The 144,179-nt window shown below is 37.5% G+C and overlaps 2 protein-coding genes across 2 annotated transcripts; both read right to left on the bottom strand.

Annotated features, from left to right (window-relative positions):
* Window positions 1-5,309: 5,309 nt before the first annotated feature.
* On the bottom strand, window positions 5,310-13,876 carry LOC121375525 (cytochrome c oxidase subunit 5B, mitochondrial-like). The gene is made up of 4 exons (XM_041503020.1): window positions 13,719-13,876; window positions 8,898-8,986; window positions 7,413-7,512; window positions 5,310-5,839 (listed from the first exon to the last, which is right to left on the bottom strand). The coding sequence occupies exons 1-4, from the start codon at window positions 13,846-13,848 to the stop codon at window positions 5,721-5,723; spliced, it is 438 nt and encodes a 145-aa protein (XP_041358954.1). The 5' UTR covers window positions 13,849-13,876; the 3' UTR covers window positions 5,310-5,720.
* Window positions 13,877-56,320: 42,444 nt separating this feature from the next.
* LOC121374437 (galanin receptor type 1-like) lies at window positions 56,321-136,236 on the bottom strand. Its single transcript, XM_041501539.1, has 7 exons — window positions 135,752-136,236; window positions 79,304-79,427; window positions 76,537-76,550; window positions 66,918-67,130; window positions 62,321-62,474; window positions 59,336-59,461; window positions 56,321-56,624 (listed from the first exon to the last, which is right to left on the bottom strand). Exons 1-7 carry the CDS (start codon window positions 136,234-136,236, stop codon window positions 56,346-56,348), a joined length of 1,395 nt encoding a protein of 464 aa, XP_041357473.1. The 3' UTR covers window positions 56,321-56,345.
* Between the last annotated feature and the right edge of the window lie 7,943 nt (window positions 136,237-144,179).

The following is a 144,179-nucleotide window of genomic DNA, read 5'->3' as shown; positions in this document are numbered from 1 at the left end:
TAGTGTCGTTAAACAAAGCAAACTGTTTGTATGTAGCAATATGCTGACCAGCATATCAGGCCTCAGACCACAATTGATTTCGCTATATGTTTCTATATAGCCTTAGTGGCTATAACATTTTTATTAATACCAGCAGGCCCGTAGGTTTTTGTATGTACATTTGCCTGCCTGGAGGACACATGCCCTGAAAAGGACAACCCCTGTTGTTCAGCTCTGTCTCCCAGCATATTGGTTTAAACAAACACACCTCTAAAGCAGGCCGGAATACTCCCATTTTACACAAAAAGCACTACTTTTGCATGGGCCGGAATTACCACAGACAAGTCTTCAGTGTCAACAAGTTACACAAGTTTACAAACTACATGATCTCCCCTGTCACTTCAGTCAAATAGTTGCCACTTCATAGCTGTCTGCCATGAAATAATCACAAACAGCAGACTACTTGCGCGGTCGAATTTCCGGATTTTTGACAACCAAATGGGAAGATAACTGTAATTTGAGGCCCGATGGCACGCCACCGAAGCCGGTTGAACGTCCATGTTGTGGGGACGGTGTTAGTGCCATTGTTGTTAGGTAGCTAGGCCCCTACCCCCCTCTAAAATAAAGATATGATCTGAATGAGAAAAGTGTCATGTTGATGTCAACTTTAACCCCGATTTGCATTTTCCATTGAAAAAGTGAAAGTTTGTTTTGGTTAACGAAAACACTAGAGCACATTGCATGATTTATTACTCATCGGCTACTAAACGTTTTATAATCTTGACATATAGTCTTAGAGAGGAAACCCGCAATTTTGTTTCCATTAGAGGCAAGGGATCTATATAGGCCTACCCTTAAAATTATATAACTGAAAAACAATCCTAAAAACATGTCTGGTGATCTGTACTATTCGTTGTATATAGATATAGATATATACTGTTATGGATAGATGGTTGGATGGATGGATGGATGGATGGATAGATAGCCTGCTTCAAGTTATTTGATTGCATGATTACACCCATATTATCATAATGGTCTGAAATTTGGGGAAATGCAATAAGCAAAGACGTTGAGGCTGCGCACAATGACTTCTGTAAATGGGTTATTGGAGTAGGTAAAAACACTTCAAATTAATGCTATGGCTAGAGGAAAATATGCAAGACTAGTGATGTACAAAACATATATGTTAAAATCAGTTATATATTGGATTAAAATTCTTAGAATGAACAGTTGTAGATTCCCCTTCCAGTGCTTCACAATCTAAATGAATACGATGAACAGGGCCGCACTAATTGGGTTAGCATTGTAAAGTCTACTTTATGCCAATATGATTTTGAATATGCATGGGAATTTCAAGATCCAGGGAATGTTAGACATTTTCTCACAAAATTTAAACAAAGGCTACGAGATACTTGCCAAAAAACCTGGGAATTAATAGACATTCGGTCTACAAGCAAAACCTTCATTTTATTTTATTATAAAACACCAGCTTTGTATCTCTTAAATTACCATCTTAGAAATATATTGACATCTTTCCGCAGTTCAAACCATCATCTTAATATTGAAACGGGTAGGCATATCAATATACACATTACTGAGAGGCTATGCAATATATCTAACTTAGGCACCTTTGAAGACGAAATACATTTCATCTTTAATTGCAGTGTTAACTGATCTTAGACGTAACTTCTTTACAGCTTTTTTAAATATCAGATATATACCAGACAATGCAAACGTACGTCTGGTTTGTAGCAAACTTGAACATTTTGAAGAATTTACCCATCTATATAAGAAAGGCGTTAAAAATTAGAGCAAAAAAATATTGAAGGATTAAGTAAGTGTGTAGGATTTTGTAAACCTAGTCAGTGACCTGGCCTGGTGCTTATAAAACGTTTAGTCTAGACTCGAGACTAATGAGTCTGAAACAGGAATGTCATGACAACGCCATACAAATTGGTGAAATGGTGTTAATGTATTACCTATTACTGATGATGTATTACGCTATTGAATGGAGCTCCTTGTAACACTAATACATACATACATACATACATACATACATACATACATACATACATACATACATACATACATACATACATACATACATATATATATATATATATATATATGTAATATAGACAAAAACCCTGCAGTACAATAAATTAGCATCTTCCTCTTCTATATAGAGAGAGATGCGCGGTCGGTCTATGATCGATGCTCATCTGTAGGCCCATTTCTCGATCTAGCCAGTGCACCACGACTAGTACATCAAAGTTATGTGCTATCCTGTCTGTGGGATGGTGCATATAAAATATCTTTTGATACTAATGGGAAAATGTAGCGAGTTCCCTCTAAGACTATGTGTCAAAATTAACACGTTTGACATCCAATAGCAGATGATTAATAAATCAGTGCTCTAGTGGTGTCGTTAAATAAAACAAACTTTAACTTTAATCTTAAGTACTATGCAACCATATTGTAAATCGGGGCTTTTTCAAGGGGTCAAAGCTAATATGTTCGTCTTTTGCTTCTGAAAGCCAACAGCCAATTTGGGGAGGAATATTTTCAAAGACTTTTATATAACTTGAAATAAGATGGCCGTCTTCGCTAAGTAATCACAGATAACAATGTCTTCATCACAAGGTATCCATGGAAACAATTTCAAAGCTGGCTCATCTACCGTAAAGCTAATAGTTGCACCTGTATATAGTAGCTTTTAATATGGCTGCCGACATACAGGGGATGACATTAGGGTCAAAGAAAAATATAAATATAGCATAATGAGAATCTACGACTTTTAAGATATTCCAAGTCCATGTGAATGAAGCATCAGATTCGGTCTATGCAGGTTGATCTCGTGATATGCTCGTAGGCTTTAAAAGCTTACTTCTCGAGGAAAGATGCCTCAAAATCAACATGGTAGAGGCAAAATCACACTGGTCAATATCAGTAACTGAATTGCTCCACTGAAACTACAAGCATACATGCTTGGAATGTTCATAATTAAAACTGAGGACTAGGTTGGTCTCGAGTCCTATGCGGGAATAAAGTTTATTTGCTTTATTCCACGACTTGTGGTCAAAGTCATGATCAATGAACCAATTTATACAATAAAGTCATGATTAAGTAGCCTATTTCTACAGTCAAAGGCTTGAGAGCTACGTGTTGCCATGGCTGTTTCATTGGCTAATATATTAAAGTACATATTGTCTCACACATGGCAATACTGAACTATTGTATGTAGAGGATTTTATCACCATAATTGCCAACAACAATAACACTGGGTTTTTTTAATAAGTTTCAGTCGCCACGACGTACGATGGAGGAAGGATAGCATCGGTCAACTGGACAAAAATACTATCAAATTTACTTCCACGTTTTATATTTGGAAGTATTTGGTTAAAAAAATATAAATATTTGCAAAATACAAAATAATAATAATAAAATAAAGGGTCGTTGAACAATTATATAACATGGCATTTTTCACACATCCTCCTCTTTAGCATTTTTGTAACGCTAAGACAACTCCAGGGTTCAACAAATCCAAAAACCATAGGACTCGGCTAGTGAATATTTGGTCTGAGCTAGTGGACATTATCAACTGTAATACTATAATACATAGGACACTAGCCAAAGCTTCAATGAGGGCTAGTAACTTTCTCAATCATTAGTAAACACTGCAACTCTCTCCTCTAAAATCCATTTGGAATAAACTTCAAATATAAAACACGATTTTTGGATTACGACAGTAAAATGTAACAAACGTTTATGTTCAAGCGCCACACGGTATTTAATTTCAATATCAGGGTAATGAATTTGTTGTCACGCGTAGCAGGTGACTGATGTTTGATGTATTCTTGTGAAAACAAGAAAACAAACACTGGAATATTTTACGGAAACCTGCAAGGGAAGGTGGAGTGTGGTCACTTAATGATGATTTACCGGTAATTATTGTTTTTTAGGTTAAATCATGTTAGCAGACCAGTAGATCATAAGCTTTGATTGGATATGTTATACGGGCCACTGACGCATTTGTAGGTATTTTGGTGCAAAAAAAAAAAAAAAAAAAAAGACGTTAAAAATTATCGTTTTCTAAAGAGTATCCTCCAATACCGTTTATAAATGAGTATTTGGGACATACTAGGTTTTCTAAAAAAAAAGAAAAAAAAAAACTAAACAAAAAAACATAACGTGGTAGAGTTGGTGGGCTGGGGATGTACATCAATTAAAATTTCTAAAATTACTGTTAAAAATAGTGAAGGTATCGATGATAGTCTATGTGAAAGACACAATTAAACATATCAACATTAGCCTAAATACAAAATTGAAAAACAGTCAGTGGTCAGACCATGGAAATAGTGTAAACAAACCAATATTGCACTAAACGAAAAACATTGTCATAGATACTTAAAGCACTTACATGCATGCATGGTTTGATGATCCTATAAGAACGGATAAGAAAGATATCCTTCAGAAACAAAACGTTTACCAACAGACATACGAACAACGCAATACCATATAGGCATATAAAAAAAGAAGAAATAATTTGTAATGTAAAAATTCATGATTAATTCAGTGCTTTAAAAAACCCCACCAAAACAACAAAAACCCAGTTTCATTGAATTACGACTTAGAGCTAAACAGTCACAGCATGAAAAACAATACCAATATCTCAGCTTTTGACTTCAAGGTAAAATAACAAGGTACCATAGTAACTATGGTAACTCAGTATTTCATATATTTTAGATCAATGCTGTTACTGAGGCTACAAGCTTTTAATAATGCTGTAAATATGAATATACTGACCCCAAACCAATCCCTAACGTCAGTGTTTTAAGCCTCTTTAGTATAGTCCCTCTAAAGTAAAGTAGGGCTAGTGTAATTATAGTCTTAGAGGACACCCGCTACATTTTTCCTGGAATTCATTACTAATAGCAAGGGATCTTTTATGTATGCACTATCCCCCAGACAGGATAGCACATACCACAACCTTTGATATACCAGCTGTGGTGCTCTGGCTGGAACAAAAAATAACCTAATGGGCAATCAACGTGGATCTATCCAAAACCAAACGCTCAGCAGGCAAGCATTTTACAACTGAGCTACGTTCCGCCCTACATTAATGAGTTAATTGTTGGCTAAATTAACCCCATGTCAATCATGTTCAAGGAAATACTCTACATATTTCAAAAATTGGCTAAAACTAAATTCTTTTCACTGTGAAGGCTGTAATGGCTACTAGACTGACAAGCTGGTAGCCCAATCATTTAGAATGATTTCACTTACAAAAAACAATGATCTAAGGAATCATAAATAAATAATAACAAACATTTTTCATTCTAGTTTTAATAACTTTGTTTCAATGCACACACACATATATATATATATCATTCCCATCAATGCTAGGAATGAATCACCACAGACATAATTTATGTTCACATGGTTACAAACACGAGTAAATGTCAGTCATGTCAACAGCTGTCTTTCATATGGTAAACTTGCGACATAGTGATGTACTGCCAAATACTTGAGGCAACTTCAATTTTATTTGTTGTGTTATATGCTCTGCGTCTTCTTTTTCAATTTTGGTTTCGGCCTGTAAATCAACAAGTAAAACTAAAGTAGCTTATTATGTGTTTAGCACAGCTTTAGAAACAATTAAAACAAAAAAAAAGTCAATTTAGATTGGAGTTCTACTGTTCAGATAAAAATATTCACAGATTAAAATGGTTCAATTTCCATTATGGACTGTAGTCTGTGGGCTGCATTGCTTCGAGTTTAAACCAGTAGCCGCATTCACATCGCTTTGGCTCTCCTTTGTGTAGATACATCCAGTTGATGCTGAGGGCATCTTCTTCACCTGTGAATAATCGAAAGCAAATGAATGAATGAATGTTTAACGACACTTCAGCATAAAAATAAACATTGGCTACAGCATGTCAAACAAAGGTAAGTATATAAATATGAAGAGAAATCAAATTAATAACCTAGTAACAAAATAAAACGGGACAGGAAGGAAGGGATGTTTTATTTAACTATGCACCAAACACATTTCAATTAGTTATATATGATGTCAGACATATGCGTTTGGACTAAAGATAATGAGGAACCCTGCTACCACCAGTTGATATACAAACAAGGCATCGGAAATGCTGCAAAACTCATCAGTTTTATGATCCTATTCCTATACATTACATTTTTTAAAAATCAGATGGTAAAACACTGATGTAATTTCTATTTTTAGCAAGTGACCTTGACCTTTGATGTAGAGGTCAAAACTCATATAAGACATCATGTTCTTATTCCTATATGTGAAAAGTTTCAGGCAAAAATGGATGAGAAATAAGTCAGTGATGTTGCAATTTCTATTATAGTAAGTGAACTTGACCTGACGCAGAAAGGTGAAACATGAACTCATTCAAGATTGTCATGAAAAGACATGAAGTTGCTCATGGTGACATGACTTTTAATTTTAATAAGTGACCTAGACCTTTGAAACAGAGGCGAAATGCAAACCTGATCAAGACACAATGATCCTATTCCCATATGCAAAGTTTTATGAAAATCAGATTAAATCACTAGAGCTGTGATGTACTAGTGACCTTGATTGTCGACCCAGTGTCAAACATTTTTGGCTGTCACTTTTTAATAATTAAATTATTACTGGTACACAACACTTAAAACTGCTTGCTTAAATTATAGATTTTGGCCAACTAACGTGCTTCTGGGCATCCACATATTTGTAACTGCTTAATTAAAATGCATATCTTAAGAAGCGATATCGTATGAACTAATGTTAGTTACTTTAATAGAATATGGGGACAAAAACACAGTGATAGTAATATTAAATATGATGCTTATCATCAGTTCCTGGTGACAAAAGTTATTTCGGCAAGTAATGTTTGATAACAAGACATTAACAGATAACATTACATCTGTATCCAGGGCTAGCTGTGGGTGAGCAAAACATTTCGCCAAATTATCTTTAAAAAATGTAAAACCCAGTTATTTTCCAAAAAAACCCACCAATTATTACATCGATTTTTTTTGCCAAATTAAAATACAATTTGCCATTTGTTCTTAAAATTTGCAATTGGCGAGTGGCAGAGCTAGCCCTAATATCCATTTGAACAAATTACATCAATAGTAAGATTGTTAAATAACAGTTTAATGAGTAATATATATCATAACAAATAAAGAGACCTACCATCAAATAACCACAATGGGAAACATTTACCATGAAACGTTTGGTTGTTCATCTTAATTATCCCACCATTATTTTATTATTATTATTATGGGTGTGAGGATTCCACAAGACTATGATGCCTTTGTTGTTGTACAAATGGGTAAAAGGAATTAAGTTGGTGGTTAAAACAATTATTTTATGGAAAGTTCATGTTAACAGAAAAAAGTTATTATTTTTAATAACTTACAAATGCATCCCACAAGTCGCTTTTCAAACAATGATGGAATTAGGGTGGGCTCTTCAAATGTACCCTTGGCTCGTGCCTTCACACTCATCTCAAAAGGATCCTAATAAAGAAATAACAGACTGAAAATACGGAAACATCACTAATACATATGAAGGGTCCAAGGGAATAACCTATGAAGTCCAAACAGATCAGTGACAGAAATAAGCAGGATGTTTCACTAGTCCAGCGGACCAAGACATCTTGAAATCGACTTGTCCGACAATATTTTTCATTGTTCAAAATGAAACTTCATTGAAATTTTGTACTTGTCCACTGAACAACCATAATGGTACATTTTGTTTGTCCGAGCAGATTTTCACTTGTCAGGACAAATGAATAAGTACTTATTTCAAACACTGCAGATAATCAATATTATGAAGGTCATATATGTCATGGTCACAATAAACTAAAAACCTACATTAACAGTTGTTGGTAAATCATGTCTGCTGAGATATAAATATTCCACAAATGCAATGGTAAACTTTAATAAAATTTAAAAATATCAAGTTACCAAAAGTGTGACATCACAGAATATTTCCTTAGATCATGTAAACTCAAGCTAGGAGATGGTGAACAATTTTCGAAATGAGTGAAGAAACAATGCACGTTCGAGTTGAATCAGCAAGTAAAACTTGATCTTTTGATGTTGAATGATCTCTGTTTGGGTTTTATGTGAATGAAAAACCTTACACTGCAGTGTTCTCGCTGGGTGAAAATTAACGGAGGGCCGTCGTGCGACACCCACCCTCCCCCAAAAATAACAACCCGAAAAGCAACAAACAAAAAACGAAAACTTGGCTACCAAACATTGTGTGTGTTGGTCGACTTGGTGGAAAGACATACTCCTTATTTTGCCCCTCAGTATTAAAGAGGGGTGTAGGAAAATAAAGGAGGGAAGCAGAACGTGAAAGGAGGGTGGATATATGCAATAATGGAGCAGACTGCCCTGCTTTAATGGAGCAGCTAGAACACTGCATTGTCAGGTACACACCAAAGTTTCACTACGTATGGATCAATTCAATTAATAACTATTATTTTTCCCAAATCAATTTTTTAAGTCTCATCATCGCTATACTTTGCAATACATGAACAATAGTTCTATTCATGGATTGATTATACGTTTCATTTAACCTTTTTTTACCATTCATGTAAAATGTATTGAAAGTTCAGTCCTAGCAATGTGTCACTTATTTAGGTTTTTCAGTTTTTAAACAAAAATGGTTCTACAAACCAAAGTATGTAATGCCAATATTTCTGGCACGCAACACCTTTTTAATAAGGTAAAGTTTTAATTTGTAGAGGCTTATATGTTTAACTATAACATAAAACTGGTAAAATATCAGTTCTGGGGCCTAATGTCATATTGTTCTTGCAAGTCGTTTCTCACTGCGACATAGCAAAGCTGTGAGAGTTCAAGTAAACTAGGTCCCTGGTCATTATAGTTACCTCATTCCCAGCTAACTTGGCAAGCAGTTCAAAACGTTCTGGTCCTACAGCATGACCAAGGGCATCTGGCATGGTCACTTTATCAGATGCTGCAATTAGAAAGAAAAAATGTGTAGCTCATATATTGGTATATATATATATTTAAACACATTGAATACAATTTATACATAAACAGTATGTATTTTTTTCATCCACGAAAATTAACTAACTGCAATATCAATCTTGTTTTATGAAACTGAAACAACTGCACATTGTATATTTTTATTTAGCAACTGGATTAATTGTAGTAATATTTAATCAGTTAGAATCCCTGTGAAAAACGATGTATTACACACACACCCCAAACCTGTTTGCCCCAGGATGTACAAGTAATGTATATTGCCGTCTGTTCAAGTGTCTAAATACCACGATGAGAACAGGGGTCAACCAATACATAGTCAACAAAAAATGTATAAGAAAATACAATAAAATTCGAATGTTTATGGAAACGAAAACTTGTCAGTCATTCATGTTCCAAAAGCTGTTTTACGCTAACATTTGCGAACTTTTCTAACTGGTTCCTGAAGTGGTCATTCAGTTTAAAGTGAAATGCATAAATCAGCCTAGCGGACATTTTTTTGTGAACTCAGTTCTGTGATTTGTACTTTCTACATAAGTGGTAGTTCATGACAATTAATATCAACCGTGGGTGCTAAATATTTACACTGCCTTCATAAAACAAAATTACATAAATTTATAATCCAGCGATGTCCATGTGATCAATTCATTTGAGGAAGTTAGAAATTAAAAAATAGATCATTTTAAAAAACCTTTATATTCTTTTTCAGCATACTTGAAAGCTTTATTATTCAAAATAGTATTTGTACTGGGATCGGTTCACCAAAACAAATGCCTGCGATTGACTATTGGCAACAATGTGCACCGCACACCAGATCAACATTATCTCGATCGGGTATATCTGGTTCAACTTCAACTATATAAATGTTGAGCCGGCTTATACATGATACCAACCTTTTTGTACCAGATATTGAGGGGCAAACTAAGGGTTCAGCCTATCCACAGGGAAGGGAATGTTTTATTTAACAATGCACTCAACACATTGTATTTACGGTTATAACTTATATGGCGTCAGACATATGGTTATGGATCACACAGATATTGAGCGAGGAAACCCACTGTTGCCACTTCATGGGCTACTCTTTTCAATTAGCAGCAAGGGATCTTTTATATGCCCCATCCCATAGACAGGATAGTACATACCACAGCATATGTTGTACCAGTCGTGGTGCACCGGCTGGAGCGAGAAATAGCCCAATGGGCCCACTGACGGGGATCGATCCCAAACCGACCGCGCATCAAGCGAGCATGTTACCACTGGGCTACGTTTCGCCCTCCTATCCACAGATTCGGCTAATACACAGCGATTATACGATATGTCAGATCGCCCCAACACAATACCCGTTTGCTAAAATCATCTTTATTTATACTGGGGGATGGGGCGAACTGACAGAGTTAGGGTCAAACTGGTCAAACCGACATGGGGAAGAAATGCCTGGTACTCAGAAATTAATATAAATATTCAGGGAACATTTTGTTCAGTATCACGTTGTGATTTGCTATTAAAGCTTCAGATTGCTACACAATTTTAAAACAAAATGTTCCTCAGGCCCTAATCTAGAATTGAAAAAAGTAGAAGTGATTTCTCCGTTCACAGAAGAAAGGGGAGAAGTTTGATAAAAATAGGTGACGTGAACATTTATCAGTACATTTCGTAACGTTTTGCCAATTTTAAACGTTCAATTGGAAAATTCTGAATTTTACATTCAGTTCCAATTGTAATATTTCCATATAAAATACTACTTCCGGTAATAAAATTTAAACAAAACAGTTCTCCGTTTCATTAAAAATGTGATATTATTAAGTAGTTGATAATGTGCTGTTATGTTAAAATTACAATATTAATTAGCATTTCCTGGCAGTACTGAAATGAAGGTGGCTGAGGATTAATAATGCTTGACTGGACACGGCACAACACGTGCCACTTTGAAAAGCAATAGCCCTGTTTACAGGTGTATCTTAAGAATTTCCCGTTAAAGGTAGGGTCAACTCAAATAAGAGATTTATGTGTTGGAAAGATGCATACCCGGACCACCAACACATACTGACACTTTAACAAATGAAAAACGCGTGTAATTTTAGAGTTAATAAAAAACCATGATTATTCCTGCTAACTGGGGGCAGCCATTTTGTTTCGTTTTTGTGACATCCGGTGGTATAGCTTGGGGCGAAGTGACGTCAGCTCCGTCCATCTTCTCTATGCACAGTGTAAACAAACGCTCTAATTTACGACAAGGCACTTCGCTTTCATCAACCTGACTTGTAAAACAACATAAATGACTTGATAGTATAATAAACTATTTAACTAAATATATTTCAGGTTACATCAATAGAACGAAATGGAGTTACAGTATTTTTCTTTTTAAAAAAATCCAAAGAAAAAATGCATACTATTAGGCCTATTAGTAGGGCACGTTCGAGCAAAAACCACCACTCACGATACCCAAGTGATACTTTTCTTTTCTTTGGGACGACGTAATTGGTCAGTTTTGTGATTTTAGATGGGAAAGTTTACTTAATCAAGGGTTTTACAGAATTACTTACAGTAATAAAGCAGGGCGGTTGGTAATGTCCATTACGATTTGAGGTGTATCTGTGCTGATATCACACAATACCCTGTGATCTTCATAAAAGAGGCACGTCTTTTAAGTGTGTCTAGACACGGTGTCTGGGGACCGTCTGAATATACACCTGCCAATCAGGAACCACAGAAAGGCCATGGAAAGAAAATACCAATTAACCAAGAAAACACTCCGATTATTGTTTTCAGTACGTGGGTTAATTTATGTACGAAACATAATACAGTTATTTCAACACTTTGACAATGGTGGTTTATTTTGTATTGAAAAATAATATATAATTGGTACTGGCTTACTAGGATGGATATAATTACAGAACATTGCGATGCATCTGCAAAAATCAGGTATGTTTTGTTTCTTCAGTTCGAAGACTAATTCCTGACATGACACGTTAGGTATTACGTAACCACCAGCTCGCCAGAGGGCGTATTCACTGGGATGGTATAAAATGGCTGTGCCCGTTATATATAATAGTTGTCACATTTAACCGTTTTATTAATTAACTATACGATTATACCAATCTAATTAAAATTAGCTCCACTATTACATACAAGTGGATCTAAAGACAGCCAGTTGGAGCTCATGTCCACCAATCAAAACCTTACTTGCAGAATCCTGCCAGTGATTTAAAACTAACAACACTGCGTAGTCCCCAATGTCCAGGTAACATTTCGTCTGTAAATAATAATTTAAATATTGACCAATCACACTTCGCCTTTTATAACGTTATTTGGGAGCATACAAATTCTAAAAATATCGGGCAAGTCTATTTTAGTGGCCGCAGTACAGCGAACCATACCAATACGTATGGGGTGGGTTATCAGTCTTCAATTTTACATTAAAAATTATTTATTTATTTATAAAATTAAAAAAAAAACTAAATCAGTCTTCAGTTTTACATTATAAATTATTTATTTTATAAAATAAAACATGTTTTAAGGCATTCGTAATTCACACGAAACATGTCGTATACCCTCAGGATAATTCGGAATGTTTCAAATTATTTTTAAATCACTGGCAGGATTCTGCAAGTAAGGTTTTGATTGGTGGACATGAGCTCCAACTGGCTGTCTTTAGATCCACATGTAATAGTGGAGCTAATTTTAATTAGATTGCGATTATACTTGATATTAAGCAGTAATGTGCATTATATATCGTTGAATATGCATACCAGGCCAAATGCCTTAACTGTCCCCTCCTTTAATAAGCCGGTTCATGATTACTCAATGATGCTGTCTGGCACCAAAGTAAAAACACTGTCCGACATATGGCGACAAGGTGCCAAGTGACCTGTAACAATAAACAAGTCAGGGGCTTAACGTCTGTTGTGTGATTTCGTTTTTGAAATCGGATTAGGTCCAGAATATTACGATGACTTCGACTTCTCACTACTACTGATAATTCGGCAACTTGAGCTGACTTTTGGTGAAAAAAATGCTAATTTCGCCAGCAAGATTACAGCCTGGTTCCTAGACATTACAAAACTGCGAGCATGATGCAACTAATCATTCAGTTTGCATGAAGGTTACGAAATAAGAACATCCAGCGAAGATTTTTTCAAAATCTTGATTAGCGATTAATTCTAGTCAATTAAAAATTGATTAGCAACTACTGTTTAATATTTTAAAATTGTGTAGCGATATCTAAAACTTACGTAGCGAATCGCAATGTGATACTGAACAAATATTCCCCGACATGATGTTGGTAATTTATTCTTCAATGAAACCAAATCCTTATATTTAACGTACATAAAATAAAATAATTTTGTTAAAAACACATGACCTATCTAGTTTAGCTTAGTTCCTCTTCTTATTATTGTTTAAATACTTAAAAATAATGGATTTATGTTGTTAACAGTTCCAATAACCTTCACTTGCCCTTTGATTTGAAGTGCTTTGATCGGATTGAAAATGCTAATAAAATACATTTTAATCATTTACATTTAGTAAGTAAAAGATAGTTAATCATAAATTGAAACATACAATAAATACGTTTTAATTTTTGATAACCAGTAGTCACGAATTCCGATTCATCACGTTTTGTAATTCATTACCCAAACAGTAATGTTAAATGTTCAGCATTCCGGGCGTGTCGATGTGGACATGATCTGAATGTCCACACTTACCAACTTTTCCTTTATGTTGATCAACAGGAGCACCGCCATGCCCAGATGATGCTCTGGCGGCAGTCAGTAAAACAGAACGTCGAATAATACCAGCACCACTTTTCAACAGCGTCGTCGCCATTTTAGACATGCGAACTAGACTGAGCAACTGTACTTCTGTTCCGCTTAGTCACGTACGCGTGAAAATTGGGGTCCAGATCCAACACAATCACGTAGACTGGTTTTTGCACGTTTGATTCAGGTCTCCTTCACGTTCGGACAAACCTACTAGGAACTAACAGATATGTCCGAAAGAGCAATCGGAACTCCCCGGCTAATCAAAGCTACAATAAATCGGCGATACAGACAGAGAATAAATTGCCCCCCACCAACCCCCCACCTCCAATCGTCATGGCGTGTGCCCTGTTGGAAAGGACAGTACAAGACAACCTTTATTGCAGACTTTGTATGTGTAGGCCCAGTAAACACGTACAAGGGCACATGGAGAGGGAGGGGCAGAGCAAACCGCACGTGTGACAATTTTTTTTTTTTTTTAATAAGTTAAATATTGACTATTATATAAACAAGTTTTTATTTATTTGTTTGTTTGATTGATTGATTGAAACATATTTTATTGCTTTTTAAACGACCAAATGGATTAGGCACACGTTATACAACGTAACAGGCTAGTACATACATATGTCACGACAGGAATATATTTTTAGCAATTTAAATATGAACAAAAATAAATATTATTGAAGGAGAGAAAAACAGAAAGAAAGAATGAACAAACAAATTTAGGGAACAGAGACAAGACACAATAACGTTTTCTGTGTTCGATAATTAGACAGCAGGTTTGCTCAAAGAAAACAAAACACAAACAATTAAAGCATCGCAATGATTACGTTACATACATTATTTACTAATTTATTTATTTTCTTTATATATTTATATATTTATTTGTTTTTGTTGTCGTTATTATTACTATATTATTATTATTATTATTATTATTATTATTATTATTATTGTTGTTGTTATTATTGTTATTATTGTTATTGCTATTATTGCTATTGTCTGATTATTTTTTTAAAACTATAATTTATTTATTTGAATAAATAAATAAATAAATGTTTAATTAGTTTTATTGATTTGATTACTAGTAATTTAATTCTTAATGTACCCATTAATAAACTAATAAGAATAAATGTTTCAGGATAAAATGTATTTCCGTTCGATCTCGTGCCACGGGATGATTGGGTAAGGCTAGCTGCTTGAGTGTAACCCCTCTCCCCCACCCCAACACACACACACACACACACACACACACACACACACACACACACACACACTCACACACACACACGCCCCTACACAGGCGTAAGAAGAAACGAGTTTTTAAGCCCAACCCACACTAGTTAGTGCAGCGCGTCGACAGTGCATCACCATTTTTTTTACAGCGCGCACACAAAGACCAGTTATAATGTCATGTTATAATAATTCACCGTTGACAATTTTTTTATTTTTTGACTGAAAATATTCCAAAACAAAATATTAGCGGATAAAGGTTTATCGCGTAGATGCAGAAACGTCCCTGTATTTAGGACATTCAATCAATAGATTACAAAACACAAGGAAATAATATTGCAGCCAATGCTTCGTCAGTAATTAATACGAACAGTGATTAAAATTACCAGTATTAGATATATCTAGCTGATTACATCCATAAATACAGGTAGCATGGGCGGATCCAGGAAATATTTTTAGGGGGGGACCAAAAAAGAAGGGCACATTGACTCGTCAAAAGGGCACCTTACTACAAGTTTTGATATTTACAATTAATATGAATTCCTACAGTTCTACGTCATAATATACTAGCAATAATGAAGTAAATTGGCGTCACTCGCGTTAGAACCTCAATGGGGCCCCATTGAGACTCAATAGCACAGACACATATCTGCAAGCTTGCGCATGTACACGAAAATCTTGATTTCATTTATCTACAATATAATTATTGTTTACTTAAAAAAAAAAAAATTCTACAAACAAAAAGGGCACTTGGACATTTTGAGGGCACTTGAATTTTTTTTTGGGGGGACGCGTCCCCCTGGTCCCCCCCTTGGATCCGCCCATGGGTAGCATTGTTCCTTTCAAATACGATTCGTGTTTCTTTTTGTCCGTTTTGTTTTTGGCGCGCTGCGCATGTAGGCCCTACATAGGTGGGTTTTGACGCATAGCGTGAGACGGGCGGGTGATGCAACTTCACTATGTGAACGAGTACACGTTACACTTGTCATTGTGAGTTTCGCATGGATTTTTCCAGGTAGGGGGAAGACATGTTGGCACATATAATAAAATATAGACCTAGTCATGGTCAGGTGTAAGCAGGTTATGCGAAAATAAATGCACATTGTGGGAATTATTGTTTGAGAGTGCGAAGTAGTTCGCGGACATGTTTCTCGGAAACGTTTGTAAACTAAATGTTCTGAAATGCAATTCCTGCATTCTATAAGTAAAATTCATCATTACAACTTTTGATAAATGCAACACTTTTAAATGCATTTCTAACAATGTATAACATTTGTAAGACTAGAATATATATCGAAACCGGATCCTCTGTAAACCGGAATTATCTTTAAAACCGGACGTTTTTCACGGTCCCTTTTTAAAACAACCTTTCTAAACCGGATACCTGTTAAAACTGAATGTTTTACTTAGACCCGTGGATGTAGAACAAATATTAAAACATGACTTCTATTTGAAATTTCTTTTGCAATTTCGTTTTTATAACATTAAAATTAAGACTGTTGTTTAGTATTTTCATACTATAAATGTGATGTTTTATATTGATTATTAACCAGTTAATTACTTCGTTCATATCACTGTTTATCATACCAAACATAACTGTATGCTTATTCAGAGAAATTCTAACGTCCATTTTTTCAAATATCCATTCCTCCAATGCATTCAATATATATTTGATTTTATCGCAATCATAAAAAAGTGTTATAAGGTTTCAGGGAAATTTTTACAAAAACTACACTTATTTGAATCTACATAGTGTATTATCAATAAGAAACAATTTGTAGCTAAAATCCGATGGAGCAATCGATACTGAAACCATAACAGGGTTGTATCTTTTACACATTTGAAGGGTAGAGCATAAACGTTTTCCCACATGTACAACAATCATATGTTAACCCCTCAGATGCGTATTTTGTTTGTGACTTTGGAATTAAATATTTATTATTTAAAATATTGTACAAATCTTTACCTCTCGTGTTTTCATTTAGCATAATTTTCATTTTCAAAGGTAATTTAGGTCTTTTTGTAGGGGTTCCTAATGCTGTAAACTTTCTAAATGACCAAATTTTTTTTTATCAGGTTCTGTATTTGTTTGATTTTAGAGTCAAAATTAGATATTATGATTTCATTTATATTTAATGTAAAGTTTATGCCAAGCAGAATAAATTGGTTTACACCCCATTCTAACTTCCTGCGAGTATGATGGTAAACATCTTTAGAATACTTTTTGCTTCTTATCCAATTTGCTTGTCACGGGGATTCTTCTATAATACCCGTAACTGAATAAACACGAATGTCCAAATATCTCTCCTAACTGTATATCTATTAGATCTCTCTGTAACAGGCAGTTATATACCCGCGTTGGCTCGTCTAGGTATGATCAGAGATAAGATCTTATATAAAGTATATATTATTATAGCACGTTTAGTTCACTAGAAAACACAACAAAAACACAATACACTTTGGAATCTGTATTAACCTACGCTGACAAATGTACTGCCGCAGTAGTTAATTAATAACAACAATAATAACAACCCAGAACTGATCACTTAATTAGTTAATCTCTAGGTGTCTAGTTTACACAATATGCTAATCACTTCACCGTGACACAACACCCACACGTGTGATAATTGAGAAACGCTTCTAGGGGAACTTAATTAATAAAGGAATTACAACACTATTTCTAACTTGTTAATTTTTAATTAACCTTTACTAATCGTTCAGTAACCTTGTAACACAGAATTAATACTGGTACCTATCACAATAAAGACAATAACCTACAGTTTACCTAGGTCCTCTAGGATGACTGGCTAAGCTTTATATTACCAAATACTCGTATAAATATAGAACAGTAAGACTACGATTTACTTCGTCAGATGACCGAAGACACTGTCTAAAGAATATTGGTATAATACAGTATTAAAATATGTAAAGTCACATCAATCACATCAAGGTTATACAACAGAGCAGAAATAATATATTTACCAAAGTCCAAACGGACAACGTTCCCCCGAGATACCTTCCTATCGTTCCCCTAGATATCTCTCAACCCTAGCTATTTATTCAAAACTCTCAGAGACAGCGAATATCGCCTGGGGGTACATCGCGGCACCGAATCCCTACAAGTGCTATTTCCACCGCGACCAAGCGGTATTTTTTTTTCTCAGATCGTCAGACTTAATGTCGCCAGTTCGCTAGAGATTCCATGGTCGCGCGGAGGTATTACGTAACTACTGGCCACATGGCCTCCGCACCTGGCTGGGTGTGTATTAGACGACCGTCGCGCAAAGGTATCACGTAACAAGTTGCCCACTGCATTTGGAACTGCACACGGCCTTCTAAAACAATTAATATCGCCACAGGCGAAAAGAGATTAAGAGCATGTACCGTCACATTGCTTTAGATTTAGTGTAGTTTATTTTTAGGCCAGAAATGTCAGCGAAATAGTCAAGAACTGTCATTGTACTGTTCAGAGACTCAGAAGATCCATCAAGAATAAAAGTAGTGTCATCAGCATATTGTGAATTTAAATATTCAGTGCCATCAATGGTGATACTTTTAATACATTTGTTGTTTCTTACCAAAATACTTAAACTTTCAGCGCAGATTATAAAAATATACGGCGAGAGAGGATCGCCTTGCCTGCATCCCCTTTGCAGTTTAAAGGAGTCTGAAAGATAACCATTTTGTATGATTCTGGACATTGAGTTTTTGTAGATGTTTTAAAATTAAATATACCCAAAGCTTTATTAATAAAAGACCAAGATAACAAATCAAATGCTTTCTCAAAATCTATAAGACCTAGTAGGCCGGGTATTTTATGTAATTCAGTATACTGCATTATGTCATATATAATACGGATATTTTATGTAATTCAGTATACTGCATTATGTCATATATAATACGGATATTTTATGTAATTCAGTATACTGCATTATGTCATATATAATACGGATATTTTATGTAATTCAGTATACTGCATTATGTCATATATAATACGGATATTTTATGTAATTCAGTATACTGCATTATGTCATATATAATACGGATATTTTTTCCAATGTATCTGTTTTTAATAAAACCTGTTTGATCTTTATCTATTATTTTATCTAGCACTGTTTTAATTCTATTAGCGATACAGTCTGCAGCCATTTAATATGTACAATTTAATAGAGATATAGGTCTCCAATTTTTAAGAAACTGTTTTGGTTTGTTTGTCTTAGGGATACAGGTAATTATACCAATGTTTTGAACATTGAACCTTTCTTTAATAGTATAGCTATAATTTATTGATCGGACTATGTAATGTCCTAAATCTGCCCAAAAGAATTTGAAAAACTCTGCAGTGAATCCATCTGAGCCAGGGTTTTTCTCATTTTTCATATTTTTAAAAAAGTTTTAAACTTCTGAAATGTGTTATTTTACCTTCTAGAGATTGTGCTTCATCATTTGTTAACTTTCTAAAATTGTAATCACTTAGTTTTTCTATTATATCATTATCGTTTTGTACATTAGGTGCAGAATATAAATTTTGATAAAACATCTTTTTCTCTTTTAAAATGTGTTTTTGGTCTGTCATTATTGAGCCATTATTTAATTCTAGTCTTGATATTAATTTATTATAGTAGTTTCTAGACTCCATATCACAAAAATATTTTGATGGCTTTTCATCATCTTCTATCCATTGTGCCTTTGCTCGAATGAAATGACCTTTAAGCTTTTGTCTTCTTAATTGTATCAGTTTTTTTTTTTTATCCTCTAATAGTTTAATTTTTATTGTGTAATTTTCCTCTAATTCTTTTATATCTTGACACAGTTTATTTCCTATTTCATTACTTTTCTTTTTCTTATATGTTGAATATAAAATAGGTTTCCCTCTAATTTACATTAACAATGTTTCAAGAAAAAGTTGATCCTTTATTATAAACTCTATTTCGTCTTTAGGGATGGTCATAAATTTTTTTGGACTGTAGATTAAAACAGCATATTGTATTGTTATATTATTTATAGTTTCTTTTGTACTTTTTACATACTCTTTATCAGTCAGATGTGAATTATTAAATTTCCATAATCCTTTAACATTTTGAATTCTATTTAATTTCATGCAGAGAACTACCCCGGAGTGATCCGACTTATTACTGTTTTCAATTATAACATTTTGAACATATGGAATTAAGTTATTAGAGAGTAGAAACATATCTAATCTAGCTATTTTTAATAGGTTTGGTTTTCTCCACGTATATTGTCTTAATAATGGATACAGTTCTCTGAAAGGACGGGGGTTGGGGAGAGAAACAATCGAAAACTCAGTCCACATAGGTGATTCGATCCCGTAACCCAAGCACTTAAGGCGAGCGTACAGATTATGTCTCTGTCTGTCCATCCCCTTACACTGTTTTTACATATATATATATAAATAATATTTTCATATACTTACCATTTGTGACACCCAGTAGCCGATGTGTATTTTTGTGCTGTCGTTAAACATTAATTATTCATTCATTCATTAATTAATTCATTCATTCATTCATTCATTCTGTCTGTCCATCCACCCGTCTGCCTGTCCGTCTGTCCCATATATAGTTTACCGGATTTTTCTCTCTCAATGTCTCAAGATATTAAGCTAAAATATGGTGTGTAGCATTATTATTTACGATTAATTTTGACACTCAAGGCATTTACATATTTTTGACAGAGTTATGGCCATTGAATTTATGAGATATGAAAATTTGTATGATCCTATGTATTGCTTTATAGGCTCCATTGTTATCCCAAATCAATTCCTGCTGCCGACAAAGTTAACCTTTACTAATAAAACTGATATAAGCAGCCTATCAACATACACAAGACACTTGACGAATTTGTTTTATTAGCAACCCTCATTTGTACTGGACATCGCAGATGCATTTTGGGGGGATATTCTGCACTGGTTTCAACCTCTTATGTATACTGCATAACAACTGTATAACACATTAAAGTTTATTTGTGGATACTAATATACTCTTCAAAAGAAGAAACGCAAAACCACATTGTCGTAACATTTGGAGAATTGATTTAATTATTGAATGGTGAGTCCGATAATTACCAAATGTTGCAGGAGTCTTCACAATTCACTCTAGTCCATTGTGAGTAAGTGATAGGACACACCACCAAGGTCAAGGTCATCTGGAGTCAATACCGGGTGTGGCCTCCGCGTGTGCTGACAACTGCCTGGCACCGCCTGCCCATTGAAGCAACCAGAGTACGGATGACGTCCCGGGGGATGGTGGCCCACTCGGCCTGCAAGGCTGCTGCCAGCTCGGGCAGGGTCTGGGGCTGTGGTTGTCGCTGTCGGAGGCGTCGGTCCAACTCGTCCCATAGATGCTCAATTGGGTTCAAATCCGGTGATATCGATGGCCAAGGAAGGACATTAATGTTGTTGTTCTGTAGGAAAGCCGTTGTGAGACGTGCTGTGTGAGGCCTGGCGTTGTCATGTTGGAACACTGCGTTGGCGTTGGCCATAACTGGAACGATGTGTGGCCGGAGGATCTGGTCAATGTAGCCCTGTGCATTCAGGTTGCCCTGCACGTGGACCAGGTCAGTTCTGCCAGTGTGTGAGATGGCTGCCCACACCATGACACTACCCCCGCCGAATCTGTCCACTTCCTGCACGCAGTTTGCCGCATAACGTTCACCACGACGCCTATACACACGACATCTTCCATCATGACGTCGGAGCAGAAATCGGGACTCGTCACTGAACCACACCTGTCTCCATCGCAGTTGAGGCCATTGTCGATGAATCTGGCACCACTGCAGTCGGAGTCGACGGTGTTGTGGTGTTAAGATGACACCTCGAACTGGACGTCTGGCACGAATTCCTACCTCACGTAGGCGGTTCCGTACGGTCTAGTCGGATATCCTGCGCAAACCTGGTATTGCTGCGGCTGTGGAGGTGGCAGTAGTCAATCGTTCCCGAAGGTGGCGTACCCGGATGTAGCGGTCCTGCCCGGGGGTAGTGACCCGTGGTCGACCGGATCTAGGGAGGTCACGTGTTGATCCATGTTGCTGGTAACGGTCCCACAGTCTGGAGATGGTGCTTGGGGACACATGGAATGCCCTGGCAACGGCCGTTCTGGATTCGCCTGCGTCTAGTCGGCCGATGGCATTGTTTCTCTGCGGTTCACTGAGACGTGGCATGTCCTGGATTGTCAACTGTCGGCCAGATACAGAGGCCAGGCAAGCGAACACCCTGCACTTTTATACTGTCGGTGTTCATGTTGCACGTGCAGATAACGCACGTGCAGTGGTGACATGGTTTGCACGTGGCTGCGTTTTTGCGAATATTAACATTTTGGAACTTTATTGTACAGTAGCTGCGTTTTATCGAATGTAACCGTGGGAATGTGTTTGGGACATGCAATGACCTTATATTCACAAAGCATGAACCGGTAGGAAACATAAAATCGGAGTTATAACCCATTTGTACCCTTTTGCGTTTCTTTTTTTGAAGAGTATATTTACACAAATAATCAATGTCACATATTACTTACATCAGAGCCGCAGTTGTTTTTTACTCTGTAAATATTTGCGGTAAACCTCGAACTTTCTGCTTTGGTACAATGCAATCGTTAGCTTGCTTTCTTTAAAATTATTTTCGTGCTCATATCCAATTAAGGTTCAAGCACAAACCTCAGCTATCTGGGCTGTCTGTCCAGGACAGTGGGCTAGGTGTTAGTGGTTAGTTGTTAGTGAGAGAGAAGAGGGTGTCTTACCCATTGAGTCGTTATTTAAAACTCGCTCTGGGTGGGATCCGGAACCGGGCTGCGAATCCTGTATCTACCAGCCTTATGTCCGATGGTCTATCCACGACACCATCAAGGCTGGTAATCGTTAGCTATACTCTCAGAATGTTTGTTTCAATGTTAGCCTACTCTTGTATTACTCTTTCTTGATCAACAATACGAGTTTTCTCCCTTAGATAAATTGTTTCATTCTTAAAACTGCATTGACACACGTTCTTTTCAACGTAACTAATCAAGTTTGCAATCCAATTGCGGATCCAAAGAGGTGACCCCTACTTTGAAAACAATTAAGGGTCACAATCTGCTATGACCCTTAAATTTTTCTATTACATTAGTCTAGGCTCAATACATTTAGCAAGCTCCTAAATTAGGAATCCCATTAAAATTATGCTAAATCTACTCCCTTTTTGTATAACAAACCATAGACACTCGCCGACGTAGAAAAAATCCATGTTTTTCACTGTTTTATAGTGAAGAAAAATATATTTTAAAGGGACATTCCTGAGTTTGCTGCATTTTAAGATGTTTCCGACTAATAAAATATTTCTACGATTAAATTTATATATTAAATACATTTTCTTGTTTAGAATATCAGTGTCTGTATATTCAATGTTTCTGCTCGTCTTAATATTTGTAAAAAGCCCAGACTGGATTTTGTCTTCAAATAATTTCGTACGTACGAAAAAAAGTATTTTAGGAAATAAAATGAAATTTAACCTTGTACAAATATCAGAACGACCGGAAACACGTTTAATATACAGCCACTATTATTTTATGCAGAAACATATATTTGATATGTAATTATAATCGTTAAAAAGTCTCTGTTAATCGATAACATCTTAAAAATTGCATCAAACTCAGGAATGTCCCTTTAAGGTGAAGTAAGAAAATTAATGTTGATGGTCTAAATGGTTACATAATATATATAAACCTCGTGATTGCAGCTTTAATACACATTCATTTAAAGCGACAGTCTCACAGTTGCATAATAACAACAATACCCCTCCCCCAACCTCCCCAACCCCCCCCCAACAAAAAAACAACAACAAAACAACCAACAACAAAACACAACAACAACCGAAATGGCTGTTATTTTAATGCCTCAATACATTTTATATACTTTATTTTTGCATAATCAATCCTACAGTTGACAGACAATGGATTATTATTGTACGCTGACCGGCCTCGGTGGCGTCGTGGTTAGGCCATCGGTCTACAGGCTGGTAGGTACTGAGTTCGGATCCCAGTCGAGGCATGGGATTTTAATCCAGATACCGACTCCAAACCCTGAGTGAGTGCTCCGCAAGGCTCAATAGGTAGGTGTAAACCACTTGCACCGACCAGTGATCCATAACTGGTTCAACAAAGGCCATGGTTTGTGCTATCCTGCCTGTGGGAAGCGCAAATAAAACATCCCTTGCTTTCTGTCGTAAAAGAGTAGCCTATGTGGCGACATCGGGTTTCCTCTAAAAAACAGTGGTAGAATGACCATATGTTTGACGTCCAGTAGCCGATGATAAGATAAAAAATCAATGTGCTCTGGTGGCGTTGTTAAATAAAACAAACTTTACTTTTATTGTACGCTGGTTTGCGCTACCTTTATTCCCCATCAGGCGCCGATCAAAAGGGACGGTGCTGAGGTAGGCCTATGACTTTCAATGATATTTCGACATTTCCCGTTAAGTTACGAAAATGGCCGGAAACGTTACTATGAAAACGACAACAGTCCTTTGTCGCGACGTCAACAATGCTTTGGCATTTTAATATGCTTATTGATGTCAAAGCGATACTACGTACATTCTTCTAACTATTGTTTTAACTTCAGAAAAGTGCGAACAGAATCGCTGTTTGTCATTTAATAATCATATTTATGTTAAATGTGTATACATTCAAAATATCTATGAATGAATCGAAGAAAGTTTGTTTTGTTTAAAGACATCACTGGAGCACATTGATTAATTAATCATCGGCTATTGGATGTCAAACATTTGGTAATTCTGAGGTCATCAGAGGAAACGCGCTACATCTTTTTCTAATGCAGCAAGAGATCTTTTATATGTACTTTCCCACAGACAAGAAAGCACATACCACGACCTTTGTCCAGTTGTGGTGCACTATTGGAACGAGAACTGAATGAACCGAATACCACCTAATGACGACAGCTAACTATTGTGCTGTTGCAATGTTTTCTACAAGTGTTGAGTGACTACATCAATAGAGGTAAGTGTTTGACTGGCTGTCCTCTCTAAGACTATATGTCCTTATTTTCCTATTGGATAATAGCCGGTAATTAATACACCAATGTCCTCTAGTAGTATCATTAAACAACAACAACAACAACAAAATAATAAATAAAAAAGGGGAAAAAAGGAAAAAAGAAAACAATAGACTACAGTTGCAAAAGTGGATTATACCTATTCTATTATGGGACAGACGCTACCGTTATATTAGCCTATCTACATGACAGTTTTGATGACAGTTTTTCAGTGGATACGGGCACTACAACGATTTCTCTCTTACTAACCACTAACAATTAACCACTAAACCACTGTCCTGGACAGATAGCCCAGATAGTTGAGTTGTGAGCTTGAACCTTAATTGGGTATAAGTACTGAAATGAGTATAAAGAGCAGGTCAAATGATGTGCCACTTTGCCGCTAGACAGGTTAAGATTAACTAATCAAAAGTTCAGACGGTACGAACAGCTGCCATTCACAATCATTTGGGAGTACCGGCACGCTGTGCAGTGTCTCTTCGCACAAATCCTCAAATGATCGCTCCTTCCAGCATAATGAACTCGTCTCTGAGAACAAATTGAAAATGTCTGCAATGTGTGAGATAACAAATCTTCAATATGAGGGCGTGACGTGCAAAAAAGAAAAGAAAAAAAAAGAAATAAAGAAAGAACGAAAAAAAGAAAGAAGCGCGCGACACTTTTTCATTATGAAGCCTGTTGATTAATTTACATGATCGGTATTTCACGGGCAGGTGTTAAATTTTTCTAGGGAGGAAGAACATATTTTATTTAACGACGCACTTAACACATTTTATTTACGGTTATATGGCGTCAGACATATGGTTATGGACCACACATATATTGAGAGAGAGGAAACCCGCTGTCGCAACTTCATGAGCTACTCTTTTCGATTAGCAGCAAGGGATCTTTTATATGCACCATCCCACAGACAGGGTAGTACATACTGCGGCCTTTGATATACCAGTCGTTGTGCACTGGCTGGAACGAGAAATGGCCCAATGGGCCCACCGACGGGTATCGATCCCAGACCGACTGCGCATCGAGCGGGCGCTTTACCATTGGGCCACGTCCCGCCACGATTTTTCTAGGGAAGGGTGCAGGTTTTAAAAAAGGAACCCCTACAGTAGTCCCTAGAACTCTAACATGCATTTCTACATATACTTAGAAGTGAGAGGTGGATCGGAAACGCACGCGTGTATGTGTGTGTGTGGGGGGTGGGGGGGTGGGGGTGGGGGGGAGGGGGTAGGGGTTGAGGCGTGGTGGTGACAGAAGGAGGTTGTGGAACGCAGCCTCTGCGCTCACATCCCGGATCCGTGCCTGCATTAATACACTGTCTAGCAATTTAATATTTTTCACAAACTAAGTTCACGAAATGCAGTCTATCCTTGTCAGAGTTTTGAAAGCACATTTCGCACTGAGGTAATGACATCCCGTTATCTAATCCAAGTTCTTTCAGCGCATACATACTACGCACAGGTTTATGCTTAAACGTGGTGTTTATGTTACTTGAAAGGTTTTCACATGGAAATTCTACACTGATCTCCAGTGAAAACACAACAGTCAGATATGTAGTTGTAAAAAGGATTTGAGAAGGAAAAAATAACACATTTAGCTGATTTTGTATAATTGAATGTATTCTGGTAGGCAAAAAAAAAAAAAAAAACCAACCCAGAAATTGTATTATTATTGTTATTGTTTGTTTTATAGCAACCTTGCACATGCGATGGCAATAAGAACTAAAAATTAGGTGATGCGTTTTCAATGGAGTTGAGTATACTTACACTTTTTATATGGCTATCAAATCTTTCATGGCAGACCATTGGATCAAAATGTTTTGGTCTTCCTCAGTTAGACAGAAAGGACACTTGCAAAGTAAAAGAGGAGTAGGCTATATTGGATGTGTTTGAACTTTAGCGGGCACGAGCACTTTACCGAAGTATAGTGGAAGAAATTATTTCAGTTAAATGATTTATCTCTAAAATTTAGTTACAAAACTAATTTATCATATATTTAAAAAATAATTTTCCACTTATCTGCCTAATAACGGGCAAACAGCTTCAATATTTTCAATCTCTTTTCCATAAATCCATTATTTGCTTGTCACTGAAATATGCAAATTGATAATGATCTTTAGACAACAATTTGAGATTCCAGAAGCGCTATCGGCTAGATTTTTACAGCTGACTGTTACCAATCAGCTGGTATCAATTTCATTGTAGAATTAAATGCTCACACTTGACTTGATTTGATGAAATGCTGTTTATTATATTTACACGGAAAGCTCTACTTAATTCAAACCAGATTCAGGGTATTGACCCTTGCGTCTAGACGGAGGGTCGGTGGGCTGTAATGCATTTAAATATCATCATTACACGTCACGCTGAAAAAGTGACTTAGGGATAATAATACAAGACATGTCACATAATATGTTGCAGAGATTCAGCTATATATATATATATATATATATATATATATATATATATATATAAAAGAATTGTTTGTAATTTTTGTTTGTATTTATCAATGTATAACAGTCACAAATTTAGTATAAAATCGCTTCGGTTCGCTACACGATTTTATACAATTTATGCATCGACCAACAATTATTATTCAAGAAAAATGGCAAACAATTCATGTAATTACAAACAGCACGACTTATTTAGTTAAAAATACACACACTGACACAATTTTCTGATGTTTATCGAAGGATAATTTAGGGGTGTTTTTTTTTATGACGTCGTCCAATCAGAATAGAGAAAATCGTATATAACAGCGGGAAGTTTATAATTATCTGATTTTATTAAAGATATATGTCTGTAACACTCGGCATGAACTAGCAACTGTTAATGAAGAGTTGCGTTAAACAGTCATCTAGTGGTGTTGTTAAAGGGGCATGCCCTAGTTTTTAAATACTAACGCATATTCTTTACTATTATAGCCGTTTTTGATAACTGAAATCATACTTTACTAAGATTTTATGGTTTAGATTATCAATGTCCGTACATTCGAAGTGTTTTTGGTCATCCTGGTGTTTTTAATATCAGAAAATGCATTTCTCATATGTTTAAAACGCACGTGCGTCTGAGAAGTAACAGTTATGGAGTCGAGTTTTAGTCTATTTTAGAGGGTATTTCACCATTTCAAAGTCACACACTCATGTTTCAGGTTTGTAGATTAACTAAACTTAGTGTTAATTTTCACGGGTTGAAACTAGGGTCTGTCCTTTTAACTAAACTTAGAGTTAATTTCCACGGGTTGAAACTAGGGTCTGTCCCTTTAACTAAACTTAGTGTTAATTTCCACGGGTTGAAACTAGGGTCTGTCCCTTTAACTAAACTTAGTGTTAATTTTCACGGGTTGAAACTAGGGTCTGTCCCTTTAAACCAAACAAACTTCAGTACAGAAACGTTTTCCCGTTAGAGTGCGCGACAAGTAAGAACACTTCAGTACAGAAACGTTTTCCCGTTAGAGTGCGCGACAAGTAAGAACACTTTAGTACAGAAACGTTTTCCCGTTAGAGAGCGCGACAAGTAAGAACACTTCAGTACAGAAACGTTTTCCCGTTAGAGTGCGCGACAAGTAAGAACACTTCAGTACAGAAACGTTTTCCCGTTAGAGTGCGCGACAAGTAAGAACACTTCAGTACAGAAACGTTTTCCCGTTAGAGTGCGCGACAAGTAAGACCACTTCAGCTGCTCACCACATAAGCATGTACTCGTCTCTGATTGCCCCCCCCCCCCCCCTCGTCCCAATTAAATTTAATGTGTGTTTTGTTTAAAGACACCATTAGAACCTATTGATTTATTAATCATCGGCTATTGGGTGTCAAAGATTTTATATTTCTGACATAATATTATAGTCTTAAAGAGGAAGCCCGCTACATTTTTTTTCACTAGTAGCAAGGGATCTTTTATATGCACTATTCCACAGACAGGATAGCACATACCCCGGCATTTAACATATACCATTCGTGGTGGAACGAGAAATAGCCCAAATGAGCACACACACGGGGATCGATCCCAGACCGATCGCGCATCAGGCAAGCGCTTTACCTCTGGGCTACGTCCCGCCCGTCTCAGTTAAATAACACCCCTATTCTAACAATAGAATCGACTTTTACGTATTTCAAATATTTTATTGAAACACAAACACAAAAAATAAAAGCAAATAGACGAGAGCTACTTGTTGCAATATCCTGTTTTAACGTGATTGATGTTTTTAATTTTATTTTCGGTGAAAAATAACAGTTGATCACTGATGCTGTGCACACAATATTTGAATCATTCCCCCTTTTTGTAAGCCAATATTAACGTTATTAATCATGAATTTCACAAGTGCTTGGTTATAGCGTACACAATATTGGATGTGCGCAATCAATAAAAATGCCATTTGTTATAGATGTGTAATGTACGAATGTCATGGTGTTAGAAGAAACAAACCGTTCTCGCATTTTAAGTGCATTTAATTTGTCACCAGTATTCTAGGATCGTATCCTTTAGATTACTAACCGGTGGAATACCCACACATGATTGACGGTTCCATTATTCCGAGTTTCGAAATACGTATGTTTCGAAATGGTGGTCAACTTAGCAATATCGACTTTGGAGGAAATATGTGTGGAACTAGGTCTGTAGCAGACAGGTCATGCGAAATCGCAGTTCATCACTTTCATAGGTCATTTTAGGCTCGGGTGCTGGGATATAATATATTGTTCGACTGGGTGTATGTGAGGAATATTTTCATATCTATATTACAGGAACCTTAGGTTTGTACGTAATCGCAAATCTACGACTAAACCACCGTTCCTATTACAACCAACAGCACCGTAATCTACCGTAATGATGAACTAGATGCCAAACACGTGTAAACGTATGACCGATATAACTGCTGGTCGAAGACGTAAACTTACGAGGCTGGACGTAGCCCAGTGGTAAAGCGTTCGCTTGATGCGCGGTCGGTTTGAGATCGATCCCCGTCGGTGGGCTCATTGGGCTATTTCTTGTTTTAACCAACGCACCACGACTGGTATATCAAATACCGTGGTATGTGCTATCCTCCTCTGTGGGGTAGTGCACATAAAAGATCCCTTGCTACTAATGAAAAAATGTAGCGGATTTCCTCTCTAAGACTATATGTCAAAATAGCCGATGATTAATGAATCAATGTACTCTAGTGGTGTCGTTAAAAAAAACCCCGTAAACTTACGATGTTTTGTGAAATGGGCGCCTGGTTCGTGTAGTTTGAAATGTTGCAGGTACCTTATTTCAATTACACTCTATTCCTAAAAACAAAACTGCATCCATCTCTGCATTCAAAGGGTGTGCTCAATGAGCTCAGTGTTAAAGAATCAATCTGCAGTATTATAACAAACTGATGTGCCCTTCCAGGGACGGACTATACGGACTAAGGGGGGTGATGGTTCTCTTCGGCTTTGTTTTAAAACCTATCAATCTGAGTGGCCTATTGAAACAACCATACAAGCCAAACTCTATGGTGACAGAGGACAGCTGGAAATGAGCTGGGGGTTTTCATAGTATAGACTGGACTACTCGTGTAGCTTGTGAAAAAAACACCAACCTTTTGATGAAATGGTGTATTCTTCAACACTAGTGATATATATATATATATATATATATATATATATATATATATATATATATATATATATATACAGAGAGAGTACCTTTTTAACATACCCCTATACCACTAAGGTTTCGGTCTGACACTAGTGAAAGTAAGATTTTTCGCGAATGCTTATATAGATAGACTCTGTAACATAACGCGCTCGACAGTAATTATAGAAAATAAATATAGCAGCTTGTGTACAAGCGTATTTGAGTGATTCAGCACTAAGTTAGCTTCCTCTCGATCCTCGTCGGTGGGTCCATTTGGGGCTATTTCTCGTTCTAGCCAGTGCGCCACGACTGGTATACACAAGGCCGTGGTATGTGCTATCATGTCTGTGGGATGGTGCATATAAAAGATTTCTTGCTACTAATGGAAAAATTAAGCGAATTTCCTCTCTAAGACTAATAATTTTATATGTCAAAATTACCAAATAACCGATAATTAATAAATCAATGTACTCTAGTGGTGTCGTTAAACAAAACAAACTTTTGCTCCACTCGTCAATGGGCAGGTTAAGGATAAACTTAAACTTTGTCGGATATTTCACTTTATTACTCCTCGATGAGAAACGTTGCATGTAATCATGGAGAAAGAAAACGTCACTACGAAATTTCTAGTAAATGAAAATGGCGGGTCAGTCGAACACCGTTTTTTAATACGTACAGTATATGCTGAGTAGCTTATTAAAGAAAGAAATGTTTTATTTAACGACGCACTCAACACATTTTATTTACGGTTATATGGCGTCAGACATATGGTTAAAGACCACACAGATACTGAGAGAGAAAACCCGCTGTCGCCACTTCAGGGACTACTATTTTCGATTAGCAACAAGGGATCTTTTATATACACCATCCCACAGATAAGGTAGTACATGCCACGGCTTTTGATATACCAGTCGTGGTGCACTGGCTGAAACGAGAAATAGCCCAAATGGGCCCACCGACGGGGATCGATCCCAGACCGACCGCGCATCGAGCGAGCGCTTTACCACTGAGCTACGTCCTGCCCCCGAGTAGCTTATCAATGCTATCAGTATTTTCTGACATTACGTTTTGTATTATGCATCATTTACGAAGTAAAATAGCTGTCAAAGTGAAACGTTATTCATAAGTAGAATTTTGTTTTGTTTAACGACACCACTAGAGCACATTGTTTGATTAATTAATCATTGGCTATTGGATGTCAGACATTTGGTAATTCTGGCGTATAGTCATCAGAGGAAATCCGTTACATTTTTCTTAATGCAGCAAGGGAACTTTTATATACACTTTCCCACAGACAGGAAAGCACATACCATGGCCTTTGACCAGTTGTGGTGCACTGGCTGTAACGAGAAAAAAAATCAGTCGAATGGATCCACCGATGTGATTCGATCTTGCGACGCAAGCACTCAACTGACTGAGCTAACTCCCTTCCTTATTCATCAATAGATAATATAATAATCCGGCTTGCATTCGATTTCCGATATTCAGTTTTACAAAGTGGGCTTTAGTTTTATGAATCACCAGATCTAATTTGTTTTTAACAACTTTATTCATGCCCGCACCCTACCCCCACCAACCTCCATTAAAAACCTAAACTACCACCCCAACCCCCTGAAACAACCCATCAAACAAAACAAACATAAATACAAAAAGCACAAAAACATAACGTAACAGGGCAGAAACAAAACAAAACAAACAATAACGATTATCTTGTTAATGCAATTTTAGAAAAAGGTGTGTGTTTCGCCCCCTGCCCCAAGGATTGTAGCGAAGCGCATGCAGTAACCACAGTACACTACAGTGCCCGAAGTAGATTCGAACCCACCATGATGTAGACCACAAACCACTGCGTACACCACACGTCCAAACCCCAGGACAAATATAACGTACACATATTGGATATATAACCACCACGGAATCGATTGCACAACAGGTCACGTGATTTAAAAACCTCATTTATTTTTTTATTATACGGTACAAAAATGATATATATTTCTAAAATATACTTTATTTTCAATGGCTTCTCAAATTATGTTAAGATATATATATATATATTTTTTAAAAATTGCGAATCTTAAAATAGATGGGCGTTACTCAGGTACAAATTAAACAGAAAACGAAAGTAGAGAAAATCCCGTCGGAGTATGATTGGTAGGTAGTTAGGTTGTTTGGTGTGTGTGTGTGTGTGTGTGTGTGTGTGTGTGTGTGTGTTAGCATGGTTTTATGTGTGTATGTGTGTGATGTGTATGAGTATGTGTGTGTGTGTGTGTGTGTGTGTGTGTGTGTGTGTGTGTGTGTGTGTGTGTGTTTCGACAGTTCACAGAATGTAGCCCGAGTACTCTAACCGTAAGGTAGCTAGACGGACATTTGGACAGTAATGAGAGCCAAAAAATGGAAAAATGACTTTTTACCATACCAATACCCATTGCTGAAACAAACTCAAGATCCAAACGTACCTGTGAAATTACTCGACGAGTCAGGCTTGATTGTTGACGGACAGGCATTGGTTCAAAGTCCGAAACCCGAACTAAATGTTTGAGAAACCCGTAAAAAGGATGCCAATGCCTCATACGGAACAGAACGCAATGTTAAAGTAACTGTCACAAGTGATTGAATAACTAAAAGAAACACTAATCCAAATAAATTATATTACATTTATTTACAGCACACAAATAACAATCACATTCATTCTCCACTCCTACTTACTAACCCTAATTATATCCCTCTCACATACCACTAATCACCAGCACTCCCTCAACACTCACACTTCTCATATATAATAAACATACATTATCACCACTTTACACATAATTTCATATAAAAATATCACGTATCACAACACACAAAATAATATACTAAAACCACACAGTTCAATATAAAATGTTTCAGTTCATACCACAATCCTTATGATTCACTTCCTCGTGATCAACTTTTATATACATATTTTGTTCTAACTAAATTATGTACTAACATTAGTTAGCACCCTCCATTTCAAATCAGCTCTAAATACTACAGCCATATTTACACAATATGTTTCTGCTGCACAATAACAATACACTTGTTATTCACCGAGATGCTGCACGATAACAATACACATGTTATTCACCACCACAACATCATGGCTAATAAGTAGCCCACATGTGGAACTTCAATTTCCACTTCAGCTGTACCCAACTTCCATGAATTAACATCAACGTCAGTTTCCTCGTCCCTTCTTCACATAATTCCGCAGCCAATCACCTGGTCAAACTCTAACATTGCCCCTCGCTGCTCATCCCGTTGTTGGTCTCAACAGATACCACACAAGCTGGGTTAAACAATAACCCGAACTTCCACAAAGTCTCTTACACTTCTACCAAGTCTTTCCCAAACTGAATGTTCAATGATTCTCTCTCAGCGATTAATGACAAATCATCCACTCAATAGCCCAGTTCCACACTATATTCACCCAGTCAGCTTATCACTCATCTATCACTCACCCATACCACAAGCTACAATAATACAAATTGCTACCTTGCTAATTACAGACAGCTTCACGTGTGAGATACAAGCTATGACTCATACTTCATGCTTCTCTCATTCGTATAAATTAAAATACCGTATAAATGATAAAAAATGTTATAAAATATATAACCACATATTATCTTTCATACAATTAAAATCAGATTACCCTACTTAAAATTTTTATTTCCCAAAATAAAAATATCTCACAAAACCAAAATCACAAGTCACAGTAAGTCAAAGTTAATCCTTCACAGGATACTACATAACCTTGATAATCTATTCTATATCCCCACTGTCACCGCATCGACTTAAAAGATCGGCACACACATTATCCTTACCATGGATACTCTTACATACAAACCTGTATGGTTGTAGTGCCAATGCCCATCTCATCACTCGTGCATTGTCAAACCTCGTCTGGTGTAACCATGTCAGTGACTGGTGGTCGGTTTCTAACGTGAAGTCCACTCCGTACACGTACTGTGTAAACTTACCTATGGCCCACACAATGGCCAAACACTCCTTCTCAATAGTTGCGTATCTGGTTTCTCTGTCCTTTAATTTCCTACTAACATACAACACCGGAAATACCTCACCTTCGCTCTCCTGCATCAATACTGCACCTAACCCATTACCTGATGCGTCCGTTCTAATGGTGAAATGTTCCCCAAGTTTAGGGAGTTTCAACACGGGTGCACTTGACATAATTTCTTTCAGTGTTTTAAATGCTGCTGTCGTACCCTCTGTCCACTGTAACACTTTAGTCTGACTGTTCTTAGTCATGTCCGTTAGTGGAGCTGCAATTTCTGAAAAATTCTTAATAAATTTTCTGTAGTACCCAATGAGTCCCAGAAATGATCTCAACTCTTTTTTGTTCTGTGGTCTAGATATTGCCATGATTTTCTTCACTTTCTTTGCCTCTGGTCCAATTTCACCATTATCCACCATATGTCCTAAAAATTCTAAAGTTTTGAATCCAATCAAACACTTGCTCGGTTTTGCAGTTAACTTTCCATCTCTCAGTCTGTTAAATACTGTCTCAACCATCTCTAGATGTTCCTCCCATGTTTCGGTATATATTAAAATGTCATCAATATAGTTTCTCACATTACTCAAACCTTTCAATAGAGTTCTCATCATCCGTGAGAATACCGCTGGAGCACTAACTATTCCAAACGGCATTACCTTCCAATGATACAGACCATTTGGTGTAACGAACGCTGTTGCATCTCTCGAATCTTCTTCCACTGGAATCTACCAGTATCCCTTGCAAAGATCAATTTTTGTGAAGAATTTTGCTCCTGAAATTTTACTGAGTAATTCATCAATATTAGGAATGGGTTCTGCATCATATACAACAATTTGGTTCAATCTCCTATAATCAGTACAAAATCGATATGTCCCTTCTTTCTTTTTCACTAACACTATGGGACTAGCATATGCTGAGTGAGATTTCTCAATCACATCAAGTTCTAGCATTTGATCTACTTCCTCTTTCACTACCTTCGTCAAGCTAAACGGTATTGGATATGGTTTTAATCTAACAGGTTCTTCAGAAGTTAATTCTATTTTGAATGTTTCCAGATCAGTTCTTCCAGGTTTATCTGATAATACATCTTGGAATGTTTGCAGTACACCTTTCACATCTTGGATTTGTTTCCTATCTAAATCACTTGAAAGTTCACATCTTTCCCATGTCTCTGTCTTAACTAACGATGGTAATACAATACCCAACTTCCCTTCTAACTTTTCTGTACATTCCCCTTCAACGACTTCCTCTTCTACTACTGCTACACAAACTGTTTCTATCCTTTCTCTATTCTCTTCCTTTGGTCTGTCCAAATATTTCTTTAGCATATTCACATGAAAGGTTTTTACTTTCCCGTTGTCCATCTTTATTCTGTAATCTAAACTTCCCAGCTTCTCTACTATCCTGTTTGGTCCCTGCCACATCATTTCTAACTTGTTCTTGTATTTAGGTAAAAGCAACAATACCTGATCACCAACCTTCAGCTGTCTGTCCTTCGCCTTCGAATTGAAGTATTTTCTATATCTCGTTGATGATTTTTTCTAACTCGTTGTGTGCCAGCATACACGTTTCCTCCAGCCTCTCTCTCAGATCAATGACATACTGATATGTTGTCTTTATTTCTGGATCTGTTATTTCATCTGTCCACAATTCTTTCAGAATCTGCATTGGTCCTCTCACTGTTCTACCATAAAGCAATTCAAACGGAGAAAATCCTATGCTATCTTGCGGTACCTCCCTGTAAGCGAACAGCAAAGGTGCTATATATCGATCCCAATCCTTTGGTCTTTCAATACACATCTTTTTAAGCATTGATTTTAATGTCCCGTTAAATCTCTCAACAAGGCCGTTACACATTGGGTGATAAGGAGTGGTTGTTAATTGCTTCATAGATAACAATCTACATACCTCCTTCATCATGTCTGATGTAAATTGAGTTCCTCGGTCAGTAAGAATCTCTTTTGGCATTCCACCTCTTCCAAACACTCCCAATAATGCCTCCGCTACTGTTCTGGTGTCAATATTCTTCAAAGCCACTGCTTCAGGATACCAAGTTGCAAAATCCACAACAACCAAAATATATCTGTTCTTTTTGTCAGTCATCGGATCTATTGGTCCTACTAAATCTACTGCTACTCTTTCAAATGGCACATCAATAACTGGCATCTTTCCTAATAAAGCTTTCCCTACTCTACCTTTAGGAATTGTTCTTTGGCAAACATCGCATGACTGGCAAAACCTGCGAATATCCCCTTGTAATCCAGGCCAATAAAAATGACGTTGTACCCTATTGATCGTTTTCTGTGTAGCCATATGTCCTGCCAAGACTGTTTCATGAGCAATTCTCATCACTTTGACTCTTAACTTCGTTGGTACTACAAGTTGATCAAATAACTTTCCATGTTCAAACATTAGGTGACTGCGACTTTCTTTTAAGCAATTCATTTTCAATTATAAATTTTGAAAAGTTTCTCCCTTTTAGCGTTTCTTCCCCTGCTTCTGCTAATTTAAATAATTGTTCCAAACCTTCATCTTTTCGCTGCTCAGCTCGGATCTGTTCAGGATTCACTCCTTCAATCTGTATTGTTGGTGTAATCAATGGCTGCATTTTCTGATTTCTCCTCTTCACTTGGGCTCTTGTCTCCATGATTCCTATTGTCTGTGCTATATCTCTCTTCGTGGCATCTTTAGCTCCTATCACGTTTCCAATGACAATATCATATATGGGATTATCTAAAACCATAGCTCTGACTTTCCCTGTGTAATAAGGCGTTTTGATGTAAGTCTCACACCATGGGGCTCCTTTTTCACCTCACCATCTAAAGTCACATAACTACCTATCTCTCCTGTCATGTCATTCTCAGGTACTAAACACTTCCTGATCACTACTGTGGAACATCCTATATCTCTAATGATGGTAGTATCTTTTCCTAAGTTTGTCCCTACAAACACATTCATATTGCTATCGTCTCTTTCCACTAATCTGTTTTTCTTCATTGAAACCATACATGCAATAACCTCTTTATCACGTATCTCTCTTGTCGATTTGTTCCTATTTGGACATTCTCTGGCTATATGACCCTTTTTATCACAAACAAAACACTTGGGTGCCCATGGCCGATGAGATTCACTACATCTGTGTGAATTAGAGTGTGAATTATAGTTGTTTGAAAAGTTCTTACCCGGTATTCGTCCTCTTTCTCCTCCTACATACTGTCTCCGGTCTCTTTCTTCCTGTTTTATGCTGTGGACTGCTCCTTTTCTGGCTTCTACAAATGTCTCTGCTAAACTCGCCATTTTATCTGCGCTTTCTGGTGTTCTCTCTTTTAAATACAATGTTAATTCAGTACTTGCAGAATTCAAAAAGCTGTTCCCTCAATAATAAATCTAACAATCCTTCAAAATCTTGATTAATTCCACTCATTTTAATCCACCTATGTACATAACCTGTCATTCTACTCAGAAACTGTGTGTATGTTTCTCCTACTTCTACTTTCGCTGTTCTGAACTTCTGTCTAAATCCTTCCTGCGTCAAATCGTATCTATGTAACAGAGCATTCTTTAGTTTATCATAATCCATCGCATCTTCGCTATTTAGCCTTACATATACATCTCTAGCTTTACCTGTCAATAAGGTTCCTAAGTGAATTGCCCAATCCTTCTGTGGTGACTTCTGAGCTATGGACATCCTTTCAAAGCTTGTCAAGTAAGCATCCATGTCATCTCTACCATCTTGAAATACATTCATTTTCAATTTAACTTTCTGAACACTTACATCATTTGATTTCAACAAACCTGCTCGGTTACCTGTCTCCATTTCCAGCTTAGTTAATTCAAACTGTCTTTCTCGTTCTCGCTCCTCTCTTTCACTTGCCCACTGCCTCTCCTTGATTTCTGCCAACTCTCTAGCAACATCTCTTTCCCTTAACTCTTTGGCGGCTTCCATTTCCACTAGTTCTTTGGCTGCTTCTCTTTCCCTTAACTCTTTGGCGGCTTCCATTTCCGCTAGTTCTTTGGCTGCTTCTCTTTCCCTTAACTCTTTGGCGGCTTCCATTTCTGCTAGTTCTTTGGCTGCTTCTCTTTCCTTTAATCGATCTTCCCTTTCTAATCTCTTTAGTTCCTTCAATTCTTCCATCTGCTCTTTAACAAATTTCTGCAGCCCTGTTTTCTCCAGGCCTAAGGTTTTTCCTACCTCCATAAATTTCTCAAACTCCATACTGACTACAAAAATAAATACACAAAGTGATAACACAACTATACTTACCTTCATTAGTTATTATGCTAATACTACAATACTAATATACATACCTATTTACAAATAACCCCATCAGTCATCACTGTTCCTAAACAATAACGTTATACTTACCATATACTTACCCTCCATAAGTTACCATAACACAATAAACGCTCACATATCAATGGTATAGATAATTGTGTATCCCGTTTTCACATTGCACCATCTATCCCACACATCTACAGTACCTATTGTAAATTATAAACAAATATATATACGAGTACAAACACATTTATCTTTGCTTCCTTTAGCACCAATCACGTGATATAATAATGACAATAAACTTGTCGAATGTTTTTCAGTTGCCCTGCATCTCCACCAAAATTGTCACAAGTGATTGAATAACTAAAAGAAACAACACTAATCCAAATAAATTATATTACATTTATTTACAGCACACAAATAACAATCACATTCATTCTCCACTCCTACTTACTAACCCTAATTATATCCCTCTCACATACCACTAATCACCAGCACTCCCTCAACACTCACACTTCTCATATATACTCTTCAAAAGAAGAAACGCAAAACCACATTGTCGTAACATTTGGAGAATTGATTTAATTATTGAATGGCGAGTCCGATAATTACCAAATGTTGCAGGATTGTTCACAATTCACTCTAGTCCATTGTGAGTAAGTGATAGGACACACCACCAAGGTCAAGGTCATCTGGAGTCAATACCGGGTGTGGCCTCCGCGTGTGTTGACAACTGCCTGGCACCGCCTGCCCATTGAAGCAACCAGAGTACGGATGACGTCCCGGGGGATGGTGGCCCACTCGGCCTGCAAGGCTGCTGCCAGCTCGGGCAGGGTCTGGGGCTGTGGTTGTCGCTGTCGGAGGCGTCGGTCCAACTCGTCCCATAGATGCTCAATTGGGTTCAAATCCGGTGATATCGATGGCCAAGGAAGGACATTAATGTTGTTGTTCTGTAGGAAAGCCGTTGTGAGACGTGCTGTGTGAGGCCTGGCGTTGTCATGTTGGAACACTGCGTTGGCGTTGGCCATAACTGGAACGATGTGTGGCCGGAGGATCTGGTCAATGTAGCCCTGTGCATTCAGGTTGCCCTGCACGTGGACCAGGTCAGTTCTGCCAGTGTGTGAGATGGCTGCCCACACCATGACACTACCCCCGCCGAATCTGTCCACTTCCTGCACGCAGTTTGCCGCATAACGTTCACCACGACGCCTATACACACGACATCTTCCATCATGACGTCGGAGCAGAAATCGGGACTCGTCACTGAACCACACCTGTCTCCATCGCAGTTGAGGCCATTGTCGATGAATCTGGCACCACTGCAGTCGGAGTCGACGGTGTTGTGGTGTTAAGATGACACCTCGAACTGGACGTCTGGCACGAATTCCTACCTCACGTAGGCGGTTCCGTACGGTCTTGTCGGATATCCTGCGCAAACCTGGTATTGCTGCGGCTGTGGAGGTGGCAGTAGTCAATCGTTCCCGAAGGTGGCGTACCCGGATGTAGCAGTCCTGCCCGGGGGTAGTGACCCGTGGTCGACCGGATCTAGGGAGGTCACGTGTTGATCCATGTTGCTGGTAACGGTCCCACAGTCTGGAGATGGTGCTTGGGGACACATGGAATGCCCTGGCAACGGCCGTTCTGGATTCGCCTGCGTCTAGTCGGCCGATGGCATTGTTTCTCTGCGGTTCACTGAGACGTGGCATGTCCTGGATTATCAACTGTCGGCCAGATACAGAGGCCAAGCAAGCGAACACCCTGCACTTTTATACTGTCGGTGTTAATGTTGCACGTGCAGACAACGCACGTGCAGTGGTGACATGGTTTGCACGTGGCTGCGTTTTTGCGAATATTCACATTTTGGAACTTTATTGTACAGTAGCTGCGTTTTATCGAATGTAACCGTGGGAATGTGTTTGGGACATGCAATGACCTTATATTCACAAAGCATGAACCGGTAGGAAACATAAAATCGGAGTTATAACCCATTTGTACCCTTTTGCGTTTCTTTTTTTGAAGAGTATATAATAAACATACATTATCACCACTTTACACATAATTTCATATAAAAATATCACGTATCACAACACACAAAATAATATACTAAAACCACACAGTTCAATATAAAATGTTTCAGTTCATACCACAATCCTTATGATTCACTTCCTCGTGATCAACTTTTATATACATATTTTGTTCTAACTAAATTATGTACTAACATTAGTTAGCACCCTCCATTTCAAATCAGCTCTAAATACTACAGCCATATTTACACAATATGTTTCTGCTGCACAATAACAATACACTTGTTATTCACCGAGATGCTGCACGATAACAATACACATGTTATTCACCACCACAACATCATGGCTAATAAGTAGCCCACATGTGGAACTTCAATTTCCACTTCAGCTGTACCCAACTTCCATGAATTAACATCAACGTCAGTTTCCTCGTCCCTTCTTCACATAATTCCGCAGCCCAATCACCTGGTCAAACTCTAACATTGCCCCTCGCTGCTCATCCCGTTGTTGGTCTCAACAGATACCACACAAGCTGGGTTAAACAATAACCCGAACTTCCACAAAGTCTCTTACACTTCTACCAAGTCTTTCCCAAACTGAATGTTCAATGATTCTCTCTCAGCGATTAATGACAAATCATCCACTCAATAGCCCAGTTCCACACTATATTCACCCAGTCAGCTTATCACTCATCTATCACTCACCCATACCACAAGCTACAATAATACAAATTGCTACCTTGCTAATTACAGACAGCTTCACGTGTGAGATACAAGCTATGACTCATACTTCATGCTTCTCCCATTCGTATAAATTAAAATACCGTATAAATGATAAAAAATGTTATAAAATATATAACCACATATTCTCTTTCATACAATTAAAATCAGATTACCCTTGACTTGTGACAGTAACTAATGTCTCATTTGAAACATTTTGTAAGAATGCATTTAATAGAAAATGGGTGTATGTGTGGTGGGTGTTTTCGCTTAGGAAAATGCAGTATAGAGTAGTAACACTGATATGAGATGAATGCTGAACAAAAAAAGATCAAACACGAGGAATCTGATACCAGAATAATAGTTAACTGTTCAAAACTATCTGACTAAATATTGTTGTGCATATTAATAAGATTCTGATGTCTTGTTGTTTTTTGTTTTACATTTCAAATATCCATGTAACAATCGGTCAGTTTTTATGAAACCGCCGTTAAATGAACCATTCCTATAAATGTAATATTGGAAACACATTTTAGCACCAGAATGCTCTGAGATGCAAAGATACTATATATCATAAGTTATGGTAAATTAAATTAAACAACTCTAAAAATGATGGTTACTGAGAACAAACTGGCATGCTTTACACAATTAATTTGTAAAATGCACGAACTGACAGTGCACAACGTAGACAAAGTACGAGATATTCAACATGGGAAACTGAAAGGTCCAAAAATGTGCTTTTCGTAAATGATCCTCTGTTTCATGCAATTACCATACAATGCAAGCTTACATGTGTATGCGGATGAATAACCCAAGAATGCTATCTGATTTTGCTTCCAGTCTGTGTTAACGTGGTTGGAAGGAAGACATTATTTAACGACACACTCAGCATATTTTAATTACGGTTATATGGCGTGAGACATATATAGTTAAGGATCATACAGATAACGAGAGAGGAAAGCCTCTGCCACCACGCAATTGGCTACTTTTTCCGATTAGCGGCAATGGGTCTTTTATATGCATCATCCCGCAGACAGAACAATACATACCGTGGGCTTTGTTACACCAGGGCCCGTGCTTGTAAAACTTAAGGTCTAATCTTTAATAAAGTCCAGACTTTAACGTAATGCTATTTGAATGGCGTTGCCATAACGTTAAAGTCTGGACTTTATTAAAGTCTAGACTTTAAGGTTTATAAGCACGGGGCCAGGTGTCAAGTACTAGCTGGAACTAGAAATAGCCCACATGGGCCCACAACCGGGGATCAATCCTAAAAAAATTTTATATGTATACATTACTATTATATTATAATGAAGCAACTGTCGCCTTTATATTGTATGTATATAGGAGTGGGCCTTGTAAGTTGGCAAACTTCTGCCCATACCCAAGGGGCAAAACCCTTGTTTTTGTTTTTGAAAAATGGACCAGACGTGCTGTTTGCCACCTAAATTCATATCTATATGTATATCTAAAAATTGAGCAACAATTTGATTAATAAATTACAAATTATGTTTTTTACCTTTAACATTAATATGGGAACTGAAGTGGGAGTGGGATGTAAAACAGGGTATAAGCTACCACACGCAGTTGTTTAAAGTACCCCTAAGATCAACTTTCGATAGATTGCGTAGACTCTATATGCGACAACCCTCATCCTGTTAATATACAAACTTTTTCTGTCACCTTGTCAGCAAACTAGGATAGTTCAGCAATATGGGAAGTATGTTTCTACGGAAATTGCCGTTTCAAGTCTGGTATCAGATACACTTGATAAAGTAGTAAACAACCAAGCACTAAAATTGACCCCGCTACACCTTGGAGATATGGTCAAATGGATCCACTGACATGTGGATTTCCTGAATATGGTCCACTTCCAACGTACAGGAAACAGGTTTCCAGTTCCTATTATGCTGTTTTGTTTTTAATCACCAAAACGTTGACAAACATATATGCGTTATATCTATGAAGAGATGAGAAATATCCAAAATACCGGAATCCCTGCTATATATTAGCATCTCACGAACAAAGGTTTTAATGGTGAAAAACACACTAAAATACAACTGGATCAGATCATTGAGGTACCCATCAGCATTGGATGGTGTGGCTCATCACAAAAGAGTCACAAGCTATTTATATTGAGCGCGGCGTCAACAGGACATCGTCATAGTCTTTGTTAAGAAACAATATCTAGCGTGTTTCCTCACAACCACCATCCAGGGAAAGCGAATGCAGTATTGTAGATACTATGAGAGTAGGATGCATAATTCCAATCAATGATCTTGGCACTCCAACTTTCAAATCCTAAGTAGACATGATTATGAATTACCGTAAGTTACTGCCAAATACTACTCTCTATCTTGGTTTTGATGGTTATCGATCAGAAGGAGGACGGCTGTACTTGACAAAAGCAGAGGACACAGACTATTTGATCTCAGTGAAATATTACTAAAGCTGTGGGAATGGGATGATTTTTTTTTACAAAAGATACCAACAAACAACGCAATACAAGACAGAACTCCTTTGTGACCACATGTTGTCTAGTCTTTTACATATCGACAGTACATCTATATCACAAACATTACTAAGTATAAATATCTGTTTGTAAATACATGCAATCCAGATACATACGTCTCTGACCTTCGTTAATTCCACAAAGAGGTTGACCCAAGGCTTGCACTACACATTGTTTATGTTTCGTCGAGACATGCAGGAACATGTCTCATAGCTGATTATAGCTGAGTATACTTATGTGTACATACTGGTACTCATGCTTCTTATTGCTATCAAATGCAAGGACCATCAACATAGAAAAGAGGGATAATCTACCACAATGTGAAGGCATTGGCTGTACACTTTGTGAATGCCTACCAGCTTTTCATGTGGCAACTGGCGGCGACTATACTCATCCATTATTTGGGCTTTCCAAGTTTCAGATGTTCATGATGCAGAGACGTCATGACGCAACATTCTTACTGACAAGTTGGGGTCAAAATGTGTACATGCGGATACGATGATATTGTATACAACAGATCCAAAAGGAAAAAAAGAAACACCTGGGGAAAGTCGGTACATCATGCTATTCCCTGACACAGGGAGAAAGATGAAAATAACACTTATGAAGCACTAGCCTCCAGAAAAAAATTCACTGATATATACAATTCTTATCACACATGATATGGTTAATTGTTTAAGCACAAAATACTCACAGTTAGAAGGAAGTTTCTAGAATATCAAGATGGCCAACACCAGTGACCATGACATACTAGATGAGCTAAAATGATAATGATTCCAGTTTGATACCAATGATGATAGCTTGAAATCGGAAGATAATGCTCAGTCCAGTGATGAAAGTAGATGACATTTATGTTTACAACACTGTTCCATATTATCACATTATTATAGGTATCCTGTATACATCACACACATGAGAGTGATTCACAACTGCCAAAATGCCCTTTAGACTGAGATACGTTTTGAATCATGATATCAATTTTGTCGTTGAGGTTTAGGTAACATTGCTATATATATGATCCATATTGTTAGTCTATAGTCCTTTCCGCAGCCATTTTCTTACTATGGTATTCATTACAATTTATTTATTTATGGGCAGATTGTTTTCTAAATTGCACACAAAAATAGTCGGGGTTTTTAACTTCCAAAACACTTTTACTTTTCTTCCTAAGTCAAATCAAACTGAAATTATTGACAAAAACAATGTTCATGGAGGCTGGAAAAGATTATAGGTGGTCATTGTATTTTTGTAGTACCCATATTTAGTAATCTGTTTAGCTTCGTTGTGTGTTTTTAGTTAACTGCTACAATGCAGTAGCAATAAATATAAGATAATGATATTAACGCGATTTGAAATGGATCTAGTGAAACTATTAGTCAATTTCCGAGGCCATTTTGAATGTTGAGCCATCTTGGATTTTGAAAATTATTTGATTGAATTGACCATTCTTGAATTGATATAAATCGATGCAAAAAGTCCCCAAATCGACCAACATTTACATAATTATACATATAATTATATATGTAAGTTTTCATGGTAATCCCCCAGCACACATTTTTATCAACAACAAAAAAACCGATTAGCACCATCGGATTCCTTGGAATAAATCCATTTGAAATCAACTTCAGACATAAAGTGAACACTTTTCAAAAAGATAACAAATCTGAGACTGACTACTGGGCAAATGGAAAACACTGAGCGAATTTCGTAGAGGGACATCATATTTAACAGCGATCTACAGATTTCCAGTAGTTTGTTGGCAAGATTGTCCACCTAGGTTGTGATTCTAGATATATGTAGATACAGCACGCCGGGTCAATTTTTTTCCATTTGCCCATTGGGTACTAGTCATTTTTTTGTTTATGCAATAAAATCTGTTTTCAATTTAAATCCAAAACAGATATCAAGTAAGTGCTTTATCATTGGGCTGCGTCCCGTGCCGAAAGCAGTTGGATTTCACTTTGCTGCTTTTATTTTCAGTAAAGATTCATACTTGTTAAAAGACTCCTATCATCATATTTGTTGTAATAAATCAAATGTACAGTAATGTATTATGAAACAGACTGTTTTCAACGATACCTTTTCCCCCATTGAAAATACTTTCGATACAACGATCATTCCACACATATAATATCATGTTGAACTCATTTTTGTGTGTGTGGTATACTGTGATACATTCTCGCATTTATGACAACAAATAATGTCCTTAATAAGACTTGAATGTCGATTTTATATATTTTATGAAGAATGGCCGCAATTTTGTTTTCTGCTATCTTGTTTTTCAACATTTTGACCATAAAAGTAAATGTTTAGATTTTTAACAAATTTTTTTATAAATTAAATGTATTCACATGTATTATGTTATTGCCAAACATGTCCTATAAAGATCGTTGGGATACCAGTTTCATACTTTTCATTAGGCAAGTTTCCGCCATTTTGTTTTAGGCCATTTTTAACCATAACACACACTTTCTCAGATGCCCAACATATTTATTTTTAGATTCAGTATCCCCAAATTATGTTACACATCTATGTGCGACTAAATCCTAAACATATGGTTGCACATGTTACATATCTGGGAAATTGGACCTAACTAAATATTCAGCACTATTGTACACTGGCATAAAACCCTTTCCCGAGCATTAGACCAACCTATAGTTCTCCCCACAGGGAACGCCTTTTTCATACTATTAAATTATTTACTACATGTTAGTTATATCTGAGCCAATTGTTTTCTAATTTGCACAAAGAAATAGTGCGGTTTTTTTTGTGTTATTTTAAAACACTTTTACATTTTTTTCTTACATTAAATCAAACTGAAATTATCTACAAAATTATTTTTGTTACGAGAATAAGTGACGTTGAAGGGCTTTCGTATATTTATTTTACTGGCCTCGGTGGTGTCGTGATTAAGCCATCGGACATAAGGCTGGTATAGATACTGGGTTTGCAGCCCGGTACCGGCTCCCATCCATAGCGAGTTTTAACGATTCATTGGGTAGGCGTAAGACCACTACACTCTTCTTTCTCACTAACCTCTAACAACTAACCCACTGTCCTGGACAGACAGCCCAGATAGCTAAGGTGTGTTCCCAGAGCAATGTGCTTAAACCTTAATTGGATATAAGTTCGAAACTAAAGTTGAAATAAAAATTAGACCAACCACAGGGAACGCCTTTTTCAGACTCTTGAATTATTTACTACAAGTTAGTTATTTCTGAGCCAATTGTTTTCTAAATTACACAAAGTTTTTGTGTTATTTTAAAACACTTTTACTTTTTTCTTACGTTAAACCAAATTGAAATTATCTAACCCTCCCCCCCCCCCCCTCCGCACACACACATTTTTATAAGAGGATGGGAAGGAGTAACGTTAAAGGATTTAGTTATACATGTATGTCCGTACATATCTGTCTGTATGTAGACTAGTGCGTATTTGTATACATACAACACTTAACCTTTCCCATTCCCTAACTAACTAAGGTATATAGCGCCTGCTAGTGTTCACTTAAACGCTAGTGTTCATCTAACCGCTAGTGTAACAATGGACACTAGCCATGCAATAAGCCAACAACTATTATAAATATGTTTTACTGTTTATTCCAGATATAATAACAACACAATGATAAAATGACTGTACACGTTAGGGCAGTGACGAAACAAACAGATGTTACTGTTAACACGTTAGGGCAGTGACGAAACAAACAGATGTTACTGTTAACACGTTAGGGCAGTGACGAAACAAACAGATGTTACTGTTAACACGTTCACGACAAGACTAGTACAGAATACTGTAGAAACCTTGCTGAAAACAAACAATGTTTCTCACATTATCACAAAATATACCAACACGACTGATATCCCTCTTCACTTAGAGTTTCAAAGAGCTCGGCTAGGATAGTAAAAACATATATTGAAGAATGTAGTTGAATCAGCTCTTATGAATATTGAGCTGAAGGTCAAATGAAATATTGTATGCGCTTAAGTTAATCAGAGGAAGTTGTTTTGAAGCACGCCAGATGATCTGTTGATCAAGTGTCCTTTATACAGAGGACATACACAGAGTGTATGACAGGTGGTTTGTGTACAAGATGTCCGCTTTAGCGGGTTGGGTTATATCCAACATCAGCCTCATTTCTGTTCTCCACAAACATGTGCATGAATTATATTCTTATGAAAAATCCATGTCTCGTTAAATAATCAAGAGAAATGAGGTTGATAGTACAAATGGTGCGAAATGACTATCATTCGTTTTAGATATCTTTCACCACTTAAAATATATTTTATTCTGCTTTCCATTTTGGAAACCTTTATGACAAAATTTGAATATAAAATTAATTAAAACTAGAGTTACTGGTAAGGATATTAGTATTGACATTTTAATAGTGCAAACATGATTCATAAAAATCATTATTACAGACGACGACGGTTAATTGGTCATCATCATGACATCGGGTTTCTTTCCCAGTACCAATTTCAAGCCACGGTAAGATATTGCGGCCCAATTTATAGGTTTAAAACCACCATTCTCACTCACTACCGGGTAATCATTAACCTGTGGACTGGACTGAGTCCAGGTAGCCGGGGTCAATATGCCCAGGACAGCGTGCGTAAACCTTTACTGGATATAAGTAAGATAATATATATATATATATTCGTTGTTTTGAAAAACACATTATTGTGATTAGTGAAATTCACGGCTATTCACAAAACACAAACAGAAGTAAAGAGTTTTAAACTTAATTGGATAGGGGCACGAACAGTTGTATTACTAGTACATACAAGAGAACAACAAAAGAAACGCAAAGATTCATTTGGTTTTCTGTAATTTATTTAAATTTATTCAATTTGAAGCCCATTAGAGTTTGTATTTATTAAAGTTATCAATGTCTTGAGTACATTTTAGGCCCACTACGACAGTCCATCTACCGAATTAATTGTATCATTAAAACATTATATATTAAAATATTTGTGTTTCTAGTACTGTTCAGTTTAGATAAAAATAAACTGTTAATAGATTGTCTTATTTTATATTACAATATCACCGTGAAATGCACGAAAATATAGAGCAGCTCCCAAGTGCGATGGATCTAAGAACGTCTAACCGGACTTCGCACTGAAACACTACACCACACATGTTTATGTAAGGTAAAATCTGGAGACATACTACTGCAATTAATAACTAGAAAACATGGTGTACCTGTCAGCTTGTAATGTATGATCACTTATGGCAGCCACAAATCACTAGAAAGAACATTTGAAAGACACGTATCGTAAACTTCTGATAGCAAATATCCATAGCAGTGAGACTTATTTATATTTGGTAGTGATGAATCCAAGTTATCTGATCTGAAATGATCGTCGAAACAAAATAGCATGTAGTCGGAAGTACGACATTGATATAACTTTATATTATGATACAATGACAGGCTGTTTTTCGAGTAGTCCACACATGTCGCAAGACATCGCTGAAGTGTAATTACATTATAGAAGAACTCGTTTTGTTTCATTTTTTTTAAATTTTAATTCAAGCTGCAATCTCATCTCACCATATTGTAACATCGTTCACTAATGCAAAATAAAATACAACTACACGTTTTCATACACTCGAGATTTGGTCTCCCCATATTGCAGCATCATTCACTACAAATACAATTACAATTTTAACTAACTGTGTGTTGTAATCACTGTTTACGGAAATAGGAGGGTTAAAATTATATTGGACACGAACATGGCCATTCCAGACGACGTATGTTTCGACGGTTTGTGAAATTGCGAACATTGGATTTTATGTCCTAAGAAGGCATGACAATCATATCCTAAAGATTCAAAGAGTATTCCCTAAATTGCACACAGCTTATTGTCTCTATCATTGGTTATCACCGACTGTCGTCATAGATGAACAAGTGTATCGCCATCTTTCAATACTTTGTGAATGTTTTTTTTTTTTTGTATTGAAGTAACGTCCAATTTATGAGATTTAAAATGGAAAATAAATTTAAAAAAATGTATGTAACCTAGATAAGTGAGTACAGCCAAAACGACGGAAAGAAAATTAATGTAGATGGTCAATTCAAACTGATGTCCGAGATTGCAACTTTAAGTAAAACATTTCACCGGCAATGTTTCTATGACTTGTTATATGTTACATGTAGCGATAAGGTATATCTTAATATAATATAGACGCTATGATAACAAAACTGTACAAAAATATTTATACTGCATCCATAAATAGCATATAATAAACAAAACATATTCGAAAACAATAATAGCTGCGACGACGCCATTTCACTTCGATCGCATAACCAAACTAAACCTGTCATTTATGGTATATGTACATGTATTTGTGTTTATAATATATTACATAAATAAATAATAATTTAATACAATAAATCCTTTCTCGTACTTAATATAAATATAATTTATAATATATATTGTAATAATAACACGATATTTAAAATAACATCTATACAATCGTGTCAAATATACATAAAAATTTTCTCTTTTAAAATGAATAACAGTTATTTCACCATTACACCTGTCGCACTCTGGTATACTTGTTGTTCCAGACCCCTTGCTGCAAGATTAAATCTGGCATCCGCGTTGAAAGTCAGTACCAGTCTGTTGGATATCAGCACACTGATAATTATGTCATCACCATATTCTCACCTCGGTGGATCCATTTAACTGATTGTGTTTTTCTCATTCCAACCATTGCAGCACAACTGGCCGTGGTGTGTGCTATCCTGTCGGTGGGAAGTGCATATAAAAGATCCATTGTTGCTAATGGAAAATGTAGCAGGTTTCTTCTGATGACTACTTGTAAGTATTAACCTACCAAATGTTTGACATCCAATAGCCGATGATTAATAAATCAATGTGCTCTAGTGGTGTCGTTAAACGAAACAAACTTCAACTTCACCTTATTCTCATTAGAAAACGAAAAAAAAAGGATTTCATAAGATTGTAGAAATAGCAAAAAGGAAACGGTGTGGTAATATATGCATGGTTGCTTTTTGTAGAATTAGCCTCTTGACTCTTCTTGTACAGAAATTTGACTTTGTATATGACAACGACTTTGACGTTTTCATTTGAAAGTTGGCGTTGATGTTTTTGTAATTATATATAATTTTAGAAAAACGTTTTATAAACAGTATCAATTATGTTATTTACTAGTAGTAATATGTAAGAAACATGTTTGATATTACTAGTAGATAAAGTCATACAAACTGAAGTAACTAATTTTCAGCCTTAATTTCTATTTTTCTTCTCATTTTGCAGACTTAAATTGAAATAAAATAGTTTTTACCCTACAACCCAGTCCTGTGTTAAAACTGTGGACACACACACACACACGCACGCACTGGCACACCCAGGCACACACACACACACATACACACACACACACACACACGTTGTTTTTTTACAGGATGACCACCGCTTTGTAACAATGACTGGTTCCGGTTTTCACTTTTGACCTACACTTTTCACAAATTTCTAACTTGATAACAGTTTTAACGATGTAATGGTGCAGTGACGTAACCCTTAAAGTTTATCAATATGGGGTAGGTATATTTTGAGGGAAAAGAAAAGTTTCAATACTCCAAATTAAAGGGTTGAACCTACTATTAAACAAATTGTGCACTGGCTATGCCAATATGTAATGTTTATGAGTATTGAAAACTGGACGGAAATGTAAAATCAAAGAAGAAAAAGATCCGCTATACATCGATTTCAAGCGTGTGCAAAACGAAAAAGAAAACAGCTACTCGAGTTGGTAATATTTACAATACTGGATGCATCTGTATGGTTTGTAGGTCACTGATTACAGAGTTACGAGAGCCTTTGTTTTGTCGCGTGCATTCATGTTTTTCTCCTCTCTTTTTTTCACTACAGAAAAATACGAAAAACATGAATGTTTGATGCTGACAGTATATGGCCTTGTTGCTCATGACCGCAAGAACGTGTTATTTACTGACATAATAGAGCGTGCTGTCGACAGTGTACAGATGGTTGCTGTCATTATATAGCGGATTACCAACATTATATAGCTTGTTGTTGAAATACAGTTTATTGTCGACAGTATACAGCTTGTTGCCGACATTACACAGCTAGTTGTAGACAGTAAACGGCGTGTTGCGGACATTATACAACATGTTGCGACAGCATACAACTTGCTGCTTATATAATACAGTGCGTTGCCAACAGTATACAGCTGTTTGCATACACAGTTAGTTGCAGACAGTATATACGGTCCGTTGCTGACAGTACGGCCTATTGCTGAGTTGCAGCAGTCTATAGTTGACGACACAGTCTGTTGCTTACAGTAGCTGTAGCTAACGGGGCAGTCTGTTGCTGACAATACCGTATGTTGTTGATAGTGCAGTCAGTTGCTGACAGCGCAGTATTGTTGCACGTAGTGCAGTCTGTTGCTCAGCGTACAGTCTGTTGTTGACAGTACACTATGTTACTGACAGCAAACTGATTTCTATTTTTGATGACGGCATACACTGTGTCTTGCTGCCATGAAGTTGATTTCTGCCGACAGAATACAGTGAATGGACATACTATTATCCTGTTCAATTATTTAGACCCAAAGTTTTTTTGCAAATGTTACGTTTATTTCCTATTCGATATTTGTTTTCTTTGCATTTACATGAAAACAAACCCAAACCCCGACAGGTTTTATATACAAATCATCATATAAAATGCACGAAGTTGACTTAATTCCACTTTTTAAAAATCTCTGTGTCGTTTGAATGCACGTTATTTCGCCTATAAATAACTAAGGTCATTTGCATATCAAAACATTGGGATCTGAGGCTACGTGAAGGCCATTATAGCTTGTTTCACTAAATCAATGTTATTATTGTTTTGCAGTGTGTAACAGCATTGTCTAATCTTTCCGTTAAACATAGATGTAAACAAACAGAACATGTAACCCTTTCTTGTAGCATTATATTTAATAAATTTAGCTAATGTATTATGTATTTTTATTTTATTATATCAATTATATATTAGCATACCATACCTAACCTAACACAACTGAGGTGTAGCACAGTAATAAACACAAATCACCTCACACACCGCAGGAATGTGCTTTCCAAATTTATAAATAAATTTAATGCAGGGCCGGACCCAGAAGACCTGGGGGGGGGGGGGGGGGATAAAATGTCAAAGACCACCAACATCAAATAATAATAAAAATATTATTTAATTTGCCTCTAAATTGGGAACTCATACGTATATATATATATATATATATATATATATATATATATATATATATATATAGTATTTAGGGTGGTGCTAGGGGCTGGGGTTTGGGGGTGGGGTGTTACATGTGTAATGCGAAAAACCAAAGGGCTATTGTTCGGACTCGTATGGGTTCAACCACTTTTTCATCCCGCAGACACAGCCCTGAATGTTCAAAATACGATAGCATTGCTTGGTCAATAACATCATTATTTCGATCTATGACTGCACGTGCTATTGTAGCAATGTGTAAACCACGTAAAATACAAGTTAGGTAGGGTATATAAATTCATTGAAAATGTATTAGTCGACATTCTTGTTATTGTTATTTGAGGAAAAATATGGGTAAATCGAAAAACAGTTCAGTTGATGTAAAATCGTGTATTAAGAACGTTTTCGATTATTTTGAAGATGAATATCAGCGCGGTAGACCTAGGTATGCTTCTTATCGAATTGTCGATCGAGTTTCCGCTGCACTTAAAGTTTCGGTTTCAACAGTAAAAAGAACTGTGAAAAATCTAAGCTCTACGAATCCAAGCACAGAAATCACTGTTAAAAAACGCGACCGAAAACTCATCGATTTATTTGATAAAGATGTTATTAGACGAAGAGTATACAGATTTTATAGAGAGGGCGAATTACCTACATTACATAAGATTAACGTGGCTTTAAGGGAGGAATGTGGAATCAACATATCCATATCAACTTTACGAAGAACACTCCATGACCTCGATTTTAAATACCAACATATGTCTACAACCGGAAAAGTGATTTTTGAGGACGCCAATATATCAGACAGGAGACTGTCCTATCTCCATGAAATATCCAATTTACGAGAACAGGGGTATTTAATAGTGTATCAAGATGAGACCTGGGTGAATGTCAACCACACAACATCCCACCACTGGACAGATATCCACCCGGGCACAAGTACCGACAATCACCCGCCGAAATCAGACGCTGCTGATCGAGTTCCTAAACTCTGTTCGGTGACTGGGAAGGGAAAAAGACTTATTATTTGTCATGCTGGCTGTGATAAATATGGATTGATAGATGGCTGTGAATTGATCTTTGAGGCTAAAAAAACCCAGACGGAGACTATCATGGTGAGATGAATCATGACAATTTCATCAAATGGTTTGAAGAACAACTTATGCCTTCTCTACCAGAACCTTCTGTTATCGTCATGGATAACGCAAGCTACCACAACAAATTAACTGAGATTACACGATGTCCTGCACTAAACGCTAAAAAGGAAGAAATTCAGTCGTGGCTACGAAACAAAAATATACCTTTTGAGAGTAACATGACAAATCCAGTTCTTTATGAACTTGTGAAAAGTAACAAATGTGCAAAGCAATTTGTTACTGATGATATTGCTGAACGCCATGGGCACTTGTGTCTAAGACTGCCGCCAAGACATTCTGAACTCAATCCGACAGAACTGATCTGGGGTCAAGTCAAAGGGCACATAGCTCGTCATAATGATGGTAAAATTACCACGGTGCGGAGAGAACTTGCACATGCATTGAACTCTGCCACACCTACACACTTCTCTGACGCAGTTAAACATGTAATAAAGATCGAAGAAGATTTTAGAAAACAAAATAGTTTTATAAGAAATAAAATACCCCCTGTGATAGTCCCCCTTAACGAAGATAGTGATGAAGAAATGAGTTCGTCGACTGATTAAGTTATTTCTCCATACCCATCAGGAGTATTACTTTAATGTATGCATGAACTCTTTAACACCAAAAACAATTTATTTCCATATCATTCACTATCAAACAACCTAACAACCTATAAACTAATCGACTAGAAATGCATATAGACTACACATACATACGAGAGAAATGTTTATTTAACGACACACTCAATGCATTTGATATACGCTTATGTGGCGTCAGACAAAACGGTTAAGGAGCATTATGACAGTGAGAAAGAAACTCGCTACCGCCACATGGGCCACTGTTTTCGATAAGCAATTTTGATAAGCAATAAGGGACGTTTTATATGCACCATCCCATAGACAGGATAGCACATACCACAACCTTTATACATCAGTTGTGGTGCACAGGCTGGAACTAGACACAACCCAATGGGTCCACCATGTGGGATCGATCAGTCGACCTACCATGAGCGAACGCTTTACCTCTGAGCTACGTCCCGCTCCATATACAAAAGAAGCCTTAAGTGGGGTTGGGGTCATGCAGTGGGTCACACCTCCACCAATCGCATGCATACCATATTCTTCTCTCTCTCTCCCTATAACCATATAACCATAGATTAAAATATGTTGAGTGCGTCGTTACATAAATGACGTCTCTCTCTCTCTCTCTCTCTCTCTCTCTCTCTCTCTCTCTCTCTCTCTCTCTCTCTCTCTCTCTCTCTCTGTCTGTCTCTCCCTTCAGCGCGCGCGCTGTGTATTCCACAATATAATTATAATATTTGATACATATTTTTTTTTCAAACTGAGGTTTTGTCACTTGAACTCCCCACCTGAATCCGCGCCTGCTTCATGTTTACAGATATTTTCTTAAATATAGGTCATACTACGATTTGTGCGGATAGGACGATAGAATCGAACATTAGTTTGAAACGCACTATAGAATGATGCTTTTGATATGCAAATGACCTTAGTTATTTATAGGCGAAATAACGTGCATTCAAACGACACAGAGATTTTTAAAAAGTGGAATTAAGTCAACTTCGTGCATTTTATATGATGATTTGTATATAAAACCTGTCGGGGTTTGGGTTTGTTTTCATGTAAATGCAAAGAAAAAAAATATCGAATAGGAAATAAACGTAACATTTGCAAAAAACTTTGGGTCTAAATAATTGAACAGGATAATAGTAATAACGAACATCTTTACTGACAAAGTGTCGTCGTCTTGTCTTCAGATGAACTGCTTTTGCTAGTTCTGAGAGAGATTTTAGTTTGAATTGTTCCGTTGGTACACGTCGACCTTGGTTCCATCTCGTAGTCGGAGCCATTTTGGCGTCGACCAAGGCACGTATGCGTGTTCGACTTCCGGCACAGGTGCGTGGTACACGCCGTCTTCATGCTGCGGCGGAAATTGCGGGACATAAACCCGTAGATGATGGGGTTGAGACAGGACTGTATGTACGGTAAACAGTCGATGACGATCTAAAAATAAAAACAGTAATACAGTCGATGACGATCAATAAATAAAAACAGTAATACAGTCGATGACGGTCTGAAAATAAAAACAGTAAACAGTCGATGATGATATGAAAATAGTAAACAGTCGATGACGATCTGAAAATTAAAACAGTAAACAGTCGATGACGATCTGAAAATAAAAACAGTAATACAGTCAATGATGATCTGAAAATAAAAACAGTAAACAGTCGATGACGATCTGATAATATAAACAGTAATACAGTCGATGGTGACCTATAAATAAAAACAGTAATGCTGTCAATGATGATCTGAAAATAAAAACAGTATTGAAAATTGCGCTACATAAACCCGTGGATGATGGGATTGAGACAGTACTGTATGTACGGTAAACAGTCGATTCACGATTTGAATATAAAAACAGTAAACAGTCGATGATGATCTAAGAATACAAATAGTATACAGTGGATGATGAACTGAAAATAAAAACAGTAATGTGCTAAACAACGAAGGCATATTTAAAATTAAACCAGGTCTATCATGAAAACATTAATATTGCAACAACAAAAAACAAAACAAAATATAATAATAATAATAATAATAATAATAATAATTAACTGACAAGCGGAATGACGTGCGGTGATGACGGGTAATATAAATATATAGAATATTTTACTTACCTACGATTCTTATAGTTTTATGAGGAGGAAGGGATGTTTATGTGGTAATTCATTTTACTACTGCTACTACTACTACTACTACTACTACTACTACTACTACTACTACTAATGCTACTACTATTATTATTCATTGCACTGTTGTAATTATATATATATATATATATATATATATATATATATATATATATATATATATATATATATATATATATATATATATATATATATATATATATATATATAATTATATGTATATATTAATTGTAATTTATAACACTGTTGTACCACAACATGGACAAAAATGTGTAATAAATCTCTTTAACCGCACACTCTTGAAACCTTACCTCTCACTGATTCAATATAAATTATAGAGGGGAAACGGAGTTTATGTACCATCTATCTGTGTGCTCTTTTACTCCGTGGACATTATTGTTGTCAGGTTTGTGACTTATAAGATTTATAGTTAAATGAATTGCTAAGCAACATTTTTCACTTATAAACAAAAGCAGTTTTGTACTGAAAGGTTTGTGAGGAAACCTTGTGCATGTAAAAAACACACTTTTCTCAGTATCCCGTACTTCGCGTTAGCGCCACACAACTTTCAAGAATAGTGGGGGTTAGCGAAGGCACTTTTCAGCTTCCATCGCACAAAACAGAAACAAATAAATTTGCCAGGCATGGGGATGTAAGGGGGGGGGGGGGGGGGGGAGCATGATATCAGACTAGATCCCACACCGTATATTTGGTTTTCGTAGTGTGCAGTGTACTGTGTGTTTCTACTTCCAAGTTACCCACCCTTGTCATAAATACAGATTTTTGTAAGAGATTTGCTAATTTTTTTTTTTTTTTTTGTGACGTGGAATATTTGTGTTCATAAACTAATTCACTCACTTTTATGGTAAATAATAACTTAAGAAAAGAAACTGTTTGGATATGGTGATTTTCGAGTCGGGCAATATAGTGTGGTCGTAATTCTAAGTTACTAACTCTGCTGAAGGATTTGCTTTTTCCCCTTCAGAGTGGGAAAAGTATTATAGGCTGCCATTTAAGATTTTGAAAGACCCAACACTGTTATGGTTCCAATATCAAATCATACATACAATTACAGAAACGAATACTTTCTTATATAAAATAAAATATGTTGATTCAAATCTTTGTTATTTCTGCCATCGCCAGCCAGAAACATCGGATGATTTGTTTTACGCTTGCCCCAAAGTCGTCGAACTCTGGAATGTTATAGAACAATGGTTGCAATAAAAAGATGAATACTTCCAGTTTGACAAAACTATTATTTTATTTGGCGATATAAATAAGGAAAACAATTTCGTAAATTGGTTAATTATAAATGTAAAGTATTATATATACAAAATAAAATTACAGAAAACTACACTCAATAAAACTGGATTCAAATATTATATCGAAGGTAAGCTATTATTAAAAATATATATGTATTACAAGAATTGTTTACATAAAGAATTCGACGAAAACTGGGAATGTTGGTTAAGATCTTTGGAAAATATTTAAACGACCAGCCTGATTTTTTATATAAAAGAGACCATGGTTGTTTGTTTTACAATGTTGCTGGTTTGGAGGAAATACTTATTTCAGCTTTCTTCCTTCCCTTTCTCTCCTTGCTCCATGGCATATTCTGTGTATAATTGCTATGTACGGTAATGATTCAGGGCCCCAACCCTGACATTATCTATTCTTTTTCTGGGGCAATACAAATTTTAAAAATTAAAATAAAAGTTACTAAGGGCTAAAAAAAAAAACTGTGTGTTTCCAGGAACCCGACCTTATCTAAGAAAAAAGGGTCGACCCTAATTTTGTTTTGATGGTGGTGGGGTGGGGTTTTTCGATTTATAGTTAATATGTAGGTGAAAAGAGTAACTGTCGAAGTGATAGTAATAAGAAAAAACACAACAAAAACAACAACGACAACGACAACGACAACAAAAGACCATAGCTGATCTACTCTACGAATAATTTTTCGGCACGTTCCCGAAACCGCACAATTGTTTTTATATCAGGCCTTACCTTTGTCATGAATATAGACTTCTGAAAGAGATTTATCTGATCCATTCGCTGTAGAATCCTGAAGATCAGTTTTGGTCCCCAGCAAATGAGAAAGACGACGATGATCATGATTAACATTTTGATTACCTGCAACAGATTGGACAAATATAAACCCTTTGTCGTTTTGTCACGCCGAACAGCCTAAAGCTGGGATAACAAAAGTCGATTTTGTCCTAACACTGGCTTATTTCGCTGTCAGACAATCATTAGCGTATCTCAAACACCGTATTATAGTTAAATGTATATGTTTGTTGAAATATGGTCATGAAATGCTTGATTATTTAAAAATGAAAAATAGCTAATATGTATATTACAGCAAAGATATCTAAATTGGACCTTTTTTCTTTCTTCTTTTTTTACCAGTTTTATTTAATAATCCATTAAAATCAATCCTAATTTTCGTCGACTCTAAAAACAACAAATGCAGAGAGATGCCACGAGATCTGTCAGTCCGAGATCTAATTAGCACAAGATCCGGATCTCGTTACCAGAAGACCCGGAATACTTCGTGCGATTTTACATATAATCTTAAAGCTTCCGATATTGAGAGCCATTCGGCCGATTCACAAGTTCCGAGTAGTTTCGAATGAATCTGAGAACACGTTGGTTCCGAGTAGTTCCGAATTAATTACGAGAACACGTTGCGATGTAAGCCAATGGCGTCTTCCATTTCCGTTTACAAAGCAGAATTTACAAAATATGCGCATTCAAAACAGGTAATATTATTTAAGTCCATTTCAAATAAAACGACATTCACTGAATTATTTTCATGCATTCACCCTCCCGGTGTCAGATTTCAAGCCAGCTGTAAAGCAGAAGTAAATGATGACGATATCGCTGTAGATGATTCGAACATCACGGTTGGCCAGCTGGCCGAGCGTTTCTGTATTAAATACATACTCACCTCCACTGATTCATTCAAATTTTACAGTTTAATTACCTTTGTCAGATTTGATATTAAACTTTTTTTTCAAATGAACACATTACAGTGTTATTTTAGTGTCATCGTAGTTTATAACCTTACAGTGTAGTATTAGACTTAGGTGATGTTTACCTTGGCGATTGTGATTGGACTAGGTTTGGACATGTTTTGTTTGGGGTTTTTTTGGTCTATAAAATAATTAAGAATTCTGATTAGAGTATGTTTTGTCAGCTGCACTGTAACACAGGGAAAAAAGTTTTACTATTCAGCAAATATTAGCTCGAAATGGGGAAAAAAAGAACAAAAACCCAGCTTTCCCTACCTACCCTAATTTGTTTTGGCACGTAACAGGAACCATTTTTTTTTTTTACTTGGCCTTTGTGTTAATGTTTCACTCCAGTATTAATTACTCCACGCAGTTCACTACAATTTCTATGTGAGAACACATTGTGTGAAAAATACAACAGTATCGAGAGGGTCACGTGAGTACACGTTTGAGGAAGTAGTCTCCCTTGGCAACTACCTGGTAAAAATTCAACATAGGTCGACGACGGACATTTTCAGCTAGCCACCCTCATGCCTGAGCGCCACCTCGTGTTGCTGTTATACAAGTTATCAGTTAGTACTAAATATAACAAATAATTTCAAACCAATGGGTTATTTAAATACTTCAGAGGTCAACCTACTTGTAATCATCAAAGAACGATTTTGAAAGGCATTTCACAAATCTGTATTTTTGTTTTAAATGATAAGTGCGAGTGCGAATAATTTTTACATGCTCATATACCACTAGAGTTTCGAGCATGTCCGTCCCGGGGCTTGTCTCTGGATAGCCAGGGGCTTGTCCAGGGACAGAAAAAAATTAAGCGGACAATTTTGAAATTTACATCAAAAAATTAAATAGTGGGCCTTTAAAATTTTGATGCGCATCTCTAATTAATATAATTAATAGAGAAAATTCTACTCATTAAATTTGGTCGCTAGATTAGATCAGGTGGTAAAATTTTTTTAGATAAGATATGTGGGCTGACTCGGGGTGGAGGTGGGGGGGTAGAGTTGAAAATGGACAGAATTTTGAAAATAGCCAATAGAATTTTTAAAAAAGGAAAAAAAAAAAGAAGAAAAAAGTTACAAGCCAAAAATAAAAAGAATTGACTGCTCGGTCGAATATTTATATAATTTGGAGCATTTTAGAAGACCAGTCCAAAAATAATTAAGAGAAAGAAGAGAGGATCGGACTATTTAATAATATTAAAAAAAAAAAAGTAATTTCGACAAACTTTTGAACTGTATTGTAAACCGGACTATAAGCTTCTACAACAAATAACGACAGATGGTGACGTGGTGCCTTGATGTTTTACACGTAAATCAAAGAGGTGCCGTTGAAATAATGCGATATAGTAGAGGACAGATTTGGTGGTGAAAAACTACCCAGTTTTAGCCAAAATTCTAAATATGTTTTGTCAGTAATTTCACCATGACTTAGAATAAAAAGAAAAGGAAACTGTTTTGAAAGTAACACAAATTTTCTATTTTATGTGCAATTAGTAAAAACATGTATTTTGATACTGTCTGTACGTAGATGCCACTTGACTCCCAACATGAGGCTCAATCTTCACGCCTATACTAATTGGAGATCCGTTTTGTATGATTGTAGAATAAAACAAAATCAAGAAATAATAAGTTTATACTCCATGAGCAGACGGTGTTCTGAATTGTGGCAAATACGGCTTTCTGTTTATATCCCGACCAAATTACATTAAACAATAGAAAATTTTTGTGATCTCCAAAACAAATTCCCTTTATTTTTTAAATCAATCCAACGTGGAATTATAGATTTTTTTTTAATTTTGTGATTTCGAGTTAGTGTTACAGTTTAAAAATATAACATTTCCTCATACTCAGGTCTTCTTCCATTAAGTTTCTAACGCATTATTTCCTAATTCGAAATATTAATCCACCACTTGGGGACCACGATGTATACTTAAACTTACGATTTAATGAAATAATTAAACACGAATTACCTGTTTTCGTGCACGCAAAACCTCCGCACTGTGTTCTTGCTTTGCCTTGTGAACTAGACTTCGACGAGATCTGATGTGACCCGGAAGTGATTGCTCATTGGGGCTGAGACGTCGACTGGGACAGCAATCTGGGGTCAACAGCGCATGGTTACTTCTGGAATGATACATAGTAACAAAATAAAACATGGAATTCACTATTTGTGCATTCTTTTTTATCTCTTTGGAAAAATTCTTGCACATTTATTATTTTTTCATTGTTTTTTGATGAAGTGACGGACTTGACAGCAGTGGTGGAAGTACTCATGACGGGTGCCACAGGTGGGGCAGGGTATGCTCATGTTTCGCGAACACCTAATATCATCACTGGTATGACAGTGATTCTTGGGTGCATGTCATCACCACTGAAATTATTCTAATGAGCTCTGTCCGGTGCTAGTTTTGATTTAGTAAACAGAACAGAACTTTATTTACTATCATAGCCCCCATTCGGTGGCACCAGAGGAACATAAATAATAATAATAAACATACAAATTGTCAAGATGATTTCAAAAACATATATACCACGATACAAACAGATGAGCAGCTAAATATTAAAAAAACACAGTTAAAATTACACATAAGTCAAGAAGCACATAATTGTTTGTTAATAACTGATATAAACTTACACAATTTTTGAAGAACACTAATACGTTTCGAGCTGAAGAGTTGCTGGCATTTGTATATATTTGGTCTATTCAATTAGTATTTGTTAAGATATTTAAGTCTTTGTTGTCTAAATTTGTCTAAACAAGTGTGGGAGTAGCATCTTATTTGTGGCGGTGCTAATAGGATGAAATCTCCAGTAAATGATCTCCTCGGGAGTGGCTGTCCTATAGACGAGGCACTAGATTGTCTAGAGACTGATGGAATCAACAACTATTTTGTCAAATACCCATTTTACTTTGCATTGTGCAAATATACGGGCCTGATCACGTATGACGGTTTTGTCATTTACATGTATTAACAAGTGTGTACTACAGATACACAAATAGAATATAAACTACGTTATATAGAACACACCGAATTAATAGACATGTGGGTTATCTTACAAGTTAAAATATTCTCAAGCGATTTCAAATATTGAGGTAATAGAAAGTATGACGTTGAGGTCTAGGTCAAATAACATTCTTACTCCCACCCCACCCAGCCACTCTGCCTAATAATGGGCATACATTGTATTCTTGGATTGACTGTACAGTTCGAGATATCAGGCATTTATAAACTGGAATAATATGATGTTGATATAATGATGTCCCATTGTACATGCACAGCAAATACTAAATATTTTTTGTTTTGTTAAATAGGCTTCCTATTTCTTTCAATATTGTAACAACTTGGAACTTTCGATTGCTTTGAATATATCACTGACACTATAAATAATAATGTATAAATCATGCAACAAACTGCCCTTGAAACATAATACATGTATTCATGATACTCAAGGCATAAAACTGTTAAATTTTTATCACTATTTTTTCATTCTATAGTACGGATTGAATTTGTAATTGTTAAAGGTACTATCTGACTTTGCTGCATTGTAAGATATTTGCGACTAATAAAATCTTTTATGGACTAAAATTACATATTAAATACATTGTTTTATTAAGAATAGCTGTGTCTGTATATTGAATGTGCTGCTAATCGTCTTACTATCTGTAAGTAGCCCAAAGTGGATTTGGTCTCTTGAAAAAAATATATATTAGGACATAAAATGAAGTTTGACCTATGGTATAAACACTAGGACGACCAGAAACACATTTAATACAGAGCCATTAATATTTTATGCAGAAACTATATTTAATATGTAATTACAGTCGTTAAAAAAGTCAGAAAGAAGCAAACTCAGGACAGTCCCTTTAAAGTAAGCAGAAGACCTGGGGTCAATTTCACAAAACAATTTCACAAAACTATTTCACAAAACATCGTAAGTTTACATCTGCGACTAGCTGTTATATCGGGCATACGTTTACACGTGTTTGGCATCTATTTCACGAATAAAATTACATCATTAAGGAAAATGGACCATTTTGAGGACAAAAGAAAAAATATGTGTATTCTAACTATTGTTGTACTATAATATTAATACGAATTGTGGTTTAGTCGTAGATTTACGTTTACGTGCAAAACTAGGCTTACGATGTTTTGTGAAATTCGGTCCAGGGACTTTAATTTGATACTTGAAAATGACGAAAGAACTAATAGCTGTTCAAGCCAATAACGACTATAACGATTGTTCACATGCTTTTAAAGTTTTTTTTTTTTTTTTTTCCTCAACAATTGCTCTATTAGTTCAGTTGTCGGGAGATCAGGGGCTGTTTTATGACACACCAATGCGACATGGCATCGCGTGTTGAATACAACTGACAATAAAAACCCAGGTGTCTGAACATCGTAACTTGTATAATCCAATAACCCATATACAATTTGTTTTAACCTTTAAAATAATCCCTGACGTGCACATCTGAATTTCCATTCCACCGCATCGCATTCGGCCCGTAGCCGTGTGTGTGCTCAATAGTCGATGGTTCTAAATGTGCTAAAGTGCATATAAATAATTCTTATACTTTGATTTCAGTAACTGAGCATTTAGCTTAGTTGGTAGAAGGCTCGCCTGATATGCTATAGTCGTAGGATCGAACGACATTGGTGGACCCATTCTCTCATCGGGTCTCCTCCCGTTCCCACCAGAGCCTCGCGACTGGTATATCAAAGACTGTGGTATGTGCTGTCCTGTCTGTGGGAAAGTGCATATAAAAGATATTTTGCTACTAATGGAAACAACATTGCGGGTTTCCTCTAAGAATTATCAAATTGTTTGACATCCAATAGCCGATTAGTAATAAATCAGTATGCTCTAGTGGTGTCGTTAAATAAAATAAACCTTGATTTTAACTCAAAGGTGTGTTGAGTGTGTTGTTAAATAAACCATTTCCTTCCTTCAATTCCTTAACTTATAGGTACAGTGTCGAAATACGCATTATGGTGGACACAAAACTAGCCATAGTGTAAATTGTGCTGCTGTATCGATGAACAAATTTAATATGCTTTTGCTTTAATTTCAGTTATTACACACACAACTGTCAAGAAAATGTATATTTAATTTATATCGTATATTGATTTAATATAGGTAATATATAATGATGCTAGCTTGAATGTTCATTCTTGAGATAAAACTAAAAGGATTCTAAAATGTGTCCATCAGATATTGATGGTGAATTAACAAGTTTCGAGATATTGATCGATCGAGAATTGTTACAGACTATGCCATACATAACCTTTTTTTATAGCACAAATAAATAACAGTAATTATGCTAATATAGCTATCATACATACCACTATACAAACGATAACGATATAGTATGGATTATCATTAGTTTGATTTTTATCTTTATGGACTTCTTCAGCTTCTGGTAGGCCCAGCGGTGCAACGTTTAGTAGGTCATATGGAAATTGGGTGTTACTAATAGGGTTCTGCTAACGCTGACCTCGGTCGTCGGGTTACCAGAAAACGGTTTTATGTGTGTTAGATATCTTAGTCCTAGCATATTTGAAGCATCTGACAGTTTAACACGTGGAATATAGTGCATGAAACTTGGTACAACCATAGTAGCAGAGTGAAACGATAGAACACGAGAAAAGAATGAAAGAGAAGGTCACAGAAAAGAAGAAAGAAAGAGAGTTAAAAAGTTCGTTTTGTTTAACGACACCACTAGAACACATCGATTAATTATCGGCTATTGGATGTCAAACATTTGATAATTATGACATGTAGTCATAACAGAAACCCGCAGCATGTTTCTTAATGCAGCAAGGGATCTTTTATATACACTTTCCCACAGACAGTAAAGCACATACCACGGCCTTTGACCAGTTGTGGTACACTGGTTGGAACGAGAAAAATTCAGTTGAATGGATCCACCGATGTGGTTCGATCCTGCGACGCAAGCGCCTCAAGCAAGTACTCAACCGACTGAGCGAAGTCCCGCCCCCAAGAAAGAGGGAAAACGTTTGCTTTGTTTAACAACACCACTAGAACACATTGATTTATTTTTAATCTATTGGATGTTAAACATTTGATAACTTTAACCGTTTGTTTTGTGTAACGACACCCCAGTAGAGCACAGCGATTTATCAACTACTTGATGTCGAATATTTATTTTGACTCGTAGTCTTAGAGTAAACCCGCTACAGTTGTCCATCAGCAGCAAGGGATCTTTTATATGTATTTTCTCAGACAGGATAACACACAATACTACCATTGATATAAAAGTCGTGGGGCACTAGTTGTAACGGGAAAACCCAGGCAGAGAATGGCTCTACCGGAGGGCTTCGATCCTACGACCAAATCACCTCAGGCGGTCACTCTACCTACTGAGCTATAGTCGAAGTATAGAAGAGAGGGCAACGGACACACTTCGACTTGTATTCGCAGGTTAACTACAATTCGTGAACGCGTACGTGTTGCTATATACATATTAGTACACGTACATCTACAAATTTGGAATCGCACCCACCACACCACCCACCCTCACCATAATGTAAAAAACAAAATACGTACGATGAACTAGGTGGCTCTGTCATAGTAATAAGTTTCCTGGAACTGACCCACAGTGCATGTATAACGAAAGCGTAGCAAATAATCATGATCAGTGTAGGCGCCGAGAACATGGCTACGAACTGGTACACACAGAAGATGAGTCTCTCGTTGGGATCGATACCGTAGTCGGCGCACAGTATGACAGTCACTGACGTGTCGTTGTTGTAAAACACACTTCTCTCGGCAGCCTGCAAACAAAATAATAAAAACAAGACACCTTAAACGATATACGTCAAATTCCATAATCTAGACACAAACAGAAAAAACGCCCCAAAACTGGATACACATTCACCCACCATAAACACATAGCAGCAAACACCAGCCCCAATTTCAGCCAACAAAAGTTTCGCTAACGTTCGCGAACTATTTGATTGGTTCCCAACGTGGCCATTTGGTTTTCCGTGAAGCGCATAAACCAGTATGGTGGACGTTTTTCCGCTCGGTCTGGCTGAAAGCAGCCCTGTACTCACGTACACACGTACACACCACACTTTAATTTCGTTCGATGGATTCGTTAAATGTTTTGTTTTAAAGTTGCATAATGTCCCTTAGCCGTAAGTGGATGAATAAGAAGTATCACTCCTAGAATCTGCTGGAATCTGCTATGATGGTCACGTCTTACCGTGCCCTCCTTAAAATTGAATGCCCCCCCCCCCACCCCCCACCTCCCCAAAGTGATACCAGCTGACTGTAATGTCTTTGAAATGTATAAATAGTATTTTGAGCAACATGCCCATTGGCGTGCGCTACAACAGCTTGCTCTGAATGTGCACGTAAAACCCTATGACACACACACATGCCCATTAATCGATATTATAACTGAATAATTGTATTTACTAACAGAATAATAGCATTATTAGAAAATATGTAGACGGTTTGGACAGATTAAGCGAGCCATGTCACATAATTTTGTCGCGTACATGATTTCCACTCAACGTTCTTAAAGAACGAACAGCAGTAGCGTGTTCAGAAGGCAGAGCGCTCGCGAACAATGTGACTGGTACATGTACCATTGTTTTCTATCATAAGGCATTTAACTAATTTTAAGTACAGAAATCAGTCTAACAAGTGACACGGTTCAGCCAGCTAACGTTTCGGTAACGTTCGCGAACTATTTGACAGGTCCGCGACGTGGCCATATGGGGTACCGTGAAGCACCTAAACCAGTCTAGTGGACGTTTTTCTTCTCGGTCTAGCTGAACGTGTTGCTATTTTGATGAATATACGACGTAGATGTTTCTGTTTTATATATATTTCTAATAGTTTACGGTAAACTTCAGCTATGATACTTGAGGAAGCCACTGTGACATAATATAACAATTCCGATATTATCAGTTAATTACGAAACGATAATGTCCAGAATTTATTAATCTGTTGATATTTATCATATAAATATAAAACCAGTAAAAGCTGACACTTGCAACTGCGAAAATGCACCTTTAACAGACATGGAGTGCAATATAATAGCCGTGTCTTGCTAACTTTAATATGTAGATATTTATGAGATATCAATGTAAAACCAGTGCAAATTGTCACATGCAACTACAGAAATGCACCTTTAACAGACATGAAGTACCATAATATATAGCCGCGCTAACTTGAGTTTCATCTTACTCTGTTTTTATTGCCGTGAAAGCTGCCACTGACTGATGTAATCGGCACACCAAGCGCCGTCAGTGTTGCGGTTAATTCAGTGATGAACGACCTGCACACGGAATCCACGCCGATTGCTCCGGCGACGTTTCAATGCTATCGGAAATAACACTGTGACGAGACTTCACGAAATTACACGAGACTAAAATGATTTTACACCACTTAATGACAAACCGGTCGTGTTATCTTAATGGAATCATATCGTAAAACTGATTTCATAAAATGTCATCTAAAAGAAGAAATTTAATCTCGATAATAACTTCTAGTTAAATATTGTCTAGGTTTTTTCAAATGTTTTTTTTTTCTCTCCAGTTTTCAGTTTGTTAAATAACTAGTGTTGGTGGATCGCAGTTTGTTAAATAACTAGTGTTGGTGGATCGCAGAAGAGACAAGTGTTTCCATGCTATTTTATTTTGCAGTTGCATTTGCTTAAAGGGACATTCCCGAGTTTGCTGCAATTTTAAGTTGGTATCGACTATAAAATACTTTTTAATGACTGTAATAACATATCAAATATACTTTTTCTGCATAAAATATTAGTGGCTGTATATTAAACGTGTTTCTGATCGTTCTAATATGTGTACTAGGTTAAATTTCATTTTATTTCCTAAAATATGTTTTTTCGTACGTACGAAATTATTTGAAGACAAAATCCAGTTTGGGCTTCTTACAAATACCCCTGCGCGTGCTGTAACCTCACCGTGGTGCACGGGTGTAACATTCTTTTTGAGAATAGCCAATACAGCACAAACTGAAATTTAGAGTAAAAGTCAGTATCTATCTGTGATATTTGTATTTTTGCACAGTTCTTTACACTGTGTTTTCATTTAAATATTGAATTTTTATATTGATGTTGATCATCACTTTATTTGTTTGCATTACCATAAAATACATCGGCTATTGTTTGACAACCAATAGCCGATGTATTTTTCGTGCTGGGGTGTCGTTAAACATTCATTCTATCTATCTATCTTACAAATATTAAGACGACCAGAAAACACATTGAATATACAAACACTGATATTCTAAACCAGAAAATATATTTAATATGTAAGTTTAATCGTAGAAAAAGTTTGGGATCGATTCCCGTCGGTGGGCCAATTGGGTTATTTCGTGTTCCAGCCAGTGCATCACGACTGGTATATCTAAGGTGGTGGTGTTTGCTATTCTGTCTGTGCGATGGTGCATAGAAAAGATTCCTAGCTACTAATGGAAAAATATAGCGGGTTTCCTCTCTAGGACTATATTATAAAATTACCAAATGTTTGACATCCAATAGCCGATGATTAATAAATCAATGTGCTCTAGTGGTGTCGTTAAATAAAACAAACTTTAAAAAGTTGAACAAAATAATACATTGAAAAATAATTGGGGTCGGCCCTTATTTTTAGGTAGGATTAAGTTCCCGAAAACACAATTTGCTATATATACTCATTGTGAATATGAGGGGTTTATGTATATAAGGAATAGCTGGTTACGAGCTACTCTCGGCCTACTAAAATCCAAACTTATACGTAGCTCTCTACCATTCACCTTTAGAACGACCATCAAAATTGCGCAAAACTTCCTTCACTAAAATGCGCATCATTTCTCTTTGGCTTAATCCTACGGGACATTCCAAATTACATAGCACCATACCACCTCCCGCCTGTTACCAACTACGGTTGGACTGCTGGTGCTCCCTTGCACCTGCCAATGCAGGCGGTCCCTCCTTCACCTCCCCAACCTCTTCCTATCATGGACGGAGGAACCGGCCGAGGCCGGTACTTGTGCCCAGGACAGGCGTGCGCTACAACAGCTTGCTCTGAATGTGTACATTAACCTTTTGGGCATTGGCACTGTCTTAAGATATCGGCTTTATCCTGAGAAGGTTAGAATGGTTAATGCAGCGAGGCTCTGCCATTCGACCTGAGCAGAATAAAGCCGATATCTTAAGACAGTAACCAGTTATTTCTTTTACCCTGCAATCCTACAAGAATATTCTGAAAATCATTATTTATTCCAGTTTTGTGTACGCAAATCGAGTATTGTCAACTTAGCAATGATTTTGTTGTATGACGTCATTATTTGTAGCTACGTTCTATCACATTAAAAAGCGTTTGTCACGGGGATCCTATAATACCCGTAACTGAATAAAACACGATTATCCAAATATCTCTCCTAACTGTATATCTATTAGATCTCTCTGTATCGGGCAGTTCAAAAACCCGAGTGGCTCGTCTAGGTATGATCAGAGATAAGATCGTATATAAAGTATATATAATATAGCACGTTTAGTTCACTAGAAAACACAACAAAAACACAATACACTTTGGAATCTGTATTAATACTACGCTGACAAATGTACTGCCGCAGTAGGTAATTGACAACAACAAATAATAACTACCCAGAACTGATAACTTAATTAGTTAATCTCTAGGTGTCTAGTTTACACAATATTCTAATCACTTCACCGTGACACAACACCCACACGTGTGATAACTGAGAAACGCTTCCAGGGAACTTAATTAATAAAAGAATTACAACTCTATTCCTAAACTGGTTAATTTTTAATTAACCCTTAACTACTCATTCAGTAACCTTGTAATACAGAATTAATACTGGTACCTATCACAATAAAGACAATAACCTACAGTTTACCTAGGTCCTCTAGGATGACTGGTTAAGCTTTAATAATTTTTAGAACAATGAATCCTACAGTTTACTTCGTCAGATTACCGGAAACACTGTCTAAATAATATTGGTATAATACAGTATTAAAATATTTAAAGTCACATCAATCACATCAAGGTTATACAACAGAGCAGAAATATATATTTACCAGTCCGGATGGACAACGTTCCCTGGGAGCCTTCCTATGTTTCTCCCTGATATCTCTAAAACCCTAGCTATTTATTATAAAACCCGTATATCGCCTGGGGGCACATCGCGGTAACCCCCCTATCATGTGAGTTTTCCACAGCGACCAAGACGACATTTTTTTCTTAGATGACCAGACATACTGTCGCCTAGTCGCCAAAATCACGGTCGTAAAAACCGCACTCGCGGAAGTATTACGTAACTACTGGCCACATGGCCTCCGCACCTGGTCTGGGTGTGTAACAGAGGGTACCGTCGCGCGGAGGTATTATGTAACAAAGCCCATCTGGTCTTAAGTGCATATTGGGACTGCACACAGCCCTCTAAAACAATTAATATCGCCACAGGCGAAAAGAATTTAAGAGCATGTTCCGTCACACACCCCCACCTCAAAAAGGATATTTCCTCTACTCTAGGAATAGGGAAATATACTACAATAAAACAAATGTGCGTTAACCGACGCATCCGGGCATTTATAACACATAGTAATAAGGTGACTACCAGTAATAACACTGAGTCTCTGAGTCCCTGGTATACAATAAAATAAAAACAAAACAGAAATCAAGAATGTCAACACATTATCACAACGTTCGACTTCGGGACAGGGCATCAGCGATTACATTGGATGTGCCCTTGATATGTTCAATGGTAATTGGGAATTCCTGCAGAAGCAGACTCCATCTCAAAACTCTCTGGTTGATGGCTTTCATTCTGTGAATGAAAGTGAGCGGATTATGGTCCGTAAAGACCACCACTTGATGCAATGCCGACTTCACGTAGATCTGAAAATGCTTCAGAGCTTGTACCATGGCCAAAGCTTCCTTCTCTATAGTGGAATAGTTAACCTGGTGTTTGTCAAACGTTTTGGAGAAGAAACTTACAGGATGGTCCAGTCCATTTTCGTCTTCTTGGAACAGCACAGCTCCAGCTCCCACATCACTGGCATCCACAGCCAGCTTGAAAGGCATTCGGTAGTCTGGTGCTGCCATCACGGGAGACGAGGAGAGCATCTGCTTAGGATGGTTGAATGACTTCTCGCATTCATCTGACCACTGGAACTTCGTTTCCTTCTTTTTCAGTGTCGCACGTTTTCCAGGTTTTCTCCGATAGGCATGCTGTCGAATCGGTGTAGCGTTCGGTTCCAAGCGCACATCCTGGCTTAAGGTATTGGTAACTGTTGGAAGGTCCTGACAAATGGAAACATTGTCTTGTATCAACGTAGTCAACTTTGCTCGCTGGGGGCTCAAGTCTGCTAGCATCTGGCTGTTGGTTAATTTGATCTCTGCAGTCTTGACGTCATCACAGGAAATTGAGTGACTCTCAATTTGGACAGGTAACTCTGGAACTATCGGCAGTCTGTCAAAATAACCTTTTAGCAAATTGATGTGACAATACCTACTTTTCCTTACCCTATCAGGAGTGTTTATCACATACCCGGTCTCATTAACCCGTTTGTGCACAACATAGGGCCCGAAATACCTGTTCTGTAATGAACCCTGTTTAATGGGAAGGTACAGCAGCACCTTATCCCCTGGTTTAAATTCCCGATTCTTAGCCTTCCTATGAAACACTGATTTTATTTTGCTCTGAGCATGGCTCAGATGCTTCCTAGCTAGTCCGGACGCCGGCAACCTCCTATCTCTAACTCTCTTATTCATTAATACTCTCTCCGTTAACAATGTAGTGCGAGCTGCCAACAAATCTGGATCAGCCCCCTGCTCTAGAACTAACTCTTGTGTATTACAAGGTAAGGCCCCTCTATCAAACACAACTGGTTCATTTACCCTTTGCGGGAGGTCAACAGGTTCCACCACGTTTAGTTCGCCAGTTGACTTATCTACCATTTTACTGATAACCTCATCCACTCCAATTTCATGGCTCACACACGTATTAGACAAATCACAAATATCCTCTAGGTCTCGTGTTACCCTACTGGCCATAGCCCTAGTCATTACACACGCAGGATATCTAATCTCATCAACCTCACTCTCTTCTATTGGTAAAGGGCTGTCTTTAATTAACAATTGGTCACATTTCGGCTGACAACACTGACTAGTCAAATCATTACCCAACAAAACTCCTATGTTTTCAACAGGCAAGTCCTTTACAACACCCATAATGACTGGTCCCGTCACAAACTTCGAACACAAGAAAACGTTATGTAACCGGACAACCATATTTTCTCCAGTAACTGAGGTTAAAGCCAAACTACGTCCTGTATCTGAATTCTCAATACCAGCTAAACACTCCGACGTGATCAGTGATTGTCTACACCCGGTATCTCGATAGATTGATATTGCCTTAGGACTCTATTCTTGTTTCACATCACAAACCATACCAGTGGACACATACGGGTTTACTTTCTTTGCCATGGGACTAACCATTAACTCTCTCGCTAACGGAGCTGACCTCACTAAACCGACCACTTGCGCATTATCGCGTTTCCTTTTAAAACAGTCCCCGACAAGATGGTTTTCCTTTTTACAGTAACTGCAATGTGGACGAAAAGTTCGTGCATTGGCTGATAATGCAGGCTTATCCTTACTTTGCCCACCAGGTGCAATCCTTGCCTGACTAGCTGACCAACTAGAAGACTCTCCCCGATAGTTACTTTCCCGGGAAAAACCTGGCTGAAATTTCTTCTTATCACCCTGTTGTAAAGAGCTACCCTGTATTGCCTGAGCTTTGTGTATTAACACGTAGTCATCTGCCACTATGCCTGCCTCCTCTATCTTTTTGACATCACGATCCTCTAAATGAATACGTAAGCTAACTGGTAATCCATTTTTAATGTCCTGTAAGATCAACAACTCCCGTAACTCGGTATATGACTTTACCTGATGAGAAACCACCCATTTATCAAACATCCGTGCCTTCTTGACTCAAACTCACTATAAGACTGTCCCTGCGTTTTTCTCAACTCGCTATACCGTAAACGATAATCCCCCAGGTCGTAATTCATAAGCCCTCAACACTGCCGACTTAACTAGGTCGTACTGACTTGCTCGCTCATCACTCATTGTATTATAAGCTACGCTAGCCTTCCCCTTAAACTTAGACACGGCTAACAATGTCCACTTAGACTGCGGCCAATTTAGCTGCTTAGCGGCCCGTTCAAAAAGTTGGAAGAACATGTCTACCTCCTGGTCGTCAAATACAGGCACTGATCTATAAGCCTTCGACATGTTAAACCCATTATTTTAAGCTGTTTAAGAGGTTGTGTTTGGTATAGCAGGATCAAAAAGGACATTTCGAAGTCCTCGTGTACCTTTACACGTTCTAATATTGAAAGTTTAAAACTTCAGAAGATAATTTATTTTAATGCAAGTCTGAGGTAATTGATCAGCCTATGCAAACATAATTCATCAGATGGAACAATCGGTTACCTAGGTAAAAAACAAAAACAAAAAATCACGTAAATTAATGTCTGGTTACGTAAAATTTCGAAACATTTTCTCCTTCTGCCACCACGCCCAGTCATCGAAGCCGGTATAATAATAAAAATAATGTTCCGGGAAGGGAGATTTATAGCTCCATCTACTTGCTTTTCTCACACGGGTGATTAAATACTCGTACAAAACGTGGTGTATCTGAACCACGTAATGACGTTTGCACATTAGTTAATTGAATACTTTTTTGAGATAACAGCGCCGCACATTAGGAAACTGTTCTCGAGGTGTTGCATGTCTTACACGGCCCAATCGATAGGTAATGTTCCAGACTGCCATTTTAAAAGAACCGGTCATCGATACACTGATTGCTAAAAGTGCCTGTTATAGACAGAAGAAATGAACTGCTATTATATTGACGAAACACGTCTGAAAGAAAAGACAAAACCAGTCAAGTGTTCATTCATCTAATTCTTTGCAAACAGAAAAGCGTGTTCATTAATAATGCTAGGATCCGACTATCAACTGTGACGACTGAGTTGACCAACTCGACGGTATCGTTGTAATGTTTTCAACTTACGACGGGTGTGCTCAAATTAACAACTATATGGCCGTAAGAGTTGTATATGACGAGAATCGAGTTGTAAGAGTACAGCCGTAGAAGTCTAGAGATTGGCGAGTTTCCCAACTTCGTCGTGACAGTTGGTAGTCTGAGATGTATTAATTTTTATTGCCATAACAATTAATGGCAAAACACAAGCACTCATGTGACAAGGGGTTGGCATTAAATATTATAGCCAGGATAGTGATGTGGGTCCTGAGGACACACAGATAGGCAACAGGGTTGGTGCTTGTCAATTTGACGTTTTTAATATTTGCACTAGTAACAGGTAAAACCACCGCGGTTCGCCAAGCACGCACGAATCCGACGTGGCATGCTCCTGATTAAACGTCCAATGACATTTTTGGGGATCCTGTCCCATTCCTCTTGGAGAGCGGCGCCTAATTCAGCCAGATTGGTTGGCTGACGGTGACGTTCTCGGAGACGTCGTTCGATGATGTCCCACATGTGCTCAATGGGTGAAAGGTCTGGGCTTAGGGCTGACCACGGTAGTGTGGTGATATTATATTGCTGCAAATACGCCTGACGTGCGAAGGGCACAAGATCGGTACCAGGATGCTGTCACGATAGTATTTACCAGTGACCCTCCCATGGACAATATACAGCTGGGTTCTGGCAATCATGGTGATGACACCCTACGCAATAACGGACCCTCCTCCAAATCGGTCATGAGGACGAACGTTGACGTTGGCGTAGCATTCATTGGGACTTCGCCAGACACGCTGTCGTCGATCATAGAAGTCTAGTGTGAATCTGGACTCGTCTGAAAACATTACCTGAGTCCAGCGCTTGTTAGCCCAATGTCTACGATGTGTACACTATTGACGTATGGCAGATATGTGTTTCGTAATCAAATGTGGGGGTAACGTTCGGTCGACATGCGTGGATGTTACTTCTATGCGTCTGTTACGAATAGTCTGACCAGACACTATAACACCAGTTGTAACTCGGTCTCTTGCGATTTGATTGGCTGACTGGCCTCGATTCCTCAACGAGTAAGGTCTAATGAAGCGGTCCTGAATCGGAGTTGTGGCCCTTGACCGCCCTGGACGGGGACGACCATCCACATTTCTGGTTTGTCGATATCGGGCCTACAATAGGTTAATGTCTGATTGTGATACATTTAGTCTACGGGCCACAAGTTGCTGGGTGGTGCTAACTTGGAACATGACTACATGCCTGGGACGTTCCTGACTTTAGAGACGTCGCATCGTTTAAAAGTTACACAATGTTGTAAAGAATGAAGAAAAGAAGTAAGGAACACACTCAACACATTTTATTTACGGTTATATCGTATCAGACATCTGGTTAAGGACCACACAGATATATATAGAGAAAACCTGCTGTCGCCACTTCATGGGCTACTCTTTTCGATTAGCAGCAAGGGATATTTTATATGCACCATCCCATAGATAGGATAGTATACACCAGTTGTGGAGCACTGGCTGGAATGAGAAATAGCCCAATGGGGCTACCGACGGGGATCGATCCTAAACCGACCGTGCATCAAGCGAGCGCTTTACCACTGGGCTATGTTCCGCCTGATGTACGGTTATGATTTAGTGCTCCAGTAATAAACAAGAAAGACTATTGTCACAGTGTGCACACAACGTACACACAAACTAAGTATGCAATTTCAAAACTTCTCGATCAAAACAATCGGTGCGTTTCTTCATGCTCTTTGAGTTGGAACATTAATGCACACTGTGCACTTATTTTGAGTTTCATATCTCATTTCATTCTATAATTATTGATATTTGAAATTGAATACCAGTATCCCCTACTTATTTTTAACAGTATATAACAGACCGAGATGCCTATTTAAATCTTTCTTTGATGATTACAAGTAGCTTGACTTCTGTAGTATCTAAATGACTCATTGCTATGAAATTACTTGTTATTTCTAGTATCAGCTTGCATGGGGTATGATGCCACTTACATCACAGGAAATGAGGCGGTGTTGTGAATTATGAGTAGATAATTAGAAATGTTTGTGATCAACCTACATTGATTTCTTGCATGTCTGTTACCAGGCAACTCTACTTGCTTAAAATAGCAGCCACATAGTCATCTCAACGCTGTCTTATTTTTCACAGAATATATTCTGATATAGCATACAAAAAAAAATGGTGGTTTGTAACCTTAAATGGTCTCTTCTGGATTCGCTACTCCTTCCCGTTAGCTTATCCTGCGATGTGTTGTTTTGTAACTTTAGCTTTTCTTTGAACTGTTTTAACCTCTAATTTTACTGTTTTAACCTCATTAACTGTTCTGACGGTGAATCATTGGGTTTCGTTTAACTTAAGCTTTTTGTTGAAGTGTTCTAACCTTCTTTTTTTACGGTTTTAACCTCCTTAATTGTTTTAATTTTTTTGACAGTGATTCATGAGTGTATGTCATCACAGCTGTATTTATTCTAATGAGTTCTGTGCTGTGCTAGTTTTGATTTAGTAAATTAGTGTGGGAGTGGCAGTCCTCTTTGTGGCGGTCAACAAGGTGCGTTGTCCAGTAATAAAGGATCTCTCCGGAGTGGCTGTCCTATAGTGTGGAGTGGCAGTCCTCTTTGTGGCGGTCAACAATGTGCGCTGTCCAGTAATAAAGGATCTCTCCGGAGTGGCTGTCCTCAAATAGTGTGGGAGTGGCAATCCTCTTTGTGGTGGTCAACAAAGTGCGCTGTCCGGTAATAAAGGATCTCTCCGGAGTGGCTGTCCTCCTATAGGTGTGGGAGTGGCAGTCCTCTTTGTGGCGGTCAACAAGGTGCGTTGTCCAGTAATAAAGGATCTCTCCAGAGTGGCTGTCCTCCTATAGACGAGGCACTAGATAGAGATTCACGGACTCGACCACTATTTTGTCAAGTACCCATTCGACTCATCATTGTACAGAGATACGGTCTTGATCACGGATAACAGTTTTGTCGTTAAGATTTTAAAAGCTTCGCTCTTCGTTTTATATTCAACTATCTCCTGATTATGTTAATATTATATTGACAAAACGTACAAAACATTTTGATGTTATGCACAGAGACTTTATTTTTATCAAATCATTTTCTTTACTTTTTTTATTATCCAATATAATTATGTACTCTCTTTGGACTAGGTTTTCATGTTCTGTTTAAGAAAAAGTCATCACTATTCCAAAATGTGTAGAATGCGACGAAAGTGGGGAATAGGGCTTCACAGATTTAATACTATTTTTTTTATCAGGTGGAGCTGGAGTCAGCCTTCTGATTCAAATGTGTTTTCGAGGGCCGTAAGTTTTGTAATAAATTTTAAATATTCAAAACGCTTGTAAACACCAACTTGTTTTCAAAGGGAAATTCCTGAGTTTACTGCATTTAAGATGTTTCCGACTAATAAAATATTTCTACGATTAAACAAGCATATTGAATATATTTTCTTGTTTAGAGTATCAGTGTCTGTATATTCAATGTGTTTCTGGTCGTCTTAATATTTGTAAGAAGCCCAAACTGGATTTTGTCTTCAAATAATTTCGTACGTACGAAAAAACTATATTTTAGGAAATAAGATGAAATTTAATCTGGTACAAATTTTAGAACGATCAGAAATACGTTTAACATACAACCACTAATATTTTATGCAGAAAAATATATTTGATATGTAATTACAATTGTTAAAAAGTCTCCGTTAGTCGATAACATCTTAAAAACTGCAACAAACTCAGGAATGTCCCTTTAATGTGTCTCCAAAATTAATTAGACCTACATATTTTAGCTACGTGACAGTTGGAAAAACAAATCATTTTAATTTGACTGCAACTGCATTCGTGTGTTGTATTGTGTTGTGTGTTAAATACCAAACACTCACCATGACGTGGAATGTAGGAGATGAAAGAGCCACAGCTAAAACCCACACCAGTGGTAAAATCTTCTTCGTGTTACCCAGCGTGCACCAGGACCGCGCCATTATGGGATGAACTATCACTATATACCTGAAATAAAGAGATGAAAAATTTAAAAAAATATATTTATTTAAATAACGTGTAATCATATGTGTCTTAAACTGCATAGTACGTTTAGATGTATAGTGACCGAAGAATCCATGGAACAAATTCAGCCAACCGTTTGTCGCTAACGCTAACGCTAACGCTAACGAATGATTTCTTTTGGAACCAATCAAAATATTTTGCAAACGTTTAGCAAACAAAATGGCTGGCTGGACGTAGGTCGGGACAGAGATCAACCAAACCGAACTGAAAAACGTTCGCTAAATTGGTTTATGCGCTTCACTATAAACCAATGGCCAAATCAGGGCAAGTCAAATAGTTAGTGAACGTCAGCGTCGCTCGCTATTGTTGAACACGGGGGTGATGCCTTCAATACATGGGTGTTGTTGCGAGCAACCGGTAACAATCTGTCCCCCACTCTACACCCACAAGTGAAAAACTCAGGCTAGGGCGCATGTTATAACAACATGGAGCATCCTTAAGTCAAGTTCAGCCAGCTGACATTTCGCTGACGCTCGCGAACTATTTGATGGGTTACCGACGTGGCCACTTGGTTTACCGTGAAGCGCACAAACCAGTCTAGCTGACGTGTTTTTTACTCGGCTGAACTCAGACCTGAGCAGCTGGTGCCGATTAGCAGTAAGGGATCGTTTATATGAACAGACATGACAGAATATATCAATGCCTCTGAGACAGACATACATACATACAGGCAGACAGACAGACATACAGGCAGACAGACATGAAAGCCAAATTAATATATAATTGCGCTTTGTTTACATTTTTCATTTCGGTTTTTCTTTGACAATTTTGCTCATTTATACCCCCGTCTATTAGGATAATAGTTATTGGACAGTTATTAGTTAAAGTTTGTTTTATTTAACGACACAACTAGAGCACATTGATTAATTAGTCATCGGCTATTGGATGTCAAACATTTGGAAATTTTTACACGTAATCATCAGAGAGGAAACCCGCTACAGTTTTCCATTAGTAGCAAGGGATCTTTTATATGCACCATCTCACATACATAATAGCACATACCACGGCCTTTGATATACTAGTCGTGGTGCACTGACTGGAACGAGAAATAGCTGAATGGGCCCCTGACGGGGCTACGTCCCGCCCCGGGGACTGTTATTGGCGTATTTTCAAACAATAGCACTCGAAGACTGTAGCAGAACCACTACGAGATTGTAGGACCCAGGACCAATCACAACCTCCAGGAGTCCACAGCATATATAACATCACTATTCACCGTCACTCTAACATAAAACTCGATTCATCGAGGTTATAAAGAGTCAAAAAGCCTATAAAACCAAAACCGGCCAGATTAATTTTGATGTAACCCCTCCATCTCAAAAACGAATACGCCGGGAAATTGAAAATCGAACTGTTCGTGTAAAGGCTCAACTTTCCCGCGATGTAAATTCACAACTAACGAATATGGATTCTCCTGGTGGAAGGTGGTGCCCTTCTGAACATAGGCTAACAACACTGTCCTATGCCTGATAGTCTGAGGAATAAACAAGGTGATGCAATTTGATGTCGGAACGTAATAAAAACACGTGACAACATAGCACTTTTCTTATTGTATATAACACTGGTTAAGATGTACTAATAGCTCTACGGGTAAAATACAACGTAATAGGACAACGACATTGTCCTATTCCCAATAGCTTGACAAATAAACAAGGTGATGTAGCTTGATGTGTTTAACGTGTGTTTAACGCAATAAAAACAAGCAGCAAAGTACATTAAATTTTCTTATTCTGTATAACATTGGTTGGGATGTACAAATAGTTCTACAGGTAAAAAGATAGCAGATAGATAGCTATAGCTAAGAAACATGTAACAACATAATACTTTTCTTATTTTGTTTAACATTAGTTGATATGTAGTAATAATTCTACAGGTAACAGACAGTATATATGCTAATGACACTGTCATATTCCCAATAGCTTGGCAAATAAACAGAGGGATGCAAATTAGTTTAACGCAATAAAAACATGCAACATGCAGATAAGTGGGCAGACTGATAAACTTAGAATATACAAACATTTTAAATGTGAATATTTGACTGAATTTGATGTGTCAACTCTTTTGCCAGGAATGCATAGAAACTATTTCCAAATTTAGATGTGGCGTTGCATCTTTAAGGATAGAAACTGGCAGATATGAACGTCTCCCATTAGAGGAACGAACATGCTCTGTGTGTAATAGCCTTTTAATTGAAGGTGAATTTCACGTTTTAATGAAGTATCCTCTTTACGATGATCTTAGATATCCGCTGTTTTTAGAAGTTAGTTTTTTAATTAATGATTTTTATCAAATGTCGGAAGAAGACAAATTTTATGTCTTTTTAGCGATTCACGTGTGTCTGTTTTATGCGCCAAAACCTGTCATTATATTTTTAAAAGACGTAAATGGTTTTTATATGGTTCATTCATGTCATATATATGTAAGTATTTCAACACTTTTATGTGTACTGTGTATTTTGTTATAATATTAGGCCCCTGCGAAGCTTCGTATATTCGATTCGATTCGAAATCGTCACGAAGCTTCGATTGGAAAAAGAGGGACAAACTATATGGCCAACCGTTAACATTAATAAACAATTAACAATGTAGAAGACAAAGCAGGACAAAAAAATCACATGATGAGTTATAAGTATTAATTTTCACATGTTTACTTGAACTATTTTGTGATCTAATTAAAAGCCAATAAATGATATTATCTAGTTATAGTTCAAATTTTCAACCTATGTACACATTAGTACTGGTTTTCTATTTAAGGCTCTTTGTTATTTAAACTTCAATCTTGTCTAATCATATTAATCACCGTACGTAGACCCAATGCAGTGGATATTTATTTATGTATTTCTAATTTCCTTCACTGAGCTGAATATTCCTCCGTGAACTACATTAGATACACTTGATTATTCTCCATGGTATTCGAGATTCGAAATTCGATTCGACTGGAAAATTGAGATTCACAGGGCCCTATATAATGTGTATTTATTTTAATAGTTTTTTCCGTTTTAGTCTCTCGCAATTCCATAAATAGTGGCCTCTTTATTATTTTATTAAAAATGTTTATGTATTTATGTAATATTGTGGGTGAGACTTTTAATAAAATATCTGTTTGTCTATCTGCAACAGATTACTTTTTTATATTGTGTAACATTGGTTAAGATGTACTAATAAATATATAGGTAACAGAAGGCAACTAGGCTAACGGCATTGCCCTATTCCGAATAGCTTGGCAAATAAACAACGTGGTGTAATTTGATACCAAAATGAGTTTAACGCAATAATACAAAAAACGCCCCCTCCCCCCCCCCCCATCCCTCCAAAACCCATGTAACAAGATAGTACTTTTCTTATTTTATTTAACGTTAATTGGGATGTACTAATAATTCTACAGTTAATAGAAAGAAACTAGACTAACGACACCGTCCTATTCCCTATAGCTTGGCAAATAAACAAGGTGTTGCAATTTGATACCAAAATGAGTTTAACGTAATAAAAATATGTGACAATATAGAGTACTTTTATTTTTTTTTTTTTTTATTTTGTATAGCAGTTTTATTATTTTCCCTTTCGACTCTGCCTTGAACAGAGATACGATTTTGATAACGAAATACGCTTTTGTCAGTCAGATTTGTGTAACATCGGTTTGGATATATTAATAATTGTTCAGGTAACATACAACACGATAGGCTAACGACACAGTCATAGGCGGACGGACTGTCATTTGTGTAGCGGGGGAGGCAGGCTGGCTTTTGACCGAATTAAACCAAAATTCCCGAATCTGGATAACAACATTTATTTATATTACTATAACTACCAAACAACTATATAGGGTTGTAAACAAATCATTTTTACATGGATTACAACTAATGTTGAGGGTATAATGATGGAAATACACAGTAAAAAGATCTCAGGTTAGCACATTTTGCCCGAATTTCTATAATTTTTGCAAAAAAATTAGGTTTTGTTCCAGCACTAGGGGGGCAGTTGCCCCCTGCTTCCCCCCTGTCTCGTCCTGTCTCGTACGTTGATGGACACAGTAACTGTTCTGTGCCTAATAATCTGGCAAATAATCAAGGTGATGCAATTTGATATCAAAATGAGTTTAACGCAATAAAAAACATGCAACAAAGTACTTTCCTTATTTTGTGTAACATTGGTTAATATGTACTATATACTAGTATTTAGAACAAAAACGTCTACAGGTAGCAATCGTAATGAAAACCTTCTGACAAATGGGAATTATGTTGTCAGACATACAGAACAGCTGACGACAAGGAACGTCAGCGTACAGTCTCAGCAATAAGACCACTATTGGCATCTAAAGAATACATGGTGAATTTCCCAAATTAAAACTATTGACCGTTGTCTGCGGCGGTGGCGAAACAGCTAATACGTTAAACCACGTCTACGCTAGCTGTTGCGATGTGATAATACCCCGACTCACACTGAGGTAATTACCCATAAGGCAATGTTAATTAAATAAACTAGTCTGTTTCACATACACCCAGATCCCTCAGCTTGCCGGAGAGGCGACGTTGGAACTGATGCATAAAAGGGGCATTTTTATAGTTAGTACCGAACGTTTTTTTTTAACGACACCACTAGAGCACACTGATTTATAAATCATCGTCTATTGGATGTCAGATATATGGTTATTTTTTACACTGTCATATAGGAAGGAAGGAAATGTTTTATTTAATGATGCACTCAACACATTTTATTTACGGTTATATAGCGTCAGACATATGGTTAAAGACCAAACAGATATTGAGGGACGAAACATGCTGTCGCACTTCATGGGCTACTCTTTTCGATTAGCAGCAAGGGATCTTTTATATGCACCATCCCATAGACAGGATGGCACATACCACGGTCTATGATATATCAGTCGTGGTGTACTGGCTGGAACGAGAAATAGACCAATGGGTCCAACGACGGGGATCGATCCCAAACCGACCGCGCATCAAGCGAGCGCTTTACCAATAAACTACGTCCCGCCTAGTAGCGAACTTGCAATGTGAGTTAACGGTGGTGTCGTCAGGAATATCGTAAAACAGAAGGTAAACTGGAAAAAAGTATGTCGCATATCCATCGATACAGCATTGAGGGCTTCACGGTCAAAGACTTAAGGGCGGGGAAACGTATGCGATAATATTATCTAATTATAAATGTGACGTCACGCGCTAAATGTCGGTAACTCTCATCGTCTTTTTTTAATTCTTCTATTTTAAGGTCCTAGTTTATAAAAATCTAATTATTTGTTAGTAGTGATTTTTGTACACCAACAGCCGTGATATGTGCTATCCTGTCTATGGGATGGTGCATATAAAAGATCCCTTGCTGCTAATCGAAAAGAGTAGCCCATGAAGTGGCGACAACAGGTTTCCTCCCTAAATATCTTCGTGATCCTTAACCATATGTCTGACGCCATATAACCGTAAATAAACTGTGTTGAGTGCGTCGGTAAATAAAACATTTCCTTCCTTCCTTCCTTTTCACACCTGTATGGATGATCGCGAGAAGATGGTTTTGAGTTTATAATCGTCACAAGAAGTAACTCCACATTAAAAATAGAATATGATTGAAATGTGTTCGGAAAGGAAAGGAATATTACGTCTTGTTACGAGAGAGAGAGAGAGAGAGAGAGAGAGAGAGAGAGAGAGAGAGAGAGAGAGAGAGAGAGAGAGAGAGAGAGAGAGAGAGAGAGAGAGAGAGAGAGACAGACAGAGAGACAGACAGACAGACAGACAGACAGACAAAGAGAGAGAAGGGTGGGTGAGGTGACATTTAGAAAAACCGTTGCCGCCACACAAGCTACTTCTGACAAGCACATATTGCAATTTGTATTATTTTATTATTGTTGTTGAACTCTGTGTTCGGTTTGTACACATTTGAGACGTAAATAAAACATTTAATTGTGTCTGTATGTTCTACCTCTGGGAGTATAAATGAAATACTTATAGCATATTACTAGTAATCATTCCGAATGGTTCGTATATTTCCAAGCAGCATACGTTTTGCATAATTATAAAACAGTAGCTTTCATTTCTCTTAAGTCAAACTTAACAATAATTTGTATGAAATGTGTTTTTGATAGAAACCTATTTAAAATTAAACATGACCTGTGACCGACCACACAGCAGTAATAAACACTTACATGTGGTGTAGCCATTGTTGACCCGAGTCGGTGTGAAAGTCGATTTTCACCTAAACATATTACACGTGTATCGAATTAACACATAGTGTGATGCATTTCATATGCGTATATCATTCCTTTTAAACATGGCCGTTGTCGAACTCAATTGAAAAGAACATATTATCTTCTCAACTAGGTGACTGGGTCTTATGTATGTTATTTGTATCTGTTTTGTTGAGTAATGTATTTTCCTACACACCCGTCGGTGAGAACACCATGCGTTATTTTTGATAACACATAGTTAAAATTATCTTAAAACCTGATTTTTGAGGATATATAACAAATAGAATAATACATTCGTATTCGTTAGATACCATTTATCTTACAACTCGTTGTTTAAAAATGTATCAAACTCGCTTTCACTCGTTAGATACATTTTAAAACAACTCGTTGTGAGATAAATGATATCTAACGGCCACTTATGTATTATTCTCTATATACAGTAGTTATTTGACCCTATATATTTCATCCAGGTCTTCTGTTCCTCGCTTGTACTAAATTAAATCGTTCATAAAGAATACAATACAGGTATCAGGTTAACACGTGTAATATTATGTCCAATGTAAAACAGCAGATAATGTTATGATACTTGTAATATGTTGATTATTATCTATCGTGCCATGCTTCGTAGCTACGATGTCTGTATTCTTAAAAGTTAAAGTTTGTTTTGTTTAGCGATACCACTGGAACATATTGTCAAACATTTTGCCATTTTGTCACAAAGTCTTAAAAGAAACCCTCTAGATTTTTTTCACTAGCAGCAAGGGATCTTTTACATGTACTTTCCCACAGACACGACAACACTGGCGAATCCAGAAAATCAAATTTGAAATGGGGGGGGGGGGGGGGGGGGCAAATGTGACCGAAGGATACAAATGTTCCTAAAGGGATTTCTTTGATGAGTTAACGTAAAAAATGAAACACAAAATTATATATTTATTATCCACAAACTATGATTTTGAAAAAAAACACCCGTTAAATACGATTTTCTTACACATTCGTTGGTGTTCGCACAAGCGTTATTTTTGATAACACATGGTTGTTTATAAATATATGTGTGTATTGGTACTGCCATACATCCAATGAAAATCGATGGAAATCGATTACACTGTGACGTATAGTTAACCTGACAATCATGGGTCTGTGACGCGTAAGTTAGCTACAAGTGCAACGGCTGTAAAGAACTTTTAGTCGAAAAAATGTCAAATTTGCTTAAAACATGCTTTTTGAGGATATGTAAGAAGTAGAATAATACATTCGTGTCCGTTAGATACCATTTATCTCACAACTCGTTGTTTAAAAACGTATCAAACTCGCTTATGCTTGTTAGATGCATTTTAAAACAACTCGTTGTGAGATAATTGGTATCTAACGGCCACTCATGTATTATTCTCTATGAACAGCCATTTGGTTAGGTCATCTAACCGTAGTATTTTTATAATAAGTGAGAATGTACCATTTGCAACAGACTGTCAATTTTCGACAACCAAAAACTGTCGCCTAGTACTGAAAGTAGAAAAATACACACTTTTTTTTCTCTAAATCTCTCGCCACATACCTCTAGTTTGATACTTTTTGAGTTTACTCATAGCATTAAGCTTAGATGACAAGCACAAACACTTCAAATAAGAAACCCGATACTCCTGTCGCTCTTTGTTTTGGATAGATATGTCGTTTTTCTTCTTGCAGCCGCAGTACTAGTCGGAAACATATTATAAGTTTAATGTTATTATTCAACTCCAAAATAATCAAACCAAAGGTTTCAGCCATTAGATTTAAGAAATTGCGTGTGTTTTAAACACAATACCTAACGATATTTTGGTCGTCTGGAATTTGAAAATGGACAGTTTATAATACTAGCGCACTCCAATATGTGCAGTCACTCTGGGCTGGTCTTGGTAATGGGGTACGAATACCGGCCAGTCATCAAACTGATAGTTTAAGTGCCCCCCCCCCCCCCCCCACACACACACACACTTCCAATTTGGGTTTTTTAAATTACCGTAATTAATAATAATAATAATAATAATACACTCCTACACACCTGTATACATGAACGCACGCAAACGCACACGCACACGCACATGCACGCACACGTGCTCGCACACAAACGTCGTCAATTTTGAAGGATTATATAATATTCCGTTGGTTTTTTTATACTAATTCTTATTGTTTAACGTTGTTTAGTTGTGTTTGTTTAATGACACGTGTCGAGATTCAGTCATCCGAAACATTTCAAAACAAAACACTAATACAACACCGTAATAAAGAAAATGTATTTTGAGATGTTAATGCAACGCTTACTTGAAACAGAACCACCCATCTAGGTTAAGCAGAAATACATTTCATGATTGTATACACCATTAGAGAAATATAATATACATTGTTTGTTCATAAAAGGTGGCTCTACTGCATATTATGTCCCTTTACGAATATATCCGAACGAAAATGTGTCCACTTACTTTCAACACTCATTGTTTAGATGGTTAACAGTGCACAGAGCTTGGACTTTTGTCTCTTATTGGCTTTTAACAATATTGGGATTTTACAAAAGAAACAGCTACCGGTATTAAAGAAAGAAAGAAAGAAATGTTTTATTTAACGACGCACTCAACATGTTTTATTTAACGACGCACTCAACATGTTTTATTTACGGTTATATGGCGTCAGACATAGAATATACTGAGAGAGGAAACCCGCTGTCGCCATTTCATAGGCTACTCTTTCCGATTAGCAGCAAGGGATCTGTTATATGCACCATCCCACAGACAGGGTAGTACATACCACGGTTTTTGATATACCAGTAGTGATACATGGAACGAGAAATAGCCCAATGGGCCCACCGAGGGGGGTCGACCACACACCGACCGCGCATCGAGCGAACGTTATACCTGAATACTTCAATTAACTATTTCATTAAATATATTTCAATTTGCATCAACAGAACGAAATGGAGTTTTTTTAAAAATCCAAAGAAAAAAATGCATATTATTAGGCCTATTGGTATGCTACGTTCGAGCAAAAACGACCACTCACGATACCCAAGTGATAAATTTTCTTTTCTTTGGGACTACGTAATTGGTCAGTTTTATGATTTTAGATGGGAAAGTCTACTTAATCAAGGGTTTTACAGAATTACTTACAGTAATAAAGAAGGACGGCTGATCGATTACAATACCCTGTGATCTTAATAAAAGAGGCACATATGTTTAGTGTGTCTAGACACAGTGTCTGGGACCGTCTAAATAGATACCTGCCAATCAGGAATCACAGGTACAGGCCACGGAAAGAAAATACCAATTAACTAAGAAAACACTCCGATTATTATTTCAGTCGGTGGGTTAATTTATGTACAAACCATATTTCAACACTTTGACAATGGTGGTTTATTTTGTGTTAATAATATATAATTGTTGCTGGCTTACTGGGATGACTATTATTACAAACTATTGCGATGCATCCGCAAAAATCAGGTATGTTTTGTTTCTTCAGTTCGAAGACTAATTACTGACATGACACGTTAGGTATTACGTAACCACCAGCTCGCCAGAGGGCATATTCACTGGGATGATACAAAATGGCTGCGCCCGTTATATATAATAGCCGTCACATTTAACCGTTTTATTAATTAACTATACGATTATACTTGTTGATATTAAGCAATAATTTGCATTATATATCGTTGAATATGCATATCAGGTCAAATGCCTTGATTGTCCCTTCCTTTAAGAACTCGCTCTGGGTTGGAGCCGGTAACGGGTTGCGAACCCTATACCTACCAGCCTCTAGTCCGATGGCCTAGTTTTTAAACGCATATTTTTCACTATTAGAGCTGGGTTTTTTATAATGGAAATCAGACTTTACTGTTTTGTTGTTTAGATTATCGATTCCCGTACATTCGAAATGTTTCTGGTCATCCTGGTGTTTCTAATACCACAAAATGCACTTAGAACATTTTTAAAAACGCACGTGCGTCTAAAAAGTAACGGTTATGAAGTCAATTTCTAGTCTGTTTTTCTTTAAAGGATATTTCTCTGTTTCAACGTTACATACTCTTGTTTCACTCTGTTGTAACTTTATCCAAATGTGTTACAGGTTTGTAGATTAAATTTAGTGTTTATTTTTAAGGGGTGAAACTAGGGTCTGCGAATTTAAGCAGTCACTTGTCGTAAAATGCCACTTTTTTGTACTTCCTTACTTGTTTCCAGAGAAGAAAAGTTTGTATGGTTGAATGTTGGATGAATGTGTGGGTGGTTATGTACTGATATATAGGCCTAAATAGCTTAGATGCGCCAGTGTTTCGTTAACCAAATGTTCCTTTCCTTTCTGCCATATACTATCACACACCATTTGATACTGCACAGTATCTACACAAATCCCATGGGGCAAGTTCAGATATAACGGTTTTTCGCTAATGCTTTCCAAACTGCTTGTTACGCTACACAATAAATCGAATTTACCACTGCGAATATCAGTCACAATAGTTTGCAAACGTTTTACGAAATACGGCTGGCCCAGCGTAGACGAGGTTTGATTAGTTCGTTTGAAGGGATCAGGCGTCTAATTCACGAAGCTCTCTTAGGCTCTCTTAAGCCCTATTAGACCCTCTTAAGCTACACGGCATCTTGTTTGAAAGCCTTTTTGCATTACCCTGCGAGATCGCAAACTGGCGAGAGTTCAATGAATTAAGGTTTGTTTTGTTTAACGACTCCATTAGAGAACATTGATTTATCAATCAACGGCTATTGGATGTCAAACATTGGTAATTCTGACGCGTAGTCATCAGAGGAAACCCGCTACATTTTCCTAATGCGGCAAGGGATCTTTTATATGCACTTTCCAACAGACAGGAAAGCATATAACACGGTATTTGACCAGTTGTGGTGCACTGGTGTTGGAACCAGAAAAACACCGAGGTGGTTCGATTCTGCGACGCAAGCACCTCAAGCGATTAATGAATTAGGCAATGAACCGTACATATATTTTTGTAACACCGTAGCATCAGGATTTAGTGTTTAATCGGATCCTCTCAGTGAACCTATCGGTTTATTTATCTACAAACCAGTGCTCCACAACTGGTATGTCAAAAGCCGTGGTATATGCTATCTTGTCTCTGGAAAAGTGCATATACAAGATCCCTTTGCTGCTACTAGCATAATGTAGCTGGCCTGGTGATTATAAAACTTTTAGAGTCTAGACTCGAGACTCTAATAGAGTCTGAGACACTAATGTCATGACAACGCCACACAAATTGTACGTGTGTGACGTCAATAAAGATTGAGTCTTGTCACGGGGATTCTATAATTCCCGTAACTGAATAAAACACGATTATCAAAATATCTCTCCTAACTGTATATCTATTAGATCTCTCTGTAACAGGCGGTTAAACCCTAGTATGGCTCGTCTAGGTATGATCAGAGATACGATCTTATATAAAGTATATATTATTATAGCACGTTTAGCTCACTAGAAACACAACAAAACACAATACACTTTGGAATCTGTATTATCCTACGCTGACACTTCGCTGACACTACGCTGACACTTCACCGTTACACCACACCCACACGTGTGATAATTGAGAAACGCTTCCAGGAGAAGTTAATTAATAAAGGAATTACAACACCATTCCTAACTGGTTAATTTTTAATTAACCCTTACTACTCGTTCAGTAACGTGTGATAATTTAGGAACGCTTCCAGGGGAACTTAATTAATAAAGGAATTACAGCTCTATTCCTAACGGGTTAATTTTTAATTAACCCTAACTACTCATTCAGTAACCTTGTAACACAGAATTAATACTGGTACCTATCACAATAAAGACAATAACCTACAGTTTACCTAGGTCGTCTAGGATGACTGGCTAAGCTTTATATTACCAAATACTCGTATAATGTTAGAACAAAAAGTCTACGATTTACTTCGTCAGATGACCGAAGACACTGTCTAAAGAATATTGGTATAATACAGTATTAAAATATTAAAAGTCACATGAATCACATCAAGGTTATACACAGAGCAGAAATGATATTTACCAAAGTCGAAACGGACTAACGTTCCCGGGAAGCTTCCTTTTCCGTTCTCCTCGATATCTCTAAAAACTAGCTATTTATTATAAAAATCAGAATTCGCCTGGGGGTACAAGGCGGTACCTCACGTATCATCTCATATTCTACCTCTACTAGAGTCGGTATATTTCTCTCTGATCGTCAGTCTGGCTGTCGCCAACCGCGAGCAATCTCCTGGCCATAAACAGCACTACCGGAGATATTACGTAACTACTAGCCACATGGCCTCCGCACCTGGCTGGGTGTGTATTAGGCGTACCGATCGAGGACCGTCGCGCAGAATTATTACGTAACAAGTTGCCCAGCTGGCTAAGTGCAATTAAACTGCACACGGCCCTCTAACACAATTAAAATCGCCACAGGCGAAAACAAATTAAGAGCATGTACCGTCACAAGTCTTGACTCTAAAAGTTTTATAAGCACGAGCCCTGGTGTCCTCTGAAAAAGTTTGACATCCAATAGTGGATGATTAATTAACCAATGTGTTCTAGTGGTGCCGTTATACAAAAATAACTTTTACTAAACAACACTGTAGGCGAAAGAAAAAGATGGCCGATGACAGACCTAAACCAATGATTTGCTATCTGTTCTGTTTAAAAGTAGAGCACACCAAACTTACGTTTTATGAAATTGTGTTGGTTTTTAAATAGCTTTTTAAAAAATATAAATATGTCATTATGAGAGATAATGATTTACTTTTTTTGACATATTTTGTTTCTTGTTTACGACGTCTGTGGCAAAACGTACACAAATGACAACCAGCAGTGGGACTATATTCCGCACTGTTATTAATGTTATTTTCCTTTTTCAAAAAGAAGAGAATTACGAAGAAAAAGATAATGTTATTTGAAAGTAACACGCGAAAGATCGTAATTAGACAATTGCTCATTACAAAATAAATTTTTTTAACTTTGAAGCAACAGTAATATTATGATAAAAAGGTCATGTTTCTTTCTTTTTTTTATATAAAAAAGACTGACAATGACAAGGTAAAAATACTAGCCTATTATATTTCTTTTAAGTGTTAATGAACAACAATGGTGTTTTTTAGTCTTCATTGTAACAATGCTTTTGAAGCTTTGGAGAAACGACATGATCATAGGAAAAATTATAATCAGTGTTTACATTGTGTACACACACACACACACACAGAGAGAGAGAGAGAGAGAGAGAGAGAGAGAGAGAGAGAGAGAGAGAGAGAGAGAGAGAGAGAGAGAGAGAGAGAGAGAGAGAGAGAGAGAGAGAGAGAGAGATTGAAAAAGAGAGAGGAGGGAAAAAGACAGAGAGAGAGACAGGCAGACATACAGACCGACAGACAGACAGACAGCAACGGCACAGAGGGGTTAGAGTGAGGGAGGATTGTTCCACGTTCTTGATGTAACATAAACACAAATTATGTCATGTACAAACATATTTTGGTGACTAAAATATATTCTGTGACGCTTTAGTTGAATATGTGCGCCTTTCACAACAATGTAATCATTTGCCGAATATCCCTATAACCGTGATTAAGAAAGAAAGCTGGCTTGCAATAATAAAGATGCACCTTTAACTACCAGCCCAACGACTGACATCAGTGGGTGTACCAATCTTATTTTCACATTCTCAGAACTTGTTCGAAAATGTTATAGTTTCGTGAGATCAATGGCTAAAGATGGCGTCTTGCTGATACTTAGAACATATCCAACTCATTAACATTTCAGTTCTATAGCTGCAAAGGTTGCCAATGTCTTCCAGCTGGTTGCATCCATGTGTCCTACGACCCCTTCTTTGTATTGAGCAAGCAGCGCCATTGCTAGCGGGGATGTGGGGCAATAGTGCAGTTCCTACCCTGAACAGTTGTTTCCCCTTTTCATCTTTCAGAAAGGTTAATTTATCCTATATATTAGTTGTTTACAGTAGAACACAATAAGAAGCCGAGCTACTATTATTAATATACAAAACACAAATATGGATCAAACACACTAAAAAAACGAAGAAATAAATAATAATAAACTTCGACAATATAGGTTAAACGGGGCGGGACATAGCCCAGTGGTACAGCGCCCGCTTGATGCACGGTGACCGGCCTCGGTGGTGTCGTGGTTAGGCCGTCGGACAGAAGACTGGTAGATACTAGGTTCGCAGCCCGGTACCGGCTCCCACCCAGAGCGAGTTTTAACTACTCAATGGGTAGGTGTAAGACCACTACACCCTCTTCTTTCTTATTAACCACTAACAACTAACCCACTGTCCTGGACAGGCAACCCAGATAGCTGAGGTGTGTGCCCAGGACAGCGTACGTGAACCTTAATTGGATAAAGGAGTAACATAGTTTGAATACATTCAAGCTGGCATCTGGCATTAATTTCGGTACATTCTCGTATTGTGAATAGGTGAATAGATATTGCTATGCCATTTGACACACGTTATGAATAGCAGGGAACTTATGTACAAGGACATTATTTATATTTGTACTGCCAGTCCACCATAATGAAACTTAATGTCGTGGTTTTCCTGCCACAACCATTCGAACCGTATGAATCGACTGTACCAGCCATTCACATTGTCATACTGGAACATTTGCAACTATATTCAAAAGTAATTTATATTTTAGCTGTGCATATACGATTCAATGAATTGTTATGGTGCCACCTGCCACTGATGCAATAACTTAGACTTCAGTTACTTAGTAGCTAGCAATCAGACCAATTAGTGTGAAACTAAATTGCATCAATCAAGAACACTGCAGATTTTTAATTGTTGCCTACCAGCTAATACCCACTCTGCCAACAATCGTACCTATTTATTATTATGTCAGAATCTGCAGCATTTTGCAGATTACAATTTAATATGACAAAATAATGGATATGTGCCGACTGATGACACAATTCACAAACGAGGTCTTAGTAACACTACTGACGCACATCAAGACGTAACCATTTGAGCCGGATCCTATAAAATAGACCATAAGAAACTCTATCGTTCACCTAAGAGCTTAGTCATATTAATATTATCTGTATCACCGTGTTCAATCTAATTAAAATTAGCTCCACTATTACATGTGGATCTAACAGCAGTTGATTCGACCTATCAAAACCTTATTTGCAAAATCATGCCAGTGATTTGAAAAGAATTTGAAAACATTCGAGATTATGCTGAGGGTATACGAAATGATTCGGGTTAATTACGAAGTATGCCGGAAACTAATGGCAATATAAAATTTTATATAAAATTCGTTTCGAGACGAAAACAAAAACCGTGATGGTATAGCCATAAAATCTGTTTATACTAGTATACAATCCAGAGTTTATTACTGCACTCCCCCTCCCCCACCCTGTTTTCTCAATGTTGAAATAGACCAACAAGTTCGCCTATTGCATAAATAGTCTCGCCCGATATTTTTAGAATTTGCATGCTCCCGAATAACGCTATAAAAGGTGAAGTATAATTGGTCAAACCACTGGCCTTGCCAGAGGTAGGACCAGGGGGAGACATGCCTGAACCCTAGTGGACATAGGCATGCTAAAACTAGTGTCACGGTCACGGTCGATATTTAAATTGTTATTTATAGATGAATGTCACCTGGACATGGGAGTCTACGCAATGCTGTTAGAACTAATTTTAATCAGACTGCACCGTGTTGTTAACTTGTTAATCATGTTTCATGTTGGGAAGTGAAAATGGAAACTACCTCACCAACTTGTGACGTTTGTTCCTTCATTTACATTCGTCGGACAATAAGAAACAGAGGGAAAAACTACTCTGTGTTAATTGGTGGAGATCCGATGGTAATATTCAGCACTCTCACAATCAAGCGAATCTGGCAAAAAACATTCGGCCAAGCACAGACAATACAGCAAAACCTATTTTATTCTACAGCCAAGCGAATACTCGAAGGTAGGTGGCAGAGTTTATATTGTTGATGGCCACAACATATTTCAATACTTTATTACCTAATGTATGAGTACACCAAACTCTACATCGACCTACAGCCAGGCGAGTACAACGAACATCTACAGTGAAGCGACTACAACACAATATACATGATTCTACAGCCAGGAACAGCCTAGTATAACTGGACCAATTATAATTGAGTGGAGCACAGTCTTGTGAAAAAGAACGTTTTTTAATCAAGATGTGACAGAAATAGAACGTACAGAGCAGCTAGACCAACAGAAATGCACCAATACTAGTATTCGTGTCAAAGAAGACCAAATTCCGGACAACCAGCTAACCACGGAATTCTTCAAAACGGAACTGTCCAAGCGACAAGGCCTGTCATAACGACAAAGGAAATTGTGAATGTCATGCAAATATATGTCCATTACAAATCTTCTGTTTAAAATGTTATTTTCTAAATGCTAACTGAAAGGTACATGTATTTATTTCAATACCTATTAATTTGCATTATTAATTATCAATAAGTAAACAAGTAAATTAAAATTAAAATGTAAGCTTGTCATTCAGGTAGCCAAAAACATTTATGCGTTTATACAGACGACAACACCATCACCGACTGTGACTGGATTCGAACCCAAGACGCCCATCTACAATTGCCTCAGACAACGTGAACGCTAACCAACTGAGTCAACGAAATTACGGTACACGCGAAAAACCTATGTGATAGATGAAACAGTTTATTTGTGTTACAACATTTTGGACACGGGACAACTATTTCAAGCTGTGTATACGAACTTTATCTTAACAACAGTATTCTCTACACACGAGGATGTGTATTGTTTTGGACGGGGGGGGGGGGGGGGGGGGGGGGGGGCTGTCATACTGGAACATTTACAACTATATTCAAAAGTAATTTATATTTTAGTTGTTCATTTACGATTCTATTAATTGTTATGGAAGGAAATGTTTTATTTAACAATGCACTCGATACATTTTATTTACAGTTATATGGAGTTGTAATAAAGTTTCTGTTTCTGTTTCTGTTTCTGTCAGTAATTTGTATGGTGCCACCTGCCAATTATGCAATTATGCCATAACTTAGACTTTAGTTACTTAGAGGCTAGCAATCAGACCAATTAGGGTGAAACTAAATTACAGCAATCAAGAACACTACGGATGTTTAATTGTTGCCTACCAGCTAATACCCACTCTGCCAACAATCGTACCTATTTATTATTATGTCAGAATCTGCAGCATTTTGCAGATTACTATTTAATATGACAATATAATAGATATACATGTGCCGACTAAAGACACAATTTTGAAACGAGGTCTTAGCCTGAGTATGTTGCCTAGGGCAACACTACTGTCGGGAAATAAATTCCCAAAACACATTAAGACGTAACCATTTGAACTGGTTCCTATAGAATAGACCATGAGAAAAACAGATAAGGACAGACCCAGAGAGAACGAAGCGGGGACCAAAGGAGGGCAGCTCTGGCGTCATTCCCTTGGAGGTTCTCAGTGGCAGTGTCAACTCTATCGTTCACCTAGGACCTTAGACTTGTATATTATCTGTATGACCATGCTGTTAACTTGTTAATCATGTTTCATGTTGGAAAGTGAAAATAGAAACTACCATACCAACTTGTGACTTCTGTTATTCATTTAACATTTCTGTAAAACGACACTGTTAATATCGTGAAATGGCATAAAGTATTTAACCTAATTCATATTTATTAATGTATAGTAATAAAAGGTAGAGAGTAGATAGACTAGAAATGGGATAGTCGAGAAACATTATGATAGTGAAGATCCTATTGTTGGAGCTAAACTTTAAATGGGGCAGTAAAAATCAGAATAATAAGTTAGTTCAACTCGAATATCTTACTTTCAGCTATATATGTATGTACTGCTTTAACAATTAAATAGTTTTCTTCAATTGGTAGGTTTATTGAGCCGGATAATAGTAGATCAATGTCTAAGATATCAAGGTAATTCCTTAAGGATGCAAATAAATCATATCTTTGTCTGATGAACATAATAATAATGAAAATTGTCTTCACAGTTATCTCCACATGCACAGCGTGAGTTATCAGAAAGATGGCTTAAAAATAAATGATAGTTTAGGTTGCTAGCAGAATTACGAAGCTGACAATGGATAATGTTACATTTACGATTTTCATAAAGATATAGAGTAGATGAAGGATTGGGATTTCCCTTTTTTATTAATTTTTATAGGTACGCAGACATGGTTCATTTTGAGTTAAACTGTCAAGATCATTCCATAACTCCAAAGTATTAGGAATAAAGCTGTTTTCATATGAATTAGAATGACATCTTGGTGGAGTGAATGGACGTTGATTTCTGAGCGTGAAACGATTATTGGGATTAACATATGGTACTATTTCATCCAGTAGATATATAGGTGTTTCGCCTTTAAATACTTTATGCACTAGAATTAATTAACTCTTTCTGCGACGTTTATATAATGATTCCCAACCAAGTTCATGATATAGTTTGTCGGGGGATGTTCCTTTCCTAAGTCCTGTAATGATACGGACAGCCTCAAGTTGCACTGACACAATTGTATTGGATTCTTCTGCTGTACAATTATCCCAAATTATATTACCATATTCCAAGATTGGTCATATAAATGCAACATACAATTTAGTTAGGGAATTTCTATTTAATTTATATTTTAACATATGTAGAATGTTAAGTCGTTTACAAGCTTTAGTGTATGTATCATTGCTATGATCTGTCCATCTACCATGGAGTTTAAAGTAAGCCCTAGATGTTTGTGGAAGATTACATTATCAAGAGGAATTCCATTAAGATATAACTTAGGAATATCAATATGTGGTTTTCTTGTGAATAACATTGATTTGGTTTTAGTTATACTAAATCCAACTCCCCAGCTAGTTGACCACTCATATACAGATTCTAAGTTTTCATTTAGCATTTCCGCTGTAGACGTATGGTCATTGACCGCTGTAGACGTATGGTCATTGACAATCCAATCAAGAGAAGTGTCATCAGCAAATAATTTTATTTTATTAGATGCATTGTCTACTAGATCGTTTATGAATATTAAGAAAAGATGTAACCCAAGTATAGATCCCTGTGGTACTCTAGCATTGATATTCCTCCAATTTGAGAAGTATCCATCAAGTTTTACTCTTTTTTTGCTTTCGGACAGATAATTAATGAGCCAATTAAGAAGATTATCACAGATACCATATTTCATTAGTTTAAAAATGTAAACCTTTATGCCATACCCTATGAAAGGCTTTAGTAATATTACAGAATACAAATTTCATGTCCTTTCCATTATCCAGGTTGTGGTCAATATATGGCTGTAACATTGGCACATTTCCAGTCCCGTGGCACACAACCTAGTGAGAGAGATTTGTTAAACATTTTGGTTAGTGGTGTTACAAGGGACTGACAAATGGATTTTATTAACTTAGGTGACATATTGTCAGGTCCCGGCGGTTTGTCGACATTAAGGGTTTTAATCTGATCGAGAAGATCTTGTTCTGAGAATAACTATTGTAAAATATGTCCTCATATGCTGTCGTTTGACAGCCTGAGTGAATCGAAATAAAGTTTGAAGTTTGAGATTACAATATTAGATAATTTATATGGGGACAGTAGATTGATATTGGGTAAATTTGGTTTGTTTTCGATTCTTGATATGGAGGCAAAATAATCATTTAGCGCATTTGTTTTATCTCTTGGATGAAGGTGAACGTGATTACCATCAATAATTGGGCTTGATACTTTGTTTTTATTTCCGAATTTGCTCATGGATTTTGCCAGTTTCCACCATTGGTTAATGGGGGTAGTTTTGTCTATCAGTGTATTTTGTAATTTTGTAATATTAGTTTTGTTTTGTTATATCTTAGATACTGGCGTTGCCGGGGGGGGGGGGGGGGGGGCATAGGGGCTTTGCTCCACTAATCCCACCTATTTTCCCCACCACCGTTTATATTTTCCTGTCGCCCTATGCATGGATAAATGAATGATTTGTTAATGACACTCCAGGACAAAAAAAAAAAAAAAAATCCACCCCCCCCAAAAGAAAACCCCCACCACCCCCCCCCCCCAAAAAAAAAAACCCCAAAACAAACAACAACAAACAAAGAACAACAAACAAACAAACAAAAAAACAACAAAAAAAACCCCCCAAAAAACAAAACAAACAACAACCCAACAACCCTACATCAGCTACTGGGTATTAAATAAAGGTAAATATATGAAGTGTCATCCAATAACACGATTCAATATAAAAATCCTTGTTACACCAATGATCTGTTGATGTACTTTAGACTGCCCGCGTTAGTGGGTCGCTGTGCATTATTTTAATGTCTGCTAGTAACTATTGTTCCCTTGAAATAGGAAATGAAAGAACTGCAGTTTAATGGAATCTCGGAAGACTGTTTAATGAGAGAGTATTGGGTATCAATCACATGGAGATCATTCGTTCATTCAACACTCTTATTATTTCCCATTTCATTAATACTCTTCTTTGTGAAGAGCTATAAAAACCGGATTGAATCTAGACAACCAACAAGGTATGTACTAAACGACGGATAAATAATAAAATAAAGGAATACTTCACAGCATTTTATGCAATTTATCGGTGTCGCATTTTTAGAAATCATTACAGGAATCGACTGTATTGGTAATATAATACTATTACAAACAAACAGATCGTTACGGAGACACGCTTTATTACTATGGGTTTCTTAAGTCTTTGAAAGCGCTTAAGTAGACACTGACGCTTATTCTTACCAACTTAATCACGAAGTAAATTAATGCCTCAGATGACGTATCTTATTTCTAGGGCCGTAACTAGTAGGGGTAAGGGAACGATTGCACCCCCCCCCCTCCCCCCGCACACACACACACACACTCACACTCACGAAACAATACGATTTTGTTTTTACTGGAGCAATTAGCTGCTGTGTTCAAATTTTACGTTTTCGCCCCTCCTCAGTTATTTTAGGATAGGCACGGTCTTACTAGCTGATATTAAACATGTTAATTTTGTAAGGCCTAAAAAAAAAAATTGATTCAGCGAACGTGCTAAAAGATTGAGATAGTTCTGTTTTTTGTTGTTGTTTTTGTTTTGTTTTTTCATCAACATAAAATAGTGCGTATGTACCTATTCCATTTACATTTTAATTTAAAAAACAAAAACAAAAATAATAATACATCGGGGTGAGAAAGTAGGGTCGTCCCTTTGTTCTAGATAGGGTCGAGTGTCGGGAAAAAACAGAATTAGTTTAACATAATTTTTTTAAATTTTATCTTTTATCCTTTATCTGGCAGATACTGATGACCGGATAAAGAAGTCATATCCAACTACTAGCAAGAATACTAGTGTTTTCACTTATAATGACGTAGGATATTGGTTTTATCCTGTTCAGGCGTAATAAGGAATTCCAATCGCCTCGCGGAAATCCCCATTTTTATTGTTACGTCACAGGATAAGTCGATATACTACGTTAGTAGTTATACGATCGTAAAAATGTTGATAAGATTGAACGGCCACACGTAATGTTTGCCATTTTCGCACTAAAACTCGATTGTATGGTCACACGCAATAAATCGTTACTGTAAAGTGCAACGATGGAAACGCACGTTGGTCTATTTATTGTTTGTCCTGATCGGAAAGACCGGTGGGTCACACACAACAAACCGTTACTATAAAGTGATACGATGGGGGACACACTTTGATGGGGAAAAAGAACTATTCATTATTTATGTCGTAATCGAAAAGGGCGTTGCGAATCTTCTTGTAATCTTGCTATCTGTATTATTTTACACATAACGCACGCTGGAGAGCAATAAAAGACATTCCTCAAAATGAACTACACGTCATAAAGTGGCCGTAAAACCGCGCGAACTCTGGGGATATCGTCTGTTTGATGTGGCACCAGATAGCAGGCCTTCGAGATCAATTCCCGCCTTAACACGCCAGCGATTACTGTCAGCGCTATATATCGGCTTGTGGTTATTGTCAGCGCGCGCGATCGCTGGCCGCCCACGTGATGGGAAGAGGAGATCGGCGCACATCACGTGATGTCGTAATCCTCTCGGTCGTTTATGGGCGCTTTAATAACTTTTCTTAAGTTCGTTCCCGTCTTGTTTCGTAATTGCCAGGCTTCTCATGACAAGCCAATATGTTAGTAGCAGTTCGGATATGTCGGTCGCCAACGAAAAGTGGTTAAGCATTTAAAGGCCCTTTCACACCAAGGGACGAGGTGTAGCTCAGTAGCAGAGGTCTTAACGGTCATAGGATCGACCGTCCTAAATAGACTCGGTTGTTGTGGTTTTTTATATACATTTTTTTTTTTTACCCCGTCACACCCAGTGCTCCATCATTGGTTGTGGTATGTATTGCCCTGTCTATGGGGAAAAACATATAGTCGAGCACGGTTGTGTCGATATCGTGGTGATCACATAGAATTATCGAGTTAATCAAATATCGACTCAAAAATATCCAATCAAATATGTATGAGAAAAGTACAAACAAAAACATGTCCTATCTGAAAACAATAAATTATTTTAGTTCGACGAGATCATTTAATATCTTGTTCAATGTTTTAGATAATTTCATTTGTCCATCTAACGTGTGAAGTGTTACAGTAATGACAAATGATATTTGTTTACAGTCAACGGGCAACTTTTTGATGGTTGGTTACGTGCTGACACTACCGGTACGGCATTGATTTCAGATCGCACACTTCATATCGACCTTTTTATATTTTATTTATTATATCACATACCATTAATATCGATACATAGATAAAGAATACTGCATGATAGCATTTGTCTCAAGAGTTTTTTAAAACGTATCTAACGAACGGAAACGAGGAGACTACTTTTTTTAAATAATGAGTTGTACGATACATGGTATCTAACTATACGAATGTAATCAGTGGCGGATTCAGAAAATCCATTGGGGGACAACGACATGAGGCGGAATGCCAAGGGAACTTTGGGGGAGGTTTGGAGGGGTATCGTAAACAAATTAAAATTAATATATGATAAAATTATAACTGTCACAAAATTTAGGGGGCCCCGGGACCCTGCCCTCCCCCCCCCCCCCATCCGCCTCTGTTAATATTCTATTTATTACACATTTTCAATATACATTTAAACGCGTTTTCCAACAAAAATGTAATATTTACGGCCCTAGCGCTTAGAGGTTAACTTATACGTCACAGTGTAATCAGTTTTAGGTTCACTTATACGTCACACAGTAATCGGGGGGGGGGGGGGGGGGGGGGGGGGGCGTAGCCCAGTGGTACAGCGCTCGCTCGATGCGCGGTCGGTGTGGGATCGATTCCCGTCTATTTCTATTGGGCTATTTCTCGTTCCAGCCAGTGCTCCACGACTGGTATATCAAAGGCCGTGGTATGTACTACCCTGTTTGTGGGGTGATGCATATAAACGACCCCTTGCTGCTAATCGAAAAGAGTAGCCCATGAAGTGGCGACAGGGGGTTTCCTCTCTCAATATCTGTGTGGTCCTTAACCATACGTCTGACGCCATATAACTGGAAATAAAATGTGTTGAGTGCGTCGTTAAATAAAACATTTCTTTCTTTCTTTCTTTCACACAGTAATCGATTTTGACTGCTCTTTTTCATATTGGCAGTAGCGACCTAGGCCCCGTTCCACGAAGCGATCTTAGCCCTAAGATCACCTTAATATTATTCCTACCGTATGCATTTCGTGGAATGGGGTCCCTTTCCACGAAAGAATCGTAGCTAAGGTTACTTATAGTGACTTACGTAACCCGAGTCATCTCCACCCCCCACTCATTGATATTGATAATATGTAGGGAAAGGCTAGAGGAAACTCTTTGTAATGCTTTAGCAGTCGTCGACAACCAAATGGTTGCAAGCTACTGTGTCTAAAATAAAATTTGTTTTCCTAAATATGACGCCACAGAGCTTTAGTTTGATTATTCTCGAATCCATTCATGATATTAAACGTACATGTTGTTAACCAGTACCAACGCTACATGAAGACACCCGACGCCCCTATGCGAAACGAACCTGCGCTGTACTTCCTTGTGGTGACGTAGAGTAAAGTGTGTGGTTAATAACATGTAAGTTTAATGGCATGACTGGACTCGAGAATAATCAAACTAAAGCTCTGTGGCATCAAATTTAGGAAAAGAATTGTATTTTAGACACAGCAGCTTGCGACCGTTTAATTGTCGACGATTGCCAAAACATTACATAGAGTTTCCTCTAGCCTTCTTCTACATATCAGTATTAATAAGGGGAGGGCTGGAGGTGAATCGAGCTAGGACGTAGGTGAGTTTTAAGGCTAGCACACGTAAAATTTACTGCCGTTCCACAAAGCAACCGTATGATAGTCGTAAGTGCCCTTTTAACGATTTTAATCTTCTTTGCTAAGAAGTACGAATTAGTTAAATAATACATTGGTTCGACTATTTGGAACACCTTGGATGTATTCAGTGGTATCGGAGATCCACTAGACTCTATATCAAACTTTCCAAACGTTTGAAACCCAATAGCCAATAATGAATAGTTCAATGTGCTCTAGTGGTACTGTTAAACAAAACAAAGTTTAGTTTTAACTTTTTTTATTTGTCATGTTATAATTGCCGAATGAATAAGACATGAGAGTTATCTCCCATTTTTTCGTGCGAAAATCGTATGGCCTAGAATATTTTTCATCATTTCATCAAACGCCGAGTTTCTTAAACGATATTATGTGTATATTAGATCCATTTAAAATCCGTCAAGAGTTCGTATCCTTCTTAGAAATCGTCAAATAATCATTTAACTGTCAATTAACATCTATGCTAATGTCTTACAACTGCCTATTAGGCCTAGTAATTGTAAACTTTTATCGTAATTTACGACAGTAAGCTACTATACGCTGCGTCGTTGAACAGGCTGGCGATCGTAAAAAAAATTAAATCGTGATGTTAGTTATCAGGTATTTGCGACGATAGTAGTGCTATGATTGCTTCGTTGAAAGAGACATTGGTCATCACCTAGGAGCAGCCAGTCGTATGACTTTAACTTGTTATCACACGTATATGTGTTGCCAGAATGAAGTTCTCACCAACGGGTGTGTAAGAAATACAAGTTGGGACCCAAAAATATATCGATACAATCGTAATATTGACTCAATTGTGTCAATTGTGTCCACTCAACTCAATATATGCATACATCTGTCCTCTTGTATATAAATGGGTTTTTTTAATTTTTTACGTTGGTGCATCAAAGGAATCCCTTCGGGAACATTTGTGTCCTTCGGCCACATTGCCCCCCCCCCCCCCCCCCAATTTATGTGTCTGTGGGAAAGTACATATAAAAAATCCCTTGCTGCTAGTGAAAAAATGTAGAGGGTTTCCTCTAAGACTTCAGTGTGCTCTAGTGGTATATATATATATATATATATATATATATATATTTATTTATTTGTCTGTCAAAATAACCGTACATTAGGCACCAAATATCGTAAACTGAAGTATCGTCCTTTCTGAAAAACCAGTCGAATAAAGTCTACTGTAAAGGACACTAAGTTGATAATATGTCATGGCACACTGCCATCTCAGCTGAACAACACACCTGATTAAAGAGCAAAGGCAAGACGTGTTGTATTTGGGCTGCACACACAGCAAGTACAAATGAATGCATATATACCAAACACATTTCAAACATTTCGCTTTTTCGTTTGCACCCAGCCTTTAGCATATGGCTCTGTATTTTACTCCGACTGATTACGCAGTCTGACAAGCTGCTGAACGCTGCTGAACGCTGCTGATGTCAGTATGCCGTGATGTAGGACTACCTGTTTTGACCATCACTGTTTACCTTGGCCGTCTGCTTCACAGACGACTCTTTCAGTGGTATTGTGGAGGAATTCCCATAAATTACCAACACATGCAGAGGAGGCAAAGATCGCGCACAAAAATACTTTTTTTTTTATCTTTAACAAAAACGTCTACAAAACGCATAAAGAATGAATTGTGTACATCATTTACCCCTCCAGGCAATGAAAGATTTTTTCTTTGGCATTAAAAAAGAAGAAGACAAAAAGACAGATCTTTAAATACAATGTCTATATAATGTTATAGCTTGCTTGCCCTTGTGTTGCGGCTAAACACGAAGAGCTCCTATTTATCCTGCCCAATAAAGTTAAAGTTAAACAGGATAGCATATACCACGGACTTTGATATACCAGTCGTGGTGCACTGGCTGAAACGAAAAATAGCCCAATGGGCCACCGTGAATCAGGCGAGCGCTTTACCACTGGACTACGTACCGCCCCCTACCCAATAAGGTCACACGACTGATAATCAAAAATACCGTGGTATGGTACTGCCCTGACTATGAAAAGGTTATTATATGTATAAAAATCCATTGCTGCTTAATCGGTAGGATTAGCCTTTGTGGCGGAGCAGGTTTCTTCTCTTCGACTGATTTTCTACATGTGTGGAACTGATTGATTTTAACCGCGAGGGTACCGTAAACCACATCGCTTTACTGATAACTTTAGAAATTAGAATCGATTTTGTTTTTGTGTGTGACGCATCCACTAACGGTGTTCCCCGACGGTGCCAAAAAACCGCGTACAACGTTACAGCCTTTTGCCCACCCCTGTTTCTGTCTGTCTGTGCTTCTGTCTCTGTTCTGGTTAATAAATCATTGTGCTCTAGTGGTGTCGTTAAACGAAAAAACTTTGTCTCAGTCTCTGTCGATCTTTCAGTCTCTCTCTGTATGTCTGTCTGTCTGTCTCTCTCTCTCTCTCTCTCTCTCTCTCTCTCTCTCTCTCTCTCTCTCTCTCTCTCTCCACCCCAAGTGTCGAAATAACAATACGTTAGCCACCAAATAGCCGTTAAAATGTGCTGAGGTGTTGTTAAACACATATGCATTCCATTTCCCTTCATTTGTATTGTAGAAGAATTCTCATGAATTACCAACACATGCAGGGAAGCAATTATCATACAAAGAAATACATTTTATTTTTAAAAAGTCTGTAAAGCACATAAAGAGCAAACTGTGTGGTTTGCACGCGTCAGTTAGAACTCCAGGCAAAGAAAGCATTTCTTTCTTTTATCTCTCTGGGTTTTTTCCTCTTTCATTTTCAGAGATAAATTTAAAGACAAAATGTCAATATTATCTTATTATTTGGTTTCGTTGTGTTACGGCTACACATGAAAGGCTCCCAGCTGTAAAAATATTGAGGTCACATGTAAATGGAACTTTCTTCAAAAAGCTTTTAAAAACCGCGTTTAAAAAAAAAAAGTACTGATCTATAGTCCGTCCATCCTCCTACATTTTTTAAATATAAATAATTTCAGTTTTGTTTGACATAAGAAGAAAAGTAAAAGTGTTTTGGAAATAACTATTATATACTATTTTTGTGTGCAGTTTAGAAAACAATCGGTTGAGAAATAAATAACTTGTAGTAAAGTCCATAGAATGTAAAAAGGCGTTCCCTATGGGACGGACTATAGATTGGCACTACAGAACTTCAGGGATGGGAATGATTAATTTATGGAACTGAAAATTGTATTACTCTTTACTGTGGATATTGTCACCCAGCATTAAAGGGACATTCCTGAGTTTGCTGCAATGTTTAAGATGTTATCGATTAACAAAGACTTTTTAACGATTGTAATTAAATATCAAATATATTTTTCTGCATAAAATATTAGTGGCTGTATATTAAACATGTTTCTGATCGTTCTAATATTTGTACTGGGTTAAATTTAATTTAATTTCCTAAAATATGTTTTTTTCCTACGTACAAAATTATTTGAAGACGAAATCCAGTTTGGGCTTCTTACAAATATTAAGACGACCAGAAACACATTGATATTCTAAACAAGAAAATATATTTAATATGTAAGTTTAATCATAGAAATATTTTACAAGTCGGAAACATCTTAAAATGCAGCAAACTCAGGAATGTCCCTTTAATATCGCTTTGATTTATGAGTGGTATTCAAAATGGCCATAGCCCAACCATGCTCCACATAATTTCCACATAACTTATTTTCGTGTTTATATCCAATTAAGGTTCAAGCACGCTGTCCTGGGCACACACCCCCAGCTATCCGGGTTGTCTGTCCAGGACAGTGGGTTAGTTTTTATTTGTCAGTGGTTATTGAGAAAGAAGAAGGTGCAATTGCCTTACACCTATCCATTGAGTTGTTTAAAACTCGCTCTGGATGGAAGCCGGTGTCGCATATAATTAGCACTCCCCTGGATTTGCACTCCTCAATCAAGATTATACGTTTTATAAGCACTCCCCAGTCCATATTATACATGTAATATACACTCCCTCAGTCTATATTATATGTATAATAAGCACTCCCTCTGAATAATATGTACTCCCCCAGATTATATTACATGTAGGCTATCATACTTTTTTAAATCACAATTGTAGTTTTTTTTAGTGTTTTTGATGTTTGTAAAAACTGGTATAAATCTCAGTGGCGAATCTAGACGAGGGTGTTGGGTATATGAATCAGGGGCGAACCCAAAGGGACAAAAACTTTCCTTGATTCACCCTTGCAAATTTGCAGAATAGAAATATCTCATCATGTGTGGTGATCGGATGGATACCAGAATCTGCTTGTTTAAAGGCCTTTAAAAATGTGTTTTTAACAAGGATGTTACAGGGACGATATGAAAGACAAAGGAAGAAAAGCGAATTTTAGACGACATTACAAACGATTTTCCATTGAATTATTTTACTGAACAAAACAAATGATGATCGAATAAAGATAATTTAATTTTGGACTGGTAAAACGCTCGCCTGATGCGAGGTTGGTCTAGGATCGATCCGCGTCGGTTATTTCTCGTTCTAGCAAGTACATCACGACGTAAATCAAAGGCCGTGATATGTGCTGTCATCATGTCTGTGGAATGGTGGATATTAAAAATGCATTACTATACATATAACCTACACTCCCATTCATTACTATACATATAATCTGCACTCTCCACTCATTACTATACATATAACCTACACTCCCCAGTTATTACTATACATATAATCTGCACTCTCCACTCATTACTATACATATAACCTACACTGCCATTTATTACTATATATATAATGTGCACTCTCCACTCATTACTATACATATAACCTACACTGCCATTTATTACTATACATATAATCTGCACTCTCCACTCATTACTATACATATAATCTACTCTACGTTCATTATTAGACATATATTCTATACTATCCATAAATTACAATACGATACACTCCACATGCATTATTATACATATAACCTACACTACTTGTGCATTACTATACACACCATTTGTACTACCTATACATTACTACACATATAATGTGCACTCTCCATTCATTATTTTACTTATAATATACACCCCACATTCATTGTTATACACATAATCTGCACTCCCCGTTCATTATTATTCGTATAATCTACACTCCGCATTCATTATATGTAATATGCACAACCAATTCATTATTATATGTATAATCTACACTACCCATTAATTATTATACACATAATCTAGAGGGTAACTTGCCATGCAAGATCTGTAATAGTACATGATAAAGCTATACACAACATATCAGCTCAATATCTTGCGGCATTGCAATAACAAAGTCCGGTAAACACATTTTCGTATTGTTTAAATTCTAGGGCCATAACTCAGTGAAAAATGGGTAAATCGTAATGAAAGTCAAACTTGATCTGTAACAGTACATGATTTAGTTATATACAAAATGTCACCTCTATATCTCGAGGCATTTGGGGGGGGGGGGGGGGGGGGGGGAGGAGAACATCCGGAAAACTTTATGTGGACGGACGAACATACTGACAGACTGTGTTAAAACCTATAGTCCCCTCCTGTTGGACCGATAGGGGAAGGAAGGAAATGTTTTATTTAACGACGCACTCAACACATTTGTATTCACAGTTATATGGCATCAGACATGTGGTTAGGAACCACACAGATACTGAGAGAGAAAACCCACTGTCGCCACTTCATGGGCTACTCTTTTTGATTAGCAGCAGGGGATCTTTTATATGCACCATCCCACAGACAGGATAGTACACACCACGGCCTTTGTTACACCAGTTGTGGAGAACTGGCTGGAACGAGAAATAGCCCAATGGGCCCATCGACGGGAATCGATCCTAGATCGATCGCGCATCAAGCGAGCACTATACCACTGAGCTACGCCCCGCCCCTGGACCCGATAGTGGACTAATAATGATTCAGTATTCAAACATAGTAGTGGAGAATGCATATTATATGTATAATAATAACTGGGGGAGTACAAATGATTCAAGGGGAGTGTGTATTATACGTATAATAGTAATTGGGGGAGTGGAAATTATATGTATAATAATGACTGGGGAGTGCATATTCTTGGGGAGTGCAAATTAAATGCTACACCGCTACCGGGCTTTGAACTCTATACCTACCAGCCTTATGTCCGATGGCTTATCAACGACGCCACCGAGGCCGGTTTGCACATAATTAAATAACTGGACGTTGCATGCTATTAACTGGTCGTACCTTTACATGACACAGATTTCATAAGGTTTCTCTATTATAAATTGTGCTGTAAGTATTAACTCATTGTAAAGGAACGTACCCCAACATTTATTCGCGATTTGAAATGTGCTGAGGTGTTGTTCAATGATGATTCCTTTCTTTTCCATTTCCATACAATTTCATATTTTTTATATGACCGATACACTTATACTTATTACTAGTGTAGAATCTTCATATGACTTGCAGAGTTTAAATAGGATATGATATGCATCGAGCTACTAAAACAAAATGCTATTTCTGAGCTACTAAAAATGCTGTTTTGAGCAACTAAAACAAAATGCTGTTTTGAGCTACTAAAACAAAATGCTATTTCTGAGCTACTAAAAATGCTGTTTTGAGCAACTAAAACCAAATGCTGTTTTGAGCTACTAAAACAAAATGCTACTTTTGAGCTACTAAATCAAAATGCTGTTTTGAGCTATTAAAACATTAGGTTGTCTGCAAATTAATAGTCCAGTTTAGAAACTGTAAGGAACATGGTGGTCTGGTATCATAAAATCCTATAATACATATTTTTGTAACTTTAGAAATTAAAGGTTGCAGAGTTTAAACTGGATATGACACGCATTTGAACATCCAAAATAGCATCAAAATAGAAAAATTATTACCGAAAACATTGATTAATTATTTAAATATATATTTTGTAAACTAAAACAAATGGATTAGCACAAGATAAACAACTTACAAGGCCTTCGCCATGACGCATACATAATCAGGAGAGTAATATATTTATGCAATTCAATATGAACAGAAATGAATATTACTGAATGAAAAGAAAGTGAAACAAGGAAGGAAAGAAAGAAGAGAATAATAAAATGTAAAGTGCTCGCTCGATGCGCGATCGGTCTGGGATCGATCCCCGTCGGTGGGCCCATTGGGCTATTTCTCGTTCCAGGCAGTGCACCACGACTGGCATATCAAAGGCTGTGGTATGTATTACCCTGTCTGTGGGATGGTGCATATAAAATACCATATGTTTGACGCCATATAACCGTAAATAAAATGTGTTGAGTGCGTTTTTAAATAAAACATTTCCTATATGTTGGACAATCAGACGGCAGGTTGGCTACAACCAAACCACACATAAGGCATCGCAATCCGATTACGTAGAGGCTATACAAAAACGTTTCATTTATATATTTATGGATATTATTAATTTTTTTTAGTTCTTTACGGTCTTCTTCTCTTATCTGTGGGATGGTGCACATAAAAGATCCCTTGCTGCTAGTCGAAAAAATTAGCCCATGAAGTGGCATCAACGGGTTTCCTCTATATCTATGTGGTCCTTAACCATATGTCTGATGCCATATAACCGTAACTAAAATGTGTTGAGTGCGTCGTTAAATAAAACATTCCTTCTTCTTATTATTCTTCACTTATAACACATTTACCATTTAAAATCAATTATAAATTTCGTGGCTGGAATCTTTGCAATGAATTTCTGGGAATGCCTCTTTGCCTTTGTTATAAAATGCATTTACAAAAAAAAAAAAAAAAAAAAAAAGGTTTTGCGAAATAATTTCTACGTCTAAAAGAGAAATCGGAGCTAAGGCCAGTTCGATATAAGTCTGCTTTAAATCACTAAACCCGTGTCTAAACTTATTTGAGATGCAATTTGTCTTCAAGGCCAAATGAATAGTATGATGCAACGCAAGGGGCATCGGGTTTTATTCCTTTTTTAAATGAAGATATATTTTGACAATTTTTGAATTCCACCTCATATGTTATTTCAAAGTGGGTTTTTTGCTGAATGCATTTATCGAAACGTGAGTATATTGCATGGATTTACTTTAAAAACCCTTTCGACTAAGATACTGACGGGCGATAAAAAAGGGAACACATACTTGATATTTAAGCTTTTCGTCTGACGCCGTTTCAGGAGACCCAGAACTACTTATCAGTCAAATCGTTGCACCAGATTGTCACCCAAAAGCTAGGTCAGGTCAAGTCATAGGGCTGTACGTGCACATTCAGAACAAGCTGTTGTAGCGCACGCCTGTCATAGGTGCAGGTTCCAGCCTCGGTCGGCTCCTCCATCCAGGACAGGAAAAGGGTAGGGGTGGGTGGGACAGGGGACCGCCCGCGCTGACAACTGCAGGGGAGTAGTAGCAGCCCGACCGAGGTCGTTAGTGGGCGGGGCCTATTTTGGTGCTATTGAATTTTGAATATCCCACAGGATCATTTTTTGTTTGTTTTGTTTAACGACACCACTGGAGCACATTGATTAATTAATCATCGGCTATTGTATGTCAAACATTTGATAATTCTGACTCGTAGTCATCAGAGGAAACCCGCTACATTTTTTCTAATGCAGCAAGGCTCTTTTATGTGCACTTTCCCACAGACGGTAAAACACATACCACGACCTTTGTCCAGTTGTGGCGCACTGGTTGAGTCGAGAAAAATCCAATCAGCTCAATGGATCCACCGTGGTAGTTCGATCTTGCGACGCAAGCTCCTCAAGCGAGCACTCAACAGACTGAGCTAAATCCCCCCCCCCCCCCCCGACCCTTCCTCCATTGGATTAAGGCAAAAAGGAAACATGGCGCAGTTTTCATAAAGGAATTTTGGCGCAGTTTTGAACGGTTCACTGAAACGTAAAAGGAGAACACCGTATTAGTCAAATCGTTGCACCAGATTGTCACCCAAAAGCCAGGTCAGGTCAGGTCAGGTCAGATCAGGTCAGAGTGTACATTCAGAACAAGCTGTTGTAGCGCACGCCTGTCCTGTGCACAGGTACCGGCCTCGACCGGTTCCTCTGTCCAGGACAGGAAAGGTTTGGGGTGGATTGAAGGGGGGACCGCTTGCACTGACTGGTGCAAGGGAGCACCAGCAGTCCAGTCCGGAGCACCAGCAGTCCGACCGTAGCCGGTAACAGGCGGAGGGTGGTATGATGCTATGGAATTTGGATTGTCCCGTAGCATTAAGCCAAAGAGAATGGGTGCTCATTTTTGTGAAGGAATTTAGGCGCAATTTTGAACGGTCCGCCAAATATTTTGGAAGATTAGTATGCCAAGAGTAGCTCGTTACGTGGACCTAGATAGCGTTTAGTTGTCTCCCTAGGTTGTCCAAAAGCCAAGAATCTTTGTGTTTTATACTATTGAAATTACCCAAATGCGACATTAGAGCTTAAAGTTAAATTAAGATATATGGCCACTTCATTTATTTTATCCCATAGAGTAAAGTGCAAGGATGTCGGTGAAGCGATATTTGTCTTTAGTCTGTTTCAGATGATTAAGTTTTCAAGATAAAACTCTTTGTTTCTGACACCTAAAGCTCGTTAAGCACGAGTCACGCTATGTACTATTCACCAAAGATCCCTGATTAAGATTCCATTAGAAACATCAATTTTAAACGTGGTCACAATGAGAAGCTTTTTAGCACATGATACGATGTTCTATTATTTTATTCTTTGTTAAGCCTTTTGTAGCCTAACTAAAAGGCGATTTACGTGCCGTGTTTTTTTGTTTTTGAAAAGGAATAAATCCTTTTGTTTCTTGTAATGGACTGATTTTATCATTGACAAGAGAATGGATAACCAAGACATATGTTAGTCCGCGGGCCAGTTGTCAAATAGTGATTCCACAGAACTGGGAAGTGAGAATCGTCGTCAACCCAGTCTGTCACCATATAAACTTAATGGAATTTTCATCACTCGGGGGATGGTCGTGGGCGGAGGTTTTCGGACATACTCCCTAACGGTCGTCAGTTTACCCTTGCATGGTCTGGTTGAACATCGCCAGTAAGTGCAACCTTCCAAGTTGCGGTTCTTAGAGTATACATATCCATCTAATAAAACTTGGGGTTGACCACGAGAACACTGGACAAACTCGACTTTTATTAGACCAGCCATACTGCTACTAGGTTCAATTGGATCACCTCTAACTAATATATTCCGAGTATGTTGATGTGGTGTAGGGTATTAATTAAATTAGAGAACTGTTCAATGTGTATGTGTTATTATTAGACCATCTACTATAGTCTAATTTATCCAAGGCGCAAAAAAAAAAAAAAAAACCCAAACAAACAAACAAAAACAACAAACAAACGAGAAGCGTAGTCACGTAAACCAAAGCGAGCTCATCTGTAAAACAATACTGAACAATACTGTACCTGGGCCCCAGACCTAAGCAAGTCCATTTATTAAATAGGGAACGCTGGGTTGTCTTCTCAAATAACCACTCTATTGTTTTCGATCAAACGACACTTCGACCAAATGGGACGGTCTGCCCCCCCCCCCCCCACCCCCCCCCAACATGTCGAGATTTCCCTTTAAAACACTTCTATAGGTGAAATTGTACGCACGACCGTTGTCGACATTATTGAAGAGACTGCTGTATTGAATAGTTCACGGAGTTGCAGTCGGGGGACATAGAAAGGAGAATTTCGAAACGTGGGAGCAAAGGAATAAAGAAGTGTTGTTTTTACATTAAACAAATTATGGGCCGTGTGCAAAGAAAAGGGAGCGATAAGCGACCATCGTTGATAGCACGTACGGCAGATGTTGAAAAGGTGTTCGACATTTCATATTTCATCGCGCATCATTTTAAACTTAAGACATGACAAGACATGATCCCTTGCCCCCCCCCCCCCCACACACACACACACACTTCGTACGCCAGTGAATGTATATATTAAATTGCACACAACCTAACATGACATATACAATGTATATATTAAACTGTACACAACCTAACATGATATATACAATGTATATATTAAATTGCACATAACCTAACATCTTTAAAAAAAATTTAATAATAATAAAAAAAAACCCCACAAAAAAGCCAATATAACTAAATAAATTAACACAGTCAAAGAAAAATAACAGTTAACTATTCAAGATAAATATGTTAAAAGTGGTGAGGGCGGACAGTTGCCTTAGATTTACTCTTTGGAATTTAATCGAGGATGCCACGTTGGTGCAGGGAAGTACACAGAGACTGCACTCGTGGAGGCAGTTGAGACAGGTAGGCGATGGTTTGGACAGCTCAGAAGACAGAATTGGAGGAAACTGACAGAAAAGGTCGAAACAGATTGAAATCGTGGGAGTAATTGGAAAGTTTTATATATATTCAAGTGTTGCAGTTACACGTTACCTGATGATCGCTCATAGCGTGAAACTTTAAGTTGTAGCAAAAGGTGTAACGGTACATATATTTATATATATATATATATTAAGATAATGAGAATGGTAGGGCTAGTGCACTAGTGGTGCCGTTAAACAAAAAACCAACTTTCACTTTAACTTCATGCCAAAGTAAGATGGAAACATTCAACCTAACCACCCACGACGAGCAAAGGAAACGTTTACAGAGAACAATGTAAAAACAACCTGGCCAAGAGCTAAACTGAGCCAAGAGGAAATAATCAACTTCCACAAATGGTGCAGAACGATGACAAAGAACACGTTAATGCAACCGACAGAGGAAGCGGCTAATTGCATTAACACATAGGTGCAGTATTTTACATTTCCTATTCAAGTCCCGCATCTGTTATTAGTAGTCATACTGCGCTGCGCGATAATGTATCAATGCCGAACAAAAATAAAACTGATCTGGAAAGTGCGTTGAAAAACAGTAACGAAAATGATCTCTCTCTCTCTCTCTCTCTCTCTCTCTCTCTCTCTCTCTCTCTCTCTCTCTCTCTCTCTCTCTCTCTCTCTCTCTCTCTCTCTCTATCTTTCAAAAAAAGAAATATTTGACAATGACCCAACAAAATTCCAGTGGCACGCAAACAATTCGACTTGGTGCTACCCTAATCCAGTGTCTGGTATGGAAAAGTTGCAACAAGAAGTATTGTTGTTTTTGTTTTGTTTTTGTGTTTTTTAAAACCCCACCAATCTACTCTCTCAACTTCGAAATGTTGCGAAATCAGTAAAACACTTGAATAAACACCATGTAGAAACCAACTCTGTCAAAAATTAGTCAAGCAAAATAACGACAAAACAATTTATTCCAGTCATAACACTAACATTTCCAGTTTAAAAATAAACAGTGTCGAAAGAACGATAACAATTCCTTCTTATACAATAAAGCACTTGAAGACTCTGAGGGTTGTGGCGTAGCCCAGTGCTAAAGCGTTCGTCTGATGCGCGGTCGGTCTATGACTGGGCTATATATCGTTCCAGCCAGTGCTCTACAACTGGTGGAACAATGACCGTGGTATGTACTAACCTGTCTGTGGGATGCTGCATATAAAAGATCCCTTGTTATGTTTACTGCATTTTTAAATAAAGCAAGAAGGAAGTTAACACGCGCTTCATCCACAAAACCACATCGTGATTATTATGATTGTAACACAGACTATACATCTTAACATGGTTGCTATTTCTGCGTCATTGTAATGGAATAACCATTATTTTCAGAAACCTGTCGGTCACAGAAAACTGTTTTAAATTGTTTATTAACATTGTTGGGTCCCCAGAGTTGGGATGTGGATCATACTTCAAAGGCCAGTGTTTTTATTTCCCATGGGTAGAAATTGGAGAAATTCTGATATCATGGAAGAAATAATCTTACTAAAATAAATTCCAATGTGTTGGCATTGGGAATTTGAGGAAATTTTCTCGCCAATAAAATGATTCTATTTTCATCCTCATAGTATGGTATCGGTTATATAATGAGCAGACTACACAACGTTTCAACAAGTTTCAGCACACTTTTAACTTTTCATTTTCATAGCTAAGTGTGTACCAGACGTGCGTAACGGTATTATAGATGCAATTTACGTCGACAGAGCAGTTTATAAAAATGTTTACAGTTGTCCCAAACGTCTAACAAAGTCCCTGCGTAATACCAGAGAAATAATATTTCAGTGTCGCAAACTATATCAGTCTGTTAAGGTGTCCACAAAAACAACAATAAAAAATTGCGAATTCAGCGATATCAGGATTTCACTAAGAATGTTCTTGTTATCTAGAGAATCGTAAAGACACCAGACTCCCATTCATGGATGACATTTTGTCTAAATTGATTAAATACCGCCAACTATTTTTGATTAGCAGCAAGGCATCTTTTATATGCACCATCCCACAACATCCCACAGGCATGATAGTACATACCACGGCCTTTGTTACCCCAGTTGTGGAGCACTGGTTGGAACGAGAAATAGCCCAATGGGTCCCCCGAAGGTGATCGATCTTAGACAGACCGCGCATCAAGCGAACGCTTTACCACCGACTCCAAACCCTGAGTGAGTGCTCCGCAAGGCTCAATGGATAGGTGTAAACCACTTGTACCGACCAGTGACCCATAACTGGTTCAACAAAGGCCATGGTTTGTGCTATCCTGCCTGTGGGAAGCGCAAATAAAAGATCCCTTGCTGGCTGTCGTAAAAAAGTAGCCTATGTGGCGACAGCGGTTTTTTTTTTAAAAAACCAGTGTCAGAATGACCATATGTTTGATGTCCAATAGCCGATGATAAGATAAAAAATCAATGTGCTCTAGTGGCGTCGTTAAATAAAACATTCACAAACGCACGTGCGTTTTAAAAAATATTTAAAATGTATTTTGCGGTATACTTAGAGCGTATTCTCATATCACTATTTAGACTAAAATTCACTGTATTTTTTTTTTGTAAATGATCAAAATTGCTTCAAAATGATCGGTCACACGTGAACGACACTACTTTTTTGTCTTCAGAATAAAAGCGATTCCAGCGATAAATCGATATAATACGCCGACTTTCGGCCACAGGTAGTTTCTTTGATCATTTTGACAGCTCACACAATTCCCTGAATTTCAGTTAATGGTTTTGAATTTGTCTAACAAGAGTTTTCTTACACGTACCTCGTATTCAAGTGGTCAGGTTCAAGTCAGCAGGTCTACACCGGAAATGACCACAGGGTTTTGGTGTGCTCAACATTTAGGCTGAGATCTTCTCGTTTCCCAGGCGTGATTAAAGTGGAGTGTGGGGTCGTCGCTAATTAAACGAGCTGGTCACGTGCATCGCTAGGAGACCAGGACGTAATAGTGACGGGGACAGAAAGTTAAAAGTTTGTTTTGTTTCACGACACCACTAGAGCACATTTATTTATTAATCAGCAGCTATTGGATGTCAAGCATTTGGTAATTTCGACAGTCGTAGAGAGTAATCTCACTACATTTTTTCATTACTAGCAAGGGATCTTTTATATGCACCATCTCATAGACAGGCTAGCAAACACCACGGCTTTTGATATACCAGTCGTGGTGCACTGGCTGGAGCGAGAAATAGCCCAATGGGCCCACCGCTGGGGAACGATCCTAAACCGACCGCGCATCAGGTGAGCACTGTATCCCACGATGGGTAAGAGTAGCAAGGTATATTTATTTGGTATCAGGGATACGGCCGGTTAAACGTCTATTTGCCCACAAAATAAAACTAATATATAAATCAAATATGGAGATCCACAGCAAATATGGGGAAAATATCATTGTTGAAACGCCTCTAGTCGAGAACTGAGCCGATGATAAAATGTATCAGGCCCAGAATGCCAGTCACGAAAATCATTTAACCCAGTTGTCTTAAACAGCGATATTCTGTGAATGAAAAAAACAATGGAATTAGCCAGAAGCCGATTTGTCAAGGCAATAGCCATGAAAGTGTCAGGAAAAGGGTCACGTCATTCATAGGTATGGTAAATTGATCGGGGACAGTTAAAGTGAAAGTTTGTTTTCTTTAACGACACCACTAGAGCACATTGATTTTTTTACCATCGGTTATTGGATGTCAAACATTTTATTTGGTAATTTTGACATATAGTCTTAGAGAGGAAACCCGCTATTTTTTTCTGTTAGTAGCAAGGGATCTTTTATATGCACCATCTCACAGACAGGAATGGACATACCACGGCTTTTGATATATCATCTGGAAAGGGAAATAGCCCAATGGGCCAACCGACGGCGATCGATCCCAGACCAACGGCGCATTAGGTGAGCGCTTTATCACTGCCCCTTATCGAGTATAGGCAATGCAATATTTTTAAACATGATGAAAGGCGGACATATGGGCCATTAACACATTAATTTTGACATAGGTAGAAATACTGTTAAAATAGTATGAGTAAGTTGATAAACAATTTTTCTTTTCAACCAATTTATTAATTACCGATTGGGTGACACAATGTTTAGTAACTGATACATCTGAACGACAAAACCGTAATACATGATCAGGGCTGTATCTCTGCACATTGCAGATTTGACAGCAAAATAATGGTTGATTCCATGAATCGCTATAATTATAATGTCTTGTCTATAGGAGGACAGTCACTGCCGAGGAGATCCATTACTTGAGATTTCATTCCTTTTGATGGGGCGGGACGTAGCCCAGTGGTAAAGCGCTCGCTTGATGCGCGGTTGGTTTGGGATCGATCCCCGTCGGTGGGCCCATTGGGCTATTTCTCGTTCCAGCCAGTGCACCACGACTGGTGTATCAAAGGCCGTGGTATGTGCTATCCTGTCTGTGGGAAGGTGCATATAAAAGATCCTTTGCTGCTAATCGAAAAGAGTAGTCCATGAAGTGGCGACGGCGGGTTTCCTCTCTCAATATCTGTGTGGTCCGTAACGATATGTCCCACGCCATATAACCGTAAATAGAATGTGATGAGTGCGTCGTTAAATAAAACATATCCTTCCTTCCCTCATCCCTCTTGCACCGCTACAAAGAGGACAGCCACTCCTAGACCAGTCCACTAAATCAAAATTAGCCCCGGATAAAACTCATTAGAATAGGTAACATAAACTAATGAATCGCTGTCATAACAGTGGTGATATCAGGTGTTCGCGAAAGTTGAGCATATCCTGCGCCACCAGTGGCACCCAATCTGATTAAAATTAGCTCTATTAGTCTACCAGTAGATCTAACAGCATTGCGTGGACTCCCATGTCCAGGTGACATTTCATCTATAAATAACAATTTAAAGAGACATTCCTGAGTTTGCTGCAATTTTTAAGATGTTATCGACTAACAGACGTTTTAATGATTGTAATTACATATCAAATATATTTTTCTGCATAATATATTAATGACAGTATATTAAACGTGTTTCTGATCGTTCTAATATTTGTACTAGGTTAAATTTCATTTTATTTCCTAAAATATAGTTTGGGCTTCTTACAAATATTAAGACGACCAGAAACACGTTGAATATACAGACAATGCTATTTTAAACAAGAAAATATATTTCATATGTAAGCTTAATCGTAGAAATATTTGTATTAGTCGGAAACATCTTACAATGGAGCAAAATCATGAATGTCCCTTTAAATATCGACACTTCGCCTTTTATAACGTTATTCGGGAGCATACACATTTTTAAAATATCGGGCGAGATTATTTATGCAATAGGCGAACTTGTTGGTCTATTTCAACATTAAAGGCATACTGTCACGGATTTAAGGACTTTATTTCTCTAAAAATTGATAATAAATTAAAATTACATTAATTGTTGGAAACCAAATCTAGCTATAGCATCACCGTAACTGAACCATGATGTCATCCCTCTCGGCAATTTTAGTTTTTGAATTATGGACCATTGCCATAATTCGATTATGTTTACAAAATGTGATTAATAAATGGAGTATGGTGGTTACGAAGATGGTTGAATAAAGTACATTTAGGGACAAATCAAATTATATTTGTTCAGGTAATACTTTGTTAGACCATTAAATAGGTCAGTGGTCTGTGACAATATGCCTTTAAAAACAGGGCGAAAAGTCCAGTAATAAACTCTGGATTGTATACTACTATAAACAGATTTTTATGGCTATACCATCACGGTTGGGGTTCTTTTCGTCCTGAAACGAATTTTATATAAACTTTTATATTGAAATTAGTTACCGGCATACTTCGTAATTCACCCGAATCATTTCGTATACCCTCGGCATTCTTTTCAAATCACTGGCCCCTGGCTATCCAGAGACAGGCCCCGGGACGGACATGCTCGAAACTCTAGTGGTATATGAGCGTGCAAACATTATTCGCACTCGCACTCAAATCACTGGCATGATTTTGCAAGTAAGGTTTTGATTGGTCGAATGAAAGGTCATCTGGACATGAGCTCCAACGGGATGCTGTTACATCCACAGGTAATAGTAATTACCTAAATCAGTATATATCCACGAAAAGGAATCGATCCTACTACCTATGATGCGTGGTCGGTCTAGGATCGATCCCTGTCGGTGGACCCATTGGGCTATTTTTCGTTCCAGTCAGTGCTCCACAATCTCCTCTCTCAATATCTGTGTGGTCCTTAGCCATATGTGTGACGCCATATAACCGTAAATAAAATGTGTTGAGTGCGTCGTTAAATAAAACATTTCCTTCTTCCTTCCTACTACCTATCGCTGTGTAAAACTATACTACATTCCGCCTCGCATAGAAGCATAGGTGTTCTATTAAATGAACGAAACCTGTCTGATTCCAAGATCACGCTACCGATATCCATGGCTTGCAAGTCATGTCACGTGCTGACGGCTCGAGGCAGAATTGTTATGAACACTGCTGTCATGGTATGCGCTGCTGGGATACTATGTTAATGGAAACCATTCCATTAGTGACGACAGTGTGTGCGCATGTGTGTGTGCGTGTGCGTGTGTGTGTGTATGTGTGTTGTGTGTATGTTGTTTTTGTTTGTTGTATATGTGGTGTAGCTGTGTGTGTGTGTGTGTGTGTGTGTGTGTGTGTTTGCGAGTATATGTGTGTATTTGTATGTGTGTGTACGTGTGCGTGTGTGTATTGTATGTGTGTTATGTCTGTATTATAATACTGTGTTATGGTCGTACATAATATGTTTTGTTGCCTTTTTAATTGAAGGCTTGTGCCTCTTAGTCATAGGCGTACGGGCTCCAAATGTAGAGGGTAGCTGGCTTTCGCCCGAATTAAACGAAAATGCCCGAATCTGCACAACAACATTAACTTTATTCATATTAGCATCACTACCAAGCAGCTGTATAGGGTTGTAAACGAATCACAATGCATTTTTACACTGATTACAACACATTGTGAGGGTAGAATGATGGAAATAGATGTTAAAACGGCCTTAGGTTATCACAGTTGACTCGAATATCTGTATAATATTTGCTCGAATTTCAGGTTTTTCTCCAGTACTAGTGGGCAATTGCAATCCTCCCCCTGCCCCCTCCCCTGCTCTCTCTCTCTCTCTCTCTCTCTCTCTCTCTCTCTCTCTCTCTCTCTCTCTCTCTCTCTCTCTCTCTCTCTCTCTCTCTCTCGTACGCTTATGGATTTAGCAGTCATATATCAGTGTCACCAGGACTATATCAAGTACAGAGATTTCACTCTCATATACTTTTAGTTTATTAATAACTTCTTCATTTCTTCATTTGGACATATTAAGTTAAAACTCGAGACACTTTATGGACTGAATATCATGTGCTCTTCTTTATCAAATAATACAGTGGATTTGTTATTTTAGAGATAAAAAACGTCTTGCTATTAAAGTGTAAATGTTCTTCCTGTGACCGTTATATCAGGATACGCATGGGACGTCATTTAGTCTCGTAATGAGGCATGCGATAAGGGACTTCCTCTCCATCTATCACGCTCCTCTCTTTCTATTACAGATGTCTTTGCGAGCAGTGACGGCAGAACTCTTCCTTGACATTACATTGGGAAACTTAATTATTATCTCTGTGGCTTTCAAGTGAAGAAACCGGCCTCGGTGGCGTCGTGGTTAGGCCATCGAACTACAGGCTGGCAGGTACTGGGTTCGGATCCCAGTCGAGGCGTGGGATTTTTAATCCAGATACCGACTCCAAACCCTGAGTGAGTGCTCCGCAAGGCTCAATGGGTAGGTGTAAACCACTTGCACCGACCAGTGATCCATGGTTTGTGCTATCCTGCCTGTGGGAAGTGCAAATAAAAGATCCTTTGCTGCTAATCGGAAAGAGTAGCTCAAGTGAAGAACAGGCGAATTTGAAGAGAGAACGAGAGAGAACAAGAGAGGGTGAGAACGAGAGAGGGAGAGAAAGAGAGAAATGGGGAGGGGAGAGATAGAGAAGGAAGAGGGGACGAGAGAGAGAGAGAGAGAGAGAGAGAGAGAGAGAGAGAGAGAGAGAGAGAGAGAGAGAGAGAGAGAGAGAGAGAGAGAGAGAGAGAGAGAGAGAGAGAGAGAGAGAGAGAGAGAGAGATTTGAGAGGAAAAACCCTACCGCCGCCACATAGGCTATTCCTTACTGTAAAATTTTAAAATGATATTTTATATCCATTTTTCCATAGAAAGGACAGTATATAGCATATCTTTTGTACGATGGTAAACCTGGGTACATGAAGAAGGTCCACTCTCAGGTCGTATGATCAAACCTCCTCGACGAAAACATTGTCCCCCAATGTCCCCAACAAATAAATTTAATTTTATTGTCCACTCGACTGCAACCCTGCTAAGAATTATAATAGATGTCTGGAGATAGCATTTTTCGTTCAACGTAAACGGAAGTATGTTCTTGCTATATCCAATAATTGTAAATATAATGTTAATGACCCTTCCCATTTAATTAAGCCACAGTTGCATACATTGTCCTGTTTACTCTGGGAAATGGTGTGTCCTTTCATAGTATGAAATTAGGTAACAACTATTTTGTTAATACCAGCTGGACGTGTTGTCCTCATTCCGTTATTAGCGTGTATGTATTTGGCAGAACGTGACCAACTGCATTCACTTCTGACGGTCGAACCAACAGTGCTTTATCAGCATTTTGTTGTTGTTGTAATATAATAGTTTTTAGAACATACCTTGAGGTTATAATTTTTAAACATTTGTTTATCATTTGTGGTGTCCTTTAAAGGATATTTTTAACGTTAAGCCAAATACGTTCGTGTCAAGTGCATAAGAAGAATATGTAAAACCACAAAATAAATAATTGTACATTATTCGCAGGTGAATTAACAAAGTTGATAACTCGTGAAAACAGTTAAGAGGTTGATAATATTACATCTGTACGTATATGTTGAATAGTAAATTAAATATGAAAGGTAAGTTGGTCTAATTATTCTAAAATTTGTATTGCTTATATTATACAATTCCTTAATATTACCAGTCGAGATTTTGGGGGTTATGTTTAATATATAAAAGGTTAAAGTTTGTTTTGCTTTACGATACCACTAGAACACATTGATTTCTTAATCATCGGCTATTGCATGTCAAACATTTGGTAATATTACCTACTATCTTTGAGAGGAAAATCGCTACATTTTTTCATTAGTAGAAAGTGTGCACGATTCCACATACCACGTCCTTTGATATACCAATCATGGTCCAATGGCTGGAACGATAACTAGCCCAATGGGCCCGCTGTCGGGGATCGATCTTAGACCGACCGCGCATCAGGCGAGCGATTTACCACAAGCCTACGTCCCACCCCCTTGTTTCATATATAAATGACAAATGTAAAGTTCAAAGTAAACTGTTTCCCCTGTTTACAAGTGTTACAAAGCGAAACAGACGTCTAGATATCGGCAGATTTGGAACGTTTCCGCTAGAACCTCCTCGGCCGATTCCTTAAATCATACTTCATACGCCCAACAATCTGCGATATGTCAGAGTTTCGGTTCATCCATACTGTTTTTGAATCAAAAAAGAAAGAAATGTCTTCTCATCACATTTTTATTTACGTTACGTGACGTCGGATATATGGTTACAGATTACACAGATAATGAGAGAGGAAACCCGCTGCCGCCACTCCATGGGCTACTCTTTTATGATTAGCAGCGAGGTATTGACGGCTGAACCCGAGGGTGCAGTGAACACTGGTGTTTTTGTTTGTTGTTTTGCTAGGTTTTCTTCTTTTTTTTTTTTTTTTTTTTCAAAGTGAAACATAATTATGTAGTCATGTTTGTATATAATTCCATCGCCGACATCGTGTTATCTTTGCAAGTTAAAAGGCCCCCGCTAATATAAAAAATCAGACAGATATTTTATTCGTTTTTGTGTTTATTACTGATAATAAACTGTGTTAAAAATTGTGTATGCTATATGTAAGGGGTCTGAATGAGAAAAATCTAATTAAGGCCGACGTTTGAAATGAAAATGGCAAACTTCTTCAAATGTGTACAACTACTACTATAACTGAACTGGTCATTTCCGCTTCGTTATAACAGTACTTTACTCACTGTCACATACTAGATGAATTCAAATTTGATAAATAATGTGTGTATTTTGTACTCTAAAAGTGAACAGGATCTTTTAAAATAGGACCTAAGTTATTTTCGACTTCAGACCACATTGTCCGACTCCCAAGACGCGGTCGAATTTTGACATGGTCATATTTTTCTACATATGTTTGCTAACGAAGTGCTTATTTAAAACAAAATACACAATCTGAATTTTGAGAAACGTCAGCTATTGTACAGCGATCATCAACGATGATAAACTGACCTTAGCTGTGATCTAAACCACCATGGCTGTTCTTTTCACAGTCAGTTTACCCTAAGAATATAAAATGAATTGGCTTTCGGAAATCTTCGCAGTTTGGAAACGCTCAGTTTGTCTAGCTTAGGAAGTTCCTATATATTACTGTGCTATCATTTTCTTGCTGTCAATACAACACAATGCAATACAATACAATACAATACAATACAATACATACAATATAATCGTTATTGCAACCATTGTATAAATACACTGGTTAAGGGGACAGATTCCCATTTATTAAAAGAAAGAGAACGAAAACATACGAAACACATTCACGCACACACAAATTTACATTCATATACATGTTTACACAAGCGCGCGCACGCACACACACACATACACACACACACACACACACACACAACACACACACACACACATGCAAACAAACACACACACACACACACACACACACACACACACACAGACGAACACAAACGCACAAGACACACACGATAAGATAACAATATAGTAATGATCTGCCAAACAGCTATATACAAAATACTCAACCAACTCCTTTGAATCGGGCAAGGGGACTGCAGAGGGTTTTTTAAATCGCTTTACTATTAATTCTTGTATCGATTTTGATACTCGTAACGTTGTGTTTGGATTACATTCAAGATTAAGTTTTATTTTGTCAGAATCACTCAGTGTTCTACTTCTATGTATAAGAACAGTTTATTATGTGTATTTTCCGGTATAGGATATTTGCATATAAAATGGATTTCGTTCTCTATTTCTTTAACTTAGTTATTTTATACCAGGTACGTGAACTTAGTTATTTTATACCAGGTTTGTCAACTCAGTTATTTTATACAAGGTACGTCCTATATATCACTAAATCAATGCCAATGGGTTGAGTAGATTCCATTTGTACTTACTTTGTACGGGTGTGCGTATTTGTTCACTATGCATTGTTAATTACGTATACGTATACGCGTACGAATTACGTACTATACGCATACGAATTACGGACTATACACATACGCATACGAATTACGGGCTATACGCATACGCATACGAATTACGGACTATACGCATACGAATTACGGACTATACGTATACGAATTACGGACTATACGTATACGCATACGAATTACGGACTATACGCATACGAATTACGGACTATACGCATACGAATTACGGACTATACGCATACGCATACGAATTATGGACTATACGCATACGCATACGAATTACGGACTATACGTATACGCATACGCATTACGGACTATACGTAATATGTGCTATCCTGTCTATGGGATGGTGCATAGAAAATATCCCTTGCTACTAATGGAAACATGTAGCGGGTTTCCTCTCTAAGACTAAAATGTCAAAATTACCACATGTTTGACATCCAATAGCCGTTGATTAATAAGTCAATGTGTTCTAGTGGTGTCGTTAAACAAAACAGACTTTAACTTTGGACAACAACATTTCTAAACTGGCATATTGGGGACAGTGGCTGTCTCCAAGGTCATTTTAGCTCAAACAAAGGTTGTTTCCTTGTCAACAATAATAAGAAACAAAAGCAATTGACTGGTCTCATGTCGTTGTCTAATTGAAAGTGGGACCGCTTGCACTGTGTTTCCAATATCAGTGTGTTGAACTAATGAAAGATTTTCAAGACAGAATCCCACCAATCTTTCACTCCAGGGAACATGTGCAAGCATAATTGTTTTCGAGATCGCACATTTTCTCTTCCAGGTCCGAATCTGTTTTCACCATAGTATGACTTTCGTCACCAATAGCATTTGTTTCTTTTACTTATCTATAAATAATTAATTTTGTTATGACAGTCATTCCTAGTAGTAGTAGTAGTAAGTAGTAGTAGTAGTAGTTGTAGTAGTAGTAGTAGTAGTAGTAGTAGTAGTAGTAGTAGTAGCAGTGGTGGTGGTGGTGGTGGTGGTGGTGGCGGTCGTCGTCGTCGTCGTCGTAGTAGTAGTAGTAGTAGTAGTAGTAGTTGTTGTTGTAGTGGTGGTAGTAGCAGTATTAGTAGAGTATTAGTAGCAGAGGTAATAGTAGTAGTAGCAGAAGTAGTAATAGTAGTAATAGTAGTACCAGAAGTAGTACCAGAAGTAGTAGTAGTGGTTGTTGTTGCTGTAGTGGTAGTAGTAGCAGTATTAGTAGCAAAGGTAGTAACAGTAGTAGTACCAGAAGTAGTAGTAGTAGTAGTGGTGGTAGTAGTAGTAGTAGTAGTAGTAGTAGTAGTAGTAGTAGTAGTAGTAGTACTAGTAGATATGCAATTTTGATTCTGTCACTATTTAAAAGGCATTCGACCTGCATACTACAAATAGATAACATATTCCTATTATATGTCAGCATACCAGTAAGAACAATGTCTGGAGTGAGGGGCACAATATATATTGAGGGGTAGCACGGTCTCTAGTGCTGGTGGTGGTCTTGGGGAGGGGCACAATCCAGATTTATATCATTATTTATATACATTTATTAATCAGTAAAGAGGGATATAGCTGGGGGGTTTTTGTTGTTGTTGTTTGTTTTTGTTTGTTTTTTTCTTATGTTTTTTTTTTTTTTTTTTTTTTTTTGGGGGGGTGGAGGTGGCTCACGATATAATAGAGTATGATCTTGTCAAATGTACATCGAAGAATGTTAATATCAGTTCATTGGGATGGAGATATTTTGAATATGTGCTACATATAAACAAACAACGTCATTATCTTGCATTTTCAGTATCACGGTTTTTTTTTTTTTATTAACAATGTTCATTACGTTTTATATTCTGTGACATATTGCGCATGGCTGAAACATATGTTTTTAATTATGCACGCACTGAACCAAAATTGCGTAACGTAACACAACCGACATTATTATATCAATGGAAACATTATCACGTCCAAAAAAACCACAAAAGAATATGCAAATACTTTATTTTGTTCTAAAAGGTTTTTTGAATGGTTACATATAGATACCGTATTAAAATAGGTAATAAAGACATACAGAAGTGCATTAATATGGAACTATGCTTTGCTTTGAGGGTAGTGGACCTTTACGGTCTCTATTAATAGAGGTGGTGTTATTATGCAAATATTTTTCTTTAACCAAATAGAGCGTGGAACCACTCTTAGTGCGAACCTCCCATTTTTTGATCAACTGACCGGTTCTACCCTCCTCTACATAGCCTCTTAAAGTTGTGGCCATTGATACGTGTCTGAAAAACATGAATATGGTGATATTATTGTTGTTGACAATGAAAGTAACACCCCCCGACATTAATGTGCAAGAGTTAAATATCACCATGCTATGGGCTGAAATAGAAAATGTGTTAGATATGGTTCGGCTCATCAGACCCGAGGGAACTGGCGGTCTGTGCACCCCCACCTCCTACTCGAAGACGAAAATGTACGGGTTTTTGTCCTATTCTATATAAAATTCTGTCTTGTGCCCCCCTTCCCCCGCCTCTAGAGTATGCCACCTTCCACTACAGCCTGTCCCCCCCACTAGAGACTGCCCCTTACACTAAAGCTCCCCCCCCCCCCCCCTCCAGATATCGGCTGTGACTGACCACAAAGCATGAGATTAAGCAAATGAACTTTATCCCCGAATAGCATCTAAGACCAAGTCTGTTTGCCTCAACAATGAGCATAAATTACGTAAGCCCATGACAGACGTGCTAGAACATTTAGTGAATGTAAGCACTACCCATGTCTTGGAACGGATAGGAGGAGGCAGAAAACGCCATTAGAAATGTTTTTGCCATAACTATGCTTTCCGAGAATCAACTTCTCAGGCAGGTTTAGCTGTCCACCTTATTTGAAGAATATTGCAAATATTTCAAGAATTCTTCATTTTCATTAGTGGTGATATAAATCTTATGAATTTATCCACATTTGCCTCTCGCATAAAATTTCTGTTAAAAAAGTGACACCACAAGTCGAATTAGAAATCTAAATTTGAGGCTATTCTTTACAATTCTTTTCACTTTCTGACATTTTCTTCCAGCTTAAAATGTTACAAACAGAGATGACCTCCCACACCATAACATGAATTTCGACCATTGAACACCTGTCAGATGATCGATTGAGCAATTCGGTCACCAACTGATGATGAATTAAAGAATTTTAGAATGTAATTGTTCACCAAGTAACCGATTGGCGGTTCTTGTGGTTTTAAAGTTGCGTAGCCGACACGCGAACAGAACAACGATCCTCGTGAAATAATTTGCCCTGGAATACCTTGTTTTAAACTATCACCCAGGGGCGTGAGTACAACTGCACTCCCATCAACTCAATCTATAAAGAGATGCAAGACATGACTCATTGGAACAAACAATGTTTCCCCCTCTAAAAGCTTATAATATAACACCAATTAGTTTGACGAGTGTAATTTTCCCCTTCAACATTTTGAAAAGTGATTTTTCACCTTCCTGGGTTTTAAAAACAAAAGTCTGCCATTGACACTGAGCTTACAATATTTGTATGTGAAAAAAACTTAGCACATGTTTTGATCAATTGTTTCAGAACATTTGTTATTTATGACATTTTTCAAGAAAAAAACCCATAAGCATCCCATTCAGTTTGCAATGGCTTTTTATATGCACATATAGGACAGCATTACAGTGGTCTTTTATATGCACAAATAAGACAATGACAAGAAATAACTCAACATGCATGTTCAGAACAAGAAGGAAGGAAATATTTTATTTAACGACGCACTAAACACATTTTATTTACGGTTATATGGCGTCAGACAAATGGTTAAGGACCACACAGATATTAAGAGAGGACTGTCGCCACTTCATGGGCTACTCTTTTCGATTAGCAGCAAAGGATCTTTTATATGCACCATCCCACAGACAGGGTAGTACATACCACGGCCTTTGATATACCAGTCGTGGTGCACTAGCTGGATAGAGTAATCCAGCTGATGATGACGACCAGTGATACTAGCCTCTTATAATATTGATTTTAAAGCATCTTTCCACCAGAAATGTATAAGTTAAAGTTTGTTTTGTTTAACGACACCACTAGAGCACATTGCATAATAATCATTGGCTATTGGATGTCAAATATTTGGTAATTTTGACATATAGTTTTAGAGAAGAAACCCGCTACATGTTTCCATCAGTAGCAAAAGGTATTTTATATGTGCCATTTCACAGACAGGGTAGTACATACCACGGCATTTGATATGCCTGTCGCGGTGCACTTTGCTGGAACAAGAAATAGCCCAATGGGCCCACCGGCGGGGATCGATCCTAAACCGTCCCTCATGCTGACCAATGCAACTAACCTCTAACATATAGGTTTTAAGACATCTTTCCTCCAAACTATTTCACGTTACAGCCAGTGCACCACGACTGGTATATCTAAGACCGTGGTATGTACTATCCTGTATGTGGGATGATACATTAATGATCCACTGCTGCTAATCGAAAAGAGTAGCCCATGAAGTGGCGACAGCGGGTTTCCGATCTCAATATCTGTGTGGTCCTTAACCATATGTTCGACATCATATAACCCATGTATTTTTGGTGCTGGGGTGTCATTAAACACTCATTCATTCATATAACCGTAAATAAAATGTGTTGAGTGCGTCGTTAAATAAAATATTTCCTTCGTTCCTTCCTTTCCTCTAGAAGTTAGCCTACAAGCATATTACGAGATCAGTCGTAATAAACAGACATTCTTCTTTGACTTAGACTTGACATATCTTAAACGTCATATAGGTTCTTCTTTGGGATACACTTAGTTGAACTATATCTGTCTTTGACATTGTTGGCTGACACAGCCTACTATGTTCACCAAAGTCACACCCAGCATTCCGGCAGTTGTGCCAAAAGCTGAAGAATACTACTAGCTTTATTACTATAGATTAGCCAACCTTTGAAGTTGTCTTCAAAACGTTCAAGCACGCGAGGTATGGAGAGGACATATGTGGTGCCATAGCCAAGGTAGTCGCTTTATCCCAAGCAATATATATATATATAACAGACAGAAAATATTCCTCCCCAGATTGGCTTCTGGTTTCCAGAAGTAGAAGGTGGACATATTTAGCTTTGGCTTCCGATTAGGGAAATAGGATGAGTCTGCAAAACATCCAATTTCGCACATGGACGCACATAAGCTAGAAAATGCATCACTTCACATTACAGCCGCACATTTTGTCGTATGTCACCCAAAGGAAACAACCCGAGTAACTGATGGTTTTAAGATACTAAAGTACTAATCGAAGTTATATCCCACATTGGGTTTACTTATTACATTATGATTTGTGAAAATTCGTAAAACTAAAACTTGTATTAACATTATACTGACCTGTTACTATGTACAAATAACAGGCATAGTAGGCAACATAAACAGGCGTCAAAATTGCTGAAATTCCTCCCGGACATTCGGTCCGGCAAAGCTACAACTTTTGCCGGACCGAATCAAAACCTACGGGACTAAATATGACCATAACGTATAAACGTTGGTCTGACGGGAAGGCCGGTTAAACGATCTTTCGGCCCGAGATGATGTTGAACGGCAAAAACCGGTCGGGGCGGCAGTATTTCGATCCCTGATAAACATCAAAAAGTTGTATTTTATATGTGAAAAATGATCATATTAACAATATAATATCCAGACACAAACAACGTACACGAACATTTTGAAACAGCCTGTAGTACACATTATACCACACGTGTAGACACAAAAGTAAAGTTTGTTTTATTTAACGACGCCGCTAGAGCACATTGATTTTTTATCTTATCATCGGCTATTGGACGTCAAACATATGGTCATTCTGACACTGTTTTTAGAGGAAACCCGCTGTCGCCACATAGGCTACTCTTTTTACGACAGGCAGCAAGGGATCTTTTATTTGCGCTTCCCACAGGCAGGATAGCACAAATCATGGCCTTTGTTGAACCAGTTATGGATCACTGGTCGGTGCAAGTGGTTTACACCTACCCATTGAGCCTTGCGGAGCACTCACTCAGGGTTTACCGGCCTCGGTGGCGTCGTGGCAGGCCATCGGTCTACAGGCTGGTAGGTATGGGGTTCGGATCCCAGTCGAGGCATGGGATTTTTAATCCAGATATCGACTCCAAACCCTGAGTGAGTGCTCCGCAAGGCTCAATGGGTAGGTGTAAACCACTTGCATCGACCAGTGATCCATAACTGGTTCAACAAAGGCCATGGTTTGTGCTATCCTGCCTGTGGGAAGCGCAAATAAAAGATCCCTTGCTGCCTGTCGTAAAAGAGTAGCCTATGTGGCGACAGCGGGTTTCCTCTAAAAAAAAAAATCTGTATGGTCCTTAACCATATGTCTGACGCCATATAACCGTAAATAAAATGTTTTGAGTGCGTCGTTAAATAAAACACTTCTTTCTTTTCTTTCACTCAGGGTTTGGAGTCGGTATCTCGATTAAAAATCCCATGCCTCGACTGGGATCCGAACCCAGTACCTACCAGCCTGTAGACCGATGGCCTGCCACGACGCCACCGAGGCCGGTATTGTAGACACAATTGCAGTCAATAACAATCAATTGTTTTATAGTCTGTTTAAACGTCCAAGTGTTTTGTAATTTGTCATCTATAAAAGGCACCTTATTAATCTTTAATATGTCTGTTATTTGTGTCGTCGTAATGTAAATTCGTAATGTAACAGGTCGTCGTAATGTAAATTTTGTTTTTATGTTTTCATTTCAGGGATTTTCACGAATCATAATAATATTATATTATATAGTTAGCAAAAACATGGTATAATTTTGATTATGACTTTCGGTTATTTTTTATTCCATCATTGCAAACTGAAACGCATTTGGCTTGTTTTACCAGTGGTATGTGGCCTGTTCATCAGAAAGCCATAACCTAATACGTCCAATACAATTTTCTACCACAAAAATATTTTTAAAAATTGGCTTAAAAGCAGCCAACCATGAGCTTTATCTTCACTACATTTCGTTTCTCTCAGTGCACGTATTTAGAGAGAGAGGCATGTTGGCTAATCACACAACTGTAAATGTGGCTGTAATAAATATTGTTTAAAGCACGTAAAGAGTGAGTTACTACATTTCGTTTCTCTCAGTGCACGTATTTAGAGAGAGAGGCATGTTGGCTAATCACACAACTGTAAATGTGGCTGTAATAAATATTGTTTAAAGCACGTAAAGAGTGAGTTACTACATTTGTCTGGGTGGCTTACGACAGATCACTTTCCCTGTCAAAACAAGCGATTTGTCACGTCAAGCGTGGGGGTCAATGTGGGGATTACTTTAATAATCAGGCTATTGACGTTATTCCCAGTCAGTGGGCGAGACGTAACCCAGTGGTAAAGCGCTCGTCTGGTGCGCGATCGGTCTGGGATCGATCCCCGTCGACGGACCCATTTGACACTTTCTCGTTCCATCCAGTGCACCATGACTAGTATACCATGACCGTAGTATGTGCTATCCTTCTGGGAAAGTGCATATAAAAGATCCCTTCGAAAAATATAGCGGGGTTCTTCTCTAAGACTGTATGTTAAAATTACCAAATGTTTGACATCCAGCAGCCTATGATTCATCAAACAATGTGCTTTAGACTTGTCGTTAAAGAAAACAAACCTTTTTACAGCAATCATGCAGTTATATCGCCTAATGTCAGTGGTGACTCTAAAGTGAACTGTATCTATCTATCTGTGATGGGGTGTCGTTAAACATTCATGTTTACTGTGTATAATTACATCTCCACTGAAGAGTATACAGCTCAACAGACTGGCATCTATGCCAATTTTTTTAGTTATTATATAGTTTTCAGTTAGTTCATTATCCAGCCGAAAATACCCTTTTGTAGTTGTCTCAATGCACCTGGAGGTTAAAGTCAACCAGTTGATCCAACATGGCTGTTTTCTCACTCAGATAAACCATCTCCATAGTATAGAGGTGTACACTACTAGTATTAACGCCATCCCCTACCATTAATCAACCGGCGGTGTAATGGTTAAGCCATCGGCCTTGGGTTCGCGTCCCGGTTAGGATTGGAAAACCGACGGTACCGACTACTGTGGAGAAACGACCGTACAACCCAGAGCAATTCAGGTTGGCGTTCATACGACGTAGTATAGTGTACAGAGTATGATGATGATAATGATGTTGATGATGATGATGATGATAGCGAAAATTGTTATAATGATAATAATAACAACCATGATGATAATGACGACGACGACGATGACGATGGTGATGATGGTGGTGGTGATGATGATGATGATGATGACGATGATGATGGTGGTGATGATGAAAAAAATGTGATTGTGCATGATGAGATATTGGTAGTGATAAAGACAATGATGATGATGACGATGACGACGACGATGACTACAAGTCGACGACGATGGTATGATATATTCATATATCCAAATAAGGTTCAAGCACGCTGTCCTCGACTGATCGCTATTCTACTGACTGGACTGTTCAGGACAGGTGCTATAGTAGCGAATCACTGTGATATAAGTAACAACCACAGTCGCATAGTAACAAGCCGCCTTTTGTATCTTATATCTGACATGGGGCGCGATGAAACTTTGTGCCAGAGCGCTTGTTTGAATTGCGGCAATCGTGTTAGATACTCGATTTTTACTCCTTCCTGTCCGTTTGCCACGACTGACATATCAAAGGCGGTGATAGTTATTGTTATGTAAGTGGGTAAAAGGTATATAAAACACCCTTTGCTACAGTTTGGAAGGAATATTAGATGTGTAATAGCAAGTAGCTCGCATTACCCCCTCACCTCAGTCTCAAAATCTCTCTCTCTCTCTCTCTCTCTCTCTCTCTCTCTCTCTCTCTCTCTCTCTCTCTCTCTAAAGTATCAATATACTAATAAAGGTTTGATACCAATTGGCTGTAATTAAAAATGTTCAGAGGTGACGTTAAATAAATATCCTCCACCCCACCCCCCACCCCCACCCCCCGACAGGATACTACTTACCATGGCCTTTAATATGCATTCACATTTACTCAGGATAGAACTCATTATGATGTTTGATACATCAATCGCAGAATACTGTCTGGAATGAAAAATAGTCGCTAGAATGTATCGTAACATTTATTGCACCGCATAACTGCAGTCATTAATCATAACAGAAAACAAAAACTTTTATTTCACTTACCTTTCTATGCTAACAGCTGTTAAGTTCATTATGGATGCCAGCGCAGATAACATTTCCACAGTCCCAGAAAGTTTACATAGGAATGGTCCGATCCCCCAGTGTCCAATGAAATACCTTGACGTCTCAAACGGCACACACACAACCAGGTAAAGTAGGTCGGCCACTGCAAGACTGACCATGAAAGACGCTGTCACACTGCGGGATTTGCGGTCCCCCAACATCGCGAATATCACCAACGAATTTCCAATGAGACCCACCAGGAAAGCTGTCCCATACACGGCCACCGTTGGGATGAAGTGTGGTTCTTGCAGCCATGGTTTCTGTAAGTTGGAGATATCACCTTCGTAGTAAAAGTAATAGTCTTGGGATCCCTGGGCGAGCAGATCCGAATCTTCTAGAATAAGCGATCCAATGTTTGAGTCATTCAAAAGTGGATGAATTCTGTTCGCGAGGGGTTCGTTCGTTTCATTTGCTGACATAACCATATCGGTTTACGGGTGTCTTTTGATTAATCAAACAAACTCACCCATATTAAAATAAGGTTTTGTGAAAGTAACATTTCCAATAACTCTCTTTTTTTGTGGGCGATAACAGTAAGATGATCGCTGTTGAAGAATGTTCAGTTTGTAACAGGCAGTGCCCTTCAGAATGAAGACTTTATACATACATGAAGAAGATAAACACAGGTGTCAGTCATAAGGCAACGCGTGGTAATGGTCGAAGCAGGAAGATCCATCGATCGACCACATATATCTCTCACAGGCAGTTGAACCAATTGAAACAGCAATCCGTCCTCGTTTAATATACACATGCATCCGATACTTAATTACATACCTGTTTCAGAAGAAGAAGAAAACTCAGCTCTTTAAAAACAGTAATAAAAAAGATAAACTTTTTGCACTATAATAAGCTGTGAACATGAAAGTCAATTGAATTTACATACGAAAACCGAATCATCACAAATGGCAATAATAAAATTTAAAAAAACAAATCAGGATTCGATGATCCAAAAGCGCAAAGAATTAATGGAACCACGGGCTACTGACAGCTTAAGGTTTTGCTCAAGTCGGTAAAAACGTCAGATCGTCCAATGACAATGGAACATGAGCGCCACAAGCGTCATAGCGTTAGATCTGCTCCATCGAATCATGTCTGTGGCTCTCAGCGGTATCCCGCGAACAAATCTCTCACTCAGTTATCACGATGTCTTTCCCTGCAAAACATACATACGAGAGAAATTAGGAACACGTTTTGCAATGTCGGCGTAGAAAAACCTTATGCCTTCAATGATACGTGCGCTAGCGTTTCCTGGCTTATTGGAATGCTTCTTCTAAACAGTACATGGGCATGTGTATATATATTGAAAATAAGCATAAGCAAAATGGAGTTTTGGAACGAAAGGCTATTGTAACCGGTATTCTGGGGTTTCTGGTGTTTATTATTTCAAGAATTTAGTTTTTTGTTATTTTGTGATTTGTTTTGTGTTTTGTCTTTTTTTTTAAAGATATTGTTTTAACAAATTTCCATATTTACTTTAGTCACATATTATATAGACAAACAACATTCTTCAGTTAGTTAGTTAGTCACAGCTTAGACACATTTATGAAACCAGTGAAAACTGAAATCTCGCCTCTACCTCCTATAGCATATTTTACTAATACAAAATATATACACAAAACGCATGTCATCTTGAGTTTTAAATGGATATTCCTTATCTTGTTCTTGCCTATTTTAACAATTAAAATTTCACATTATTATATTGTATTAATAGTCGCGGAATTATTGGCAGGTTAAGTCCGGTTCGAGCTACTTCAAACACGAGGACAACCACAAAGACAGAGATTAGATAGACTGGTGTTTTAAGTAAGAAAGTATAATTAATATGCAATAGATCTCTTTTACATTCCACTGCGCATGTCCGTGTCGCGGAGCAACTCGTGGACGCTAACCGTGAACCCACGCGAGATATCGCAAAAATAGCCCTGTGTACAATTTACAGGGCATAGACAATGGGAGGCCACGCAATAGGAATGTGAATATCTCCATGATTAATTATTCTTAGGGAAACCGAAAATTCTATCGACATTCAACAAAGATTTATTGGAGACATTTGTGAATTATTGCCTATCACGAAAAAAAAAAAAAAAATGTTAACGCCCGAGAAACCATCGGTTCGGATCCGTAATATCGGATATGGGCTGATATAATATTAGTGTGAGCGCGTGTATGTATACAGACATTTATCGTATTTAATATTATTTAAATATTTATAAAGCATTATACGGATAAATACATTCAGGATTCTTGTCGGGATTTCTTTTCACCCAGTTATTTAAATTTTTGTTCGGTATTTGGAATAAAATTAAATGATACATATGAAATTTGAGATAGTCATATTTTAAAACGGGTTTATAAAAGTGGGGCTACAGTCCCCCATCCGGCTTCTTGGTTGCTACCAACTAGAGAATGGTCAGAAATGTAATTGTATTGCATATACAGCTATTTATATTCGAAACAAGATTATTTAGCTTAAGAAACATATACGTTTTATTTATAGCAGATTAGACTAGCCGACAGCTTGATAATATGGCTATAAACTCAGGGTTGTCTCTTTATTATACATTCATGAGGGTTTATTATGCGCAGTCATAAGGTACTTCGTTTGAATGTTGGAAGCAAACATATTAAGTAATGCCTCGGACAACGGATAATGAACAAAAGGAAACAGGCCAAACTTGAATTTAAGCCGAAATAATTAAAACGGTGAATGAAAAAGAAGAAACAGTGCCTAATAAATAAATAAATAAATAAATAGTGCTAAAACTTCGTAAATACCAGATATTTCATATGAAGTTGTATATGACGAATATAAATGATGGTGAAGTGTAAATAAAAAAAGATTCAAAATAAATTGAATAATTAATAAATAAATAAACAAAATGCATGTAAATTAAAAAAAAAAAATAACCTTCGTAAATACCAGATACTACATATGAAGTTGTATATGACTGATATAAGTGATAGTAAAAAGTCAATAAATAAATAAATAAAGAAAGAAAGAAATAAAGAAATATAAAATAAAGAAATAAAACAAGATAAATAAAATAATAAATAAGGTCACGGCGCTACGCACACGTACACACACACACACACACACACACACATATATATATATATATGTGTGTGTCTGTGTGTGTGTGTGTGTGTGTACGTGTGTGTGTGTGTGCGTAGCGCCGTGACCTTATTTATTATTTTATTTATCTTGTTTTATTTCTTTATTTTATATTTCTTTATTTCTTTCTTTATTTCTTTTCATTTCAGTTTATTTTTTATTGTATGAATCGTTTAATTTTGCGTTGTTAAAACCTTTGACAGGCGACTCTAAAGACTTCGTCTAAGTTAATGTTTCACTGCTTTTGGTCTTAAACCATTCCGATGTAAACCTTAGTAGACCGTTTTTCGCAGCCATTTTACCTTTTGATACGAAATATGTACGTTAGTCGCTAGAGATTCACAGCTCCTACGAAGCTACTTACGACGCTCATGACAAATGTCGATAATGCCCCCAAGTTGTAAATAGCCTGGATACAGTCTAATTCGGCAAGGAAGGTTACTTTTCGCGCACATGCGCAATGGGAATGTGAAAGAGGTCTATTCTAATACAGAACAGGTTTCTATAATCCGGATATATAGAGACAAAGACGGAAATGCCGCATAATCTCGCGTGTTTGTTTATTTTTGTTGGTGCGTTTTATTTTTTAAATCAACGGATATCGCATTCACCTTGTTGCAGCATGAACATTTTATCATACTATCCCACTTTAAAAAAACGCACAGCAACAACAAAAACAGAAACAAATAATAATAATAATAATAATAATAATAATAACCCCCACACAACACCAAACAATAACGTACTTCGTTCAACTGAAGACGTCAAAACCAAAGTCCGCTTTACTGTTTCATAATGGCCAACATGGCATTTGATTGTGATATAGCAGCAGACATACACAAAATAATAGCGTGTCTAGGCAAGACTTTTGATCTGGATGATCTATTCTAAGGAAAGAAATGCTTAACATGTGTCTAATGGGATGTTATTGAAACAGTTGGTCAGGTGAGAGAAGAAACCCGCTGCATCCACATGGACTACTGTGGGATAACCACGATGGATTTTCTATATACACTTTCCCACAGACGGCCTTTGACAAATACTAGTTGTGGGATACAGGCTACATAATATATTTTCGAAGCTATCTTAGCTCTACGATATCGTAAAAGTGTCGTAGGCTATGACGTCACAACGACGAATGCCATACTCTACGGCGGTTTTACGGATGTCGTAGCGCTAAGATAGCTTCGAAAATCTGGGTCCACACCTACAATTGATAACTCATCACACGATCACTCTACACTTGAGTAAAGTCCATTCCTTGATATATTATAGACATGTTAATACTCGGTGGCGTCGGTGTCAAGCCATCGGAGCGAGTTTTAACGACTCAATGGGTTGGTGTAAGACCACTACACCCTCTTCTCACTAACCACGAACAACAAACAACTAACCCACTGTCCTGGGCAGACAGCCCAGATAGCTGACGTGTGTGCCCAGGACAGGTGCTTGAACCTTAATGGGACATAAGCACGAAAATACGTTGAAATGAAAAATACTAGTATACTCACACGAAACGTTCCTGTGCATGTATTGCACAAGTTATATGTATAATGGTAATGAAGAAACATCAAAACATTTCATAAAGACCATTTTAAGACGATTTGCAAAATTATGATGTGTTGTTGCAAACGCTATTGTATACCGCCCGCTATTGTAATAAATATTACGATAGCCTATTTTAATAAATATTACGATAGCGTTTGCAGTGGTAATGCGTCCACACATCAACCATTTACAAATACAAACTTTACAATTGGTTGTGCGACCATTTTATTTGGTGCTAAGGAAGTTCTTTCATCTATTATGGTAGAAATATACTTGAGATAACAACTTTAGCCGATTAAGAACGGTTTTCAAATTGTTTTAAAATAGAATTTCGACTTTTCATTAACAACACATAACATGTCCAGTACTTGTAAAATCTTCTATATTCTGGAATCCGACTCGAGGGTTTAAACAAAAATGCCATCCAAAGTGCATGCCGTTTGAGTACACCATAGTAATCAATAAGTGATTATGGTTGATAACTATGTTTTGTCATACAAATGTGGACGAATACCGAATGATTATGGAATCTGAAGCCACACGAAATCTGCTTTGTATTAAGACTGAAACATTTGTGCTTAATAAACTACTCATGTTTTTGAATCTGCAGTATTAAATATGACGAAGAAAATAGATTGTGTCATTCATGTTCTTTGCTATTTCAGAGTAAGCGAAAACCAATAAGAAAAGAAGCAGAAAAAGAAGAAAAAGAAATATATTGCATTAAAGGCGTATTCACAAAGTTGCAATGCCTTATTTTGCTATTTGTTCTCGTTCCAAACAGTGCACCACAACTGGTCAAAGGCCGTTGTATGTGCTTTCCTGTCTGTGGGAAAGTGTATATAACATAGCTCTTGCTGCTAATGGAAAACTGTAGCGGGTTTCCTCTGATAACTACGAGTCAGAATTAACAAATGCTTGATATCTAATAGCCGATGATCACTCTTAATGTTATTCTGTCTGTGGGATGACGCATATAAAAGATCCCTTGCTACTAATGGAAAAATGTAGTGGGTTTCCTCTCTAAAACTATGTCAAAATTACCAAATGTTTGACATCCAATAGCCGATGATTAATAAATCAATATATTCTAGTGGTGTCATTAAACAAAACAAACTTAAACTTCATTTCGCTATTTGTAACACATATTTGTGATAAATAACTAGAAACTAATCATATTATAATATTTGCATAATTAATTTAAGAATATTTTAATCTTTACAAAATTAATTAAAGAATATCAAAATTGTAACATCTTGTCACAAGACGTACATGTTAATTTCGTCGACAATCTTTGTCGCAAAATAATTATAAAGTACATAGAAAACATTTGTCACGTACCCATTAAAATAGCAGTCAGTTCTTCGTCGATATGAAGATGCAATTGTAATTCAAACTGTTTTTAAAATAGTAGTAAATAAACTAATTTTTGTTGGAATGTAATTCAAGGTATAATCTTTACATTTTCGTTCATTATGCAACTCTTTGCAGGTTTTTTTTTTATAGGAGTAGCAGCTAGTTCTCCTTCATCCTTCATCCCCCCCCCCCTCTCTCTCTCTCTCTCTCTCTCTCTCTCTCTCTCTCTCTCTCTCTCTCTCTCTCTCTCTCTCTCTCTCTCTCTCTCTCTCTCTCTCTCTCTCGTCTCTGTCTCTATCGTTCATTTTCTTTCGTGTTACGTAAGTAAGGTTACTAATATATTATGATGCCTACTTTTATGATGGAAGTGGGTAGATAAACGAGTATTCCTGGTACACTTGTGAAGATACTTGTAACAGTGTAATGTATAGCCGCTGGTTAAACAACGGGAGGAGTTTTTCTTAGACAAACATTCTCTTTCTTTCGATATTCTACCATGATCTTCATTGGTAATCGTTAAAGTGGGTGTGTAACACTGGAAGTGGCTCTCTCCGTGTTTACCTTCATTGCAGACTTCACGTGTTGTTCTCAAAATGTACGAGGACGACGGATGCCTGGTTACATTTGAGGGTTTCCTAAGTATGCATAACTTAAACGTGAGAGCACGGATATTTTGCATTGCAGTGCATTTGTCGGTATTTGCAGTTTTTCATTTAACATGTCAGCTTTTAGAGTTGTCGGAAATGGCACTACCGATTACTACAAATGAAAGTAAAGGAATAATTGTTTTAAGACACCACAGCACATTATAAAGAGACTGTTCTGGATTTGCTGCTACTATGTAATAACATGTTTACGAGTAGCAGATTATTTATGATCACTAAAATGACATATTAAATATATGTTCATGTTTAAAATATTATGTGTCTACAAATAAAGTGTTTTTGTTGTTTAATTAACGTTTGTAGTAGCCCATACCGGATTTTACTTTCCAATAATTTTGTATGTATGTGGTTCCCCCTTCGCTACGTCACTGAAACATTGGCACGTGACCCAAACACATTGATATTCCAAACAAGAGTCGGGATGTAGCCCAGTGGTAAAGCGCTCGCTCGGTCTAGGATCGATTCCTGTCGGTGGACCCATTGCGCTATTTCTTGTTCCAGCAAGTGCACCACGACTGGTATATCAAAGGCCGTGGTATGTGTTATCCTGTCTGTGGGATGGTGTATATAAAAGATCCCTGGCTACTAATGGAAAAAATGTAGCGGGTTTCCTCTCTAATACTATATGTCAGATAACCAACTGTTTGACATCCAAAAGCCGATGATTAATAAATCAATGTGCTCCAGCGGTGTCGTTACACAAAACAACTTTAAATATAAATTTGTCTAAACAAGAAAATGTGTTTAATATTGAACTGTAGTCGCTAAGAAGACTGTTAATTGGAGCGTTTTTACAACGGCTGCTAACTCAGGACAGTCGCTTTAAACTAGGAAGTTTTGGTATGTACATGTAACATTTGGTTTTATATGTCGAAGAAAAGAGCGAGAAAGAAAACCCGATGTTTGTTGTTATTGTCGTGTTGTTGTTGTTTTTTTTTTTGTTTTTTTTGTATTTTTGTAAATTGTTGGGGGGTTTTTGGGGGGTAAATAAATTATTTTCATTGTTTTTGTTTGCTCCACTTCACCAAGGTCGGACACGCTATCTTATTATAGGATGCCAGTCACGTGACTCAAAATATAATACGTCACTCATTTGTGCTCCTAGATAGAAGACCAGATTATTAGTGAATCTTCATTTGAGATTTATGCATGTCAGTCCATGGCATCGTAAATTCGCACCTATGGTTTAAAATATAGAAATACACAGATATGTTTAGTCTCATGGAAATTACCAATAGAGCTATAATTATAAAGAAGACTCATTTCAAATATTTTTTATTAAATTTTTCTGTTACATTCCAAAATGTGTCCCCGAACTGCATGATTTTGGGTGCCTTTTGACAATGTTCACACCCATACACCACACCTAAACGGGAGTTGGATGATATGGCGCATACATTCATGGAAACTTTGCTTATCAAACCTTACAAAAATCTTCATTTGAATAAAGGTTTAGCTACTGAATTTTTCAACAACAAAAAAAATCAGCTTGTTTGAAAATTAGCCATATTGATCGCGCCCCGGTGCATGGACATCGAGCCTCATTACAGCTAAACCGTTTGCACTCCTGATGAAAAACAAATATACGTTGGCTATCAATAAGCTTAAGAATTGACTTCAATATTCCCAATAATTACCCTTCAAACATCTATGCAAAAACAACACGTTGACTATCTTCGCGACAGGT

The sequence above is a fragment of the Gigantopelta aegis genome, chromosome 6 (assembly GCF_016097555.1).
Source record: "Gigantopelta aegis isolate Gae_Host chromosome 6, Gae_host_genome, whole genome shotgun sequence".
NCBI lineage: Eukaryota > Metazoa > Mollusca > Gastropoda > Neomphalida > Peltospiridae > Gigantopelta > Gigantopelta aegis.
The sequence above is the reverse complement of the archived record's forward strand: the minus strand, read 5'-3'. Positions and strand labels throughout refer to the sequence as shown.

Bases quoted from the DNA above. Each gene is read 5' to 3' on its own strand.
- LOC121375525 (XM_041503020.1), bottom strand. From the start codon at position 13,848: ATGTCTAAAATGGCGACGACGCTGTTGAAAAGTGGTGCTGGTATTATT. The intron at 8,987-13,718 runs GTAAGTGTGGAC...TTCTAATTGCAG, and splicing joins TCAACATAAAGGAAAAGTTG to CATCTGATAAAGTGACCATG. The intron at 7,513-8,897 runs GTAACTATAATG...TTTCTTTATTAG, and splicing joins CCAAGTTAGCTGGGAATGAG to GATCCTTTTGAGATGAGTGT.
- LOC121374437 (XM_041501539.1), bottom strand. From the start codon at position 136,236: ATGGTTATGTCAGCAAATGAAACGAACGAACCCCTCGCGAACAGAATT. The intron at 62,475-66,917 runs GTACGTATTTTG...GTATCATTCCAG, and splicing joins ACAGAGCCACCTAGTTCATC to AAGTAACCATGCGCTGTTGA. The intron at 56,625-59,335 runs GTAAGGCCTGAT...TTTTATTTTTAG, and splicing joins AGTCTATATTCATGACAAAG to ATCGTCATCGACTGTTTACC.